Source organism: Oreochromis aureus, linkage group 20 (genome assembly GCF_013358895.1).
Source record: "Oreochromis aureus strain Israel breed Guangdong linkage group 20, ZZ_aureus, whole genome shotgun sequence".
Taxonomy (NCBI): domain Eukaryota; kingdom Metazoa; phylum Chordata; class Actinopteri; order Cichliformes; family Cichlidae; genus Oreochromis; species Oreochromis aureus.
This window is the reverse complement of record NC_052961.1, coordinates 14790920-14928274: the sequence shown is the minus strand read 5'-3', so window position 1 is coordinate 14928274 and position 137355 is coordinate 14790920. Positions and strand designations below refer to the sequence as shown.

General features: G+C 39.7%; 16 protein-coding genes across 30 annotated transcripts in view; 3 read left to right on the top strand and 13 right to left on the bottom strand.

Moving 5' to 3' along the window:
• Positions 1-1814, bottom strand: part of LOC116331107 (cytosolic sulfotransferase 2-like) — a 5444-nt gene extending 3630 nt beyond the window's left edge. The window contains exons 1-3 of the mRNA XM_031753677.2: positions 1677-1814; positions 746-847; positions 79-217 (exon numbers count right to left, since the gene is read on the bottom strand). Coding sequence (XP_031609537.1) covers positions 79-217 — 139 coding nt within the window. The 5' untranslated portion in view covers positions 746-847; positions 1677-1814. The remainder of the gene's footprint in view (positions 1-78; positions 218-745; positions 848-1676) is intronic.
• Positions 1815-4338: 2524 nt separating this feature from the next.
• Positions 4339-8935, bottom strand: LOC116331106 (cytosolic sulfotransferase 2-like). 4 transcript variants are annotated; one of them, XM_031753674.2, is made up of 8 exons: positions 8803-8935; positions 7227-7365; positions 6958-7086; positions 6761-6861; positions 6551-6677; positions 6362-6459; positions 4734-4908; positions 4339-4629 (listed from the first exon to the last, which is right to left on the bottom strand). In XM_031753674.2, exons 2-8 carry the CDS (start codon positions 7363-7365, stop codon positions 4517-4519), a joined length of 882 nt encoding a protein of 293 aa, XP_031609534.2. In that variant the 5' UTR covers positions 8803-8935; the 3' UTR covers positions 4339-4516. The 4 variants fall into 4 exon arrangements, with proteins under 4 accessions (XP_031609534.2, XP_031609536.2, XP_031609533.2 ...); XM_031753676.2 differs by having other exon boundaries at positions 4488-4629; positions 7227-7382; positions 8803-8888; XM_031753673.2 differs by lacking the exon at positions 8803-8935 and adding an exon at positions 8553-8760 and having other exon boundaries at positions 4488-4629.
• A 1283-nt stretch (positions 8936-10218) lies between these two features.
• On the bottom strand, positions 10219-24665 carry LOC116331112 (cytosolic sulfotransferase 3-like). 2 transcript variants are annotated; one of them, XM_031753685.2, is made up of 8 exons: positions 24646-24665; positions 13467-13605; positions 13107-13235; positions 12665-12765; positions 12451-12577; positions 12262-12359; positions 10752-10926; positions 10219-10359 (listed from the first exon to the last, which is right to left on the bottom strand). In XM_031753685.2, exons 2-8 carry the CDS (start codon positions 13603-13605, stop codon positions 10247-10249), a joined length of 882 nt encoding a protein of 293 aa, XP_031609545.1. In that variant the 5' UTR covers positions 24646-24665; the 3' UTR covers positions 10219-10246. The 2 variants fall into 2 exon arrangements, with proteins under 2 accessions (XP_031609545.1, XP_039460995.1); XM_039605061.1 differs by lacking the exon at positions 24646-24665 and having other exon boundaries at positions 13061-13235; positions 13467-13604.
• On the bottom strand, positions 16123-25882 carry LOC116331115 (cytosolic sulfotransferase 3-like). 4 transcript variants are annotated; one of them, XM_039605053.1, is made up of 8 exons: positions 24646-25882; positions 23753-23891; positions 23375-23503; positions 22864-22964; positions 22652-22778; positions 22466-22563; positions 17559-17733; positions 16123-17454 (listed from the first exon to the last, which is right to left on the bottom strand). In XM_039605053.1, the coding sequence occupies exons 2-8, from the start codon at positions 23889-23891 to the stop codon at positions 17330-17332; spliced, it is 894 nt and encodes a 297-aa protein (XP_039460987.1). In that variant the 5' UTR covers positions 24646-25882; the 3' UTR covers positions 16123-17329. The 4 variants fall into 4 exon arrangements, with proteins under 4 accessions (XP_039460987.1, XP_039460988.1, XP_039460989.1 ...); XM_039605054.1 differs by having other exon boundaries at positions 23753-23899; positions 25616-25882; XM_039605055.1 differs by having other exon boundaries at positions 25616-25882.
• A 7927-nt stretch (positions 25883-33809) lies between these two features.
• On the bottom strand, positions 33810-36087 carry LOC116331114 (cytosolic sulfotransferase 3-like). Its single transcript, XM_031753688.2, has 7 exons — positions 35871-36087; positions 35410-35538; positions 35004-35104; positions 34797-34923; positions 34603-34700; positions 34164-34338; positions 33810-34041 (listed from the first exon to the last, which is right to left on the bottom strand). The coding sequence occupies exons 1-7, from the start codon at positions 36007-36009 to the stop codon at positions 33929-33931; spliced, it is 882 nt and encodes a 293-aa protein (XP_031609548.2). The 5' UTR covers positions 36010-36087; the 3' UTR covers positions 33810-33928.
• A 3674-nt stretch (positions 36088-39761) lies between these two features.
• On the bottom strand, positions 39762-47213 carry LOC116331208 (cytosolic sulfotransferase 3-like). Of its 2 annotated transcripts, none has more exons than XM_031753810.2 (7): positions 47007-47213; positions 45016-45144; positions 44373-44473; positions 44169-44295; positions 43983-44080; positions 42840-43014; positions 39762-42731 (listed from the first exon to the last, which is right to left on the bottom strand). In XM_031753810.2, exons 1-7 carry the CDS (start codon positions 47143-47145, stop codon positions 42619-42621), a joined length of 882 nt encoding a protein of 293 aa, XP_031609670.2. In that variant the 5' UTR covers positions 47146-47213; the 3' UTR covers positions 39762-42618. The 2 variants fall into 2 exon arrangements, with proteins under 2 accessions (XP_031609670.2, XP_039460994.1); XM_039605060.1 differs by having other exon boundaries at positions 44169-44227; positions 47007-47169.
• A 6193-nt stretch (positions 47214-53406) lies between these two features.
• Positions 53407-54468, bottom strand: LOC116331113 (cytosolic sulfotransferase 2-like). The gene is made up of 3 exons (XM_031753686.2): positions 54286-54468; positions 53842-54016; positions 53407-53720 (listed from the first exon to the last, which is right to left on the bottom strand). Exons 1-3 carry the CDS (start codon positions 54307-54309, stop codon positions 53608-53610), a joined length of 312 nt encoding a protein of 103 aa, XP_031609546.2. The 5' UTR covers positions 54310-54468; the 3' UTR covers positions 53407-53607.
• Positions 54469-58685: 4217 nt separating this feature from the next.
• LOC120435427 (cytosolic sulfotransferase 3-like) lies at positions 58686-71951 on the bottom strand. Of its 2 annotated transcripts, none has more exons than XM_039605049.1 (9): positions 71870-71951; positions 71283-71421; positions 71053-71181; positions 70859-70959; positions 70566-70692; positions 70385-70482; positions 70114-70288; positions 69918-70042; positions 58686-59126 (listed from the first exon to the last, which is right to left on the bottom strand). In XM_039605049.1, exons 1-8 carry the CDS (start codon positions 71888-71890, stop codon positions 69930-69932), a joined length of 903 nt encoding a protein of 300 aa, XP_039460983.1. In that variant the 5' UTR covers positions 71891-71951; the 3' UTR covers positions 58686-59126; positions 69918-69929. The 2 variants fall into 2 exon arrangements, with proteins under 2 accessions (XP_039460983.1, XP_039460982.1); XM_039605048.1 differs by lacking the exon at positions 58686-59126 and adding an exon at positions 69461-69528 and having other exon boundaries at positions 69905-70042.
• Positions 59106-61206, bottom strand: LOC120435426 (cytosolic sulfotransferase 3-like). The gene is made up of 8 exons (XM_039605047.1): positions 61044-61206; positions 60492-60630; positions 60262-60390; positions 60068-60168; positions 59775-59901; positions 59594-59691; positions 59322-59496; positions 59106-59251 (listed from the first exon to the last, which is right to left on the bottom strand). The coding sequence occupies exons 1-8, from the start codon at positions 61134-61136 to the stop codon at positions 59139-59141; spliced, it is 975 nt and encodes a 324-aa protein (XP_039460981.1). The 5' UTR covers positions 61137-61206; the 3' UTR covers positions 59106-59138.
• A 2815-nt stretch (positions 71952-74766) lies between the features above and the next one.
• LOC116331207 (cytosolic sulfotransferase 3-like) lies at positions 74767-78494 on the bottom strand. 3 transcript variants are annotated; one of them, XM_039605051.1, is made up of 9 exons: positions 78344-78443; positions 77852-77957; positions 77367-77505; positions 77146-77268; positions 76871-76971; positions 76396-76522; positions 76223-76320; positions 75290-75464; positions 74767-75212 (listed from the first exon to the last, which is right to left on the bottom strand). In XM_039605051.1, exons 3-9 carry the CDS (start codon positions 77455-77457, stop codon positions 75100-75102), a joined length of 828 nt encoding a protein of 275 aa, XP_039460985.1. In that variant the 5' UTR covers positions 77458-77505; positions 77852-77957; positions 78344-78443; the 3' UTR covers positions 74767-75099. The 3 variants fall into 3 exon arrangements, with proteins under 3 accessions (XP_039460985.1, XP_039460986.1, XP_039460984.1); XM_039605052.1 differs by having other exon boundaries at positions 77852-78037; positions 78344-78429; XM_039605050.1 differs by lacking the exon at positions 77852-77957 and having other exon boundaries at positions 78344-78494.
• Positions 78495-80949: 2455 nt separating this feature from the next.
• wdr46 (WD repeat domain 46) lies at positions 80950-94207 on the top strand. The gene is made up of 14 exons (XM_031753891.2): positions 80950-81066; positions 81321-81497; positions 81930-82010; positions 82101-82213; positions 82334-82421; positions 82999-83060; positions 83728-83832; positions 83918-84068; positions 85950-86185; positions 87674-87827; positions 92722-92869; positions 93117-93307; positions 93445-93558; positions 93662-94207. The coding sequence occupies exons 1-14, from the start codon at positions 81010-81012 to the stop codon at positions 93779-93781; spliced, it is 1797 nt and encodes a 598-aa protein (XP_031609751.1). The 5' UTR covers positions 80950-81009; the 3' UTR covers positions 93782-94207.
• A 1409-nt stretch (positions 94208-95616) lies between these two features.
• On the bottom strand, positions 95617-96732 carry b3galt4 (UDP-Gal:betaGlcNAc beta 1,3-galactosyltransferase, polypeptide 4). Its single transcript, XM_031753807.2, has one exon. It carries the CDS (start codon positions 96730-96732, stop codon positions 95617-95619), a length of 1116 nt encoding a protein of 371 aa, XP_031609667.2.
• A 6220-nt stretch (positions 96733-102952) lies between these two features.
• On the top strand, positions 102953-115490 carry nr2c2 (nuclear receptor subfamily 2, group C, member 2). Of its 3 annotated transcripts, none has more exons than XM_039604751.1 (15): positions 102953-103132; positions 106676-106760; positions 107034-107107; positions 107263-107463; positions 107556-107661; positions 107796-107975; positions 108450-108606; positions 108714-108804; positions 108980-109125; positions 109595-109772; positions 110233-110354; positions 110453-110592; positions 111069-111206; positions 111305-111410; positions 113301-115490. In XM_039604751.1, the coding sequence occupies exons 3-15, from the start codon at positions 107042-107044 to the stop codon at positions 113473-113475; spliced, it is 1806 nt and encodes a 601-aa protein (XP_039460685.1). In that variant the 5' UTR covers positions 102953-103132; positions 106676-106760; positions 107034-107041; the 3' UTR covers positions 113476-115490. The 3 variants fall into 3 exon arrangements, 2 of the variants coding, with proteins under 2 accessions (XP_039460685.1, XP_031609643.1); XM_031753783.2 differs by having other exon boundaries at positions 107015-107107; XR_004200285.2 differs by lacking the exon at positions 113301-115490 and having other exon boundaries at positions 107015-107107; positions 110453-110623.
• A 1651-nt stretch (positions 115491-117141) lies between these two features.
• mrps25 (mitochondrial ribosomal protein S25) lies at positions 117142-121305 on the top strand. Its single transcript, XM_031753742.2, has 4 exons — positions 117142-117380; positions 119102-119208; positions 119292-119379; positions 120901-121305. The coding sequence occupies exons 1-4, from the start codon at positions 117247-117249 to the stop codon at positions 121088-121090; spliced, it is 519 nt and encodes a 172-aa protein (XP_031609602.1). The 5' UTR covers positions 117142-117246; the 3' UTR covers positions 121091-121305.
• A 108-nt stretch (positions 121306-121413) lies between these two features.
• On the bottom strand, positions 121414-130037 carry LOC116331125 (rabenosyn-5). Of its 2 annotated transcripts, none has more exons than XM_031753707.2 (12): positions 129745-130037; positions 128290-128578; positions 127313-127447; positions 127117-127217; positions 126985-127030; positions 126731-126892; positions 126365-126627; positions 126106-126176; positions 125911-125997; positions 125706-125808; positions 124597-124701; positions 121414-124500 (listed from the first exon to the last, which is right to left on the bottom strand). In XM_031753707.2, exons 2-12 carry the CDS (start codon positions 128450-128452, stop codon positions 123385-123387), a joined length of 2352 nt encoding a protein of 783 aa, XP_031609567.1. In that variant the 5' UTR covers positions 128453-128578; positions 129745-130037; the 3' UTR covers positions 121414-123384. The 2 variants fall into 2 exon arrangements, with proteins under 2 accessions (XP_031609567.1, XP_039460320.1); XM_039604386.1 differs by having other exon boundaries at positions 128290-128559.
• A 1429-nt stretch (positions 130038-131466) lies between these two features.
• trh (thyrotropin-releasing hormone) lies at positions 131467-133656 on the bottom strand. The gene is made up of 3 exons (XM_031753943.2): positions 133565-133656; positions 132961-133168; positions 131467-132603 (listed from the first exon to the last, which is right to left on the bottom strand). Exons 2-3 carry the CDS (start codon positions 133148-133150, stop codon positions 131981-131983), a joined length of 813 nt encoding a protein of 270 aa, XP_031609803.1. The 5' UTR covers positions 133151-133168; positions 133565-133656; the 3' UTR covers positions 131467-131980.
• Between the last annotated feature and the right edge of the window lie 3699 nt (positions 133657-137355).

Below are 137355 nucleotides of genomic sequence, written 5' to 3'. Positions count from 1 at the left end.
GACACCAACAGGAAATTGTTTATGAAATTTTTTTATTATGATTACATAAGCTCCACATGATTACATACACATCAGTACCTGCTTTAGGGTAAGTAGCAATGACAATATCATCTGGTCTTGCTTTGAAGTTCTGTATGTTATCCCAGTTGTCAGTGAACATCTTGGTCATGGAGACTCCGTGGAAGTCAAACAGTTCTGGCCGAGGTGGCACCTCCATCTGTGGAAATTACTTGTCTTTAAAATCCTATATCGGTCATATTTTTTAAATAAATGTTTCTTGCCTACATGTTGTTGCTTAAGTTCATTTCTCACATTTTTAATTTACTCCATGACATCATATGCCCTGAAATGTACAAAATAATCAATTATTACTAACTAAATCTTAGATGGGACTTGAAAACATGTTTATATGTGTGTGTGTGTGTGTGTGTGTGTGTGTAAATAAAAATACAGCATATTTATTGTTGGCAGCCAGTGATTATTAATCTCGGATGGTCGCTCACATCTATAAACTGACAACTATAATCAGTTTAATCACGAATCTCAGCAGTGACTCGGGCACTTAGTGAATGAGCTTAACATTTTCTTTGTAAAAGCTGAACTACCTTTAGCAGCATGTTAGAAAAATATATTTGTTTTCATTTACTGATATGCCAAATAAAAAGTTTTGCACATTGTAAAACGTGCACAGCTGACAGCTTGGTGTATTTGTTAGTAAATATTACTTAAAGGACTTCACACTCACCCTGATGATTAGTATTACACTTGGGCTGGATCCGGATCTCCCAGAAGTCTGCTTGTTGCGTAATACTCGCTGTAGCGCACACGCTGCACAGCGTCCTGAAATCTGTGTGGAATTACGCAGACTGTTGTACCCTTACATTCATACTGAGTCTGACAGTTCAAATATGAACACGTGCACCAGTGGTATAAAGTCACATGATTGGGGTTAAATAAGTTCATCCAAACTTACCAGTAAAAATATCAAACAGGAAAAACAAGAAGTTTGATTGTTTTGTTGTGTTATGCATCCTGATACTGGTTTCCTGCCATGTTGGCATTGGCTATAAATGTTAACCAAATTTTGTATAAGGCTTGAAAAAGCAGAACAAGAGCTTTCTTTTTCCCTCCCCCTCGCTCTCTCTCATCTCCATCAGCACCAGCGTTAATTTGCAGCTGCTGTTGCAGTGCTGGTTATTGTTACTTGGATCCGCCTATCTTGTTTTTGGTTTTGGTTCTTTTTGTTTGGTTTTGCTAATAGTAGCTTAGGGATTAATGTAGAATCCCGATCGCCAAGTGTCTGGTTGGTTGATGATCTTTCCCTTTTGTTTGTTTATGCCCCAGCCTCCCATCTCGGTCTTTTTATGTAATTATTTTTCTACTATTACATATTTGTTGAACTATAAAAGCGCGCTGGCATCTCATATGTTAGGTCCCTCTGAGCCATGGCTTCAGGGATCATAACATGTTGCACGAAAGATCAAATACAATAATGACTGGTATAAAATTAAAATATCACCAATCAACACAGCCACGAGGGGGCCACAAGCCAGAGTACTCCTAGTGCCGGTGTTCCCCGTCATAAATTGTACCCCCATCTTCGGCCAGGAAGGGCATCCGGCGTAAAACCTTTGCCAAATCAAACATGCGGATCATCAATTATGAGATTTCCATACCGGATCGGTCGGGGCCCAGGTTAACGACGACCACCTCCAGTGGTGTTGGTCACCAGGGTGCCGGTGGAAGCTATGTTACTGTTGACCGAAGACAAAGGAAGAGCGGAGGGGGAAGGCGTGTTCAGAGGCAGCGAGAGAAAGAGAGGCAGGAATTCGGAGATGAAAGTAGGGACTTTAAATGTCGGGACTAAGTGGTTAAGGAAGAGAGCCGTATGATGTGATGGAGAGAAGGAAGGTAGATATTGTGTGCACAGGAGACCAGGTGGAAGCAAGTCCAGGAGCACTGGAGGTGGATTCAAGCTGCTCTACCATGGTGTAGATAGGAAAAGAAATGGAGTAGGAGTAAAGCTGAAGGAAGAGTACATGAATAGTGTTGCAGGGGAGAAGAAGAAAGTGTCAGACAGGATCATAAGTTTGAAGCTGGAAATTTAAGGCATGATGTTGAATGATGTCAATGTGTATGCCTCACAGGTTGGATGATAGAAAAGAAAGAGGAATTCTGGGTTAGCTGGATGAGTAAGCTTGATAATTGGAGCAGATATGTAAGTGAAGGGAGCAGGGGTAAAGAGAAGGACAAATGGTGGCAGATATTGTGAAAAGGAAGTAAATGGCTATGGTAAACACATATTTCAGGAAGAGGGAGGGACACGGGGTGACATATAAGAGTGGACACAGACTATATCGTAAGCAGAAGGTGAAATCTGGAAGAGAAAGCTGACTGCAAGGTGTTGACAAGGAGAATGTAGCTAGGCAGTACTGGATATGGAAATTAAGATAAGGAAGGAAGTGAAGGTCAGAGGCAAGGATGTTGACGAAGAAGGAATGTTGTGCAGAGTTAAGGACTGTTTTAAGGACAGAAGAAAGAAGGCAAGGACACTTGGTGGTGGAATGAAGAAGTTCAGGAAAGTATTCAAAGGTAGAGTTTAGTGAAGCAAAAATAAGTATAGAGATGAAGAAAGTAGTCAGGAGTACTGGGAGGCTAAGTGTATGGTTAAGGTGAGAGAGGTGAGGTGAAAGAAAGAGGCCTGTAGTGAGCTGTATCTGAGACTGGACAGGCAAAGAGATTGAACTGGAAAGGATGTGCAGCGGGTTGATTAAGGATAGAGATAAGTGAAGTACTACTGAGTGAAGCTAGTGTGCTGAGAAGACGGAAGAAGGATTTTGAGGAGCTTCCAAAGGATAAGTCAGGAGGAAGTGAGGGCAGCTCTAAAAAGGATGAAGAGTGGAAAGGCAGGTGGTCCAAATTACATACCTGTGGAGGTGTGGAGAAGTCTAGGAGAGAAAGCAGTGGACTTTTTAATCAGATTGTTTAACAAATACTTACGAGAGTGAGAGTCGCTTGAGGAATGGAGCAGAAGTGTACTGTACCACTTTTAAAGCACAAGGGTGATGTGCAGAGCTGTAGTAACTACAGAGAGATAAAGTTAATGAGTCATAGCATTAAGATATGTAAAATAACTGTGAATCTAAGTCAAGAACAGAGGAGATGATCAATGAGCAGCTATATGGCTTCATGCTGAGACAGAGCACTGCAGATGTTTCTCTTGAGGGTGTTGATAGAGAAGTTCGGAAAAATTTCAGAAGAACTTTCACTGTGTCTTTATGGATCTAGAGACAGCATTTAATATGGTGCCAAGAGAGGAACTGTGGTACTGCATGAGAAAGTCAGGAGTGACAGAGAAGTATGTGACATTTATGAGGACATTGAGATAGTAGTGAGCAGTGGAGCTGGAGTGACAGTTAGGATTAAGGCGGGGGTGGGATTACATCAGGAATCAGCTCTCAGTCCCTTCTTGTTTGCAGTGGTCATGGGACTGAAAGCTGAACTGCTGACAGATGAGGTTAGATGTGAGTCTACATGGACTATGATATGATCTGTAGGGAGAATAGGGAGGAGGTAGATGAGAGCCTGTGGGAGGTGGAGGTGTGCTCTGGAGAGAAGAGGAAATATAGTCAACAGAAGCAACCAGTAGAATACGCGTGTGTGAATGAGAGGGAGACACATGGCAAGTTTAAATACATGGGGTCAATCATCCAAAGGAAAGGATAGTATAAAGAGAGATGAAGAGTTTCACAGGTGATTTGTGACAGAAGGATAACAAGACTATGATGTATAGTTTGATGTTAGTGGCATTAAAAAAAGAAGACTGGAGGCTGTGGTTGGTTAGAGAGGAAAGCAGAGGAGGGATAGTGGATATGTTGGGCAGAGGATGTTGAATGTGAAACTGGGCAGGGCAGGATGAAAAGAGGAAGACCACAGAGAAGATTCATGGATGTTGAGAAGGAGGACATCGCTACAGTTCTACTTCTGAGAAAGACAAAGCTTCGTCACAAGTTCACCGTATGTCTCGAGAGAAAGTTAAGCTTGATGGTTAAAGTTTAATCTCAGTCACAATCATTGTTTATGGTTCTGATTTATATCCACGAGCATAACATTGTGGATGTAAATGGCCTCCATTAAGTCCTTATGTTATATAATTGTATAGTTATGTTGATAAAATAAAAAATAAAAATTTCTTGACACAAATATCACGTCAGAGCTCCATCATGCCCATCCATATTTCATAAAGACACAGTCTGTATATTTTTTGTTCAGAGCCCTGCTCATATTAAAGAGTTATAGCATCAAAAGGTTGTGACACAAGTAGAAGAGACATACTGGTGATTTTTTAAAATTCTTTATTATTCTGGTTAAACCTCAGTGTCAATGAATTGTTTTTCATTTTTTGTTATTTATATCCATCTGCATCACAGTGGAAGAAAATTACATAAATCAAGCGTAACATTTGATTTTTCTTAACCCACATCAGATCAGAACTCCATCATGCCCAGCCAGGACTCTAAATTTCAAATTTAAACTTTAAATCAGGATTCTTCATCTTCTTCTTGTAGTCTTCATCAAACTGCTCATTCTGGGCCACAGTGAAGTGGTTCTTCCAGTCACCAACTTTCCCTGGAGAAGGAGAACAGTCAGAGTATTTGATTAACCTAAAGATAAATGGAGCACACACTGCTGTACATGTTGAGAAAAAAATGTTGCCCAGCAGGCAGTTGTACCTTTTCTCATGAAAGGAGACACCTTGTGGTTCATCACTGGAGCTGTGGTATAGTTGGTCATCTTGTTTTGTTTCATGCTGTCAAACGTCACACTGGCTCTGATTCTTTCCTTCTCTTCAGGTGATGGAGACAAACCAAGGAAGGAACACAGTCGGTCTATTTCTTGTTCAGAGTCCTGTTCACATTAATATTAGATATGATTTTTTTTTTTACCCTTTTGTGTTTCCTACATTTCAGAACTTTTAGATTAACATGCAATAAATTGATTTACTTTATCTGTGGTTTAGTAATGTTGATAATAGATAAATACTCACTTGTAGCATATTCATAAATGTTTAAACTTTTGGTAATAAGTCTACAAGGTTTACAACAAATCATTGATCCAATACATCCACACAGCCACAGACGGTTAGCATCTCAGGCTAAAAACTGAAATGTTGCCAGGATCACAAGAGAAAAATTTTGCTGGCTGACTGGCCAGGTCCCACTGTCACGTCCGCAGTGGCAGACGAGTGGGGGTTGGAAGTAGGACCCAAGATGCAAGCACTGGCTGGTGAGAGTGAGCTTTATGGTGACGGTGAAGGTACAACAGCAAAGGAGGTGGCAGGAGTTGAACCAAAGATTAACTAAACTGGGAAAAACTAATACAAACAGACCTGAAAGGGAGACGCAGGAAAATAACGCAGACGAAGCGGCAACAGGCAGGAGAACACACAGGGCTTAAATACACACAGCAGTAATCAAGGGATGAGAGACAGGAGGGCAACACACCTGGGAGAAATCAGAGCTGACAGGACAGGGGAAACGCAAACTGAACACACATGAGACAGAGACTTTCAGAATAAAACAGGAAACTCACAGACACAGAGAACTAGACAAGACACTGAGCTAAACAGACAGATTCACGAGCAGACCTTGTGACACCATAGACAGACAGAGGGAACACAGAGAAGTGGGAGAAGGCAGGCATAGAACAAAACCCTAACAAATGGCAAACCTTAACAAAAGATATAACAGAATAAACAAGCACATAGAAAAATATAAGGAACACAAAACACTGAGTCGTCAGACTCAGGACCATGACACCCACATTATAGTGTGCATGTGTGTGTGCTGAGTGGGGATTTCCCCCTCACATAGCAGAGATGTTTGCTGGATGAGGATTTGGTGGTAAATAGTGTGTTCTCTGTTTGTTACTTATGCAACAAAAATGGTTAAATTAACAAAATATATTGGACATGGTTTAGAGAAATTTTTGCAATCAGTGAATTTCAGAGATACCAAACATTTTAAGGTCTGTTCACGATCGAGTCATAGCTTTTTTTTCTTTTTACATCCGGTCTGCAGCTCTGGCTGGCTTTTCTTGTGGTTTTGAATTAAACTGCACACCAGCCAGTGCTCGAAGAACGAATAAAATACAACCTGGATAAAGAAATATTACCATGTATCATCAGAAAAATGTAGTAATTGGATTAGAATATTGATGCATGTCATTTTAGACAGTATTTCTGAGTTGAACTGAGAGTTTGGCTTGACATTTTAAGCATCTTCTAAAAGGTGTATGATGATTAAACAAAGTGTTAGAGCTCAGATGGAAATGGCACGCATGTTAGCCCAGCTCACCGCACCTCAATCAAATCCTCATAGAACATGTAGTGGAGATTGGAATAACTTTGCTTCTTCTCCCACCAGCCGTTCACATGGTCATACCAGGATCCAAAAACCTCTGAAGCCACAGAGCAATACACAAAGGAATGTTTATACAGGAAATGAAATAATAGTGTGGTCTCTTTGCTGTAAAACTACACTGAACTCACTCTTCCCCTCCATGAAACCCTGCAGATAGCTGCTCCAGTCTCCTGGTTCTGGCTGGATAAGGTTCATGCGATCAAAGTGGAAATAGGACACTGCATTGTCCTTTGCATTGCGGGCCACATAGACCACCTACAGAAAGTGATAAAATTAATTTATGGTCCGTGAGTTTCATAAATCACACATCTGTGTGGCTATGGGTGTAAGTGCGAGACCTTGCAGCGCTGCTCCCAGAAGGACTTTGGTACAAACTGGACTGGTAGATGAGTTTTAATGAGACGAGGAGTGGTGGGAAGTTTGTCTGCTAGGTCTGCACCTGAATTATAACGAGGATTAGATAACACAGGTCAATATAGCTAAACATTGTAAATGTCTGATGTATTTTAAAGTGACAGTGGCAACATAGTTCAACCTATAAGCATAGGAGGTACGTAGAGCTCCAGGAAGGGAACTCTGTCATGAACAGGGATGGATGTCTGACGGTCTGGACTCATGTTCCCAAAATACAGAAGATCTATGATGTAAGAGACCCATGTGGTTCCTGAGGTTGAAATGGGACAAATGTTTTACGTTTAGCTGTTAACATATTACTCGGAAATCAATGCGAAATTGTTTATGAACAACAACAACAAAAAATACTATGATTACATAAGCTCCATACTCTTATATACAGATCAGTACCTGCTTTAGGGTACGTAGCGATAAGAATATCATCTGGTCTTGCTTTGAAGTTCTGTACGTTGTCCCAATTGTCAGTGAAGACGTTGGTCATGGAGACTCCATGGAAGTCAAACAGTTGTGGGCGAGGTGGCAGCTCCATCTGTGAGAATGATTTGCCTTTAAAATCAAAGTGTATGTCATGTTTTCTCCAGTGCTTACTTGTGCAACAACATAAAGTTATACTTAAAACATTTTAAACAACTGCGTAGGCTGATCCCCCCCCCCCGATCAGATGTCTTCAAAAGTGATATTTTACACTTTTTGTTATAAATAAAATAACAATTCAAACAGTATATGCTTCATGCTGTGGCCTATTGACTGATTATCATCATGCAGTGGCAGCTCTAGCTTGTGCCCTCTTGTTTTAAAAATCAGAGGTGATGAACAAAATGCCAAACTGGAATTTCCATGTTAAAGGCACCTCTGATATACATTTAATGGCTGTGATTAAGTTTAAACATAGAAATTTCAAGGGGTCCTATCATCACAAACCCCTGCTGTGGCTGGTCTGTGTTTTAAATCCAGGATCAGGATCACATCCAGTTTCTTGTCTTAATAACAGATCTGATAATCTGATAAAGTGTAAATCCCTGTGTTAGAGTTACCTAATCTAAGATTCTGGAGCTGCTGTCTCTGCTTCATCCTGCACCACTAATCAGCTCTACAGTAATTATACCTGTAAGTTCACCAACACCACCTTTGCCACTTTTACCTCTGTGACTGTAGTGTTTTTATGTTTGTACTAGGACCTCTCCTGCTGGATTCTGTCTCAGCCTCGTGTTGGTTTGCTCACGTGGTTTTGTGCAGCCTTGTACAAACGTAACATTATTTTGAAATTGTGAATATTTGGCATATTGACACGATGCAATGTAGTATAACGAGTCACCAGTAAAATTAAACTAGTAATTGCGATAAAAAAGTTAGTAGTTAACGTAATAATCCTTATTAATTACTTCATCATTTTGGGGTTAACAGACATTTATAAAAATAATAAATAGATAATAAATGACAGCCTGCCATCCGACCAGAGGGAAAAATACACACTGCAGCATTGGTAAAGCTGAGAAACACAAGAATTACAACATTTCCCCTTCAGCTGTGTTCACCAACCACACTAAATAGGACACATGGTGAAATTTAAAGAATAACCTATTTAATATTCAAATTAAATTAAAAAAAAGATAATTAACTTTTGTATTTCTTTTGTTTTTTAAATAAAATAACTTGTATGGAAAGTAAAAACCACACATTTATTGTTGGGAACTAAACATCCTGAAGCTTGCTTACCTTCTTGCGTTACTCCTGCTGACTGACATAATCTTGAAATTGTGAACAAGAGGCGTGACTCGCCGGTTTAATCATTCATTTCAGCAATGACTCAGACATATAGTGAGTGAGCATGAAGTTAGAAAAGTTCAATGTTTCTGGCCATTTATGCCAAATAAAAACAAAAAAGCACCACAGTTTTAAAACATACACATCTTTCAGTCTAGCATGTTTGTTCTAGTGAATATTACTTGATGTACTACACACTCACCACGCTGAGTATTTCTGTACTGCGGTTGGGTCTGGATATTCCAGAAGAAAGAAATCTGTCTGTTGCACAACGTTCACTTTAACACACTGCACAACTTCCTTAGATGTGTGTCTGTGAGTGTTACTGTTCAAACATGACCACACTGGTATACAGTGAGCTCAGACCAAATAAAAAACCCAACAAACCTGTATAAGTGCACAGGTCTTATGAAAGGCGACACACTCTGGTTCATTGTTTGGAAGGTGGAGTAGTTGGTCATTTTGTTTTGATTTATATTGTCAAAGGTCACACCGGCTCTGGCTGTTTTCTTTTTCTTCAGCTTATGGAGACAAACCAAGGAAGGAACACAATAGGCCTATTTTTTGCACAGAGTCCCGTTCACATTGAGAAGTTTCAGCATCAGCCTTGTTTTGAAGAAGAGAGGTTTTCATTATATTTAAAAGACTTTATGTAATTATTCCGAACATCCCAACACAACAATAAGAAGATGAGAAGATTGAGAGTTCTAGCCAATATAAAGTGTAAACTCTTTTCTACTTCTTTTACTTGATTCATACCAGGTCTGTGTGTTGTGTCTGTATTTACAACTCTTTTTACCATATACCTTTTTAGTCTTTATTTGTTACTGAATGGTTATGTAGTATTTAGTTGTTGTTTTTTAATAGTGAAGTTAAGGGCAGATGTCCTTAACTTCACCTTCACCACACGAGCCAATAGTCTGGGTTATGTTTGAACTCTCCTGGTACTCTAGCTTCCTCTCGCATACCAAAGACATGCTAAATATGTTGTAGATGTGAAGATGAATGGTTATTTGTCTCCCTGTGTTACCCTCTACGATGGCTATTATCTGTGTGTGCAAGTGCAACAACAGCAAAACGAATGTCAGTTGAGTTATGGTTAATTCTGATGATCCATACATATATTTTTATTTATTTGTTGGGATATGCACACATCTGTTCAATGCTCCATCATGCCTAGCTGAGCCTTTTAATGCCAAACCCAGTAGTATAAAGTCAGATAAACCAGGTCAAATCAGTTAATCCAATGCTATCAGTAAAAATCACAAACAGTTTTGGTTATTTTGTTGCACAAAACATTAAACACACTACTGAACAGCGTACTATCCAAGGATAATAACAAAACACAGACATTTTTGAGTCTCTTTGAATACAATCAAAATGGGAGCATATCAAATAAGAAAATCAGATCAATTTAAGTTAATACGTTATTTGGCACCATGGTGGTGTGTTGGTTAGCACTGTTGCCTCACCCTATGATAGCTGAGATAGGCTCGAGTCGCCACACAACCCTGAACTGGATAAGCGGAAAAGCATTATAATATAGGAATACTAATACTACAACAGGGATACTAATTAATCTGTCTCAAAACTTGGTTTATCCTCAACTACTTCACTTCAGAGCTCCGTCACGCTCAGCCAGGGCTCTAAATTTCACATCGAAACTTTAGATCAGGATTCTTCATCTTCTTCTTGTAGTCCTCGTCAAACTGCTCATTCTGAGCCACAGTGAAGTGGTTCTTCCAGTCACCAACTTTCCCTGGAGAAGGAGAACATTCAGAGTATTTGATCAATCCCACAGTAATACACGCTCACACTCAACGACACACCCACCTAACACTCCTTCAACATTAAGTGTTTGTGAGTGTGTGTGTCATGTGTCATTAGTGGGTGAGAGTGAGTGAGTAAATGGTCTGTGTGTGTGTGTGTGTGTGTGTGTGTGTGTGTGTGTGTGTGTGTGTGTGTGTGTGTGTGTGTGTGTGTGTGTGTGTGTGTATGTGGCTGGGGCTGGCACCACAGTTCATTCAGATCACAATTCTGATCAAAAAAGCTGCCAGACAGGACAGGGTGTAAAAGAAAAAGTGTATTTGATCAGCACTACTGGACTGAGCAAATACTGAGAAACAAATGTTGCCCAGCAGGCAGTTGTACCTTTTCTCATGAAAGGGGACACCTCTTGGTTCATCACAGGAACTGTGGAGTAGTTGGTCATCTTGTTTTGTTTCATGCTGTCAAACGTCACACTGGCTCTGACTCTTTCCTTCTCTTCAACTGAAGGAGACAAACCAAGGAAGGAACACAGGCAGTCTATTTCTTTTTCATAGTCCTGTTAACATCAATATTGAAAATATGAATAAGTTTAGAAGGGACAGTTCACTCCAGCATGAAATGTATGTTTTTTTTTCGTCTGCTCCCTAGTGCTATTTATTCATAGCACTAGGGAAAACATAAATTGACATGTGAAAACACATTTTAGTTGTCTGTTTTTTGTTCATTTTCTGTGAATTTTCAATTTAAAGACGTCAGACTTTGACCATTCTTTGTATTTTATTTATTATTATTAAACCTCATATCTGAGGTTTTCTTTTTTTGCAGTTTATGCATCAGAAACAATTCAACGAACTACAGTTTTCAGACATAACCCAATCTTTGCCAAATCAAATATGCAGATTTTCAAAAATAAGATTTCCATACCAAACAGGTCAGGGGCTGGGTTAACAATAAACACCTATCGATATGTTAGGCGGGTGGTTAAGGATAGAGACAGAAATGTACTAACAAGCGAGGAGAATGTGCTGAGTTGATGAATGAAGAAAAGTGAGGAAGGAGATTGGATTGAGGACTTCTAGTGAATCAGGACATGCAGAAGAAGTAGTGCATCTATGACATGGATGAAGAGTGGAAAGGCAGGTGGTCCAGATGACATACCTGTGGAGGTATGGAGATGTCAACGAGAGAGAAGAGTGGACTTTTTAATCAGATTGTTTAACATCTTGGAGAGTGAGAGTTGCCTGAGAAATGGAGAAGATGTGTTTTCAAGAACAAGGGGGATATACAGAGGGATAAATGATCCATAGCATGAACATATGGGAACGAGTTACTGAAGCTAAGAAGTTAAGAACAGAGGTGGTGATCAACGAGCAGCAGTGAGAGCAGCAGACAGAGCACTACAGATGTAATGTTTGCTTTGAGAGTGTTAATGTAGAAGTGTAGAAAAGGTCAAAAGTAGTTGCTCTCTATCTTTGTGGATGTGGAGAAGGCATATTTGGGTGTCAAGAGAGGAACTGTGGTACTCTATGAGGAATTCAGGAGAGTCATAGTAGTTTGTCAGGGTGGTGCACAACATTTATGAGGACAGTAAGTCGATCAGTAGGTGTGACAAATAGGTTCAAGATGCAAATTATTTCAGGGACTGACTTTGTGCCACTTTTTGTTTGCAATGGATGGAGAGGCTGACACAGGGGATCATCTCCCCTATCCTTAGCATCCTCCTCTATCATACACATATGTCCTCTTCTACTAAACCCATGAATACTCTTTGTGGTTTTCATATTTTCCTCCTGCCTGGCAGCCTTATATTTAACATCCTTTGTTGTATGATAATTTTAAATATTAAGAGCTCTGTCAAAAATGGCACACATGTTAGCCAAACTTACTGTACCTCAATCAAATCTTCATAGAACATGTAGTGAAAATTTGAATAACTTTGCTTCTTCTCCCACCAGCCATTCACATGGTCATACCACGATCCAAAAACCTCTGGAGACATAGAACAATACACAAAGGAATGATTATACATGAAATGTGATAATATTGTTTGTCCTTAACACTAAAAAAAAATTAAACTAACTCTTTCCCGCCATGAACCCCTGCAGGAAGGTTCTCCAGTCTCCAGGTTCTGGCATGCCACCGTTCATGCGTTCAAAGTGAAAATAGGACACTGCATTGTCTTTTGCATTGCGGGCCACATAGACCACCTACAGAAAGAGGCAACACAATTATACTCTGTGGGTTTCATAAATCCCATGTCTCTATGACTACAGGTATGTGTGCACAACTTTTACCCTGCAGCGCTGCTCCCAGAAGGACTTTGGTACAAACTGGACTGGTAGATGAGTTTTAATGAGACGAGGAGTGGTGGGAAGTTTGTCTGCCAAATCGGTACCTGAGTAAGGTAGAGATAAGAAGGAACCGTTTGCAACAGAACATGCAAAGATAGATTTCTTTATATACCACAGATCAACATTAATTGCCAAAACATTGTGTTTTTGAGGTGCTATGACTGCCTTAACACATTTACACACTAATAAAACTGCCAGAACCATTACAAAGCCATTAAACAAGGCTATATTTGTAGCTGTAACTATTTGTAACCTGTTTCAGAATGTTTTTTGAATATCCTTCTGACTGAACAGTTCTAATGAAAAAGAAGTACACCAAGGTGAAATTAGGACATGGACCTTTTGGTTCTGTTCTAATACAAACATGGTGGTCACAAGATTCAACCTGAAGGTAGAAAAGGTACGTAGAGCTCCAGAAAGGGCACTCTGTCATGAAGAGGGATGGATGTCTGACGGTCTGGACACATGTGCCCAAAATACAGAAGATCTATGATGTAAGAGATCCATGTGGTTCCTGAGTGTGAAACAGATAAATGCATATTGTTTAATGTGATATCAGCACATGATGATATAAGCTCCATAATCCAAATGAACACAGTCAGATAGCATCCATTTAGTGTCTTTCAGCCAATGCACACTGTAAAGTCTGAAACCTATAAATTTACACGTTAACATTAAAATGAGAAAACATTATTTAAAAAGCACTAACAATTTTATAACCTAAGTAACTAACTAACTAACAAACCTGCTTTAGGGTACGTAGCAATAAGAATATCATCCGGTCTTGCTTTGAAGTTCTGTATGTTGTCCCAGTTGTCAGTGAAAGCGCTGGTCATGGAGACTCCATGGAAGTCAAACAGTTCTGGCCGACGTAGCACCTCCATCTGTGAGAATGACTTGTCTTTTCATGTTTTACCCATCCTTCTGTTACTTGCGCAATAAGTTATGTTTTACAACCTCGGGTTTTTAAAACCAGAGTTGATGACTATGCTGAAACTAGAAGGACTCTTTTGGTCACACACTGTTGTAGCTCATCTGTGATTTAAAGTCATGGAGGAATCCAGGTGCTTGATTTGGTTTTATTCTTTTAATAAGAGATCTGATGAAGGTCTGCATTAATCTATTAATTCAACATTCTGGAGCTGCTGTCTCTGCCTTTTGTTTGGTTGTCGTTTCCAGGTTTAGTGAAGATGGTTTGTTCCTGCACCACTAATAAGTCCTACTGAAATTATACCTCTAACTTACCACCATCACCTTTGCCAGTTTAACCTTTGCAACTGTAGTGTTTTATTTTTTATGAGAGCATTTATGTTTTTACTATTCACTTTCTGATTGCAGTTTGGACCTTGCCTGTCTGCCTCAGCTTTGTGTTGCCCACCTTGTTTTTTTGCTTGTTGTACTAGCTTAATAAACCTCTGAATCGTATTAACATTGCTGGGTGAATTTCGGTCATGTTAGTCACAAAGAGGTTCATTCAAGTAAGTGCAAAAACAGTCAGCTGACAGTACAATAATGATAAATAATAAGGTGAACATTTTCGGCTTTACTGTTTTTCACAGAGAGGAGGAGAGACATGAGATGATGTAAGTTAAGGTCAACTCGTGCACTCCAGCATTGGTAGAATCAGGAAACACCAAAATTACAACATTTCCCCTCCAGCTGTGTTCTCTAACCGCACTGAATAAGACACATTTATTTCATTCGTTACATTTTAGTGTTTAAGTATTTAGAACAAAAGGACATTTTAATTCAAACAAAATATTTTTGTAAAGTAAAAACACAGAAGATTTCTTGTTGGTAACACATGATTACAAGGCTTGCTTACCTTCTAGGTCACTCCTACCGACTAAAGTAATCTTGAAATTGCGAAGAGGGCACGTGACTTGACGGTTTAATCGTTAATTTCAGCAATGACTCAGACCTAAAGTGAAGGAGTTGAGTATTTACTCAGTATATTTGGACCAATCTTTAGAAGGATAAAGTTAGAAATGAGAAAAATAACATTTATATTATTGTTTATTAACATGTCAAACAAAAAAAGCGAAAATGCAGCACATTTAAAACATATACATCAGACAGCATGGCATGTATATTCTGTTTTTGTTTTTTTTTTGTCTGTCCCATTTGGTTCTTTAGCCGTCAGAATTGTTGTCTGAAGACCAACAAGGATACCAAATGGATTTATTTTGCCAAATGGATCATCATGGCATTGCCGTATTGGTCCATTTGATCAAACTTTGTTGTTATTTATTTATTTTATTTTCAGTTGTTACAGATGGGACAGACATGACTGGGGATAGGAAAGGGAGAAAGAAAGAGAGGAAAGGAAAAACAGAAGGGAAAAGGGACAGTGAGAAAGGGCACTTACAAAGACAAAGAGAAAAAAAAATCTCCTGGATCACCTGCTGAGAGAAAAGAAGAGAAGACAAGCAAAAAAAAAAAAACAAACAAAAACAAAGCAACATACTAAACACAACACCATCACGTTGATCTAGCTAAGTGTGAACAGCAGTAAATACTAAATATTGAAAGTTGTTGTGCAGCACGCCCAGGACAGACAGCGCACAATGTGCTTTGAAGTAGCAGCTAAGAAAGGTGTAGTTTATGTCTCACGAACAGTGAACACCCGTGTGCACACCTGTGTGGATCAATGCGCTTGTATACAAAAGGTTTCCCCATGTAACGGTCTGCTAGAGGGTGTGGAGGGCCATAGCCCGTCCCCAGGGCATGAAGCAGGCATGGAGGAGATCCAGGCTCCAGACATCCAGAGGCCCCAGAGTGCGAGAGCCCAAGGAGTACCACCAGAGGGGCATCCGTGCCAGGGCTGAGGAGATCCCTAGACGAGGGGTCACCCAGTAGCCACGGGCAGAAGCCAGAGGGGCTGCACTGGCGTGCCCGCCCGGCTCTGCCGGCAGCCAGCTGTGCCAGAGTGAACCGAGTTGCAGGCCCCGGGCGGAGGCCCGAGAGCCCCTTTGCCCCGGAAGAGGCCTGACCGAGCGACAGGCACCAGGCCCCGCCAAGTAGCCACCGGGAGTGAGCTGGTGCATACCTGAGCGCCCAGCCCGGACACCAAGAACCACCAATGCACCGACCCCTGAGGGCATCAGTTACCAGCAGGGAGTGTGGTGAGGGGAGATAGGCCTCCATACTTGGAGGGCCTGGGAGTACCCAGGGAGGTGGAGTCTAAGACCCGACCTGACATATAGACACAGACAAACAGGCACACACAGACACAAACATGCTTTCCCACCCTCATGCACACATATACAAACACTCAGCACTCACCCAACGTAGGGATAGACATACATGGACATGTACACACAATCATACTCCCCAAACATACTCTATACCCCGGGTCCAGGTACACTCGCCCCCAGAGGGGGACTGGCATGTATGGCATGTATATTCTGTTGAATATTGTTCAAAGTCCCAATGTAGGTATTTCTATTAAGGGTCTTTTTCTGTCTTCCAAACAAAAGACCTTTGTTGTTCGCTGGAACACACCACACCGCTTTCTGAAATGTGTGCATTTATACTGAACCGGTGCTATGAAGTCAGATAAGCCAGGTTCATTCAACTCGACCAAAGTAAATAAATAAATAAATAATGAAAAGGCTGAAGGCTGGACTGATTGTTTTGCTGTACAAAAGAGTAAACACTGCAATAACCTGCACATAGATGACAGAAGAATAAAAACAAATCTTTTAACAGAATTAAAACAGCTGTGTTTAATAAAAATGAAATCAAACATACAACAGCAGCCTACTATCTCTACACAGCTGAGCTGCTTGCCATAACTGTGTGAATGTAAACAGTTTTCTGCTTCTTTTTCTTGACTCATACCAGATCTATGATTCTATATAGGCAACCTATGCATTACCACATAACACTTTATGTGTGGCCAAATTATTAAGTACTGGAACATATTCATTTGAGAAATAAACAAAGTTTAGTTTGTTCAGGTAGTGTAGTTTTTAAGTTGAGGATAAATGTTTTTTTTAAGCTGGGAAATTACACAAAATGAACTCTGGTTCCTGTGTGGAGTAAGTAAGTAGCATATACAAACATTAAACAGCATTATTGGACGGGTAGTTTGTCTCTTTGTAATGGAGAGTTTAAAAAGAACATCAAAACTTTTGATCTTATGTTTGACTTTTATGACGACCACGGCATGTAGACAGTCAGGATATTCTATATGACCAACATGTTCCTTCATCCTTCTTTTTCTTAACCTCCTAAGACCCGAACTCTTTCATGGCATGCATTTTTTATTTCTCTTTGCTATTTGGGCCGATTGGGACCTGATGAATGTAAAAACAAAGAATGACCCTTTTTATTTTACCTGATTTTTGTTTCTGAGAAAAATAAGCTCCACATAAGAGGACATTCATTTTAGATTTTGATAGAACAGTGGCAGTATAATGTCCTTGTAAGTGGATATCAGGCCCTTTGTAGAGCAAAATTTTGTATTTTGGTCTGCACAACCCAAAGGTCCAGGTCCTAGGATGTTAAGCTGATATATAGCCAACAGCACCACAATGTAAGAGAATTCAGTTCTTCAGGCTTAATATTTGATTTATTCTTAACTATTTAATTGCATATCACTTCTCAGCTCGCTCTTTGAATTTCACAGCGAAACTTCAAATCAGGATTCTTCATCTTCTTCTTGTAGTCTTCATCAAACTGCTCATTCTGGGCCACAGTGAAGTGGTTCTTCCAGTCACCAACTTTTCCTGGAGAAGGAGAACATTCAGAGTATTTGATTAACCTAATGATAAACTGAACATATATTGGTGCCTATACTGAGAAAAAAATGTTGCCCAGCAGGCAGTTGTACCTTTTCTCATAAAAGGAGAAACCTCGTGGTTCAGCTTGTGAGCTGTGGTATAGTTGGTCATCTTGTTTTGCTTCATGCTGTCAAACGTCACACGGGCTCTGATTATTTCCTTCTCTTCAGGTGATGGAGACAAACCAAGGAAGGAGCACAGCCTGTCTAGTTCTCGTCCACAGTCCTGTTCACATAAATGAAAATATGAATGAGCTTAAAAGAGATGTTTCACCCCTAAATTTAATTTATTTTTCTTCTTCTGATCTGTAGTACTGTATGACTATAATATAATACTTTTTCATCAAGACAAATTTGGTGTGAGATGCTCTCCTTGGGAGATATTAGGATTTTACAGACTTCTCTTTCAATATGTGACAATTTTTATTTTTTTTTTTTTTGCATCTTAAAATTTTAAACCTTCGAGATTAACAAAAAACACAGATTTCATTTATGTGTTTCTTTATTTTCTATGAATTTTCAAATTGAAGATGTCAAATTTGATCTTTTTTTCTTAATTATCAGTAATGATGGAAATACAGAAATGCTGACTTGTAGCTGGTTAATGTTTAAACTTCTGATACTACACCTACAAGGTTTACAACAAACCATTGATCAATCACAGTCCACAGAGCCACAGGCTATTGCCTCAGGCCAAAAACTGAAAAAACGCACTATTACCAAAGGGGCAAATTTCATTGACTGGCTATTTTGCACCCTTATGCATATGTGCATGTGTTGTGAAAAATAATGTCCTCTTTATTTGAAGTTTATGTATCAGAAACAGATAATGAGCACTACATTTCTTGGATATAACCCACCCCGGGGCCACAAGCTATCATACTCCTAATGTCGGGTCCAATCCTAGATAAATGGGGAGTGTTGCATCAGGAAGGAAGAATATACATCATAAATCTTTTGCCAAATTAAGCATCCATATCAACAGAGATAATATGGATATCGGAGAGTTCCATACCAAAGTGGTCAAGTTCTTGTCAAGCTGGGGCAGGATGGATAATTCTTTGTCTTTTGTTGTGTTTTTAACATATCTTTGAGTTTCACGTGGCGTGGTAGGCTCCACCTTTGGACTGAGCTTTGCTCTCTGGTCAGTCCTTCCTACACCTTCCTTTCTTCCTCCACAGTATTTGATGGCTGGGTGGGCAGCAGAACACCACCAGGTCGTCTTCACCTCAGTGATGGTAATCAGACTTTCATTGTTAGAATTCTGCACTTAGTTTCCTATGAATCAATATTGTGTTCTCTCTGTTGTAGCCACTTCATTCCTCATCTGGATTCCTATTCTATGTTCTCTCTCTGGGACTTTGAGGATTTCTGTCCTGCCTTCAGTCCCATCAATACCTGTAAAAGATTTATTACTATAACTGGAACACTCACCTGCTTGCTAGAAGGATCTTGCTGGAAAGGATGTGTAGCAGGTGAGGATGATTAAGTATCGGTATCGAGATGGAACTGTACTAACTTAGGGGTGGCTGTAGCTCAGGTGGCAGAGCAGGTCAGCTGCTAATCAGAAGGTTGGTGGTTCCCAGGCTGCCTCCAGGCTGCATGCCAAATATCCTTGGGCAAGATACTAACCCCATGTTTGCCTACTGGTGGTGGTCAGAGGGCCTTGCCTTGCCTCTGTCAGTGCGCCCCAGGGCAGCTGTGGCTACACTGTAGCTTGCCATCACCAGTGTGTGAATGTCTGTGTGAATGGGTGAATGACAAAGGAGTTTGCAAAGAAAAGCGTCTGGACTTCTTTAAGTTGCTTGAAGACGTTTCACCTAGTGATGGTGAGATGAAACCTCATGATGAACTGAAGCTTTCCACCCAATTGGTCGACTCATGGTTCGAAGCATTGTGATGATTCATTTGCTCTACTGCGCCATCAAGTGGACAATTCAAGTGAAGCTCTGTGATCATAATGATGTGTAAACCTCTAAACTGAATAAATAAATTGTTTTCATGGTTATTTATCCCGAATATTGTCTCAGTATGTGTGATACAAAAGAGAAGGTGGAAACTATCAGGACAGAGTTTTGTGTGATTGTGTAACTGTTAGCCTCAGACAGTCAGTCAATAGTATAATTCAGATCATAGATCAGTACATTTGCATATTTTTATAACTATAAAAGGAAAGCTGACACTTTCGAGACTTTATCTAATGTGTACAGCAGATGCCTTTGTGTCAACGTAGCTGAGGCTAAAACAGAAAAACGATTTTATAAAAATATTCAGCAGTAGATCAAAAACGAAAGAAAACCATTAATCAACAAATGAACATTACCTGATGCTGCTGAATTGAAGCAGAGCAAATTACAGAGGTTTTATTAGAGACACACCTTAGCGTTTTGCAATTTCGCATAATGTTAAAAAGTTTAAATTTGTTTAGTAGCCTATTGAACGGCAGAAATTAGGTTTTCTTTTCGGAAGTATTTAAAAGGGAAAAAACAGCGACTGACAGCGCTGTAAACAACGGTAGTCTTATGCGTAACAAATAAGCGAATAACGCAGAAAACAGATTTTTAGACGGGAAACTGTTCTTGAAGTATACTGTGTGTGTGTGTGTGTGTGTGAGAGAGAGAGAGAGAGAGCTGTGCATGAAGTGTGATTTTTATCCTGGTGAAAGCAAAACAGCAAAAGAGGAAAATCATGACGATGCTTATGTGAAGCGTAGTTTGGATCTCCTTTTGCTGCTGGTTCGGTCAATATTGTTTGAAGAGAAATAAAATCTGCAGCTTCAGAATCAGCGCAAAAAAGGCGTAAACACGAAGCACGGACCCGCCGACGGATCAGAATCAGTGAGCTGACCATGTCCGTGCCGTCTGGTGAGAAAGCCGACATCTCACTGATTCTGATGCGTCAGCGGGTCCGCGCTTTGAGTTTACGTCTTTGTGCAGAATCGGTGTACCTGCTCTCATTTACTGTTTGGTGATTGTTGAAATGTAGTAATATTTATATTAAAAATCGATTCAGGATTTTAATGAATCGATATCACGTTATCCAAGCTAGAATCAATTTTAATCGATAATCAAAACCCGCTCCTAGTAACTGTTGTAACAACCCCTTTTGGGTTATAGCACCACTAGGGGGGGTTGCCCTACTATTGTAGTAGTTGTGGGAGTCTCCTAGTGGGGTGTGTGTTGTTAGCGGCATCCATTTTCATGCTGCTCATGTTCCTTTTCTCTCTAAGAAACCTTACCGTTGTGACCAACTGGCGACGGCGACTACCGATCCCCGCACATGTATGTACGGACAGAGTAGAGCCGTGGAGACCAGGCTTGTATGGTCTTATGTTGCTGTCAAAGAATAAAGGTCTGTTATTGGATTTAACCGACTGGCTTCGGGTATTTCAACTAACCTCCACACCACATGCCTGCTGGACCTGCTAGCCGCTCCCGCCTCGCCAGACTGCTGTTACACTGTGTAATCATGCTTATGTACATCTGGACAATGACACAAACTAGTGTTTGGTGCTTCACTTTTTAATAAACTAAAAGACAGAAATCAGATTATAGGATCTGTAGTGTTGTTTATTTATATTATGGTGCTTATCATTTGTGATATTTATTACTGTGTGCATACTTTATTAGGGGAGATGAAATAAAAAAAAAAAAAATCTCTTCCTTGGTGGTTTCATCGAAGAAGAAAAGCTCAAGTAACTATGTAACACGTACGTAATCCAATTCCACAACACAGTGTGATGGAGAAATCAGCTGTGTTTTGCTGCCCATTTTATTTCGAATCTGGCGCGAACCAGTCCCTGAATCAGTCACGTGGTACGGACTGCCCGCGAGGCCTCGAACGTCACTGCACACGTAATCAAAGCAAGCCACGCGCTTCACAAAAACGCCCCCGAGATTACCCGACACACGATTCGACGCTTCGACACACAGGACACATCACTAGTTTCACCTCTCATCCGAGAAGCTTCTTCAGTTCTAAGGTCAAATGGCCGAGAGTCCCAGATTTAAACCCAGTGGGAGTATCCCCCCAAGGAGGGACAAAGGACCCCCTGGTGATCCTCTAATCACATGCACCAAGGTGTGAAAGCGGGTGTGGGACCTAATCAGCCAGGGTTTCGGGTGAGCTCATGTGAAACCTGGCCCCACCTTGTCATGTGAATTCCTGAGGTCAGATGCCCCAGGATGTGAGTGGGCGTTAAGGCGTCTGGGGAGGGAACTCAAAACTGGATTATAGATGGCAGACAGTTGGTGTCGTAAACCACCGCCTCTGTTCAAAGATGGTCGCTCACAGTGGACATAGATGGCCTCTTTCACTCCTCTTTCAAACCATCTGTCCTCTCTGTCCAAAATGTGAACATTGGCATCCTCGAAAGAGTGACCTTTATCCTTTAGATGCAGATGGACTGCTGAGTCTTGTCCTGTGGAGGTAGCTCTTCTATGTTGTGCCATGCGCTTGTGAAGTGGCTGTTTGGTCTCGCCAATGTAGAGGTCTGGGCATTCCTCGCTGCACTGTACAGCATACACCACGTTGTTAAGTCTGTGTTTTGGAGTTTTGTCTTTCGGGTGAACCAGTTTGTGTCTGAGTGTGTTGCTGGGTCTGAAGTACACTGGGATGTCGTGCTTGGAGAAAACTCTCCTGAGTTTCTCTGATACACCGGCTACATAATGACTGAATGTAATGTAAAGCGCTTTGGGGTTCTTAGGGACTAAGTAAAGCGCTATACAAATGCAGGCCATTTGTCATTTACTAACAAATAAAGAGTGTGCGTGGAAAAGTGGAAGTTCTCTGAGGAGTTGATGAACGAAGAATATGAGAGGTAGCGGACAGATGGAAAACAGGTAGTTCAGAAGATTAGTGAGGAGGAAGCAAGAACTGCTATGAAGAGTGGAAATGTAGTTGATGCAGATGACATAACTGTCAGTCGGCACACATGTTAGCCAAACTCGCTGCTGTACCTCAATCAAATCCTCATAGAACATGTAGTGAAAATCTGAATAAGTTTGCTTCTTCTCCCACCAGCCGTTCACATGGTCATACCAGGATCCATAAACCCCTGCAGACACAGAACAATACACAAAGAAATGTTAACATGGGAAATATGATGATATTTTTCCTTTACACTAAAACTAAACAGAACTCACTCTTTCCCTCCATGAAGTCCTGCAGAAAGGTGCTCCAGTCTCCTGGTTCTGGCAGGGCACCGTTCATGCGGTAAAAGTGGAAATAGGACACTACATTGTCTTTTGCATTGCGGGCCATATAAACCACCTACAGAAAGAGGCAAAACTAAATTATACTCTGTGGATTTCATAAATCCCATGTCTCTATGACTATAGGTTTGCATGATTTTTACCCTGCAGCGCTGCTCCCAGAAGGACTTTGGTACAAACTGGACTGGTAGATGAGTTTTAATGAGACGAGGAGTGGTGGGAAGTTTGTCTGCCAAATCGGTACCCGAGTTAGGTACAGATAAGAAGGAATCATTTGCAATCAAGCTTGTCTGCCAAGTCTTTCCCTAAATGATAAGAAGGAGTAACCTGTAACTGTTAAAATGCAATGATTGGCTTTTTTATTATAGCATAGCTCAACAACATTAAGTACTAAAATATTATAATGTGCTCTTGAGATACTGTGATTAACCTAATACATTTACACTCTAACAAAACATGTGTCACAGAATGATGGCATGCAAGCAAAACAGATGACAGACAAAAAGACTGAACCTATTTCAAACATTTTTTGAATATTTTTCTGTCTGAACAGTTCTGATGATACCTTAATGTACAAGTACACCAAAGTGAAACAAACTTTTGGTTCTGACTTAATACAAATATGGCTAATTCAAGGTGGTCACAAGATTCAACCTGAAGGTTGAGAAGGTACAGAAATCTCCAGGAAGGCCACTCTTTCATGAAGAGGGATGGATGTCTGACGATCTGGATCCATGTTCTCAAAATACAGAAGATCTAGGATGTAAGAGATCCATGTGGTTCCTGAGGTTGAAACATAAATGCATATTGTTCAGTGGGATACCAAACTATGAAGATATAAGCTCCATAACCCAAATTAATACACTCAGCATCATTTTAGTATTTTTCAGGTCAACACTGAACTCATGGATGCATACTGTTTAGTGGGAATCCTATGAACTCAAACATCAACATTAAAATTATTTTTTTTAACGAAAAAAGTTATTTTATAATTAGATAAGCTCCGCACTCTTGCACACACCACATCAGTACCTGCTTTAGGGTACGTAGCGATAAGAATATCATCTGGTCTTGCTTTGAAGTTCTGTACGTTGTCCCAGTTATCAGTGATGACGTTGATCATGGAGACTCCATGGAAGTCAAACATTTCTGGTCGACGTGGCACCTCCATCTGTGAGACTGATTATTTTAAAAGTCTTTCATGTTTTCTCCAGTTCTAAAAAACAATGATATGGCAAACTGGATGTTTCATGATGGTTAATGGCTGTGATTCAGTTTGTAGGTATAGATTTCATAGGGACCCCCTCTTTTGGTCACACCTGCTGTCCTGTTGTCAGGCTGACTGGTGGTTCTTTTCCTCACAGGTCTAAAGAATTGATATACATATCATGACATCTGTTGGGGCTCATCTTGTCTTTTTTGTTCGGTATTGCAGTGTTGCTGGTCTGATCCTGCACACCTAATCAGTCAGACTGTCAGGATGCTGAATTCTCTCCAGTCTGACACACACGAACTACAGACCTGCATCCACCTCTCCCCTCTTAACCCTGCCTACCCCCCAGGACATACAAAACTCTGAACCTCCACCATCGCCCCTCACTGACTCCCCCACCCCACTTGCACACGAACTCTTGCCCACAAGCACTCTGACTGTGTTGGAAACTGTTGTCTATGTAAGATTTTGTATTGTATTGTTTTGTGTCGTACATAAGACACACTACAGGATGACTAATTACGACATGTGCACTGCAGCATTGGTAGAATCGGTAAACACCAAAATTTCACCTCCACCACACTGATTCAGACACAGTAAAATTTACAGAATGTATTTTAAACAGAACATGTTTAATTCCTTTACAAATGTTTGTAAAGTAAAAACACAGCAGATTGTTGGTAACACAAGATTATGAAGTAAGTATACTTACCTTCTAGGATCACTCCTACCAACTGACATACACTTGAAGTTGTGAACAAGGGATTTAACCCACAGGTTTAATCATTAATTCCAGCAATAACACTGACCTAAAGTGGACGAGTTAAATATTTACTCAGTATAACTCGCCCAAACTTTGGGAGCATAAAGTTAGAAAAATGTAAATTCTCGTTGTTTATTATTGTATCAAGTAAAAACACCCAGCACATTTTAAAATATATAACAGTATAGCATATTTATAACACATAAGTCAATATTCTGAAATGTGTGCAGGATTGCACAGACTGTTGTTCTTCTTCATACTTAGTCTGCCGAACACAAGAATCTGTGATACAATGTGATATAAGGTTAATCCAACAATACCAGCCCCCCCCCCCAAAAAGAGGGGAACATCAATAGGTTACAAAATTAGAGATTTGATATTTGATTATTTTGGTACATAAAATGCTACATATAATAATGACTGGCATAATATCTGAAAAAAATAATAAAACCCCAATTGTTGCACACTTGGACGAAACGACACTTCCAGGCGTGCATGAGTTTAGAATCGTTTCTCTTTACTTGTTCATTTGTTCTGCAAATACAAAAACAAGCACTTCGTTCAGCGTGGCTGAACTCTGCAGGCTGTCCGTGCACTGAAACACAAGATAACTTTTCACCTAACTTCAGAACACGCCCGAACAAAGTACTCGTTTACTCGGTATTTTCCTGCCAACGTTCACTTAATATTCTGCGCACTCCGCATGCTCACCCAACTAGTAATATAGCAACTGGAGACTACACTCTCGATCCCCATTAACCATTTGCGAAGTGATACCCCGTTTCACACAAGTTCCGGTACATCATTTAAAACCTCAAACTCTAACATTAGCATTGTGTTTACATTCATGACAATACCTTCCTCCAACGTCTACGTCTACATCGCTCTGCCTATACATCCTCACACTACTTGTGCTCACCTGCAAACACAAAATCACAAGCACTTCGGCTCAGCGTAGCTGATCTCTGCAGGCTGTCCGTGCACCAAAACACACAGGCACCCAAGCTGTCCCATCCAGTGCCTGCGTGAACGTCACCAATGAGAATCACCGTTGACTTAAATATTCTAGCTGGATTGCCAGTGAGCAATCGAGCAACGATAAGCACCCCAAAAACATACAGTTATGGGACATCAAGTGTTCTCCAAAGTGCTGAACAGAGGGATAATGTAATCAAATAAAAAAGAATTAAAATAGATAAGCTAAAAAAACAAACAAAAAAAAAAAACATAGTAAAACCCTATAGACTGGAGGCTGGAGCCTCATCCACAGTCCTGTTCACATAAATGAAAATGTTAATGAGTTTAAAAGGGATGTTTCCAGACTCCAGCCTGCTGTGTCATAGGAATCTTGAAAACAAAAATTCAACAACACCAACAAAACTACTAGTGAGAGTTCACCATGTATGTCTAGAGAGAACTTGACATCTAAGGTTTTATTTTTTGTCTTTTTTCTTTAATGCAGAATTATATCCATCAGGATGGATACAATATGGATAAATGCCCTTCACTAATTGTTAGAAAATTATTAACATCATCACTTCAGATCTTCGTCACACCCAGTGGGGGCTCTAAATTTCAAACCGAAACTTTAGATCAGGATTCTTCATCTTCTGTTTGTAGTCTTCATCAAACTTTTCATTCTGGGCCACAGTGAAGTGGTTCTTCCAATCACCACCTTTTCCTGCAAAAAGGAGAAGATTTAGAAGATTTGATCAACCTAATGATAAATAGATTAGACAGTGTAAAAAAATGAGGAAAAATAAAAGACTTGTTCAAGTGCATACAATCCCACCTTTTCTCATGAAAGGAGACACCTTGTGGTTCATAGTTTTGACAGCAGAGTAGTTGGTCATCTTGTTTTGTTTCATGCTGTCAAACGTCACACTGGCTCTGACTCTTTCCTTCTCTTCAACTGACGGAGACAAACCAAGGAAGGAACACAGTCGGTCTATTTCTGGTCCACAGTCCTGTTCACATTAAAAAGCTTCACCATGAGCCTGATTGTGGCCAAGTAGGGAAAACATTTTCTCTCTTTTTTTTAAAAGAGGTATTATATTTCAAACATCTTTATGTGCCAATATTTCTGTAGGTTTATGGTTAATGGCAAATTTTGGGAAGCTGTTTTTGCCAAGAACAAGAGAGTGCAATGCATGAGATGTATTCCGTCATGACAAAACATCCCATATCTGCTCCTACACTATACTATAACATATTCACTAGTAAATTAAACAGTTTATTTTAAGTAGTGTACTATAGTTTATGATTAAATGATAAATGTGTTCACCAGGACTACATAATTTCCCAGTTGCCTGATGTAGGATTACTTTGCCCATCAGTTTTTCAGCAAGCAGGGATGAGTATATGAACAAAACAGAATCCATATCAAAGTTCATGCCAGGAAATGCGCTCGAAGTAAGACAGGCATAAAATTCACAAGTTATTCCATTCAGAAAAAATGTTACTTTTTACTTCCACTCAAGTATATGTTTGAGGAAAATTATTTTGTACTCCAATACAGTTATTTTTAAGGTACATTCACTAATAATTTTGTCAGTGTAATTGTGTTTATGTAAAATATAGCTCTACCAATTAATAATTGTAACTATAGCTCATTACGGATGGCTTTTAATGTGTAAAAATATAATTGTAAAGAGTATGCCACTTTTCAAGTCATGAATTAATTTACATCAGGAGCTAGACCTGCAAGATGTTTCACCTACTCGCCGTTTCTATTCTTTTGCCTCATACAGTATATAGTTTTAGACATTAAAAAGTTCAGATTAAAATTGCACATAAGCCCAACTCACCGCACCTCAATCAAATCTTCATAGAACATGTAGTAAAGATTTGAATAAGTCTCCTTTTTCTCCCACCAGTTGTTCACGTGATCATGTCATGACCCAAAAGCCCCTGGAGCCACAGAACATACCAAAGAATGGTTACACAGGAATAGAGATGATATTCACCTTTCTTTATACCAAAACTACACTGAACTCACTCTTCCCCTCCATGAACTCCTGCAGATAGGAGCTCCAGTCTCCTGGTTCTGGCAGGGCACTGTTCATGCGTGCAAAGTGGAAATAAGACACTACATTGTCCTTTGCATTACGGGCCACATAGATTATCTGTGGAAAGATGACATTAAATTATAATCTGTGGATTTCATGACTTTCTCATTATTGTAGGTACAGATATGTATTACCCTGCAGCGCTGCTGCCAGAACGACTGTGGTACAAACTGGACCGGCAGATGTGTTTTAATGAGACGAGGAGTGGTGGGAAGTTTCTCTGCCTGCTCTGTACCTGAGTGATAAAAAGGATTAGTTTGTGTTCATAAATTTTAAAGTTCAAGCTAAAGAGGTAAACTGCATAATCTAGTAATAATTCTCAATGTTTTACCCATATAATCTATGTAAAGAACATTGTTATATAAAAAAAACACTGATTACAGCCGTTTTAAAATTAAATACCCATTAAACATTCAGGAATACAGATTCCTGACAGAAAGGTTATTTTTTTCAAGTCCGGTAAACACTTTTAGATATCTTAAATGCAGTGACTGTAATGGTAAATGGTAAATGGCCTGCATTTGTATAGCGCTTTATTCAGTCCCTAAGGACCCCAAAGCGCTTTACACTACATTCAGTCATTCACCCATTCACGCACACATTCACACACTGGCAATGGCAAGCTATGTTGTAGCCACAGCTGCCCTGGGGCGCACTGACAGAGGCGAGGCTGCCGGACACTGGCGCCACCGGGCCCTCTGACCACCACCAGTGGTGACTTGTATATGCATTCCATAAAATTTTTATTTCTCTATATGATTTTTCTTTAATATCTCTCTATAGATCAGGTACTCTAAATTGAAATCTACACATGTTATTTTGTTATGGTATGATATGGTAGATAACATTTGAGTGACCATGAACACATTATTTAACACCTGTGGGTACACTAGGTTTGCCGAACTCCAGGAAGGGTACTCTATCATTAAGAGGGATGGAAGTCTGACGGTCTGGACCCGTGTGTCCAAAATATAGAAGATCGAGGATGTAAGACACCCATGTGGTCCCTAAGAGTGAAACAGATATATGCTGTTCAGTGGAATCAATCCATGATAATATAACCTCTATAATCACATCTACAATCAACACATCATTTTCATAACTTTTGAGGAGCTTAAAGAAATTGTATAAATAAAGTTAATATAACACACAGGGTCCACAAACTTGGGCTTTGCGAAGGCCATTCCAGAAGATCAGAAGATTAATGTTAGTCCTCTTTATCTATTCCAGTTTTGATGTGTGTTTGGGGTCATTGTCCAATTGGAACAGCCAAGTGAGTCCAAGTTTCAACTATCCAGCTGTTAATTTGAGGTCAGATTGAGGAATTTTGAATTCTTTATTATTCCATCCACTTTGGGAAGCTGTAAAATTCAGTTTGATGGTTATAATTCTGCGGCAGCCCTCGGCAGTGTCAAATTCACTTAACAGTTATAAGTGACACTGGTGTTCCAGCAGTTCCTGAATATCTTCTTCCAGACCCTGGCAAAGTGGTAACACAGCCAAATAACTTGTACTTACGTCCAGGGGCGATTCTAGGATCAGAGCTTTGGGGGTGCTAAGCACCCAGAGAGCTGCCCATCCAGGCAAGGTAAACTTTAGTCGTCACGATGAGACGTCTTCCCTGTCTCTGTCAGTCCCTGCATCCTTAAATGTCTCCAGTTGTCCTGAGTTCCCTCTGACTGTCTCCTTGGTGTATCCTTGCTGTTCCTCCCTGTTCTCGTCGTCTGTTGTCTTCATCTCCATTATCAGTCATCATAATTTTACCATCTCTGTGCAAGTCTGCAAATTTCTTTATTAAATCATATGATTCTTAAATTCACCAAGTCTCTCTGTGCCTGGGTCCTCGTGACAAAACATGACATCACTGTTTTGTACATTTTAACACAATTTAATCCCCACATTTGTGAAAGAAAAGCAAAACACTTTTTTGAAAAGTTTGTAACAAAACCATCAAATCTGATAACGATTATTTAAATGCTGCCAAAGAAGAATGGATTGGAATAAAAAAAATACATATCCTAACCTTAATTACTGCAGGAGAATAATGAATGATGCTCACAGTGAGTAAAAAGTAAACTGAGTGCAATTTATGGACAGAGATTCACTTTTAATGCGTATGTATAATATAATACAGATACATAAAAAATACACTCCAAAAATAGAAGAGTCCTTGAAATGTACAAAATATTATTAAAAAATTAGAAAAATTGAGACACCTTGGCCTATGGTACAATATATACAATGTATGAAAAGATCTTTAGTGCAGATTCTACTATGGCTGCAGATTTTTTCTTTTCTTTTATCCTGTGTCGCCTCATCTTGAGGTAGGTAAATCTGTCTATCACATTTTGGTGATCAAGTCTCTCAAGCATCTCTTTCTCAACTGACATCACAGCCAGGTGCTGGAGTCGGCTTTGACCCATGGTCCTTCTCAGCCAGGTATGGAGCTGATGCAAGACACTAAAAGACCTTTCACAGCTACAGCTGCTAACTGGGTTCATTAGGACAACCTGAATAACAGTTTTCAGTGTGGGGAAGATCTGATTATCCAGAAGATTGTACAATTTTAACATATCTGGAATGGCACCAGCCTCACTCTTGAGCTTCAAAAGTTTTTGGCAACCGTGACTGCCTCTGACTGAAGCTCAATATGGTAATCTGATGCCAGGGCTGACAACCCAGTTTGTTTTGCAGATTCTGTACAGCAGCTTTAATATAGGGAGAACACAACTTACAGATTGTATGAGTAAAATTAGTCGGGTTTTTTTCTTTGCCAGTTTAACAGTTTCTGTTTTGCCTGTTAGTACTCCCTGTCTGTTTTCTTACCTGGTTCTTCCTGACCTTGTACTTTCTCCTCACGTTCCCTTTTTTCCTCTCTCCCTCTTTGGACTGACAATCACACACAAATAGATTGTATTCAATTAGATTTAAAAAAAATATTATTAAGATCACTAATAAAAAAGTCCTCTCTCAGTGTACTTTCAACCAAAGGGCAAATAACCACAGCACATGTACATCTAATAAAGGATATAAATATTGAAACACTGATCCAACATTATCCTTTATTGATGGATCATTTGATTTTACACTTTTACCTGAATGTGGCTCCTGTTTTTGAAAAAACTTCCTCATATCCATTATGAACCTGGCTGTCTCTCTGTACACACAGACACACACACACACAACAGGAGTTATAAGGTTAACGCGCATCCAGTCAATTAGCTAGTTAGTACCTTGGGTTCAATATGCACATATGATAAAATAACCAGTTTCTCTCATTCCATTTCAAACAGGACAGTGGTAACAGCAGCAGGCTACGGATAATGTTAAGTTTTAGATTTTAAATAGGCTATATAAATTTCAATGGGAGCAACAGGATGGTCAAATATCGCTGAATTTGCTACCGAGTAGGACGGATTGTAGGGTAGCAAACATAGTCGGGAAACACGTTTTCAATCCAGCAGGTTACCTGGGTGTAATGTTTTTCAGCTAAAAACAAACATGGTGTGACTCCTACCGAACTATATAAAGAGTAACTGAAGGTTAAATGCAGCTAATATGTCCTGTTTTAAGCCAAGCACTTATGCCTCCGCTCCACTGCGTCTCAGGTCTCAGCCACTATAACTCTGGCAGCAACGGCGCCAGAGCCAGAGCAGGGGGAGGCGAGCTGGAACAAACCATTTTGGGAGGGGGAGGGGTTATCTATACTTTTGTTGTTAAAATGTTCCATCTCAATTAAGTATTGTATGCTTTTTATATTTTTAGTAGTGTGTCACACAAACAGCAAATATTGTCAAAAAAAAGTAAGAAATCTTTGGGGGTGCTTTGATTCATTTTGGGGGTGCTTCAGCACCCCCAAAAATGGGCTAAAATCGCCCCTGCTTACGTCTGATTGTTTTAACTGATTATATTGGATTCTGTGGGCGTCTAAAATTTGATCCAAGAGACTTTCCCAACTTCTATAAATTTACAGTTCTCCTTCTTAGATCTTCACTGACTTATTGTATTCTAATTTTGCTATATAACTTTTGCACTGTCCACTTCCTGCTATGACAAAACAAATTTCCCACGTGTGGGACTAATAAAGGTTATCTTATCTTATCTTATTACTCCCAGCTGTGCTTCCTCCTGTGTCTTATTCCCTCGTTACTCTCTTGTGTATTTAAGCCCTGCGTTTTCACTGTTCATTGTTGTTTTGTTACTTCATATGCTATGTGAGTTTCTCTATGTTTCTGCTTTCCATATCTCCTAGTTTTCTAGTATTTAAATTCTTAGTTTCTAGTTTAGGTCTATTCTTTGTGAGTTGATTTTTTGAGTGTCTGCACAGCGCAATAAAGCTGCCTCTTTATCCTTCTGTGTCTGTGAGTCCTGCGTTTGGGTCCTCATCCTGCCTGCCACAGCACTAAAGACAACAGAAGTGATGCCTGATAAACTGACCCTGGTGAAAATAACAGTTAATATTTCATCATTAGATTTAATCCAATTACTCACTGAATGTTGATTTTTAATGCAGTTTGTTTTGGCGCCAAAACTGAACATAAGATTTTTTTTTAAAAAAGAGCCAAAACAAACAAAAAGAAAAACATGTTTCCCTGTAGACGTTTTGCACTGTGCATTTTCTCGTTTAGGGAGACACCTTGTGGGTCATCACATGAACTGTCATTTTGTTTTAATTTTTATACTGGTTCTGACATTTTCTTCCCAAAAAGGAAGGAACACCATTGGTTTATTTCTCTTTAAAAGTCCTGTTGACATTACAAAAAGTTTCAGCAAAACTCTTGTTGTGATTATGCACAGAAATGGTTATTAGAAATGTATTATTCTTCAAATCAAAAAAGGGATTTCATAAAAAGTATTAAACTCTCAATAAAACATTATTGCATAAATATTTTCAATTACAAATAAAAAAGTATACAATTTACAATTTCGATGGATTCAATAATTACAAATATAGTTTTCTTTCTAAAATTTAAAATGACGTTTCCACTAAATACTCTTTAGTCATACGGATAAGTGATGAAACCACTGTGTCCAATTGAATTGAATCAATGTTTGAGGCTAAAGAAAGAGTTATTAGATGTTGAAATACTCCCTAAAGCTGAGGGAAAGTAAAGGTCCTTCCAATAGATATGCAAAACTGACTCCCTTCATGACTATAAGTGCCCTAATGGATTTTCACATCATTCCCTGAACAACTACACTTTTGTTTGTTGTTTGCCTTTTTAATTTCTCCTATTTGAGTTTAGTTGGATCTTGTAAGAATAAAACTAAGAATCGCCTTTAAACAGAAAGTGGTTTTAAAAAAGTGTGCTGATATGAGGATAATATATCCTCATAGCTCGTGGTTCTTTCGGCCACGAGCTGTGGGTAGTGACCGAAAGAACGAGATCGCGGATACAAGCGGCAGAAATGAGCTTCCTCCGAAGGGTGGCTGGCCTCTCCCTTAGAGATAGGGTGAGAAGTTCGGCCATCCGGGAGGGGCTCAGAGTAGAGCCGCTGCTCCTCCACATCGAAAGGAGCCAGTTGAGGTGGTTCGGGCATCTGACAAGGATGCCCCTGGGCGCCTCCTGGGTGAGGTGTTCGGGCATGTCCCACCGGGAGGAGGCCCAGGGCAGACCCAGGACACGCTGGAGAGATTATATCTCGGCTGGCCTGGGAACGCATTTGTGTTCCCCGGATGAGCTGGAGGAGGTGGCTGGGGAGAGGGAGGTCTGGGCTTCTCTGCTTAGGCTGCTGCCCCCGCGACCCGACTTCGGATAAAGCGAAGGATAAAGCGAAGGATGGATGGATGGATGGATGGGTTAACTTTACAGCATTCCACAAAGTTGCCATTATTTAACAAAGTTTAAAATATTATATTGAGCAGAATGAAGGTGCTGAAAAGCCAAAAGTATAATATCCTTATACGATAAGACACGGTGTCAGACAAATCATACCTGACCCAGCGTTTTTCAAAGAATGTAAACTATAGGTTGGTACTGTTTCTGGAAATTGTTCTGTTGGATTTATCAGTTCTGCAGGACAGCTCAGGGTTGTGAACTCTGCCACAGGTCTCTATCACCTACCTGAAATTTAGTTCGTTTAAAATTTAATATCAAATGTGACTTATTTTTAACTATTTAATCACATATCAGTGCAGAGTTCCATCACACCCAGCTGGGGCTCTAAATTTCATAACGAAACTTTAGATCAGGATTCTTCATTTTCTGCTTGTAGTCTTCATCAAACTGTTCATTCTGGGCCACAGTGAAGTGGTTCTTCCAGTCACCAACTTTTCCTGAAGAAACAGAGAAAATAATTCAGGTTATTTGATCAACCTATTGATAAATGCAGTACTCAGTTCTCAGAACAAACACAGAGGGGAAAAAAACAACTAGGTTTAGGTTTAGACATTTATACCTTTTCTCATGAAAGGAGAGATAGTCTGGTTCATTGTATCGATGGTGGAGTAGTTGGTCATTTTATTTTGTTTCATATTGTCAAAAGTCACACTGGCTTTGACTCTTTCCTTCTCTTCAGCTGAAGGAGACAAACCAAGGAAGGAACACAGTCGGTCTATTTCTCGTCCACAGTCCTGTGTGAAGTGTTATTTTATATTTCATTTATATGTTCTTCAAAGAAAATGATACAAAGGCAAAGAATTTGAAGTTAAAATAACAACTGCATAATCTTTCTTTTGGTAAATATAGAAAGTGGGTCCCACAGACTGGAACACCAGACGAAGTATTTCCTAAAAGCTATTTGATCTTTCAGCAGGGGCGAAGTGTTTATTATCAAGACACTTTTTAATGTAATGAGCTTTGTCGTAAATGGCACACTTTAGCACAGCTCATGATACCTCAATCAAATCTTCATAGAACATGTAGTGAAAATTTGAATAAATCTGCTTCTTCTCCGACCAGCCGTTCACATGGTCATACCACGATCCAAAAACCACTACAAACACACAACAAAACACAACAGAGTGTTTACATTGCAAATAAAATGAAAACACGTTCTCTTCTTTCTACGGTAAAACTACACTGAGCTCACTCTTCCCCTCCATGAAATTCAGCAGGAAGGTGCTCCAGTCCCCCGGTTCTGGCATGCCACTGTCCATGCGTTCAAAATGAAAGTAGGACACTGCATTGTCCTTTGCATTGCGGGCCACATAGACTACCTGCAGAACCAGACAACAACAAGTTCTGTTTCATAAATCCCATGTCTCTATGGTTAAAGGTATATATGCGTGAATTTTACCCTGCAGCGCTGCTCCCAGAAGGACTTTGGTACAAACTGGACTGGTAGATGAGTTTTAATGAGACGAGGAGTGGTGGGAAGTTTATCTGCCAAGTCTGTACCTGCAAGGTAAGAATGATTGGTTTGCCACTAAAATGTTGGCCTTTTCTAGATGTCAGAGGTCAACATGGCTCAAAGGCCAACATTTTAAAGCAATTTGAGTGAGTTTGGAAACAATTTCGAGTTTTTGCACACTGACAAATAACCAAATCAAATTATTAAGCAAAAAAAATGCACTTCATTTAAAATCATATTACTCTGTTGAGACAACAGCAAATGAGAAACACACTGGGTGAGGTTGTATTTTAGCAGCTGCCTTTTCAACGTGTGACACACATAAATTTATGCAATCAAAACTGATGTAGACCTGTGGGCAAAGGGGGTTCGCATAGCTCCAGGAAGGGTACTCTGTCATGAAGAGGGATGGAAGTCTGACGGTCTGGACCCATGTGCCCAAAATACAAAAGATCTAGAATGTAGGAGACCCATGTGGTTCCTGAGGTTGAAACAGATAAAACCATGCTGTTCAGTGGGAAATATAGCAATCCATGAAATGATTTATTTTATAAAAAAAATATATACTATAGTAACTAGCTCTACACAAGCCTTCTACATGTCCTTAAGCTTTATTTATATAGTGTCTTTCGGCTCAACATTCAGCTCAAAGGGTTTTTAAAGCCAATAAAACACACACAGAGATAAAGAGAGTCTAAAATATCTTCCAAGGCTTTGATTTGAGTTTGAATCAGTTTACCTTCACATGTCTTCACTTTCTGATGTTCACCCAGGCTGGCACAATTCTGTCTATAAAGGTTAAATTAACTTTACCTGCTTTAGGGTAAGTAGCAATAAGAATATCATCTGCTCTTGCTTTGAAGTTCTGTATGTTGTCCCAGTTTTCTGTAAACTCTTTGATCATGCCAACTCCATGGAAGTCAAACAGTTCTGGTCGAGGCCGCGCCTCCATGTCTTGACTTTTATTTTTAAATTAGAATACCTGCCTGAGTTTTTATTCCACACTTTAAAGTGTCTTTCTCCCATTTAATGTAATTTTTAGTCTGCTTTTTTTGTTTTATTCTCTGCTCCTCCTCCATATCACAAATTAGTAACCTTCACTCATTGCACTTTGCTTTCTAAGGTTGTGTTACTGATTAATGATTAGTCAAAGTGTACACTGAAAAAATGGGAATTGACAGGCTTTTGAATTTGCACAAATGAATTTAGTTAATGCCACACAAGCCTTTCATGTTTCTCTTATTTACATGGTTGAAGAATGTCATGATCCTGGGCCATGTTGGCCCAGCATTCTTAGTTTTCATGTATTTTTGTATTTTGTTCTTTATTTAGGCCATGGTTCCTGGGTTGCTCTGTTAAGTTGTTTCTTATTTGATTTCCCCTTGTGACTTTTACCCCCTGTGTGCCCCTCTGTGTATCTGTGAGCCCTCGTCTCCCCTCCTTGTGTTTTATTCCATGTTTTCCCCAGCCCATTATGTCTGTCCTCTCTCTCTCCGCCTGTCTGAACCTCTGTGCACTTCCTGTTTTACTTTGACAGTCCCTCGTCAGCATGCGTCATGTTGTGTTCACTCCTGCCCTGTCTCGTTATGATTATCAGTGTCACCTGTGTTCCCCGTGTGCCCCCACTCCCCTCGTTAACCCTCTGTGTATTTATGCCTGTGTCTCCCTCAGTTCTGTGTCACGACATGGCTGTTAGTTTTGGCCAAGCAGAGATAAGGAGTATGGTAAGGCAAGATATGAGAGCGAGATGGCAAAAGCAGTGGGAGGAGGAAAGGACGGGGCGCTGGTTGTATGAAATTCAAAGGAGGGTGGGAGGAATGAGAAATGCAGGACGGACTAGGAGGGAGGAGGTGATCATATCCAGACTGAGATTTGGACATACTGGCTTGAATGCCACATTATTCATGATAGGGAAACATAGTACTGGGAAATGTGATTACTGTGGGGTAGAGGAAACTGTAGAACATGTCATATTGCAGTGTCAGAGGTATCAGGTTGAGAGGAGACAACTGATTCAAAATCTCAGTAACCTAAAAATCAAACTGGATCTTGTTGATTTGTTGCGAAAGGAATCAGGAAGTAAAAGTTATCAGGCCTTATTTCAGTTTTTAAAGGAAGGGAAACTGTTTGAAAGGGTTTGAGGAATTTTTTTTTTTTTTTTTTTTTTTTTTTTTGAGCGTCGTTCCAGGCCATACTCCATACCAGTTGGTGGCGGTAATGCACCTTTCAGTTGTTTGCCAACCGCCAATACAAATGTAAGAAAGAAGAAGAAGAAGAAGTTCTGTGTCGCGTTCTCCCTCATGCTGTGTGTGATTCTCCCCGTGTCTCCTGGTATGCATTATGATTAGTTTTCCCAGTTTAGTTTTGTATTGTTTGTGATCTGTTTCCAGCAATAAAGCTGTGCTTTTGAGTTCAAGTTCAGTCCCCGTGAGTTTGCGTTTGGGTCCAATCCCTGCCTGCCACACAGCGATCCATGACCAACAAAGTAAGAACAAGTTTCTATGGATGTGATTTTGGGCTTGTTCGTGGCAGCTTGCTGCTTTCACTGCTGTTAAAGTTTAAAGGTGAATTGTTCATTAGCACTCATAGTCTTTGCCTTTTTTGTCAGTAATGATCAGTTAACATTTGCATTGAAAAAATTAAGTAGGATTTAAATCCATAATTTGTGTTGCAGGAACATAATTGCAACGTGTTTACATTACACAATATCATTGCGTACCACAGGCAATCAAAAATAAGTTGGTGTTAAACTTTAAAATATACTGACATTATGCAATACATTGATATTATGGTAACAGATAAATAGTATGTACATCAAACATGATTTTTAAACTAATCTGATGTAAATAAAATACTTTGATTTGACAACCATTAATTACTTGAGGGAAAGTGGAAAATTAAGTCTGTCATACTTATTCATATTATGTGGGACCGATGTATACAAAATCAAAAAAGTTCTTTCATTTTACTTTTCAGTGTAACCAATATGTCCACTCACCAAGGAATAATCAAAACAATATTGATAACAACAGATGACATTATATTTAGGGTCTGATGGCAGTTTACCATTGGTGTCCAATACCTTAAAGAATTGATGGACTGGAGCACATACTTCCTTAACACCTCCAGAATTTAACACTTCAGCTTGACACTGGTACATTGAAGGAAACCAAACCAACTCTAGGTGAATATGTTTACAACCTGAACAACTTGTAATGCAATTTAAACAAAGAAAAGAAGAAGAGGGGGAAAAAAGAAAAGGAAAATATTTGCATCAATTACCTACTTCTCTTAACCCGGAGATATGTAAATATATTACTGAGAGAGTCTTTTCTCACTCCTGGGGTTGAAAAACCTGCAACCTCCACAGTCCGTGATCAGAGAGTGTTTATTTGGCAATAACCAAAATGTCACTGTACAGTGTTTGTGAATGAGAAAACAATTGTGATAGCTGGCCAGCAAAATGAAGAAAATGTACGGCACTGAATGTGGACGTGTGTGAGTACTTCGAGGACCTGAAGAAAATATATCTATATCTCTATATCTCTCTCTATATCTATCTATCTATATAGGTGTGTGTGTGTGTGTGTGTGTGTGTGTGTGTGTGTGCTGTCAATAGAAATAAAAAAGTTCATCGCAATTTCTTGATCAATAGTGTGGTTGCAATTACATTTTTTCAACTTTACATTTAAGCTTGTAACTGACATTTATGCAATATAATGAAGTAAATGCAGAATAAACACAAAGAATGTATGCTTAAATTCAAAGAGAATTTGAATAGTTTTCTTCAATCTTTTAACACAGGTTCTCTCCTGTGAAATACAACTTTTTAAGAAGCCTATACTAAGTATATACTACTATATAATAATATATTAGTGCTGTCAAACAATTAACATGTTTAATCAGATTCATCACAGGGTTACAGAAGATTAATTTTGATCAATCATGATTAAAAATCATTCATTTTTATTCTGTGTTAATCGCATTTCATTTTGCATGAGCAAACAGACTTGAGAAAAAAGGGAAAATATACGCACTTTACATGTTTATTAAACATCTTCAACATTCATGTTAACAAAAAACTCACAAGGTCCTCTGAGGGCCTATGAGGCCATGAGCCCCTTGGCGTCAGTGTTATGTTGGCCAGATTTGTAATGTATGTCAAAGTTGTAAAACAACAGAGCAGCAAGCCATCTGTGACTTGTAGCATCGAACTTTGCACTGGTCAACACATATGTCAAAGGGTTGTTATTAGTCAGCACATTAAAATTAGCCCCATACAAATAATCATGGAATTTCTCACTTACTGCCCACTTGAGGGTGAGAAATTCTAATTTATGTACAGGGTAATTCTTCTCACTTTTGGAGAGGCCACGACTAGCATAAGCTACTACTCGAATCTGGCCCTTCTTCAACCTGATACAACGCTGCTCCATGCCTGATATGCTGGCATCCGCGTGTAATATGTATGGGAGCTGCCAGTTGGCGAAAGCGCGCTAAAATCAGTTTTTCAACAATAAGGTCAAAAGCAGCCTGGCAGGCAGGGGTCCATTTTGCCTCAAGTGTGGGTGACTTTGTTCGTGGCCAGTGTTCTGGGCCTTTATGCCTGGGGTCAAGTTCTCCCTTTAACAAGTCATTGAGAGTGTCACGACTGGGGCAGCAGCCATGTGATGTGTGGAAAGGAGGACTCAAATGCAGCACTTATTAAGATGTGAGGGTGATTTATTAAGAATACCAAACATAAAGTGGGAATGGCAAAACAGAACTAAGGATGAACTAAACTGGGAGAAAGTAAACCAAAGAGTAGCAAACCTGAACATGAAGGGAGGACAGCAGGGAGAGCACGCAGGGGATTCATGGAGAAATGCAGAGTACGCAGGGTGACACAGAGGATGAACACAGATGACACGACAAGGAACACAGACAGACACACATTATAAATACACAGAGGGAGACTGGGAAATCACACACAAGTGGGAGACACAGCTGGACCTGATTAGCCTGACGAGACAGGGGAACACTAACACCAGGGACCAACAGAGGGAGCACCAACCCAGAAACTCAGTATCCAAAACACAAACCATCCCAAACCAGCCCACAAATAATAATAATAACATAAATAAATACACTAAACACAAAATCACTGAGTCAGGACTCAGGACCATGACAGTGAGGCCTAACAATGCGAGAATAAACCCTCACAAACTGCCTGTACTACCCCACGAAACCTAGAAATGACCAAAGGTCTTTGGCAGTTTGTGGGCATGGCCATTCTTTCACAACAGCAATTTTGTCTGGGTCAGGCTGGATTCCCTGGGCAGATATTACATGCCCCAGATATTTCACTGAGGTTTGGAAGAACTTGCATTTAGAAGGGGGTAACTTCAGCCCAAAATCAGCAATGCGCTTAAGGACCTTCATCACCCGCTCTTCATGCGCTTCCAGTGAGTTGGAGAAAATTATGAGGTTGTCCAGAAACTGCCACAACTTCCTGGAGGTTAATTCCCTCCATCACTTTCTCCATGGTCTGTTGAAATGTGGCAGGGGAGTTAGTGAAGCCTTGAGGCATCCTCTGAAATTGCCATGTTCCAAACGGCATTGTAAATGCTGTCTTGGTTCGATCCCATTCCTCGACTTCAAGCTGATAGTACCCGCTCTTGAGATCTAAAACGCTGAACTATGTTGAACCAGAGTGCAGAGTGAACATCTCCTCTGTAAGATGCAATGGGTAAGCATCCTTTTTGGTGAGGTTGTTTAGTCTCCGATAATCTACCAGCATTCGCAACTCCCCATTCTTTTTCCTAACAAGCACTACTGGGGAGGCATAGGGACTATGTGACTCTTCTATAATGCCTGCTGCCAAAAGATCTTGGAGATGTCTTTTCAAGTCGTTGAAATCAGCGGGCGAAACACATCTTGTGCTTCTTTGAATGGGACATGAGGTTCTAACTCAATGCAATGAGTGACCCCTGTCACACTACCAACGTCAAGATCATGTTTTGATGCTTCTGTCACGGACCCAGCTCCGTGGGCAGTGTGGACTACTGCTATAATTATTGCTGTGATATTGTGATGTGTGTGTTGTCTGCACTGCTGCTGTTCTTGTGATTCCCCGTCCTGGTATGTATAGGCAAGTGGGTGTGTCTGTGAATGTGGTTCTTCTTCTTCTTCTGTATAGGGTTTATTGGCGGTTGGCAAACAGCAAAATGGTGCATTACCGCCACCAACTGGTGTGGAGTGTCTGTGAGTGTGGTTGAGTACTGGGTTTCAGGTAGGCCTGGTGGGCCTGTCCTATCTAGAGGATGGCCACACCTGAAGCAGATGATGACTCACACACCTGCAGCTAATGAAGTGTCGTTGGGAAGCTTCTTAAGACGGTGGCTGAGCGCTCCTCGGCGTGGGATCGTTGCGTGAGACTCCACGTTAGTGTTAGTAGTACCAAGTCCAGTGAGTGCATGCCTGCGGTAGTTGAGTGTCCTGACAAGTTGCTTCTTTGTTATTTTTCTCCAGGAAGGAGCAGGGAAGACAAGAGCAGCGAGCACGGTGTGCGGGGACACACAGGAGCGGAAGAGCACGGAGCACGGACTTGTGGGTGAAGACACGACACGGAAGTCAAGGGGAGAACACGGGATTGATTCTGTGAACTATTTACACCACTGTAAATAAACGCACTGCCTTCATCACAAAGTCCTGCATCTTGGGTCCTCATTCCCCTCATCCCCACGGTCTGCCACACAGACCGTGACAGCTTCTTTGACAATTCTAGGATGTATGTGCTCTTTATATTGTGGCGATATTGGGCTGTCCCCAAAATCAAGGCTGAGAGACACAGCAGATTGGCTACTGTCTTCACTGTGAGAAGCTAGCAGGGAATGTGCCTGGAGAGGAGGATCTTTGGCGCTGGGGGTTCAGATCAGAGAGTGCATGTGCTTCAGGATAAGGTTACTGATATGCTCCAGTCCCTGTTTGGGCACTAGTTTTTCCTAGTACTTTTAGTTGTAACTAATATGTCCACTCACCAAAGAATGATCGAAACAATACTGATAACAACAGAGGACAATTTATTTAGGGTCTGATGGCAGTTTACCATCGGTGTCCAATACTTTGAAGAATTGATGGACTGGAGCACATATAAACTTAACACTTCCTAACGTACCCTCTTAGACATCAGCTTGACACTGATACATCAAAGGAAACTTAACTAACTCTAAGTGCATATGTTTACAACCTTAACAACTTACAGTCCCTTAGAATGCAATGTTCACAAAGAGAAAAAGAGAAGAGAAAAGAAAAAAATATTTGCATCATTATATATGAATATATTAGTGAGAGAGTCTTTTCTCATTCCTGGGGTTGTAAAACTTCAACCTCCTCAATCCCTGATCAGAGAGTGTCTATTTGGAAATAACAAAAATGTCTTTTAGTCTTTGTGAATGAGAAAGCAATCGTGATAGCTGGCCAGCAAAATAAAGAAAGTATATGGCACTGAATGCGGACATGTGTTTGAGTACTTCAGTCTGAACATCATCACTTCAGATCTTCGTCACACCCAGTGGGGCCTCTAAATTTCAAAGCGAAACTTTAGATCAGGATTCTTCATCTTCTGCTTGTAGTCTTCATCAAACTTTTCATTTTGGGCCACAGTGAAGTGGTTTTTCCAGTCACCAACTTTTCCTGAAAAATGAGAAGATTTAGAGGATTTGATCAACCTAATGATAAATAGATCAGATAATGTTAAAAAGAAAATTGAGAAAAAAAAATTTCAAGTGCATACAGTCCCACCTTTTCTCATGAAAGGAGACACCTTGTGGTTCATAGTTTTGACAGCAGAGTTGTTGGTCATCTTGTTTTGTTTCATGCTGTCAAACGTCACACTGGCTCTGACTCTTTCCTTCTCTTCAACTGACGGAGACAAACCAAGGAAGGAACACAGTCGGTCTATTTCTCGTCCACAGTCCTGTTCACATTAAAAAGCTTCACCATGAGCCTGATTGTGGCCAAGTAGGGGAGATATTTTCTTTTCTTTTTGAAAAGAGGCGTTATTATTTCAAGCATCTTTATGTGCTAATATTTCTGTAGGTTTTCTAGAGTTAATGGCAAATTTTGGGAAGCTATTTTCTGTACACTTGTTTTGCCAAGAACAAGAGAGTGCAATGCATGAGATGGATTCCATCATGACAAAAGATCTCATGTCTGCTCCTACACTATACTATAACATATTCACTAGTAAACTAAACAGTTTTAACAGTGTACTATAGTTTATGATTAAATGATAAATGTGTTCACCTTAGGTAACTGCTTTAATAAATACAAAGTTTACATAGTACATACTTTTTACTGTGTGCATCATGTCCATCAGGACTACATAATTTCCTAGTTACTTGATATAGGATTACTTTGACCATCAGTTTTTCAGGAAGCAGGAATGAGTTTATGAACCAAACAGAATCCATATCAAAGCTCGTGCCCAGTACTGCCAGAAAATAAATTGGCTCCAGGTAAGCCAGAGGCACAGCAGGGGAAATTCACAAGATAGTCCTTAATTAACTGGATGGAATAAAAGTGGAAAAATGTTACTTTTTACCTCTACTCAAGTATACTTTTGAGGAAATTCACTAATAATTTTGTCAGTGTAATTGTGTTTATGTAAAATATAGCTCTACCAATTAATAATTGTAACTATAGCTCATTACGGATGGCTTTTAATGTGTAAAAATATAATTGTAAAGAGTATGCCACTTTTCAAGTCATTATTGAGCCAAAAACAATAATAAACAAAGAAAGGATGAATTATTTTACATCAGGAGCTAGACCTGCAAGATGTTTCACTTACTCGCCGTTTCTATTCTTTTGCCTCATACAGTATATAGTTTTAGACATTAAAAAGTTCAGATTAAAATTGCACATAAGCCCAACTCACCGCACCTCAATCAAATCTTCATAGAACATGTAGTAAAGATTTGAATAAGTCTCCTTTTTCTCCCACCAGTTGTTCACGTGATCATACCATGACCCAAAAGCCCCTGGAGCCACAGAACATACCAAAGAATGGTTACACAGGAATAGAGATGCTATTCACCTTTCTTTACACCAAAACTACACTGAACTCACTCTTCCCCGCCATGAATCCCTGCAGATAGGAGCTCCAGTCTCCTGGTTCTGGCAGGGCACTGTTCATGCGTGCAAAGTGGAAATAAGACACTACATTGTCCTTTGCATTACGGGCCACATAGATTATCTGTAGAAAGATGACATTAAATTATAATCTGTGGGTTTCATGACTTTCTCATTATTGTAGGTACAGATATGTATTACCCTGCAGCGCTGCTGCCAGAACGACTGTGGTACAAACTGGACCGGCAGATGTGTTTTAATGAGACGAGGAGTGGTGGGAAGTTTCTCTGCCTGCTCTGTACCTGAGTGATAAAAAGGATTAGTTTGTGTTCATAAATTTTAAAGTTCAAGCTAAAGAGCTAAACTGCATAATCTAGTAATAATTCTCAATGTTTTACCCATATAATCTATGTAAAGAACATTGTTATAAAAAACATTGATTATAGCTGTTTTAAAAATTAAATAGCCATTCAGGAATACAGATTTCAAGACAGACAGGTAAGTCCGGTAAACACTTTTAGATATCTTAAATGCAGTGGCTGTAATGACTTGTATATGCATTATACAAACTTAGTTGGACTCTTTTTTCATTCATTCAGACAAAATAAAACAGGTCTTGTTTTATATCTCAAAAGTGCAACAAAAGCTTCTAAATGAAACACTTGCCAGCGAGACCAGCTGGTTGGACCTGCAAATGAATCTATAGGACCATTTAGAGACTATTCGAAATAATCTCTGAAGGTCCTAAAGATCAAGGGCTCTAAATAAAAATCTACACGTGTTTTTTGTTATGGTATGATATGGTAGATAACATTTGAGTGACCATGAACACATTATTTAACACCTGTGGGTAAACAAGGTTTGCAGATCTCCAGGAAGGGTACTCTATCATTAAGAGGGATGGATGTTTGACGGTCTGGACCCATGTGTCCAAAATATAGAAGATCGAGGATGTAAGACACCCATGTGGTCCCTAAGAGTGAAACAGATATATGCTGTTCAGTGAATTATCAACCCAAGATAATATAAGCTTTAAAATCACATTTACAATCAACACACTCAGTTAGCATCATTTTAATTCCTTTTGAAGAGCTTTAAAAAATAAAGCTAATATAACTTACGCACACACACATGCACACACACAGTCCACAAATTTGGACTTTGCGAAGGCCGTTCCCGAAGATTAATGTTAGTCCTCTTTATCTATTCCAGTTTCGATGTGTGTTTGGGATCATTATCCTCTGGAACACCCAAGAGGGTGCAAGTTTCAACTATCCAGCTGTTAATTTGAGGTCAGATTGAAAAATGTTGAATTCTTTATTATTCCATCCACTTTGGGAAGCCTTCAGATTCAGTTTGAAAGTAGTAATTCTGCGGCAGGAGGTGGCAGTGCAAAATTCACTTCACAGTCAACAGTGACACTGGTGTTCCAGCAGTTCCTGAATATCCTCACCAATTTCATCCCATTTCATGACTACAATCTGGGTGTCATGGTCTGTGGCTCTGTGTCTGAGGAATGTTTGGGATGTCTCAGTGGCCACACCCTCTGGTTGGGCTGTCACCATCACATCTGCATCCCATTCCAGGCGATTACCAGGAGGACTATTTAACCCTGCACAGACAGCTGCTCCACGCCAGTCCTTTAGTCACCCCTCAGTAGTAACTTGGCTCCCTGCAAAGCTTTGTGAACGTTCAGGTTACTGTCCGGCGTTTTGTGCCTGCGACCTGCCTGTCCTCCTGTCTGCTTCGATCTCAGAGTGTACCACCTGATCTCGTCTCCGCCTCCTCGGTTTGAACTCCCACGGACACACTTACCCTCCGAGTCCCACAGTCTGGCTCTGATCGTAAGCCAGATTGCTCTAGCCCTGCCTTGTTGTGTGTCGCCATTCCCCTGCACACTAGTAACCTTTTCCCCTTTCTGTTGCAGCCTTCTACGGTCCTGATCACAGCTTCCCTGTGCTGTGATGCCAGTTTTCTTCAGTTATGCAATTAGCCTCTCGCATCCCTTGGTTATTCTGGGTCACCTTTGGTTGAATAATAAAACTTGTACTTGCTCGCACTGAAGTGTATTGAGTTTGTTTTTGGGCCCCACTTGTGTGCGTGAATTGAGGTTCATGACACTGGGTCTTCTTCCAGACCCTGGCAAAGTGGTAACACAGCCAGATAACTTGTACTTACATACGATTGTTGTAACTGATTATCTTGGATTCTGTGGTCATCTAAAAATTGCTCCAATAGACTTTCCCAACTTCTGTAAATTTGCAGTTCTCCTTCTTAGATCTTCACTGATTTTCTTGGACTTTCCCATAGTTCTGAAGTTTGGTAAATCCAACGAGTGCTGTCAAACAAATCCTTTTTTTATGCTGCAAAGAGAAGCTACCAGTTGCAGTTAATCATGATCAGTAACAAGAAGTTAATAGTCCTTGGCTTTGTCAATTTGATAGACATCTTAGAACATTCAGCACCACTTAGTAAACGCTTTGAGTGCATGTATATATTTGAGCCTGTGTTTCTACTTTTTATCAAAGCATATGGATTAGAGAAAATCCAATAAATTCAAGGTTGTGCACTTAATTCTTGCTTTTTAAATAATTAAAGCTGTATGTTGTACAATCATTTTACCCTGGAAAAAGAGTATTTAAAAAAGTGTTTTAAGCCCCTAATTACCATGAAATTCAACCCTATGATTGATAAATGTAAACTTCTGATCAAAGCTATGTCTATAGGTGTACATCTGCAAAAGTGATGGTGATTGTTAATGTTGCCAAGTGGGAGCATACACTTGGCCAAAGATCCTTGAGAAATATCATATAAAAATCTGTCTACCGAGGTTACCTGCTTTAGGGTAAGTAGCAATAAGAATATCATCTGGTCTTGCTTTGAAGTTCTGTAGATTATCCCAGTTGTCAGTAAACTGATGGACCATGCAGACTCCGTGGAAGTCAAACATTTCTGGCCGATGTGGCACCTCCATCTGTTTTAATAAATAGCTTTTTTTCTAAATAGCTTCCTGAGTTTTCTTTCATATATCATCTGTTTTATTTCTGACTGCTTCATCACCTGATCATCTCTGCTCCTCCTTCCGTGATTCTACTCCACAAATCAGTAACCTTCACTATTTCTAGCCACACCACACTTTGTGCACTTGCTTTTCAGGGTTCTGGTTTTTCCTGTTCGTCTCTGGATTGTGCCTCAACAAGTTTTCTTTTGTTTGTTTCTCTTCCTGGTTTTGTATAAATGTTTAGATCAGGTATGATGCCATACAATTCTGCAAGCTTCATGTAGTTCAACTCGTTGTTTATGCGTATTTCTCAGAGTAACCTACTATTAGTTCTTGATTTTTTGGAATTATATACATATATATATATTTAAGTCATTGAGTTTATATTATCCTACCTCCACTGTGTTCCCCGTTTCTTGTTGTCTGAAGTTGTCACGGTACTGGGTCTGGTGACCCAGTGTTTATGTTGCTGATTTAATATTCTTTGATTATTGTTATTCATGGTTTGGGTTATCTTAATTTCTTAGGTTCTTAGTAACCTTAGTTCTCCCTCCCTCAGCGTTTATCTTAGCCTGTGTATAGTCTCTGTTCCCGTGCCTTCCTCGTCACCCTTGTCTCTATGTTCCCTACGTCTCCCCCAGTCACTGTGTTAAGTTTGCGTGTCTTGAGTCTGAGTTTTGATCTCTGTGTTTCCTGTTTTGTTTTAAAGTTCGTTGTCCCACGTATTCAGTTTTGCATCCTCCCCGTCTCGTTATGTGTGATTAATTCCAGTTGTGCTCCCCTCCTGTGTCGTTGTTGTGTGTTACTGCATATGCTATGTGAGTTTCTCTATGTTTCTGGCTTCCATCTCTGCTCGTTTTCTAGTATTTAAGGTCTTAGTTTCTAGTTTAGGTCTATTCTTTGTGAGTTGATTTTTTGAGTGTCTGCACAGTGCAATAAAGCTGCCTCTTTATCCTTCTGTGTCCTGCGTTTGGGTCCTCATCCTGCCTGCCACAGCACTAAACACGACAGAAGTGATGCTGGATAAACTGACCCTGGTGAAAATAACAGTTAATATTTCATCATTAGATTTAATCCAATTAATCATTGAATGTTTATTTTTAATGCAGAACATATGATTTTTAAAAAAGAGCCAAAAAACAAACAAAAAGAAAAACATGTTTCCCTGTAGAAGTTTTGCACTATGCATTTTCTCATTTAACCCTTTGAGGTCCACACCAAGAAAAAAGAAATGGAAAAAATTTTTGTTTGCATTTCTTATTGACTTAGGTGAGTAATAACCACAATCATTTTTTTTCAATAGAACCTGTAGTTTTGAAAATATTGATCTCTACCAAATGGTTGAGATGTCACTTAATGGTAAAAGTATGAAATGTCATGCAAATACAAGTACATTAGATAATACAGTTGAAAAAATCAAATAAAGGGCCAAATTATAATTAAATTAATAACAAAAACTATCCAGGGCATTGGATACAGTTTATTTCTAGTAGCATGCCAGTGACAATTGCTGGTTTTCATTCCATCAAAGGAAAGTATCATATCAAACAACAAAATGCATATTCTTTTAATCTGCAAATGTGAAAAATGTGCAACAGCACAAAATACTCACATTCAGGCCACTTCTGATTGAATGCTACTGTGCAAAATCATTTTTGTTTAAAAATAAAATAAAAACAGTGTAAATCAAGCACATCTGCTTGTGGTTTTGGTCGATGGGGTCTTAGGGTGTAGCATTTATTCTGTAGTCTTGGAGAGATGGATCATGGTTGTCCAACTCTAGATTCTGGCTTGTTAACTTGGTTCAGACACAGCCAAGCAGAAACCTTTTGAGAGCCGCGGTTTCTGGTCCAGTAGGCCACAGTCCCTCTTGTTGACCAGGTATTCAAGTCAAGTATGTATCCAAACAGTGGAATATGCCATCTCCTTAACTTGTAACTTATAACTTGTCTTATACAGGTGTAATAGCCAGAGATGGGCAGTAACGCGTTACTTGTAACGCGTTACTGTAATCCGATTACTTTTTTCAAGTAACGAGTAATGTAAGGGATTACCATTGCAAAAACGGTCATTAGATTACCGTTACTTTCACGTAGGAACGCTGCGTTACTAAAACCGTTTTTTGCGAGAATGTCTCATGATAGTGACGTAAGCGAGTGCGACGTTCGTGACAACAGGGGCGTTTCTCAATATGCGTACTTGTGCGTACTTGCGTTCTCGTGTACTCGTGATACGTCATCAGTCGGAGACCAAGTACTGTTCCAATTCGAAGTACGCATCAAGCCGAGAACGCGAAAAAGTCCCGGATGTGTTCTCGCTCCACCCGTATTATATAAAATAGAAATAAAAGCGTTCTAACATCTCACCTGCTTGTTTTTATTAAGGTATGTACACTTATGTACATATACACTATTTTTATTAATAGAGGTTTCACTACTGAGGTTAATAATGATATATAAGTCACTTAGATCACTTCTAAATGTTAATGTTTGGTTTATTTCAGTGTTTTATTTGTTCCTGAGTAAACCGGTTTGGCTGTGATTAAAGTTAAGCTTCATAACATGTTACTCACAGTTAAATTAAGAGGGACGGCAGTAAAAACTCCGGACCTGTGACATCATCACGTGCGCAGGTGTTCCAATTGTACATATCGCGAGTCCGTGCTCGCGTTCTCGGCGGGTGCGTACTCACCGAGAACGCGAGTACGTACTCGCGTACTTGAGAATTGAGAAACGGCCTCGCTGTCTGCAGATCAACAATGGATAATATATCAAGTACGGGAGAGAGTATGAGTGTGCAGCGTTTAAAGCGTGGAAGTACTGACCTTACTTTGAGTTTGATTCCATAAAAGTGACAAAAACATTAGCGTCCGTTGTGCGTGGAAGAAAACTTCTTTTACAGCCTTAACTTCCAAGCAAGCGCCGAGTGCGCTACGACTGTAATGGGAAATTCACAGAGAAACTCGCGGAGTCTTCAACTGACCGCTGCGGCACACCTGCACCAGGGTAAACCTCCGCCTACCCCAGTCCTGCTTTACAGGTGAAAATAGAGCAACTAGCCTTTGACTTTATTTATTTTCTGCTGTGTTTTACTTGCATCTATTTGAAAAAGTGAGTGTAAACACAAAAAATATTTTATTTTATGTGCTGGAATGTGCAGAAAATAGGTTTAAATGTTAAACAAATTTCTTCCAGTCAGAGAATGTTGCATATAATTTAATTTTTGCTTGATGCATAAAGTTAAAAGATTAAAACTAATAAAACAAGTTTTAAAAAGAGACATTTCCATTTGATTACATTTTGTATGATGAATTATGCAGAAAAAGTAGAATTGGGCTGAAAGATCTATCGCTTTATCACCTATTCAGGTTGTAAATTGTGTTTTTAAAAAGTAACTAAGTAATTAATTACTTTTGAAAATAAGTAATCAGTAAAGTAACGGGATTACTTTTTGGGGGAAGTAATCAGTAATTAGTTACTGATTACTTTTTTCAAGTAACTTGACCAACACTGGTAATAGCATATCAGAAAGTTTAATTCCTCCCATATGCTAATTATATACAGGGATGAGTGATGGGCATGGAATGGTGACCTTTGCATTGGACTCTTTGCTCCACCGTTTGACCAATGAAAGAGGCAGAACCCACATGCATTGTTTAGAAGGTTGATTATTTGTTTTCAAACCATTTTATTGCAATCAGACCTTCATCAGACCTGTAATTACAGGCTCCATGGCCCTTCTTCATCAGGTCTTTGTCTGCCATCAGGGGAGCTCCACCAGTGCAGTTTGGTCATACAGTACCAATGCACCCAAGGAGGTAGGCAAGTTCTGGACCAAGCTGAAACTTGTGAAGAGCTGAGGTTCTTTTATGAGTTTGCATAGTGTTTTTTTTTTTTTTTTTACAACTTTGACCCCTAGAGGTAGCTTCTGCTCCTTTTCACTGAGTGGAGCATTGAAGAATGTAGATCCCCTTTGATACAGCAGCAAGTCGTGGATGATGTCAGGAACCTGGGTCTCCTGACCCAGCGTTTTCAGTTCTTTGTCATCTTTGGATTATGTTAAGTTCATTTGTGATTTATTCTATGGTTCCTAGGTTTTGATCCCCTGCCCCTCATGTTTCTCTGTGCCCTCTGTTCTGTGTTTTCCTCTTTCCGTCACGTTCTCTCTACCTCTCTGTTGTGTGCCGCCTCCTCTTCCCGGAGAAAGCGGCGTACATGCTGCCATAAACTGGACATTAAAGAACAATTCCCTGAGTTCCAATGACTGTTTTCCACACTCTTTATCTGATTCTTCACTTAAAATGAACAATACACTCACCTCTAATTCATGGGGAGTTTCCCTCCTGGATGATGATGTGGACTGGGAAAACTTTTTCTGCTCTGCTCCCTCTGAGCTGGGATTTATTAAGGACAATTACTGCACTTTAAAACCTCCAAAGACTGCCAAAGCAAAGACTGCAAATCGTGGTGGCAGAAGGGCTACACCAATTTTTGATAAATCAGTTTTACTGACCCTGTGTGTGTTAACCCTGCATCTGCCCAGACTGTTTTATCTGAGCCTGCTTCTTCGTGTACCTGTGTTCCTGCTCCCAGGGCAGCTCGGGCCCGGTTTTTCTCTGCACCCATTTCAGTCCCTCGGGTGGGGAAAGCTGAGGTTCAGCTGGTCCCTACTCCGGCTCCCAGGCCGGCTGAGGCTCTGTCGGTCCCTGCACCCGTACCAGCTCCTCAGGTGGGGGCAGCAGCTGCTCAGCCGTTGCGGGTGCCTGTTACAGCCCCGAGGGTGAGGGCAGCCATGACTCAGCTTCCTACTGCACCCGTACCCTCCTACACCCGTATCTACTCCTCGGGTGGGAGTGACTGGTGTCCGGTCCCTGAAGTGAGGCCAGCCAGTACACAGCCTACCTCTGCACCCGTACCTACTCCTTGGGTGGGAGCAGCTCGTCTCTGGCAGATGCCTGCACCCGTTCCTGTGTCCACTGTAAGCTCAAGCGAGTCTGTCTAGCCATCTTCTTCGTGTTCAGAAGGCTCAGAAGGGTTAGCTCAGCCACTGTCACAACTGTCATCACTACAACAGCCACTACAACATGTATTACAGTCCCTTGCTCAGTCATTAGCCTAGTTCTTAGCTCAGGCATTGGCTTTCCCACCAGTTCATACTCCAGTGCAGCTCCCTGTAGCTCAGTCTCCAGTGTCTCCTGCTCAGCTCCCTGTCGCTCAGTCTCCAGTGTCGCCGGTTCAGTCCCCTGTAGCGGTTCAGTCCCCTGTAGCGGTTCAGACTCCTGTTCAGTCCCCTGTAGCGGTTCAGTCCCCTGTAGCGGTTCAGACTCCTGTTCAGTCCCCTGTAGCGGTTCAGTCCCCTGTAGCGGTTTAGACCCCTGGTCAGCACTCACCCACCTGGTCATCTAAACATTCAGCCAGGGGTCCCAATACCCCCTGGCTCTGCATCTGCTCCTGCTGGAGGCTCGAGTGAGCCCATCCAGCACTCCGCGGCTCCCACGCCACCATCTGTCTCATCCGCTGGGGGTTCTGGAGAGCCCGGCCAGCACTTCCTCGTGTCCGCTGGAGGGTCTGAGGGACCGCTTCAGCCTTCATCTGTCTCCGCTGGAGGGTCCAAGGGATCTATCCAGCCTGCAGCGCCACCACCTGCGGCTTCCATGCCGTCACCTGACTCGTCTGGTCCTGACTCGTCTGGTCCTGTGAGTTTGCGTTTGGGTCCAATCCCTGCCAGCACACAGCCGAAACATGACAGATGATGCCAGATGAACTTGCTTGGCAGAACAATTTAAAGCCCCACTCATCTGGTTTGTTGGCAATATACTGGTGGAGAGTGCCAACCCTTGTGGCTTCATATGAAAACCATGACCTCAAACACACTGTGGTTGAAGGTTGATGGTATCATAAGTATCATGCCACAGGACTATGTGATTTTTCGCCGTATAATTGTTTAGCTTCCATATAGTACTTGTTAAACATGAAATTATAATTTTGACAACTTAGTAAGATTAATTTACCAGCTACTGTAATTTGATTAAAAGGTAATCAATTGTGATATTTGTGATTTCCACATGTTATTCTTGATTTTTATATATTTGTTGATATTAACTCAGAAAGTTACAAAAATGACTTACTGAGGAAATTATTTCAGCATATTCTTGCTGTGCTAGCACTTAATATGATTTCTCAACAGCAATGGATAAACAAAATGGGTCTAGTTCTCTGATTTTATGGCAAATAATCAATTTTAATAACATTTAGGTTATGTTAGCATTAGCACCATTAAGTGACAAATCAGTTATCAGTTTGGTTTGAACTCTGCCACAGGTCTCTATCACCTACCTGAAATTTAGTTCGTTTAAAATTTAATATCAAATGTGACTTATTTTTTAACTATTTAATCACATATCAGTGCAGAGTTCCATCACACCCAGCTGGGGCTCTAAATTTCATAACGAAACTTTAGATCAGGATTCTTCATTTTCTGCTTGTAGTCTTCATCAAACTGTTCATTCTGGGCCACAGTGAAGTGGTTCTTCCATTCACCAACTTTTCCTGAAGAAACAGAGAAAATAATTCAGGTTATTTGATCAACCTATTGATAAATGCAGTACTCAGTTCTCAGAACAAACACAGAGGGGAAAAAACAACTAGGTTTAGGTTTAGACATTTATACCTTTTCTCATGAAAGGAGAGATAGTCTGGTTCATTGTATCGAAGGTGGAGTAGTTGGTCATTTTATTTTGTTTCATATTGTCAAAAGTCACACTGGCTTTGACTCTTTCCTTCTCTTCAGCTGAAGGAGACAAACCAAGGAAGGAACACAGTCGGTCTATTTCTCGTCCACAGTCCTGTGTGAAGTGTTATTTTATATTTCATTTATATGTTCTTCAAAGAAAATGATACAAAGCAAAGAATTTGAAGTTGAAATAACAACTGCATAATCTTTCTTTTGGTAAACATAGAAAGAGGGTCCCACAGACTGGAACACCAGACGAAGTATTTCCTAAAAGCTATTTGATCTTTCAGCAGGGGCGAAGTGTTTATTAACAAAATCAAGACACTTTTCAATGTAATGAGCTTTGTCGTAAATGGGACACTTTAGCACAGCTCATGATACCTCAATCAAATCTTCATAGAACATGTAGTGAAAATTTGAATAAATCTGCTCCTTCTCCCACCAGCCGTTCACATGATCATACCATGATCCAAAAACCACTACAAACACACAACAAAACACAACAGAGTGTTTACATTGCAAATAAAATGAAAACGTGGTCTCTTCTTTCTACGGTAAAACTACACTGAGCTCACTCTTCCCCTCCATGAAATTCAGCAGGAAGGTGCTCCAGTCCCCCGGTTCTGGCATTGCACAGTTCATGCGTTCAAAATGAAAGTAGGACACTGCATTGTCCTTTGCATTGCAGGCCACATAGACTACCTGCAGAACCAGACAACAACAAGTTCTGTTTCATAAATCCCATGTCTCTATGGTTACAGGTATATATGCGTGAATTTTACCCTGCAGCGCTGCTCCCAGAAGGACTTTGGTACAAACTGGACTGGTAGATGAGTTTTAATGAGACGAGGAGTGGTGGGAAGTTTATCTGCCAAGTCTGTACCTGCAAGGTAAGAATGATTGGTTTGCCACTAAAATGTTGGCCTTTTCTAGATGCCAGAGGTCAACATGGCTAAAAGGCCAACATTTTAGGGCAAATTTGAGATGTTTTAGATTTACAGTGTTTGCACACTGACAAATAACCAAATCGAATTATCAAGCAAAAAAAGAAAAAGAAAAATTGCACTTGATTAAAAATTATATCACTCTGTTCAGACAACAGCAAATGAGAAACACACTGAGTGAGGTTGTATTTTAGCAGCTGCCGTTTCAACGTGTGACACACATAAATTTATGGAATCAAAACTGATGTGAGACCTATTAGCAAAGGGGGTTTGCATATCTCCAGGAAGGGTACTCTGTCATGAAGAGGGATGGAAGTCTGACGGTCTGGACCCATGTGCCCAAAATACAAAAGATCTAGGATGTAGGAGACCCATGTGGTTCCTGAGGTTGAAACAGATAAAACCATGCTGTTCAGTGGGAAATATAGCAATCCATGAAATCATTTATTTTTAAAAAAGAAAAAAAAAATATAGTAATTAGCTCTACACAAACCTTCCGACCTTAAGCTTTATTTATATAGTGTCTTTCAGCACAACATTCAGCTCAAAGGGTTTAACTTGACGAGATAAAAACAAATTTTAGAGCCAATAAAACACACACAGAGATAAAGAGAGTCTCAAATAATTTCCAAGGCTTTGATTTGAGTTTGAATCAGTTTACTTTCACATTTCTTCACTTTCTGATGTTCACCCAGGCTGGCACAATTCTGTCTCTAAAGGTTAAATTAACCTTACCTGCTTTAGGGTAAGTAGCAATAAGAATATTATCTGCTCTTGCTTTGAAGTTCTGTATGTTGTCCCAGTTTTCTGTAAACTCTTTGATCATGCCAACTCCATGGAAGTCAAACAGTTCTGGTCGAGGTCGCGCCTCCATGTCTTGGCTTTTTCACTTTTATTTTTAAATTAGAATACCTGCCTGAGTTTTTATTCCACACTTTAAAGTGTCTTTCTCCCATTTAATGTAATTTTTAGTCTGCTTTTTTGTTTTATTCTCTGCTCCTCCTCCATATCACAAATTAGTAACCTTCAGTAATTATACCCTCAGTGCACTTTGCTTTCTAAGGTTGTTTTAAAAAAAAATTGTAGATCATCCATTAACCCGCTCCATTATTATTTTTATAATATCTTACAGATTCAGAATAATAGGATTAAAAAGTTTCTTATCTAACTAGATGTCAATCATTTAGTATAAACTTGGTTAAAAAGGAACTCATATCAACAGTAACACATCAACAGCCCGTATGGTACTGATTAATGATTAGTCAAAGCACTGACTGCTTCTGAGAAAAAGGCACAGGCACAGTGCCAGCAGTAAAAACTTGCACAACAGCAGAGGTGAAATATCAATATGAAGGCTATTATGTTTCATTTCCAGCTTTTGTCCCACCTGCTTCCAATCAAAAACACAAACACAATGACACTAAATCTTCTACTAAATCTGAGTTTGGTTTGCCCTCTTTCTCTCCTGCCTTAGGAGCCACCCTTTGCACCTGACCCCACTCAGCAGTTAGGCACTGAAGTAGTAAAACTTGGTAGGGAATAGCCACCATGGAAATGAGCGCTGCATGTTTGTCGCCTCACTCCTCGTTGACACTGAGGAACTTTGCACCAGCCAACATGTATGACAATTTCCCAGCCTTTCTAAAAGCTGCTCAAATAGGGACAGGGTGAGGGATATTGATAGGTTGCAACTTTAAAAAAAACACACACATGCACTTTTCCTAGTTTTTTATAGCATAAGTGGAAGCTAAATTTGTTTTTTATGGTGTATGTATTATAGTTTCTTCCTTTATCTAATAGAGTAACTGTAAAAATGTCATTGCAGCTGCTGATGTGTCTGGCGATGATCTGTGTGCTTCAGCAAAAAGAATCTATAGATCAGCACGTCTTTGTTAGGATGTTTGTTGTTATTCACATGTGTTGACTTTTGTAAAGTAGAACCAGTTATCATGTTTGACATTGTCTTAATATGTGGAGCATGGGGAAAATATAGCAATGCTAACAACATTACATAAAGCAGATGGCAGCGATACAATGTTAGTTATGTTTTGGTGTCTCTACATGGTGAAGAACACAAACACAACTAGCTCTGTCTTTTCTCTCTCATGGAGTTTTAAGATAACTTTAGCCTCAGATGAGTGGAAAAAAAATGTCATTGTCTTCCTGTAGTTCTGAACTTGGCCACACCTCCCTACAAAGCTTCTGAGCCCATTTTTGAAGGAGTCTGTATCCAGAGAAGTTACCACTTCAATATGGACTGCTTGTTTAGCCAGGCAGGTAAAAATGACACCATACCTCTTCACTGTACTTTTCCTACTCTTCACTTTAAAAGGCCCAAAATAATCAACTCCAATCCAAGTAAAGGCTCATTTGGTGTAACTCTTTCAGAAACAAGTCTGCCATCTGCTGGCATACTGACTGAATATTTAGTCTTCAACAGATGACACAATTTGAGATTTTCTTTCTAAAGGTGGCAGTGATCCAGTGTTTCTCCTGCAGCTTGGATGCTCAGACTCTGTAGGCATGCATGACCTGCTCAACTAACTGCCTACTCTCAAATGCCTACAATGGCTAAACCACAAGATCCAAGCACCAAGATTCACAAGTGCCTAAGGATCTCTTTCTTGGACAAAGATGAAAGGCATTGGGGTTGTATTAAAAGTGTACTTGTTTCATTTTTGTTTTTTGTGCTTCCCAATATATTATTCTGATCTTTATTTCTAGCACACTTTATGTTGCATTTTTACATTTTCTTGAGCATTATGAAATAGTGTGTGTTGCTTTAATGTACAACTTTTGAGAGATGGAGGTTCAGACTGCATGAACATTCATAATCTGTCATGGTCTCCAAGTTCCTTACACTGGCCCACCTTTTTTCTTTCTTTCTCTCTCTTTTTCCTGTCAGTGTTTGCATGTATGTTTGTGGGAGTTATTTTTATCTTCCCATCAGTAGTGGCTCTTCCTGATTCCCCACCTTCCTGCCGGCCAGTCAGTGAGTCTCTGATCACATTCACCTGCGGCTCGTTAGATAATCAGGCTGTCTACTTAAGGCTGGAGCTGGACTTTCCATGCAGACCTCTCTGTGTTCTCTGAACCCTGTGAGCATAAAATGACGTTATGTTTGCAATCTACTTCTGTTTCTTGATCCATATTTGCGTACTTTAATCCTTTCAATCCTCAATCCAGTGCTCCAAGCAGAGATGCTTCTTTTAATTTTTTTACATTTTTATTTTCTTGACAAAATGTAGCAAATGTAGGCTGACCGTAGCCCTGCATACTTGTGACACATTCTCCAAAAATAATAATTTGATGAGTGAAAGACAATTTGAAATTTTTATTCTTCTTGATCTTTATTAATGACCTGCTTTGGGGTATATTGCAATTTGCGTATCATCTGGCTCAGCCTGAAATGTTACACTCACACGTTTCGTAATACCAAAAAAAAAAAAAAAAAAATATTAGACACAGTTAATTTTACAGAAAAAAAAAGTTACTCAAAACCTACCTGGTTCTGTGTGGAAAAAGTCATTTTTCACAGCATTGTAAACCTTTCTGTCTTTCGAGAACAAAGTTTGCAATCTTGAGCTCAAGTGCAGAAATAAATTGACAATACAGCCCCTCACTGTGCTTTTGGCTTCCATGCATTGATCCTCAGCAGGTCAGCCACCAATCAGAAGGTCGGTGGTTCGATCCCAGGCTGCCTCCTGGCTGCATGCCAAATGTCCTTGGGCAAGATACTAACCCCATGTTTGCCTACTGGTGGTGGTCAGAGGGCCCGGTGGCGCCAGTGTCCGGCAGCCTCGCCTCTGTCAGTGCACCCCAGGGCAGCTGTGGCTACAATGTAGCTTGCCATTGCCAGTGAGTGAATGTGTGTGTGAATGGGTGAATGACTGAATGTAGTGTAAAGCGCTTTGGGGTCCTTAGGGACTGAGTAAAGCACTATACAAATGCAGGCCATTTACAATAAAAGCACAGCGTGTACTTGACAGCTGTCCTGAAACCCAGGTACTGATGCACTATGCTACGTGGCAGTGATCTGTGAGGCTCTTAAATCATTGATATGAGAGAGAGAGAGAGTGACTAAGTCTTTCACAGGTTTATAGTCAGGACTTTTTCTTTAGGCCGATCTTTTGGAATGTCAGTTTGTAAAATTAAGGTATTTGGAGTGTTTATAATTCCACTGTATAATTTTGTCACATGTATGCCACAGTTTATTTAGATGAGATCTTTGTAATACACACTCCACAGCAGTAGCTACATACTATATCCAGTCTGTATGTTTGGCTCCGTTCAAATTTCTGTGCGGAACTGAAGTGTGGGATCTTTCATCTTCTTCTTGTAGTCTTCGTCAAAAACTTCATTCTGAGCGACGGTGAAGTGGTTCTTCCAGTCGCCAACCTTCCCTGCAGAAAAATAATAATTCAGGTATTTTTCTTAATGTTACCTGATGCATCACATTACTGTTCACTGTACCTTTTCTCATGAAGGGAGAAATCTTGAAATCCATAACCGGGAGTGTAGAATAGTTGGCCATCTCATTCTTTTTCATCTTATCAAACTGGACTCCACCTGAGATCATTTTCTTCTCCTCGGCTGAACGAGACAAACCGAGGAAGCTGCAGAGTTTGTCTATTTCCCGTTCAGTGTCCTGAAAACGCATCATGGAATTAATCACAGCATTAAAACCGTCTGGATGAGAGCATGAGAACATGCAGAAGAAAGTGCCAACAAAGAAATCAGATTACCTCAATCATATCTTCATAGAACATGTAATGAATATTTGAGTAATTCTGTTTCTTCTTCCACCAGCCATTCACATGGTCATACCAGGAGCCAAACGCCACTAAGATCAAAGAACAACACTTAAGCAATGAGAGGAAAATATCTACACCTTACGCTAAGGATAACTGTATTATTTATGCATACATTGTCCTTCCATGAATCTGTGGAAGTAGTTATTCCATTCACCAGCCTCTGGCTCTACCACATTCATGCGATCAAAGTGGAAATAAGACACCATGTTGTCCTTTGCATTGCGGGCTACATAAACGATCTGCAGAAGATGGAAAAAAGAAATCTTAAACTTTTACCAGAAGTAGACACTTTGGAGCTCATTATTAGGCTTAAAGGTTCAAGTTATGCCTGACATGTTGCCTTAGATTGCACTGTTATCAGAACTGTTATCAGCTTCTTGAAAAGCAGCACACAGGTTACTGTACCCTGCAGTTTTGCTCCCAGAAGGACTTTGGCACAAACTGGACGGGAAAATGTGTCTTAATGAGTCGAGGGGTGGTGGGCAGCTTGTCTGCCAGGTCTTTCCCTGCATGGGGGGTGAACATGGAGTAAGGAAAACTTTGATATGGGAAACAGGTAACATGATAATATAACCATAGTGATATGACTGATTGGTAACCTGAATCCAAAGATGGGATGGCAATCTCCAGGAAGGGTACTCTCTCATAGATGGGGATGGTTTTTTGCCTCTCTGGACACGTCTGACCAAAATACAGCAGGTCAAGGATCTGGGAGACCCATGTAGTTCCTAAAACGAGAGAGAGAGAGGCAAATAACTTGATCCCAACACTGACCTCTATACACACGTTTTGATGAACTATAATGTTTGTGCACCTTTGTTGGACTGACCTGCTTTGGGATATGTTGCAATAAGTATATCATCTGGTCTGGCCTGAAAGTTCTGAACATTCTCCCAGTTGTCTGTAAAATAGTGAACCATCGAGACTCCATGGAAATCAAACAGTTCTGGTCTGGTTGACAAAATTGCCTTTTGGGGAAAAAGAGAAAAAAAACAAACAGAGTGTGTGAACAGCAATTGCAGGGATTTGATTGTGGAGAAGAAAAAAGAGAAACTAGTGTTGGCAGTTGTAGGTAGTGAAGTCAGATTTGTTTCTACTTCTGAGTGACACAACAAATGATTAACAGCACAAAAGTACAGAGTGTGCTCAGAGATCAAGTCTTTGGCTGAACTCAACAAAAACACTGGTGCCAAGTGACAAAAAGAAGGTCTTAAAGCTTCAAACATTAGAAAATAAATAGAATATAGATTGCTCCTACATGCATTTAAAACCGCTTTCTTTTTAATAGCTCAGCCTCACATGCTTAACAAGAAACAAACTCCACAGCAGGAACCTGTAGCTAAAAACATCAAACTGTTTTGTTTAGAGATACCATACATACCTTCTCAGGATTAAGTGACATGTTCATTCCTGGTTTCTGCCTGTCTTTTGGTGTTGTAAGAAAAATTCTCCCCCTTTTCTGGTTGCATAACATACCATTGTTAGCTGGGCTCACTTCCACATGTAATCTGAAAGCCCCGCCCCTCTGGTTTCAGATTTCCTGACCCACATTCACTTAAAGTAGGCTTGGCCAACTCCAGGCCTCGAGGGCTGGTGTTCTGCAGGTTTTAGATCTTACCCTGGGTCAGCACACCTGAATCAAATGATTAGTTTATTACCAGGCCTCTGGAGAACTTCAAGACATACCACTGGAAGGAGCAGGAGAGAGAAGATGGTCATATCGAGATTGAGATTTGGACATACTGGGTTAAATGCTACATTATTCTTGATTGGGAAACATAATACGGGGAAATGTGTCTTCTGTGGAGACACAGAAACTATAGAGCATGTGATATTGCACTGTCAGAAATAGAGGAGACAATTAACCCAAAACCTTATTAATATGAAAATGAAACTGGATCTGGTTGACCTATTGCAAAAGGATTCTGGAAGTAAGAGTTACCAGGCTTTATTTCAGTTTTTTAAAGCGGGAAGAGTGTTTGAAAGGCTTTGAGGTTTTTTTGTTTTTTGGGGGGGCATCATTCCAGTCCACACTCCATACTACACTGTAAACCCGGATAAGTTCAATACACTTAAATCGTTTGAGGAAACCGATTCCCTTCAAATGATTTGAGTAATCAACCCAAAACAAAAAATTAACTGATTTAGTCAAGTAAACTTAAAAGTAAAATTGTCACAATTTACTATATTGAGTCATCGCTACCTAAAGTGTTTAAGTATTCAATATTTCAAAAATAATTTGTTTAAGTACAGTTAACTTAATACTAATAGAAAAAACTAAATTGTTTAAGTGGTGCTAATATTACAAAACTCACTTTTTTATGTAGTGTTTAATTAAAAGCGTCTTTTAATTAAATGTATTATTATTACTAAAACTTAATATGTCAAGGCAAACACACTCAAAACCAAAGACCACTAAAGTGTTTCTTGTTTTTTTTTTTTTTACTTTATTTATAACAAAACAAGACTTTTGTTTTCCTTTGAACAGTATTCCAATTTTTACACATGGCGCTTCTAAGAAGACATTTCTTTCAGAAACAAACACAATATTTCAGTTGTTCCTAGCCACTTTTTGACAAGAATTTATTTGTGGTCTCTGAGGTAGTTTTTTTTTGAACAGTAAGTTTTTTGTTTGCACAATTGGACTTCCAATAAAACATTTTCTTTAAAACAATCCTTTTAAACAGATAAAACTGTGTATCACAAGTAAAGAACTTTGGTGCGCGACACTCTGGGTAACAAGTTGTAACAGTAAAACTTATTTTCACAAATATTTTAACTTGGAAAAATAAAAACTATGGAATAAGGAATGGCCCCAGCGAGACAATGAAATTAAAGGAATAGTTCACTGATTTTACATAATAAGATATGTTCTTACCTTAGCTTTGACGAGTTGATGTGTACCAGTCTTGTCTTTGTGCGTGCCCTCAGTCATGCAAATGGAGCAAAGCCTTTCCCATATATTCCAAATACCTCCACTTTTTGCTCCTTTTAGAAGCTACCGAGCTCCCCACGTTTTCCCTATTTATGTAAAATTACATGAAAAGTGACACTCTCAAGTTTAGTTTCACTAAATTTAACGTGTGGATTTTCTAAGCCGATAAGAAGGGGTACTATATTACAAGGTGTAATAACACTGTAGGAGCACTTCTTCATCCCCCAGTAACTCAGTCTATGCTCCAGAGTGCACTAGGGTTACTGCGCGCTTGTAATATAGTGCCCCTTTTATCGGCTTAAAAATCTATACGTTAAATTTAGTGAAACTAAACTTAGATAGTGTAACTTTTCATGTAATTTTACATAAATAGGGAAAACGTGGAGGAGCTCGGTAGCTTCTAAAAGGAGCAAAAAGTGGAGGTAGTTGAATATATGGGAGAGCCTTTCTCTCGCACAAAGACAAGACAGGGTATGCATCAACTCTTCAAAGCTAAGGTAAGAACATATCTCAGTATGTAAAATCAGTGAACTACTCCTTTAAGCCCTGGTTTTGCCATCCACTAAAAACAAAAAGACAATTACAAACACAATAATGACTTCCTGAACTTGAGAAAAAGCTGCTCAATGAAGAGTGAACATTCAATGTATCTATGCACACATTGAAAGCTCATTTTTAGCCTTTGGAGTTTTGGAGGAGGATCGTTTCGTCCCAGATTCAGCATAATCTGCTGGATAAACAGGAATGTATTCTTCATGCACTTTGGGTACTCCAAGTGGAGTGCATAAGTCAGTCCAAACAGGAGACACATTGCCAAAGGAAGACTGCAGATGGAATCCATTACCACATTGCCCTCTAGAAGGATCCCCAGCTGGGAGGGGTTCAGTTCTTGCTCTGGACTTCCGTTTTCACCATTGAAGATGATTCCTATTGGGATTTCAAGGTCACCATCAGCAGCATTCTACAGAGGGGGGAAAAACTGTGAGTTAACCTGTTGGTGGAGAGTAACACAAGTATAAAAGGTCAAAGTATTGTATTTCTATAAATGGTCTTTATTATTTAAGTACAAGTTAATTGTTCAAATAAAAAAAATAAAAAACAGGAAAATTTGGGGAATCTGTAAGGGTTTATTGTCATTATACAACTGTATAATGAAGTTTGTCCTCTGCATTTGACCCATTCTTCAATGTTGATAAGGCAGCAACCCGTCAAGAGAATGGGTTTTTGTAGATTGGCTGCAGGAGCCTGTACAGCAGGTTGCGACCTAGGCTTAACCTGGAAGGAGGATTAACCTGTTGTGCATATTTTTGTAATTTTTCTTTCATAAAGATGATGAGCTTCATCTAACACCGTCCACTGGTTCACTCTTCTACTCTGGTCCACTCCAGTTGTACATTCTCATTTCGCTCTCTGTAGAACATGTCTCACCCCATAGGCTGACCAGCAACAGCTTTTTTCGGTTGCACTGCAAAGCCATTTAGACCTTTGTCCCCAGTCCCACCCAGTCCCTTTTTTCAGTTTTCTGAGTCATTAAAGGAATTGTGACAAATTGAAGGGCTTAAATGAAACTTAAAAGTTTTACAGTTTTTAAAGTTGGCATTAAGTTGTAATTTCTTGATCTTTTATCCACAAATTCATAAAAAATACAAAAAGTATGGACCAAAGCAAGTGCGAGTTGTTTTTGGGACGTAACCCCCACGGTAAACGAGGGTTCACTGTAGATTGAATTAGCGTGCACATTTGCATAATATAACATGCAACTTAGGGGTGGGCGATATAAACGATATACGATAGAAACGATATAGATTTGACCAACGATAGAGATTTTGACTATATCGCTCTATCGCGATAGCGCATGTTGATGATGTCATCAAGCTGCGCCTGTTTTGGTAGAAAGTATCACAGCGGCTACAACCATTATCATCAGTAAATTATGTTCTGACTGAAGTTTGGCCCGTGTATAGCATCCTGCTATGCGATTGCATTTGTCCCTAACCAACAGAATCCCTCACGTGAACTTTTATCGAGTGAAAAAAAAGTTGCCGTTCATCCTCCAGCTTCACTGTGCTAATGTTATGCTAACATAGCTGTGTCGCTAGCAATCACGTAGCACAACATTATATACCAGGTAGTCCAACTTCGGTAACCCTGCAAACGCCACTGCTGTTTAGTTTTCTGTCTTCATTTATGTTGGAAGTGGTAGCAGAATTGTACGTTTTAATTAGTTTCAAAAATCTCTCAGTCAGAACATGGTATGAAATGTTTAGGTGTAAACTAGCGAGCTAACTTCCTGTTAACCTCTAACTCCGTTAAATTTAATAAATTCTGTTTTCATGGATGCATGGATGTTAAACTTAATTGTTACACCTGATAAAGCAGCAATGCTGATGATTTAATTAAAGATGAAAGAATTTAGACTGTTTTTAACTCTCAGTGTTCGTTTGACTTTGGGACCTGAAAGGGACGGAGTTTTGGACCCAGATTACTCCTCACCACGGCAGCCGTAATGCTCTGACAATCCATCAAGCAGTCCATCAGCAGGCTTACCAAAGTTGTACTAAAACATTTTTTAACAGATCGGTTCAAGGTCAGTGAGCACAACCAGAATTCATACATAAGGCACACTCTCGATTTTTGAGAAAATTAAAGGATTTTAAGTGTGCCTTATAGTGTGGAAAATACCTTATACAGAAGAAAAGAATATATCGTGATATATATCGTTATTGCACATGCTTCAAATTATATCGTGATATGAATTTTAGGCCATATCGCCCAGCCCTAATGCAACTATTTTTGCTTAAAGTTGAAATACAAAGATTTAACTCACCAGTTTGCGTGGAGGTTTGAGGAAAAGTACTCCCTATCGACTGTAGACTGAAACAAACATGTCCAATCCCAGGCAAAACCACCAAAAAAACGACTTGTCTTAATTTTTTCTGACAAACAAGTCCAGACGTGTCTTCGGTTCCAGTGCCGGGAAAAATATGGGAGGGCAACAAAAACTTAAAAATAGTGAAAGTGCTTTCAACTAAACATAATCAGTAAACATCAAATTTACTTTTATTATTTGAGTGTTGAGTTTAAAACTTATTCTCTTATAAAAAATTGAACTTAAACTATTTATTAGAATAAACTTAAAATAGAAAGGACCATGTTAAATGTATTCATTTTAGTGCATCACATGCAAAACAATATAGGTTAAGTGCAAAAAGCTTCCACCAATGAGTTCTGTCTGACACAGTTATATGATTTTAGTTTTACAAAGAAAATTAATTACCATCAGTGATTATAGCTAAACCATTTGAATGCAAATAACTTTTGGGATTACAGTGTATAGTGGTGGCAGTAATGCACCAATCAATTGTTTGCCAACCGCCAATAACATTTAAGAAGAAAGAGGAAGAAGAAGAAGAAGAAGAGGAAGGAAGAGGAAGAAAGAAGAAGAAGAAGAAGAAGAACTTCAAGACATGGGCCGTTTATCAATGCCCAAGTACGCGAGTACGTACTCGCGTTCTCGGTGAGTACGTACTCGCCGAGAACGCACGGGAGTACGTACTACCGAGAACGCGAGCACGGACTCGCGATATGTACAATTGGAACACCTGCGTGCGTGATGATGTCACAGGTCCGGAGTTTTTACTGCCGTCCCCTCCTAATTTAACTGTGAGTAACATGTTATGAAGCTTTAATCACAGCCAAGCCGGTTTACTCAAACACTGAAATAAACCAAACATTAACATTTAGAAGTGATCTAAGTGACTTATATATCATTTTTAACCTCAGTAGTGAAACCTCTATTAATAAAAATAGTGTACATGTACATACGTGTACATACCTTAATAAAAAACAAGCAGGTGAGATGTTAGAACGCTTTTATTTCTATTCTAGTGGACACTCAATACTATAGACAGCTGCTGGAGTTTCTTTAACCTGAGTAGTGAGAAGTCCGCGAGCGGGGGGGGCGGGGGGTTGAAAACGATGTGCCGGGAGTCCGCTGTTGAGTTTTGGACGAAATGCATTCTGGGATATATAGCTGTCCCAAGTCCACACCGATGCATGCTCGATAAAACTGGCGGATCGAGAACACATCCGGGACTTTTTCGCGTTCTCGGCTTGATGCGTACTTCGAATTGGAACAGTACTTGGTCTCCGACTGATGACGTATCACGAGTACACGAGAACGCAAGTACGCACAAGTACGCATATTGATAAACGCCCTCGTTGAGGAGGTAATAGCCATTTAAATCAGCTGTGATGAATCAAGGACACATCTAAAACCTGCAGGACACCGGCCCTCGAGGCCTGGGTTTAGACACCACTGACTTAAAGGATTTGACGTGTTTCAAATGAATTCCATATTCTATTTGGTGTGAAATTTTAAGTAAGTAATATTTTTAAAAAGCACATCATATGCTGTACACTGGATAGAGATTAGAAGTGTGCATTTATTTATTTATCTTTTTTTGTGAGTTTTTTGTAATGAGTTGGAGGAAGTTAGACCACTGACCAAAGAGTTTTAAACACACAAGGGTCATGGAAAGTGAATAAATGTATGAGAATCCCAATTTAAAAATGAAAAATCATTAAGAAAAGGTTAATTTGACTTTAAAATGACAGCTTTGAATTTGAGCCACAGACAATTTGAGCTGTCCTTTATTTGTCAAAAAAAAGTGTCAAAATAAAGGATGCCTTTGAGGGCGTAGTGGCCCAGAAACAAGCAGGACAGCTTAAAAATTAGAAATTTAAGAGCAAAGACAAATTTAAAGGTTAGCACCTCAGTGGATTTAGCATTTGTCCCTAGCCTACATCTCATTTCTCTGTTCTTCTTGTTCTCACCTCACTGCAAGCACTACAAGCTTGCAATATATCTGCTTCATTTCTCATTAAATATCACGCAAACCACCTGACCGTGAAACTGCTTGTTAGTCAGTTGTCTGAATAATTTTGAGCTTCTGAAAATGGAAGTCGTGTATAGAAACAGAGGTAATTCTTACACAGTTCAGTTTGGGCAAAATTTCTTGAATTGAAGCTAAAAGCCTGAACTTCGAGCGCATATTGATGGTTTGATTTAATATCTGCTGCAGTGATGTACAGAGGCAAAACTACAAAACTAACTGTAGCTTGTTGGTCTGGAAACTTCAGAAAATTAATTGTCTCAAATTTAAGAAAGTGCCTTAAGCTATTGTTTTTTTGTTTTGTTTTGGGGTTTTTTCCCTAATGGCCAGTAGGAACTGACTCCTCTACTCATGGAAAGAAGTCCTTAAAGTGTATGGAAAAATCATCTTACTGCTCACATGATTCCACAGAAGACTTAATAGCCATGGATGGTATGCTAACATGTTCGAGAGACTATGTCTGTAACATACAACCAGTACTGTCCAAAAGTGAGCAAATTTTTTTTTTTCTGTTGTTAATCTAATGATGCAGCCTGTCCACAAAGACTACAAATTAGTTTGTTTAGCTTGAGTTGTACCCTGATGTAGAAATTCTTAGGCTTCCCCTACATCCTAAATCCCAGTATAACCCCTGTTCCCCATGCTTTTGTTTCTGCTGAGTCAGGCTTTGGTACCTGGTGTACATTCCCTTGTTTTGACAGAACAATTTTTTCTGACCAAAATACAGCAGATCAGTAACGTAGATAACCGTTGTTTCCTATAAATGTGGTGTACTAAAATTAATGTGTTGGTTCCAGGCATTCACACATGCATCTATTTAAAATGTATAATGCAAAGCAAATTTTGTCACTGACTCAAACAGTAGTAGGACAGGCCTAAACAAACGTAACAAACTGAATGATGCAACAAAAGGGGATCAAAAGGGGAGGGGAGAAGCAAGGGGCCTAGAAAATAGAAACAGCAGACTGGAGGTAATGTTCAAGATGGAAATGGTCAGCAGCAGTACTCAAGTAGGTTGTGGCATTTAAACAACGTTCAGTGTGCCAAGAAAATATGCCCACACATTTTTTTCCCACTCTCCAATTTTGGTGAGCACATACAAATTATATCCTCAGTTTCCTGTTCTTAGGTGATATTAGTGGCGCCCACTGTGGTCTTCTACTGCTTTAGCCCATCTGCTTTGAAATGTTGTGTGTTCAGAGATGCTCTTCTGTTTACCTTGGCTATAACAAGTGATTATTTTAGTGCCTTCCTGTTAGGTTCAAGCAGTCTGACCATTCTTCTCTGAGCTTTCAACACATCAACATGTCATTTACACCCAGGTAAGTGCTGCTCATTGGCTATTTTCCTTTTTTTCATCTCTATAAACTCTATAGATATTTTGCTGGAAAATCCCAGTAGTTCTACTGAATTACTTAGACCAGCTTAGCAACCATGCCATTCTGATTTTGTTTTTAAACACAGAGTTGCTGCCCTGTGATTGGCTGATTGGATCTGTGCGTTAACGAGCAGTTGAACAGATGTACCCTAAGGAGTGAGGCGAGTGTATAATAAGTATAAATCATGCATTCATGTACAACTAAGAAGACTATGGACAATGACTGACTAATGAAATTGAAGACAGCAGTAATGCAACATCCAAGTATGGCAACTGCAATCAAAACCACAAAAATGAAGATTCAGTTTTGGTCGGATTAAGATCTTGTTTTGTTAAACAGTGTTGTTCAACAGTATCTGTTTGATCTTTTTAAAAATTCAATAATGTTAGTAAGATCAAATATTTTCTTATTTTAGTGTTTGTATGGGATGTTTTTGATTGAAAACAAAATGATGCCATCCTTATAACTGTAACTTCTTATTGATTGTTTTATTAGTCAAGACAGTATGGGTTGTTTTGGGCACATACATGTCTTAAATATTCACTGTCAGAGATGACATTCCTGTTAATTTAACTGATGATTCATAAAGTTCATTTAAAGTTTATTTATTTCAGTAAACAGATCAGCACTTTCATGCTTCAATTTTTTTCATACTATATTCAATTCAATTCAATTCAATTTTATTTATATAGCGCCAAATCACAACAAAGTCGCCTCAAGGCGCTTTATATTGTACAGTAGATCGCACAATAATAAATACAGAGAAAACCCAACAATCATATGACCCCTATGAGCAAGCACTTTGGCGACAGTGGGAAGGAAAAACTCCTTTTAACAGGAAGAAACCTCCGGCAGAACCAGGCTCAGGGAGGGCGGCCATCTGCTGCGACCGGTTGGGGTGAAAGAAGAAAAAAACAGGATAAAGACATGCTGTGGAAGAGAGACAGAGATTAATAACAGATATGATTCGATGCAGAGAGGTCTATTAACACATAGTGAGTGAGAAAGGTGACTGGAAGGGAAAAACTCATATATCCAGTCTGTATGTTTGGCTCTGTTCAAATTTCAGTGCGGAACTGAAGTGTGGGATCTTTCATCTTCTTCTTGTAGTCTTCGTCAAAAACTTCATTCTGAGCGACGGTGAAGTGGTTCTTCCAGTCGCCAACCTTCCCTGCAGAAAAAATAATAATTCAGGTATTTTTCCTAATGTTACCAAATACATCACAATACTGTTCACTGTACCTTTTCTCATGAAGGGAGAAATCTTGAAATCCATAATCGGGAGTGTAGAATAGTTGGCCATCTCATTCTTTTTCATCTTATCAAACTGGACTCCACCTGAGATCATTTTCCTCTCCTCGGCTGAACGAGACAAACCGAGGAAGCTGCAGAGTTTGTCTATTTCCCGTTCAGTGTCCTGGAAACACATCATGGAATTATCGCGGCATTAAAACAGTCTGGATGAGAGCATGAGAACATGCAGAAGAAAGTGCCAACAAAGAAATCAGATTACCTCAATCATATCTTCATAGAACATGTAATGAATATTTGAGTAATTCTGTTTCTTCTTCCACCAGCCATTCACATGGTCATACCAGGAGCCAAACACCACTAAGATCAAAGAACAACACTTAAGCAATGAGAGGAAAATATCTACACCTTACGCTAAGGATAACTGTATTATTTATGCATACATTGTCCTTCCAAAAATCTGTGGAAGTAGTTATTCCATTCACCAGCCTCTGGCTGAATCGCATTCATGCGATCAAAGTGGAAATAAGACACCATGTTGTCCTTTGCATTGCGGGCTACATAAACGATCTGCAGAAGATGGAAAAAAGAAATCTTAAACTTTTACCAGAAGTAGACACTTTGGAGCTCATTATTAGGCTTAAAGGTTCAAGTTATGCCTGACATGTTGCCTTAGATTGCACTGTTATCAGAACTGTTGTCAGCTTCTTGAAAAACAGCACACAGGTTACTGTACCCTGCAGTTTTGCTCCCAGAAGGACTTTGGCACAAACTGGACGGGAAAATGTGTCTTAATGAGTCGAGGGGTGGTGGGCAGCTTGTCTGCCAGGTCTTTCCCTGCATGGGGGGTGAACATGGAGTAAGGAAAACTTTGATATGGGAAACAGGTAACATGATAATATAACCATAGTGATATGACTGATTGGTAACCTGAATCCAAAGATGGGATGGCAATCTCCAGGAAGGGTACTCTCTCATAGATGGGGATGTTATTTTGCCTCTCTGGACACGTCTGACCAAAATACAGCAGGTCAAGGATCTGGGAGACCCATGTAGTTCCTAGAACGAGAGAGAGAGAGGCAAATAACTTGATCCCAACACTGACCTCTATACACACATTTTGATGAGCTATAAAGTTTGTGCACCTTTGTTGGACTGACCTGCTTTGGGATATGTTGCAATAAGTATATCATCTGGTCTGGCCTGAAAGTTCTGAACATTCTCCCAGTTGTCTGTAAAATAGTGAGTCATTGAGACTCCATGGAAATCAAACAGTTCTGGTCTGGTTGACAAAATTGCCTTTTGGGGAAAAAGAGAAAAGAAAAAAACAGACATCTGAATGTGTGAACAGCAACTGCAGGGATTTGATTGTGGAGAAGAAAAAGAGTAACAAGTGTTGGCAGTTGTGGGTAGTGAAGTCAAGTAGTGCTTCAAGCTTATTTCTACAAGTCCTCTATAAAGAGAGTGATACAACAAATGATTAACAGCCTAAAAGCACTTGTGCTTATAGATCAAGTCTTTGGTTGAACTCAATAAAAACACTGGGGCCAAGTGACAAAAAGAGGGTCTTAAACTTTCACATATTGTAAAATGAATTGATTATCGATTGCTCCTACATGCATTCAAGCTACTTTCTTTGTTAATAGCTCAGAATTACATGTTTAACAAATAAAAACTCCATTAAAGGAAACCAAACTGTAGCCAAAAAAGATACTAAAAAAGTTTTGTTTAGAGATATCATACATACCTTTTCAGGGTTAAGGGACATGTTCTGGGTTCCGCCTCGCTTCTCTGAATGTATTACTCCCTGACCAGCTGAGTGTTTTCTCCCAAACGTCTGGTTGCGAAACACACCACTATCAGCATATGCGAGCTTTCCGTTGCGATGTGAAAGTTCAGCCCTTCCCTCTTGTTCATACAAACCCAAATCAGAAAAAGTTGGGACAGTATGGAAAAGTATAGAATATAGTGATTTCTAAATTTACTTTGCAGACGATATGAACACAAAGTGTTGTCATGTTTTGTCTGGTCAACTTTATTTAATTTGTAAATATAAATCCTTTCCTTTCATTCCGACCTGCAGCACATTCCAAAAAAGGATCCAGTTGTGGGGCATCAAGTCATGGGCCTTCTTGTAGTCAATCCAAGCGGTGCACAGGTTGTTGAGCCAGGCTTTGTAGTCTCGGCTGCTCTGTCTACCAGTAACTGGTGTTTCACTACACTGATATTGATACTCGTGCCAATTCCTTTCAGTGCCCGCTCATGTATTGAGCCATATGCCTATTCATCTTAGCTGCTATGATGCCTGACAGGAGCTTCCATGTTGTACTGAGGCAGGTTATTGGCTGGTAGTAAGATGGGACCGGTCCATTCTGGGGATCCTTGGGGATCAGGACTTTCTGGCCTTTCTGACACCAGACGCCATTCTGGGTCTCTCTCATTGACTAGCAGCTGGTTCATTTGTGCTGCTAGGAGTTCATTGAGTGCAGTTGGCTTCTTTAGCCAGCAGGCGTGAACCATGTCCAGGCCTGATGCTGTCCAGCTCTTCATACTTGAGACCCTTTCTTGGATGTCAAGCACTGTGATGGTTACTTGACCCTGTTCAGGGTAACAGCTTCCCCGGACCCTGTTTAGGGAAGTTGCTGTGATCTGCTCTTAGATCCACGAGCCACTGAATATTGTTGTTATACATAGCATCCTTGTCCCATATGTTCTTCCAGTATTACTCTGTCTCCAGACTTGGTAGTGCTGCTGTTCTCGTATTGTTCCCATGCCACTGAGAATACACCCTGGATGGTTCTGTGGAGAGCAGCTGGTTTATTCTCCTGCCTTCTATATCTCTGGTATACCTATTCAAGCGGCTGGCCAAGGCTGTGTGAGTCAGACTTGACCAGCACCTTTCACCATGGGCCACTCTGGAAAAGGAATCAGTCCAGCCTTCTCCAGGAGTTTGGTTCCAGGACCCTTATGTCGAGGTGAACCCAACTATATCTAGTTATCTAGGTTTCTTTCCTGCTAGCAAGACAGTTCACTTCCCACAAAACAAAGTCTGTGATGCTTTGGGGCTGTCAATATGCCTAGCCCTTGCCTTTGCCTGCTACTCAGCTTACACTGACCTTGGCCCTGGTGCCTGTCATTGTGCATGGTAGGCCCACAGGATGGTGGATTCATACAGTATGATCTCTTGAAGCTGTGCCTGAACAAGCTCCATTAATCCAGATCCAGTCAACCAGAGTCTACAGCTGCCAGCAAGCTTCCAGCTTCCCAATCTGGCTTCAAATCCTTGCCCATTCCTTTGATTTCAGCTCCATGGTGAGATTAGATGGACAGCGTTTGTGAACAGCAGTTTTCAGATCTTGCAGCAATTTCCAGGGATAAAGTTCATTAGCATGATTTCCCAAGCCTTGAACATCCCACGGAGCACTGTTCAAGCCATCATTCAGAAATGGAAGGAGTATGGCACAACCTACCAACCCGTCCACCTAAGACTCAAGGCCGACCTAAACTCACAGGCCGAACAAGGAGAGCTCTTAAGAAATGCTGCCAAGAGGCCCATGGTGACTCTGGACGAGCTGCACAGATCTCCCATAGGACAACTGTTAGTCGACACTGCACAAAGTTCTAATGGGAGACCATTGTATTAGAAAATACTGCTCCCCAGGGGGACCAGAAGAAAAGATCCTCTGGTCAGATGTGATAAGGTGGTGGTTAATTAGAAGCTGTTTATTAAAACCATCTTGGTGGCATATTAATTTGTCTTTCAGTTTGTATATGATTTTGTGATATCTTTGGAGGTTAACTATAACCTTCCAGCAGGACAACGTTTTAACATGCCAGGCCAATGTTGTCACTCAAACAAAAATACAAGGTACAGGTGTACTACTCAAACGGTGCATTTTCCACATTTATATTTTATATTTAGTTTATAAATAGTATTGACTAATTAAAATATGATAAGGGGCTATAGTTGTATTCATTTTGTCTTGGGTAAACCACATTCTCAAAACTCCCACACACAGAGGAATTCATATTGATTTCAGCTACACAAACAATACATTGTTGCTTGTTTGGTATTTTTTGACAGAACAATGCACTTTTATGTGATCTCTTGAAGCTGTGCCTGAACAAGCTCCATTAATCCAGATCCAGTCACCAGAGTCTAGCTGGCAAGCTTCCCTTCCCAATCTGGCTTCAAGAGGGGGCCTTGATTTCCCATGGTGAGATTATACCCTCCCTTGTGACGAATTTCTAATGGGAGACCCTATTAGACAATACTGCTCCCAGGGCCAGAAGAAAGATCCCCTGTGATAAGGTGGTGGTTAATTAGAAGCTGTTTATTAAAATGGCTTATATTAATTTGTCTTTGTTTGTATATGATTTTGTGATATCTTTAGGTTAAATATAAAGGGGTTTTAACATGCCTGGCCATGTTGTCACTCAAACAAAATACAGGTACAGGTGTACTACTCAAACGGTGCATTTTACATTTATATTTTATATTTAGTTTATAAATAGTATTGACTAATTAAAATATGATAAGTATAGTTGTATTCATTTTGTCTTGGGTAAACCACATTCTCAAAACTCCCCCACAAGGAATTCAAATTTCAGAAAACCCTTGTTTGCAAACAATGCAACCTGTGGACCAGTCATTCATTACCTTTTATTTTTTATGCCTCACATCTAACACACAGAGAATAAAAAATGGGCTGTTAGCACTTAGTAAAAAACTTCAAAATAAACTTTCGTATTACTATATACCTTAGACATTTTAATGTGCACACCAACTTTAGTTTCAGTAATGCAGTACAGTGTTACTGGTAATGTCCAATACTTTTTTGTTTGTAGTGACATAAATATTCACTTTCAAACATGAAACGCCTTTTAATTTGTGATTAATAATATAAAGCACATTTAGATAAAGATTTTGATAAAGTCAATCAGTGACCCTTTTGCACACTATATGTCTGGTTCTGTTCAAATTTCAGTGCGGAACTGAAGTGTGGGATCTTTCATCTTCTTCTTGTAGTCTTCATCAAACACTTCATTCTGAGCGACGGTGAAGTGGTTCTTCCAGTCACCAACCTTCCCTGCAGAAACACAGATACAAATCAATCAGGTATTTTTCCTAATACCACCTCATGCATCACAATATTGTTCACTGTACCTTTTCTCATGAAGGGAGAAATCTTGAAATCTAAAATGGAGAATGTGGAATAGTTGGTCATCTCATTCTTTTTCATGTTATCAAACTGGACTCCACCTGCGATCATTTTCTTCTCTTCAGCTGAACGGGACAAACTGAGGAAGCTGCAGAGTTTGTCTATTTCCCGTTCAGTGTCCTGGAAAGATAGATAAGAGTTAAGTATTTGGAGTGGGGATGCATCTAAAAGCTGCAGGACAGTAGCTCTCGAGGACTGGAGCTGGAGACCCCTGATCTAATGCATACCACATTATCTATCAAACATAGTGGAGATGATATTTTGGCATGTATAGCTGCCAGTGGAACAAAGTCACTGCTGTTTATTGATGATATGTCTACTGATAGAAGTAGCAGAATGATTTTTGAAGTGCACAGGGCTATACTATCTGCTCAGATTTATCCAAATGCTGCAAAACTGATGAGACAGCGCGTCATAATATAAACAAATAACAACTCGAAGCAACCCAGAGATTTCTTAAGAGAAGGAAAGGGGATAGTCTTCAGTGGCAAAGTCAGTTACCTGCTCTCAATCCAATAGAGCATGCAGTTTAGTCACTGAAGACAAAACTGAAGACGAAGAGACCCACACACATGCAGCACCTGAAGGTGGCTCCAATAAAGGCCTTGAAGTACATCTCAAAGCAAGTCCATATAGTTATAACTATATTAGTGTGTCCAGTTATTTTTAAGCTTAAGCAAACTGACTGCTTGATTTAACAGCCTTTCTGGCGGTACACAGAGGCAAAATTACAAAAGAATTGTGACATTGTCCAAATACTTATGGACCTAACTGTATCATCACAACATTACAACCATCATTACAGCATTATAAGACACTAAATGAGAGCTTCAAACAAGTAGCATAAAGAGAAAGGGACTCACAAAGGAATGTATTACCTCAATCATATCTTCATAGAACATGTAGTGAATGTTTGAGTAAGTCTGTTTCTTCTTCCACCAGCCATTCACATGGTCATACCAGGATCCAAACACCACTAGGGCCACAGAAACAGGAAAATAGCAACCATGCAGTAACTGAAAATAACTTTAATATAGTATTTTATGCATACTTTTTCCTTCCTTGAATCTGTGGATGTAGTTGCTCCAGTCTCCAGGATCTGGATGAGCCATATTCATGCGATCAAAGTGGAAAAAAGACACCATGTTGTCCTTTGCATTGCGGGCTACATAAACGATCTGCAGAAGATGGAAAAAAGAAATCTTAAACCTTTACCAGAAGTAGACACTTTGGAGCTCCTTATTAGGCTTAAAGGTTCAAGTTATGCCTGACATGTTGCTTTAGATTGCACTGTTATCAGAACTATTATCAGCTTCTTGAAAAACAGCACAGCACATAGACAATCTACATAAGATTTTAAAAAAGGAAAAGGGAAAACAAACTCTTAACTCAAATGAATCTCAAATTCTCTTGGTAGGCTTCAAGTTGAACTTAAACCCAGTGTAAAACTGCAGTATTATCGGTATTATTATCATCTTCTTGATAATACACTGAGCTGATGCAAACAACAGACAGGAAAATGCAACCTTGCAGTTTTGTTCCCAGAAGGACTTTGGCACAAACTGGACAGGAAAATGAGTCTTTATGAGTCGAGGGGTGGTGGTGAGCTTGTCAGCGAGGTCTTTTCCTGCATGGAGGGATAAAGATGAAAAAAACACAAGTTTGACTGTGTAAAATGTTAATACCAACTAGCCAACGGTAACAGAGCGATATGATTTTAGCCAAGTTTGAGGAAAAAGAGCCCAACAATCCATAATGGTTTGTAAGTGTTTGTGTAAAATTGGTAGATTTGATCAAAAACCTGAAACCAAAGATGGAACGGCAATCTCCAGGAAGGGCACTCTCTCAAAGATAGGGATGGTTTTCTGTCGCTCTGTCTGACCAAAATATAGCAGGTCAAGGATCTGGGAGACCCACGTGGTTCCTAAAGTGAGAGGGGGAAGTTAACATGACCCCTACACTGACCTCTATGCACACACCTTGATGAGCTGTAAAGGTTTATACCTCTTTTTTTGGACTGACCTGCTTTGGGATATGTTGCAATAAGTATATCATCCGGTCTGGCCTGAAAGTTTTGAACGTTCTCCCAGTTGTCTGTGAAAATGGGAATCATTGAGACTCCATGGAAATCAAACAGTTGTTGTCGAGAAGGTAAAACTGCCTTTGGGAAAAAAGCAAAAAACATATTTTTTTTGAAAAATCTGAATGTGTACTTAAATTCACTTTATTGTCCCAAAAAGGACACTTGTTGTGCATCAACTCACATGATTAAAAACAACAATAAATCACTTATAATGCAGTTAACATGTACATAAATAAATAAAAACACACACACACACACAGAATATAAAGCAGGGAAAATATTGTTTGCAAGTTATAAATTTCATTCATAGTATGAATGCAGATGGTACAAATTAAATTTTACATTGGTTACAATGGCTGACTGTTTCTAGAGAGTGAGGACTCTTTGCTTGTCTACTAACCAGTTAAATGTATAATGAAAATACCACTCAGCTGCTCTTAGGCTTGTTAAAGTTTCCCTGAAATATTATGAGGACCAGGGCACTTGCTGTCTTTATCAAGGCTGAGAAATCAATGTAATGTAATCAGGTACTGCAGTGGAAGAGAAAGCAGTGTTGCCATCTGTGGGTAACGAAGTCAGATCATGCTTCAAGCTGTTTTATACAAGTCCTCTTTAAAGAGAGAGGGAGATCACAAATGGTTAACAGCACAAAAATACTTGGTGTGCTCAGAGAGGAAGTCTGGCTGTGCTCAACAAAAACACTGGTGCTGATTGATTAAAATAACCCTCTGACTTGCAGAATAAAATGAACCCACATGGCTCATGCATGCATTTACACCACTTTAACTGATAAATCCATTGTCACTATCTTAGCTCCACATGCTTAACAAGAGACAAACACCATAAAATTAGAGCAAACTCTAGCTGAAGCAACAACAACAACAAAAACAGTTTGGTTTAAAGATGTCAGGCATACCTTCTCAGGATCGAGAGACATGCTGATTGCCGGTTTTTGTCTGGTTTCTTTTACTGGGATTTTTTCTCTTATTCACAACTTCTGATTACATAACACACCACAGTGAGAGCGGGCCCTCTGCCAGGAGAGAACTGAAAGTCCAGCCCTTCCCTGATTTCCTGATCCTTTTGTTGGGATTTTTGTTCCCATTTGTTTTTTCAATTCTAGGATCTAAAGTGTGTCAGTGAAAACATTACTCATGCATTCAAAGCACTTTATTTGGTATGAAATTTTAAATGGACAGTATTGCAAATGCACGATATACAATACATTGATTAGAAGTTTGGATGACGTTACAGTAAGGTTATCACATGACCACTGAACAAAAAGCAATGTCATGCAATGACAAAGCTTTTTATTTATGACTGTAAAGAGTTTTAAGAGAGGGAACAAATGTGTTCCCCTGTGAAAAGTAAGCCTTTAAAAGTCTTTAAAAAGTCTTTCAAATCCAACATAGCTGTGAATAAAGAGAATAGGGTTTCTGGCTGAGTTCATCTACTTTCAAAACACATCAAGGAGAGTAAAAACATTTCTGGGCTTGTGGTCTTTATTAGCATTATTGTTCCAGTTTAGCAGTTATGCTTAACTACTTTCGCAAGTATTAAAAAAATAACAAAATTCTCCTGCATGAAAATGCCTGAAATCATGTTTTATGCTTACATTTTTAATATGAAGACAATAGTTAGAACATCAGTATAATAGTTACTGTAGTGACAAACAATAAGTCATTTTTTGCAGGTCAGTTTAATGGAACATATTATTAAAATCACAAACATCAAAATATAATCTTTGAAATGTAAACATAAAACCAGAATTGATGTCAGACTGTACAATCAGAACTGCTCCCAACAATCATAGATGTTTACATCTGCGCTGTAACTGCAATAAGTTAATCAACCGATTCGCACTACAACCTGGTTTGCCTCTTATCTGTAGTTATTTATATTTAATTTAATAACTGTACAGTACTCTGTTTATAGTAACCATTGTCCTTAATGTAAATATGTAAGAAAAATTGTGTATGTTTCTGTTCTGTGTCTTGTGTACTGTTTGTTTGTATATGTGTCTTTCTGGCTGCTGTTACAACCAAATTTCCCCTTGTGGGACAATTAAAGGATTATTCTATTCTATTCTATTCTATTCTATTCTATTCTATTCTATTCTATGTTCACAGAAGGAACTGAAAAATAAATGAAAGATAGAAACTAGGACTGCACATTGGGTTTGTTTGAACAAAAAGGAAGTTGCAGATTTTAGCTTGCAAAACATGTTCTAAGACCAAAGATCACATGAACAAACGCTATTCAGAGGGGTAAAGTATAAGCCAGATCAACTCTAAACAAAAGAGACCAAAGAATATGGTAGGAATGATTAATTAGCATGTTAAAGAGAGGGCCCTGGTATAGGCTGGCAGTAAGTTCATGCTGTACCCCACCTTTCAAATTATGTTAGGGGTGAAGGGCTCCACCACCCTGTGACGCTGAGGCATCGAGCTTCTTCTTAAACACACTTCTGTGAGAAGACTTTAAGTGCAGGCTAAAAACGTTTCTGTTGAGACTAAAGACTGGGGGGACAGAGTATTTCAGTCTGTGGCAAGGTTATTATAGCTCACTAAAACTAAACTAAAAATTAAAACTAGATGTGAGAAAGAAATTCAGTAAAATCAAAAAATCTAAATATATCATAGTTTAAAAACTAGACTTCTAAAAAGTTAAAACAAACTGAAATTAATCTGTGAACTTTGAAAACTAATGAACATTTTTTAAAGAGTAAATATAGTATTAGTGTTTGTTATTTGGGAAAAAATTTTTTAGCAAAACTTGCCAGATGAGGCTTTGATGGAAGCATTTATTGAGTCTTTGGATGTCTACAAGACTGTGAGCACTGCGCGATCCAATAATAATGAATAGCAACTAAAAATAAGACTGAAACTAACAGAAACTAAACATTTTCAGAAAAGTAAAGACTAATTCACTTGGGGTAACTGCAACTAAACTGAATTAAAAGCAAAAAGTCAAAGCAAAATAAAAATAGAAACTAATTAGATCATTACAAAACTTGAATAACTGTGATCTGTGGATAGTCTCCCACTCCAGCTATATTTAGCTGACTATGTGGACTCCTTTAAAAAGCAGTTTAGGTCTTTTCTTTTGTTATCACCATCTTTTATTATGTTTTTTAAAATTGATTGTATCTATTAATAGCTTTTTTAATTTCCTAGGATATTTTTGTTGTGATTATTCCTAGTGTTTTTTATTAATTTATTTATTTATGTATTTTGTTACTTACTCACTATGAATGATAAAGGGAAAGTTTTATTCTCTTTTAACCCACTAGGTGGTAACATGAGACAACATTAAAAGGCTAAGATGAATACAAGACTGAAATAAAAGATTTGAAATATGCAGGGAAAGAAAAAAAGTTGAAAATATTTTTTTTTATTATCTTAATCCTGTTACAAAGAGAGAATATCATTAAATAAACTATAAAGATTTCTTTTTTTATGCACATACTGAACCTATAAGCCGATGCAGTAACCCTTTCAGACCGAACGGTGGCGTTCATCATGTACAGATACAGTTTATTGAAGCCGTTAACGCAGAAGAAGAAAAACGTATACAACAGAGATGGAGTCACCCGGCGAGGCACCGGTGGATGAGACACACGTGGGTAAAAAGAAGAAGGTAAATATAGATAAATAATTTCTAGAAGTACATCGTCGCAGCCGTTTTAAGCTATTGTGACTGCAGCTGAGGAACGCAGTTTTATAACTAATAAACAGTAAACGTAAGGTAGTTTTTTTCTTGCTAGCGACAAGCAGCTAATGTAAGTAGCCCCACACGGGGGCGAAGGCGAGTGTAAAAGTTTCTGGGCTTAAATAACGAAATACGTTATAGTCACTTCTTCTAACTTGCCACTGTTCGCTCCTATCTTACAGCCGCCTGCTCGGTACTGGCAGGAGCTCCAGGAGGAGGAACGGAAGGATGAAAACAAAGTTAAAAACGACGCAGAACAGAGCAAAGAGGCTCAGCAGCAGGAGGACGACGAGACACAGAAGGCAAAGAAGCGAAAACAAGACCAGAGTCCAAGTGATGGAGAGAAAGTCAAGCCAGGGGTAAGAGTACACGAATTACTGTTGACAGACAAAAATCACGCCATCATTTCTTGCTCTTGCTTAAACTGTTTTAGTGAGGTCCTGTGTTGCACTAGAATATGTTTAAGGTGCAGTTTGGGGTACCCTTATTTGCAGTAAAGAGCCTATGCATCGCCTTTGTGCTGCTGTTGCACTGCAAAATCTTCCAAATATCCACAAATAAGCACATTATTATGTAAACAAAGGTAGCCAGGCATGCCTAATCTCCCATGATGATTCATGAGCGTTGTATTGAATCTTTTAGCTGTAATATTTAAGTTTGAAGCACCACTTATGACCAGAAGAAGATAACATTTAATGTTTACCATGATTCAGTCTGCTTTTACAGTTTAGTATAGGTAATATAGGACTGTATATTATATATTGTTCTAACTAATGTTCATGTTCTTTCAGAAATCTGACCCATTCCCAGGCCCTGCTCCTATTCCAGAAGACAGATTGCAAAAATTCAAGAGGAAAGATAAACTTAAAAAGGTAAGCATCTGAGTGGCTCGTCTTTAAAATAGTATGCTCTTTTTTTCAGCACTTGTCTTTCATCTGATTTCTCTGTTCGTTTTGTTCTAGCCTCACCGTAAGCAGCACAAGCTGAGAGATATCATAGCTCGCTCAGAAGATGCTTCAGAAATGGCCCAGAAACAAGCAGCCCGGTTTGACCTTCTCCTCCCGGAGGAGGCAGGGTAATGTCCTTTAAATGATGCTCACCTCTTTGTGTTAGATCGTACTTTGTGACAGATATCATGTGATTTAAAAACAAAAAAACAATGTCCCGTTTGAGTGATGTTTGTCCCTGATCTCAGGTTTTTAGAAGGAGATGAAGATGAGGACACATGTATGATCTCGCAGGAGGATATTGCGGAGGCTGTGGACATAACATCTGGAGCAAAGGTACTGAGACCTTTTTATCAACTTTTGTGTGAATGTGTAAATAGCTTATTAAACAGAAAAATTTGCACAGAAATTTTGAAGAAACATAGATTATGGGCTTTTGTTTGATTTTGCTGACAAATTGTCTGTTTAACTGCGGGGAATCAAGATATCTTTTAATTATTATGTAAATTCATATATATATAAAATAAAAGTTTAAGCTTTGAACTGTAGATTTCTGCCTTAATTATGGAAAAAAAATTAAGAAATGCAGACTGTGTAGATATTATAAAGTCATAACTTTAAAAGAGCGCAATATAAAATGACAAGTACATTAAGACAGTTATTAATTGTATATCAAGTTTGCAACATTTTAGATGCAGATGAGGTTTTATTTCATATAGTAAAATTGATGTGGTGTTTTCAAATAAAGACCTACAGTTTGTTTTGGATTTTGTAGTATTTAACACATTCATTTTGCAAGCAAAGGTTTGCTGGTTCAGTTCCAACCGTAGACATAAATTTGCTATGGAGTTGTCACGGGAAGAGATTCTGCAGAGTGAGTGTTGTTCATTTCTTGCTCTCTTCTCCTCCTCAGTATTTTAATCTGAAACTGTCTCAGTTTGGACCGTATCGATTGGATTACAGCAAGACTGGACGGTCAGTATCATGGAATATCATGCAGCACATGCTTATCTGTGTGAAGTGTTTGGTCTCCCTCTTGTGGAGAGAGAGACTGATATTTAGTGATTTAAAAGGCCAATATATCAGCAAATGGTTTAACATTTAACAAATTGCTCCATCATGTAGTGGTTTTTGGGTTTTTTTTGTAAAACACTGATTTATGTCAAGTCCACCTAAGTTGTCAATGGGCTTGGCAAGACAACTCACCGTTTCTAGAGGAAATGTTAAGTATCCTTCATAACTTTTGTAATCTTCTAAGCAGATATGGAACGTACTTATTTATTTCCAACTCTGTGTCTTCCTGACAAAAGTAGATTTTGACATTAGGCCTTCGTTATTTCTGGCTTCTTTGCTAAGTGGCACACTCACCAGTTAGTACAAGCAAAGGAAATAAACTTTGCCTTTCTTTAAGCTTTTCTGAGATTCTCTGTGCTTGAAAAAAAAACTGTTACTATGAGCTGAGAGTGCAAATCAGCAATGTTGTAAATTAAAACAAAGACATGGAAAGAAATTAAACCACAGCTGAGGTGAACCTGCAGAACTGAATGATTCCTGTTTTTACAATAAATAGATTTATTTAGATATAAATAGAGAGACTTCATAAGTTTAAGTTTTGCAAATATTTATGTTCTCTTCACTTCAGTCACCTGCTGCTTGGTGGGAGGAGAGGCCATGTTGCTTGTATAGATTGGACGTCCAAACAGCTGATGTGTGAGATAAATGTGATGGAGTCTGTCAATGATGTGAAGTAAGTCATCCGCCTTCATGAAACACAAAGCAGAAATAAAACATTGATCTTCTCCGGACTAAAACAAATTTCTGCCTTTGTTTAGGTGGCTTCATAGCGAGGCTATGTATGCAGTGGCTCAGAAGAAATGGCTTTATATCTACGACTCTAATGGAATAGAGCTTCACTGCATCCGAAAATTCAATGACGTCCTTCGTATGCAGTTCCTCCCCTATCACTTTTTGCTCGCCACAGCGGTGAGTTCACAGTGATCTTTTTTCTGTCTTTCAATTTCTTGCATTTCCATTTCCACAATAATTAAAAAATTATGTAATATAGTGGTCCCTCATTTATCACGGGAGTTATGTTCTAAAAATAACCCTTGATAGGTGAAATCCGCGAAGTAGCCAGCTTTATTTTTTACAATTATTATAGATGTTTTAAGTCTGGAAAACCCCTCACTACAAACTTTATACAGTTTTCTCAGAAAGGCCTGAACATTTTCACACTTTTTTCTCTTGTTTAAGTTCAAACCTTCGTAGAAAAATAAGTCCAGCATTATAGAATGAAACCGAAGATCAAACCCTGTTTTCAGGACCAGAACATGGGAATAGAGCAGCTGCGAGAGAATTCAACATTAATGAATCAATGGTACGAAAGTAGACGAAGCAAGAAGAATGAGTTGAGTAACGTTTGACTTATCTGACTGTTCTGTTTCGCTTAATGCGCCTTATAATCCGAAAAATATGGTTCTACCTTCCCTATAGCATATCCAGAAGTCCAACTTTTTGTGCGATGGCATCTTCCTTTGCCTTCTGGGTGCTACCACAGGTGCCTTTGACGGTGCAAAATGTTTCGTCGACATTGTTGTGTTTGTTGGGGAGAAAACTTACAAACATACAGTACAGCACTTCAGAGTCACACTGCTAGCGATGGAAGATTCATGTAAATTTGACAAGCTATTCTGTACTGTACAGGGGAGACAGCACGAGATTGATTGACGATGGTCTACAGCCAATCAGGACGCAGAACACAATGTGCTGTTTAAAAAATAAAAAAAAAAGCATGCAAAATTGCACCCAAAAAAAATCTGCGAAACAGCGAGGCTGCGAAAGGTGAACCACGTTATGGCGAGGGACCCCTTTTTTTTTTTCTTTTTCTTTTTTTTTTTTTATTAAGCTTTAATTTTCTCAGGTCATAGTCTTGCTGTTATTAAAGTTACTCTTCCTGCTTTGTCAGCTGATTATTTTTTTTCTGGCTTCTGGCAGTCTGTATAACTCTAGATAAAAATAAAAGCTTTTAAAAAGCTAAATCGTGGTAGGACAATAGCCGAGTTTCAGATTAAACTTGGGTAAATGCGTGCAGACTGTTTTCCTGCATACAAACAAATGTCATTTTCTAGTCGGGCTGGCCAGACTACAAAGGGAAACCAGTAATCTACTAGTACAAAAAACCCCCCAAACTTCTTATAAGTGTGAGCTAAGTAAGAGAGTAGGACTGAAACATTGTTGCAGTAATGACAACATAACGAACAAAAACACAACGTGTTGTACAATACAGAGGAGTGCAGATAATACACAGTTTTGAATGTGTTACTGACAGGGGATTTCTTTAAATCACCCTGCCGTTCTTCAGCTGAGACGTCTGAGTTAGAAAACACACAAACACTGCAGAAGTTTTTCACTTGCGAGGGGCAGTCATGTAACGCACGAACTGCGCCCCACGACTGCCTGCGACCTTTATTTATACAAGATTGTTTTGTATGTATGTGTATGTGTATGTGTGTGTGTGTACAAAGATAACATCACTCAAAGCAGCAGGTTTTTCCCTTTTCTACATCTAAATGTTCAGAACGACAGGATGCGGTTAGTATCTGCATATGTTCAGCACACAAGTTACTAGGTAAAAAGTCATGTAGAAATATGCTTAATCACAAATAATGAAAGGATACATTTCATGCAGCTGATCACATATATACAATATTCTCTTAACAGTTACTGTGACAGTTTAGAGGTTACCATGATAAATAAACACTTAGTGTTGACATATTTAGTGTTGACAATAAATTTATAAGCAAAATTATATGTCCTGACTATCTGTAAAACAGCTTTGTTTTTGTCTTTTTCTGTCTTCTTTAGAGTGCTACCAGTTTCCTGCAGTATTTGGATGTGTCAGTGGGAAAGGAAGTGGCAGCTATCTGCACCAAGACTGGCCGACTTGACGTGATGTGTCAGAACCCTCATAATGCCATCATCCACCTAGGTCATGCCAACGGCACGGTCACCCTCTGGTCACCAAACCAGAAAGAAGCCTTGGTGAAGATGCTCTGTCACCAAGGGGGCGTGCGCTCTGTCGCTGTGGATAAGACGGGCACGTAAGTCACATGAGAAGAGGAAATGTTTTGTAATGTCTGTAAAAGTTACCTTTATGTTGTTTCACAATAGTCCTAGGCACTAAAAGTGACTTGCTAATACCAGGTTGAACCCCTTGTTGCCTCCAGAACAGCCTTGACTTTTCATGACATTGATGCAACAAGATGTTGGAAACATTCCTCAAAGATTTTTGTCCGTATTGACATGATAGCATTACGCAGTTGCTGCGCATTTGTTGGCTGTACATAAATTATGTAAATCGTCCGATCCACCCAGTTAGATAGAGATCTGGTGGTTGTTGAGTCTAATTTGAGTACATGAACTAAATGTCATGTTCAAGAAACCAGTTTGAGATGCTTCAAGCTTTGTGATATGGCCGAATCTTGTTGAAAGCAGCCATCAAAAGAGGGGATTTCATAGTTAGCAGCAATTCTTGGGTAGGATGTGACATTTAAACAATGCTCAGCTGGTACTAAGGGGGCCAAAATGATCCATTAAAAGATCCTCCACATTATTACACCACCAGCAGCTTCAGCCAGTGACAGAAGACAGGATAGATCCATGCTGTCATGATGTTTTTGACAAATTCTGGCAAAATATCTGAATATTACAGAAGAAATCAAGACTCATTAGATCAGGCAGGGTTTTCCAATCTTCCACTGTCTGATTTCGGTGAGCACTTGTAAATTGTAGCCTCAGTTTCCTGTTCTTAGCTGACAGCACCCAGCGAAGCCTGTCTGCTCTTCTGTTTACTTTTGTCGTAACCAGTGGTTATTACAGTTGTTATTGGCTTTCTGTCAACTTGAAGCAGTCTGTCTGTTCTCTCTGGCATTTTCTCTGAGATCTGCCACTCACTAGGTCTTTTCTTTTTTTGAATCATTCTCTGTAAATCCTAGAGATGGATCTACTGAGATCTGCTGGGAAGGTTTGTCAGGTACCCTTGACAGGTTTTACATGTCTAATTGAGTATGAACAGGTATACATAATGAGGTGGCCACTGAGTATATTTTACCTTATCTTATAACTTGTTGTTGTTGTTTTTGTGTACCCTTGTTGTTGTTGTTTTTGTGCACCCTTAACAAATTAATCCAACTTCGGATCTATGAATCCGATCTCATGGGTTTGATGGGATGATGTTGTTGATGTTCCTGACAACTCCTCTAGTCTCATTTAGACGCATGATAACAAAAACCTTCTCTTTGAGATGTAAAAGCTTCAGCAATCACAAGGGAGTTGTTTATGCACATCTGGTATGTCTAAACTTAAATCAAAAGAATCCTTGACTTAAAAACAGGAAAACCCATGCAAAATGTTTATTTTGTAATTTATAGGGCATATTACTGCAGCAGTCAATGATTTTGAACTCAGTTTTTTGTTGAACAGTTAATTGCATTTTTCTCTTGGTCTGCCAGAAACTAGTCTAATTACTAAAAACTAAACTAAACCTAATTTAGTTTTCCTTTCTTTTTCTTTTTTTCTTTTTTTGACAGATACATGGTGACATCTGGCATGGATAAGAAGCTGAAGGTGTATGACATTAGAGCCTTCAAGCCTCTAAAGTCATACTTCCTTCCTGCTGGAGCTGCCTGTTTGTCACTGAGCCAGAAGGGACTGCTATCTGCAGCCACGGGGGATGTTGTTCAGGTTGTCAGATCCACACTTTGCACAAATATAATAAAAAAACATTACATCCTGCAAATGTGTCCATCAACACATGCATTTCTGTTTGAGCAGCAAACAGACAGGGGTTAACTGCAGATGCCTGAACTAGATAACATGTGTCTGTTGAATGCTGATCGGTTGATAAATTGGGCGGGATAGGGGAGGGGGGTACCAGTGGAGTTCACTAGTAATGGGAGAAGCACACACAAAAATCAAATATAAATATAGTGTGAAAAGTGGCTGCAGAGAGAGGACTGCTATTTAATTTTTTTTCACAATCAGTTCAACTTCTGCTCTTGGTTTATTATCACTTTGCTCTTCTCTAGAGCTGACTGACAGTCCAACAGGAGCAAGTCTAGCAGACTGGTTATATCACATTTTTTATATGCTGCTTCCATCGATGACCAACATTCCATGCGGGCCGAGTGCTCAAGCATAAAACAAATAGTACTCTTTTACAAGGGTTGTTTTTATAGGGTGAAGGACTAACATAGAGAAACACAATGCTCACATTCTCACCAATGATCTATTTAGTATCAACAACAGAGTACCCGGAAATAAGTCAAGCAAATTCCACACTCTTTGACTCCGTAAGGCAAAGGAATTTCTCATTTTTTTTAGAAGGTAAAGAGTAAGAGTTTTTTTTTTATTCATTTATTATTATTATCATTGCAATTAGAGCAGTGGTTTGCTGTGGGCAAACACAGGTTGAAGGTTGAAGTTGTTGTTTCAGAAAATCTAATCTAATGTTGGGTTAGGGTACAGGAAGTGGCTGATATTCAAATAACACATAAACACGCACGCAAATGCTAGAAAGAGGTGTTTGATGGCCACGAGAATAGTTTTTCCCAGGGTAGCTGCAGAGGCCACTCCCTCTAGCTACCGATGTCTGATGCACACTCAGTCATTTTGTTTTATAAGTAGAACTGAAATATGTCAGAAACTGCTCAGTTCAGAACATCAGAGCACCAAGGGTGACTCCTAGTAGGCTTTCAGGGGGTAAAGAGGGTAAAGAGTCCTACGTATTAGCTTTTCTTTATTGTCCTTTATTTTACTTTCTTTATTTTCCATCATGCTGTTACATAATTAAAATCAAAATCCAATTTATGATCAAATAAAAGAACAGTAGAAAAAGAATAAAATATTGATACATGTGATGGGATGTGAGCGGGGATTATACTTTCCACGTTTGCGAGTCCACTAGGGTCCGCTTGGGTGCCGGTATTTTAAGTTTCATCATCAAGTGATTAGTCTGGGTGCCTGTCTGTTTTGTGGAACTGCGCAGACTTGTCCACAGAGATTTGATGAATTACAATCCACCCACTACGCATCTTCCCACATGGCATTCACAGAAGTTTAACAGGAATGATTGCTTGGCTGGGGGCATCAGGCTATCTGTGTCATTATCCTCAACGGAGTACAATCCACGTTTTAGATAAGAGCCAGTTCTTAATCTCTGTTTAGGGCTAGGTAACATTCTAGTCTGCCTTAACTTTACATCTGTCTTTTCAGTATTTTAGATAACAATCTTTGCATTGCGTTATGTGGTTTATCTGATCAGTGTTTGCAAAGCAGTGTTGTTGTTCTTTGGAGTGGAGGGTGTCTTGGGTCTAAGGCTTTAAGCTATACCTTCAGCCCCATCCTTAAAACCTTCCCCCTCACAGAGAGAGGGGGGGGGGGGGACTCTGTTTTTCACTCAGCCGTTACCTCCCTTGAGCACGGTGCCTGGAAGTCTTCGCTGAGTTGATGCTTGGCATGCTGTTGTTCACTCTCTCGTTCCAACACAGCTATAGGATGAAAGGGCAGAGCACATCGTACACCCTTGTTGTCTTCCTCTGCGTCTAATGCAGAGATCTTTCTTAACTTTTGTGGTTATTGCTGTGGTTCTGGAATCTTCTCATGATGACTATCAGGACCCCAAACAGCATGACCCTTGACCTCAACCGCTGCCTGGGCCGTTAGCTATCACCTGCCAACTGATACACTAAGACATTTATTTAATGTCATTTTTATCTCTGTGTTAACACTTTCCCTCTCTGATTCTTTTATACATTTTTTGACACATCTCTTTCATCATTATTCTACACACATCAGCTCTTTTCTCTGTCAACATTTTTCTTTCTCTCACACATACTCCATGCATTCTTTCCCACATTTCGTCACAATCAAAAATACTAGCCGTTTCGCTGACTCAGCACCTATTGCAGCCGGGCATCCCCTCTGCAGCCTTTGCTTCAGTACAAAGTTGCTGAAGTGCGTCTCGCTTTTCCCCTTTTCTTTTTTCTTTTTTAAAAAACTGAGGGACTGAGGTGATTTCCCTCAGGGTGGCCAGTCACTGCAAGCCTGTGATTCAGTGAAACACTCCTGGGGAATCCTGTTCCGTGATGCCAAAATTGTCGTGGAAGTGTTAAAAAAACCTGCAAACACCTCAGCCAGCATGATTTGAAGTGGTTTAATATCACATTGCAATATGGAGAAACGCTCTGGTCAAACACCTAAGCAGTCGCTGAAGATGGGCCACCGCCCCGATTCCTTTTATACCTTGACCAAACTCACAGACAAAGGAAAATCCACAACTCTTACATGCTGGCCCATGTCACGGGGGGCTATACCTTCAGCCCCATGCTTAAAACCTTTAAAAAAGAAAAGAGAATTATGACTCTGTGTTTCACTCAGCCGTTACCTTCCTTGAGCAGGGTACCTGGTTGTCTTCAACTCCAAAACCCTCTGCGAAGGTGCAATAGATATGAAGCCCACTTGTGATAACATTCTACATGCATACAACTGGTGACAGGAGTGATCTTGCTATTACTAAAGAGATCAGTACATACATCTGCAGAATTCTGCATGTAGAGATTTGTTGGGTGTTTATCCAAGTATTTATATCTCTGATGTCTGAGTGAAACCACACTTTACTAGTAAACAGTGCACCAGTCAGGATAACTCACAGCAACAAGATCCTGGATTCAAATCCACCATCAGGCTGGGGCCTCTCTGTGTAGAGCTTGCATGTTCTCCCTGTGTCTGCGTCGGTTCTCTCAGAGCACACGGGCTTCCCCCCACAGGAGTTAGGTAATTGGTGAATCTAAGCTGCCCATAGGTGTCACTGCAAGTTTTAATGGTTGTCTTGCTTTCTGAGTTGGCCTTGCAAAAGATTCTCAACCTGTACAGGGTATACCTCGCATCTTGCTCTATCACACCTGGGCAGGCGCCTGTTGCCTAGGCGACCCCCTGATGTATTTACTAGCAGGTCATATATCAATTAACAGTGTTCGCTGCTATTCTACATTTTTGTGTCCTTTATTGTAAAAATAATAATATTTATATCACCTACAGTAATAGTCGTCGTCATCATCATATAAATATGGATATTTATATGTAGATATAAAAGTCATAATGATAAGGAGAAGAAAAAACTAAATAAATAAAAGGTTGGGAAGGTATATTGGAAGAAACTGCTAAAACGATTGTGTGTCCGCCCTAGGTCACATTCAATGGAGCAATACAAAAGAAACGCGACACAACCGCAGGCAGTGCAGTGGGGTTAGAGCAGCTGGTCAGCAAGCTGTTCTGAACTGTGTATAATAACAATAATAATAATAATAATAATAATAATAGCGATTTCCCTCTGGTTCGATGGTTGCCATGGTTAGTGGGGCGATCGCTCAAGAGTTGGGAGTTCGCTTGTAATCGGAAGGTTACCGGTTCGAGCCCGGCTGCACAGTCTCGGTCGTTGTGTCCTTGGGCAAGACACTTCACCCGTTGCCTACTGGTGGTGGTCAGAGGCCCGGTGGCGCCAGTGTCCGGCAGCTCGCCTGTCAGTGCACCCCAGGGTGGCTGTGGCTACAACGTAGCTTGCCATCACCAGTGTGTGAATGTGTGTGTGAATGGGTGAATGACTGGATATGTAAAGCGCTTTGGGGTCCTTAGGGACTAGAAGGCGCTATATAAATACAGGCCATTTACCATTTACCATTTTACCATGGTTGGCAGGACTTAGATGTTTGGACCAGAGTCATACAGCATTAATTCAACACCAGACCCCATCTGAGGAAGCCAACCCTGTGTACAACACACACCAAACTAGGTCCCAGACCTTGAGTAGCTGTACCTCCAATTTTAACTTGACAACAGTTTTCGGAAGCACTTTATAATAATGTTACACTGTTAAGCATTAGTATGGTGTTAGCAAGTGCTTAATTTATCATTTATACAGCATTACTCCTCCTTAGTATGCCATTTTTAAATACAGATGTATCATTTGAACTATGATTTTGATTATTACTAGCAGTAATATAAAAGTAGGAGTGATAGCTGTACATGGTGTAAGAGTAACAGATGGATAAACATATGTATTAACGGAGTAATGATATATAAATGATGAAGCGCTCGCTAATCCCTTACTAATACTTTACTAATGCTTAATAGTTTGACGTTATTATAAAGTGCTACCCAGTTAAAAGCATTGATCTAATAAGATCATATTTTTTCACATATCCCTGTAATCCAAACACTCAGGCTTCAGACTGCTCTAAATGCTCAATGTCAGAAAGGTCTTCTTCACTGAGCAGATATCATTAATATGGTTTCCTGAGGCACATGACTCAAGTTCTACTTTAGTTAAATTTATTGCAGCCGCTTTCTTTACACTGCTGCAGTCAAGTGATCCATTTACCAAAATGCAGAAACACCAAGCAAGCCACAAACCACATGCATGCAATATGCTATAACTTTTTATTCCTTTTCAGTATGAATAACAGGCTATTAAAAAAAGTTGCATGTGGCTTTTAGGAGTTGAACATATCTTGGTGTCTTTACTTTAATAAACAGTAGATATGATGTATTAATGTTGTATGTGAAAATGCTTTATCTGCAGGTGTACAAGGACGTATGTAGCATGCCAGTGACTAAACCGTACATGGCTCATAGACTTCGGGGAACAGTGTGGGGGCTGCACTTCTGTCCCTTTGAGGATGTCCTCGGAGTTGGGCACGGAGATGGTTTCACCAGCATGCTCGTACCAGGTCAGACTCAATCTTGTATTACATCTGGGCATGTACATTAGACTACATTATGTAGGTTAAGGCCAAAGTGAAAAGTTTCTATGGGTGCACCAATTTGATGATTGATCCTAATGGGTTGTTACAATTGCTACATTCACTGAAGTATAAGTCCATTTTTTATTTTATTTTATTTTATTTTTTTTGTAAATCCTGGCATACATTTTACTGTTGACTAAAACTGAATGTGATGCATCATTTACTATCATAGGTGCTGGTGAGCCTAACTTTGATGGTCTGGATGCAAATCCATACCGAAGTGCGAAGCAGAGGCAGGAATGGGAGGTTAAAGCACTGATGGAGAAGATTCAGCCAGATCTTATCAGCCTTGATCCCACTGAGCTGGCACAAGTTGACCAGGCCACCTGGGAGCAAAGGCATCAAGACAGGGTTGAAGTTCTGGTCAGTCTCTTAAACCAACTGTGCATTAACAGTTATTTAAGATATCTGTACATTTTGATATAAGATATAGTAGGCTAGATATTATTGTCAACAATCTAAAAGCATGTTTTCTAACTTTATTTTTTTTTTTTTTTTAGGGATTTGATCCACTCGCTAAAGAAAAGTTTGTCCCCAAGTATAAGAAAAAAGGTCGTAGTTCTGCAGGAGCCATTGAGAGGCGCAAGAAACAAGTGGCTCATGAGGAGCAGAGGGTAAGTAGTCCAAGTTAGGACATGAAATTTAATTACATCACAGCGACTTTTATGCTGTATTTGCAGACCATGGCTGATCTCTCTTGACTTGTTTACTCCCCAGGATGTAATCAGAAAAAGCGTGGAGGACAAAGTGAAGATGGAAAAAGAAAGGAAGGAGCGAGAGCGGAAGAAGGCGGCGTTATCTACCCAGAAATCAGCTCTGGACAGATTCAAGAAATAGAAAAGGAGCATGCTTTGTGCAACTGAAAGCCCAGTGGCATTCTATGGGAGTGACCTTTGAACTTTGCATAAAGAACACTTTTTTTGGTTGTTTTGTTTTTTGTTTTTTTTTGCACACATAATTCCACCGCAGGGAGCAAAACACCAACTGCTGAACCTCTGGGAATAAGGGCTTGCATTGTGACGGGCAACTAATCAATGTTGAGTGGAGCAGCGGAGGAAGCTATATTTGATGTCTGTAGCCTGAAGTGCATCCTGTTTGCATGGGCAGATAATGTGATGTGCTAGCTGGCATTGGTGTCACCCAGAAGTTTTAACCTTGTCAGATCGTGTTCTTTCCTCTGAACTTGCTGACCATATGTCAACTGTGTTATATTTAGTTATAACTAAATTCTAAAAATAAACAACATAATGCCAAGCCTTTGAATTGAGACTATTATTTTGAAATCACAGTACTGTTATTACTGAATCCAAACCAAGCTGGAATATATTTACCATGATTACGACTTTGGGTGGAGTAAAATTCCTTGTATCAAATTAGAACAGCAGAAACTTGATCATCTGAGGAACTTAAAGGTTTTGGTATTTTAAATATTTTATCATGTTTTAATTTGTATGTGTGCATGTGGCTGTTTTTCTAGGATTCACATTTTACGTGGTCCTTTCTATCGATGCTTGTCCTAATTTAAGTATTTCAAAGTAACTAAATCATAGCAGCACTGACAGACTGTCAGAACTGTTTGCTACTTTGCTGTATATTTATAGAGGAACAGTTTTATCGAACTGTTCAATCCTGCTCCATACAAAACAAAACACAGACCTATTTTTCATTACTGAGTAGTTTATTGGTTGCTTTAATGTCATACATATTTTTTCCTGAGTACAGTGGATCAGCATTTCCCTTTAACACTGTGCGTGAGAATAACAGCCCAAGGTTTTATTGACTGATAGCAGCCTCATTGAAAATGTATGTCATCCGAGCCTGGCACAGTTGACCATAAAACTCACACAGCATTGCAAAGCTGCCAGTCAGTGGGTAATCTCGCCATAAGAAAGGAATCTTATAAGTAACACTTTTCAGATGCATAAATATTTAGCTGTGCATCACATTAGTTTTATTTTCAGTTGTTTAAGAAAATAATTATCGTGCATTCTGTTTCAGCTATTTAATGTAATGTGAAGCCTTCATGAACCCCCCCCCAAAGATCCCTGTATCTAATCAAGGTAATCCCTTCCTATTGTATGTGAATATTGTGCCCTTGTGGCTGAATAACATCATAAATCCCCCTTTAAAAAAAAAATCTACTCTAGTCATTATTGGTGATTCTAAAACTTCATTATTACTCACCTGTGTAATAAGCCTGTGATTTTATATCAGTCCTATTTTTTGTGAACATGCATTTGAAATATTATACTTGGCCTAGACCACAGGCTTGCGCCTGTGTTGAAAGTAGCAGCCTATAATCATTAGACTTAGTTATCTAAACAATGTTGTTTTAATATGCAGTTGCTGCTGTGCGTCCTCACTGTAAAGCATCAGCATGCTAAACTTTGCTCTGCATCTACAGTTTGTGTCAGTGTAATAATGTGGGAGGCAGGAGACGCCCCTATACTACAGCTGATCCTGACAGCTCCCTGTACTACCAGCTGATCTTCCCTTTTCAGCAAAATAAGATACATAAGTACATTGAGGTGTTTAAAAAAATAAAGCTTTCAAATTAAACAAAGTAGCGTTTTCGTAGTGCACGTGTAGCTTCACAGCCTAAAGAGCACTTGTGCTGTTCACAGTATTGAAGCGAGGCACAGCCTCCAAATAAATCCGAGTTTGCTTAACCATCACAATCCTTGCTCCAACCCCAGAGCTGTGCCCAGCATCGCCCGGACTTTGCAAATCCCCAAAGAAGCACGCACATTCAACCAGGAGCAGGGAGGTGGTGAATGCACATCAGCCCAATAGTGCAGCATGTCTCTGGGTGGGATGTGGTGGATGGACACCATGGCCTGATAGCAGCAGCGTCCGTACGGCACACTTGGTCCACCGGAGAAGAGAGGGCAGTGTGAGGGCATCACTCCAGCTGCCCGGGCACACAAGCCTACAAACACATCCTCGGGCGGAAGAGGTGTGGATAAAGGTGATGCAGAGGCTGCCAGGGAAATTTTGAGCAATGCAGACCGGGACAGTACATAGGCTGTGCCACTGCAATAGTCTGGAAAGACAGAAGGAGGGTAGGCTCCTGAGGGGAGGTAGTGCTTGCTGTCCGGGTCCCGGTCCGGAGCCACATGGAGATGCACCCTGCCAAGGTACAAGTCTCCTTGTTCATAGGGGTTGCGGCTCTTATTCAGAAAGTGTAGGAGAGCACTGGGATTGAACAGGACATCATCATCCACTTTGGCCATGAAGTGAGCCTGAGGGCAGAACCTCCGGGTCCAGCCCAGCATGGACAGAGTCTTCAGGGTGAGGTTGGAGTACGTGTCCAAAAAACGTCCCTGAACCAGGTCTCCCTTCTCCCGAGCCTCTTCTATCAGCAGCTTAGCCAGTCCGGGGTCAGACGCCACGCCGACCATGAAGAGGGCCATGACCCGCAGACCTCTCACCTCCACCTCCCCTCCCCAAGTGTCCCTGATGGCTTGGCGGGCCCTCTGATTGGCAGGAGCCGAAGTAACCATCATGATGAGGTAAGGCTTGGCACGTTGGCACACAAGTGGGCTAGGCATGAGCAAAAATTCCTCCGATCTGGTAGGAGGGACGCTTTGCGGTGGGATGATCCCGATGTGCGGCTCCACCACCTTGTTCATTCCCATGGAGGTGACCCATGACTCAATGAAGTCCACGAAAAGCAGAGCCGAAAGTGCTGAGCACGCTATCACCGCGCATAGAAAAGGCAGAATCCCAGGCTTGCTACCCCTCTTTCCTACCCGGGTCTTACATACCCATAATGCGCGTCCGATCATGACCAACCTCTGCTGAAGACCGCTGTGGCCGCCACAATCCCCCCTTTTAATCCTTGGCTGTCCCTCGTCTTCACAGCTAGAGGTATCTCGTTGTCATTGCGTCTCTCTCTGTTTTGTTTTAACCTTCCGGCGTCCTTCGTTCCTCTTTCGGTCTCAGATACAGTAGCAGCAGCAGTAGACTGTGTCAGTGGGAGGATGCGCCAAGACAGCTTTTAGTTTTGTGTTAATGCTGCAGCTTGATTGGTTTTTGAGAAAGTAGGGTTTGCAGCTGCGCATATGAAACGGTCGATTCCCTCCGTTACCCTCTTTCTCGTGGCCCAGCTCTTATGAAGCGTTAATGATGAGGTAAAGGTCGAGCTATGTGCGATAAAGACCCGTTACTCCACCCATGTTTGTTGGTCAGACTTTCCGGGGCATAGCTGTTTCTGCTTTTTTGCTTTGAAGGTCGGTGGTGTTTAGGTCACAAAGCTACGTAGTCCTTTACAGCCAGATGGTCGTACAGGCTCTGAAATGACATCCAAAGACTGTAATCATAGCTTCTGATCCTATTATTTAGAATCAGTCAAAGATGTGAGTCTTGGCTGCAGTCTTTTTTCAATGAAGTGGCAAAACCCCAGCGTGCGATTTACAAACTAGAAAATCCAAAGTAGTGGAAAAATAAATGCAAATGCGCAATTTTCAGATATGAATCATATTTCCTTTGAATCAATGTGGAGCGGCGCTGCGTTTTGCTCTTCTGCAGTCGCTCCTGTCATACGGGATGGTGCAGGGTGACACCTGGTGGTGATGCTTGGTTGTTTCCTTCCTGTCCTTTTTTGAGAGTGTGTGTGTGTGTGTAAGCAAATTGCCTATCCCGTCTGATCACACGCTAAAAACTGCTCCTGGGGAAAAACTGAAGCAATCAAGTGGTATTTTATTTGTAGTTCTTTTCATTACAGTTAACCACCCAGAAACATCCTAGGTGTTAGACACCTTTATCATAATTATCATTTATCATGAATAATAAGCTTAAAGTTATCATTTATGAAATGATAAGTTTAAGCTGTGCTGACTCTGGGGTGTATTGAATAGAGAATCACATGAATAAAAATAAACTCACTGTCGCAACCGATACGAGAATTATAAACAAGCTAAAGGAAAGATAAAATGTACAGTAACAGGCTGTCCAATACCCTGCATGTATCAAGAGGAAAATCCCAGGGAAATCACCACAGTATGAACAGCTTGACATAGCCAATACAGATGTCTACTGGGAGCAATAATCTTCCATATAAGGAAGCTACTTCCTGCATGTTTTGCTCAGGCTACGTGTCTACAAGAAGGCAGTGTTGGGTTTTTGGGTTAAAGGTAGCAAGCATGCTTAACGTCAGGTGGCAGCAGGGTGACCATAAATATTCACAAGGACAAAAACTGAAAAAAATCCAGAAAGGCAAAAGGGAAATATAAACTAAAAGACCAGAGGGAGATGGTATACAGGATGTTAATGACAAAGACTGAGAGGTGCGGGACCAGAAGTGAAACACAGCAAGTGATAAAAACACAGGAAGTATCCGGAAGACAGGCATGCAGAGTAAAATGAAAACTTACAAAGAGCTAAGGGGAATACAGACCATGTCTGCTTTACCTCTGTGCAATAAGGGATTCATAAACCTTTACACATAACTTTGACAAGAGAGATATGCAGATCTGTAGTAATGCAAAGAGATAAAGCTGTTAAGTCATATCACCAGCTATGGGAAGTTATAGGAAAGATTGGTTGAAGTTAGGTTAAGGAAAGAGATCACAATCACTGAGCGTCAGTATGGTTTATGGCAGGAAAAAAAGCTAAAAAAAATGTGATGTTTGTTTTGAAAGTGTTAATGGAGAAGTACAGCGAAGGCCTTTGTGGACCTGGAGAAAGCTTATGACAGTCTGCCAAGATGGGAGAACTGTACTGTATAAGTCAGGAATGGCAGAGAAGTTTGTGCGGGTGGTGCAGGGCATGCATGAAATAGTGGCGGGGTGTGTGGTAGGGGTGAGAGATGGGTTTAAGATGATGGGATTATGTCTGGCATCGGCTTTGAGCCCCGATGGGATCCCAATACCTGGGATGAACCATCCAAACTAACACACAGTGCACAAGAGAGGTGAAGAAGAGCATGCAGAAAGGGTGGAGTGGGTGGAGACAAGTGTCAGGGGTCATTTGTAACAGACGAATAGCAGCAACACAGGAGGCAGAGCTAAAGATGCAAAGATGTTCATTGTTAGTGACCAAGAAGGAAATAAGTATTAAGAAATGAACAGCTTAGGCTGAGTGGTTTGTAGACGAAGTTGGGGAAGCAAGGTTGAGATGGTTTGGACCAGTGCAGAGGGAGGAAAGTGGATGCACTTGGGAAAAGATGTTGAATATGGAGCTGCCAGGCGGGAGGAAAAGAGGAAAACATCATAGAAGATTTGTGTAAGGAATCCATGCAGAGGGTTGGTGTGACAGAGGAGGATGCTGGGGATAGGGTGAGATGGAGGCAGATGATCCCTAGTGACCCCTACAGGGAGTAGCTGAAAGAGAAATAAGAAGTCAACAAAATAATGTGTGTGAATGTGTGTGTGTGAATGGGTGAATGACTAATATGAAGTCAACAAAATAAAAAGCTAATATGTGAAAGAATAATTATAAATGTTAAAAATTGCATTATGCACTGCAAGGTTGTAATATCAGAATAAAGTAAGAATGGTCAAAAAATGGGTTATTTCGGAATTTGTGTTCAGGAAACAAATATGGGCAAAGTGTGCTTCTTTTTTCTATTAGCACTTAACACACTGAACACCTTGATTAATCGCATGAGGCTGACCTTTATTCTAAAATGCAGTTAAATACAAATTGTAGTCCCATCCTTGCCACCATGTGTAAAAAGATAACTAAATTATATTTACAATGAACAATTACTAACGTGCATGCAGTATACAGTTCATCTGAGATAGACGGAATGAGATAACTGCAGAAGACTAATGCTCGGCGGCAGGGGAGGCCAACACACCGGAGCGCCATCAGTAATCACACCTCACCTGCATAAAAGGAATGAATTGGGTCCTGAGGTTGTTCTTGGTGTGTGTGGCTGACAGCTGAAAAGCTGCAGCCGAGTGTAAAAACAGCAACCGTAAATAAAGTGTGCTGAAAAGTGCGAGTATGTGATCGGGTCTGCCGTGTATCTTCTACATGTGCCATTTCTCAGAAAACACTGATATATAGGGTTATACACTCAATTCAATTAGGTACCTCTGTTCATGCTTAATCAGCCTATCACGTGATGCCAACTCAACACATTTAGGCAGGTAGACATAGCAGCACAGCCAGGCTGGCCTGGTGACATTCAAACCGAGCATCAGAATGGGGAAGAAAGCTGATTTAAGGGACTCGCAGCAAGAAGGTTCTGAGTTTGAATCCACAATCTGGCTGGGGCCTTTCTGTGTGGAGTTTATATGTTCACTCCGTATCTGCGTGGGTTCTCATGGAGCACTCTGGTTTCTGGCAGTCTGTACATGGTATACCCCGCTTCTCGCCCTATGTCAGCTGAGATGAGGTTCCAGTCCTTCTGCGACCCTGAATTGGATAAGTGTGAGAGAATGGATGGATGACTGTGGCATGGCTGCTGATGCCAGACATGCTGGCCTGAGTATTTCATAGACTGCTGATCAGATTACAGCCATTTCCAGAGTTTAAAGAGAATGAATGAAGCCAGCAGGAACTCACATAACCACCCATTACAAGACCTCCACAGTCACCAGATCTGAGCACCTCTGGGATATGGTGTAATGACAAATTCACATCATGGACATGCAGGTTAAAAATCTGTGTGATGCCTTCATTTGAATATGGACCAATATCGTTGAGTAATGTTTTCAGCACCTTGTTGAATCTATGCCATGAGGAATTAAGGCACCTCTAAAGGCAAAATTGGGTCCAAGGTACAAGGAAGGTGTAATAAAGTCTTGTGAGCATATAGCCCACATATTGCATGTATAACAGAGGTCATTAAAGATATGAATAAGTCTCTTTAATTTGTTAAATGCCCGTTAAAAAAAGAAGTGTGGTGTAACAAAACATGATGGTTTGATACTGTTTATTCACTGTAGACTGTGTTTAAAGTGGTGTGGAAAAAAATTTAAATAAATTAGATTTTCAGTCATTCACTTTCATGTGAAGAAATCTTGCCCAATGCCCATAACTTTATATAACTGGGTATGGTATATTTATGAGTACCATGTATTTTTTTTTTTTTACCATCATTATTGTTAGAAAAGCAAAGTTGCTTCAAAAGTGAGAATAAAAAAGGAAAATAGAAAGATTATGATAAAAAAAAATGTCTCAAATAATAATACAAATTCAGATGCTTGGTGTAGATTTGAAAACGAAATGAAAAGCGTTTCAGTGGGCAAGACATATGTTTCTCATTTTTTGGTGTGTGGCTTCACCTTTTATTATATTTGCATTTTACTTTATCTTTAGCCTTTTCATCTAAAGTGTTATGTAATATGGGCCTTTGTGCATGTGCAAACACATGTAATTAGCATTTTTAAACCCAAAACAGAGTTTGTACAGTTCTAATTCTACAATTATACTTTAACACAGTCTGAAGTCTCTTGGGCTTTCTCATAATTTAATTAAGTAATCTTCGAAATTAGTTCTCCAGGGCTCTTGAAGGACATTTCAATGCATTTTTTTGGATTGTGGCTGCTTTTTGTTCTGTTCTCTGTCAAGATTATCTCACACTGCTTCAGTGTTGAGGTCTGGGCTCTGGGGAGGCCAGTCACTGACTGATAGTGCTCCATTGTGGGTTTTTCCATCCAGGTTAATGCACTGGCAGTGTGTTTGGGATTATTGTCATGCTTAAAAATGAAGCTGTTTCTTGTCAGGTGCCTTCCAGATCATATTGTACGGCTGATGAAAATATGATGGTGCATTTCAATGTTCATAATTCCATCAGCATTGATAAGATCCCCAACACCACTGGCTAAAATCAGCCCTGAGCCATTGCAGAGCCGACGCTATTTTTTAAAGATGTGCCGTAGACACTCACTGTTGTACCTCTCTCCTGACTTCCTCTGTACATATTGACGACAATTTGAACTATAAATTTTACATTTGGATTCATTACTACACAAGATCTGTTGACACTGATTTTCATTCCAGTTATTGTGTAGTTTAGCATATGTTTTCTCCCTGTTTCCCTTCCTTGAGAATGCCTCTTGACAGCCACCCTGAGACCACTGAGACCATTCCTGGTGAGGATTCGGTGTACAGTAGATTGAAAAGCTGAAGGTTCAGATGGATCTCCAAAGGCAGGACTTTGCTGGATCCCCCAACCCAACCCACCCCACCCCATTTCTTAAGGACATGAGTTTCAGATACTGTAGATAGTGCCACTTGAAAATTTCCTTGAAACATTTTATGGACACACCGCACAATATGCTGACATATGCCAGGTGACTAATAGCTCTTTGGGAATCACATTGTTAGTGCAAAAATACAATTTTATGTCTATCAGATTGTTTTTGGCATTTTTGTAGATTCAAACTAAAGAAATGGAAATAGTTTATGTGCTCTGTGACAGGCTGCTAGTAACAAAGTGCCTAAAGATATTATGTTAAATTGATTCTTTGCCAAGTTGTCTGTTATGTGTAGACATGACATTGGCTTCCTTGAGTTAGGTGTCATTTTATGCTTTAGTGATTTGTAGGTTGTTTGTTAAGTGGCTTAACAAACAAAACCAGAAAGCCAGCATAATGATTGCTCAAGACCACTTAATGAAATTACCAGAAAGTCTCGCTTCTTGGAAGCAAAATATAAAGAAATTAGAGCTGGATCAAGATTATAACTGGATAACATTATCTGACATTTTCTATATCTGTCTATATCTGATGACATTATGTATATGTCACGTAATTCTGACAGTATCGTATAAGACTAAAAAAAAGAAAAACACTTTGTTTTTATATTTGCAATATTTATACTATTTGTAATCATTTATGCAATCACTTATTAAAGCCTTGAGTTTATTATTGCAGCTCTTTATTTGAAGAGCACAAACGCACTAAAGGAGAAACAGTGCGTCTATCCTCTGCTTAAATACATCTGTTGTGAAACATTTTTTTTTTTTACTATGTAAATGTTTCAAACGTACCTTAACAACAAACTCCAGACAGTCAGACATAATGACGTCAGTCCTGTCTGGCTCGCGCTAAGGGTGGGGGGGTGTTGGAGTCGCGCGGGGACGCGAGAGAGGAAGGAGGAAAAAAAACTCAACCATCATCAACTCGCTGGCGGAGCGGGGTCACGAACTATGACCTTTAACAGAAGAAAACCAAAACAAATATTTTATAAAATAGCAGAGCGCCCTAAATCTGTGACCGCCAGTTCCCGGAGGTAAGTCTGAGTCCTGGATTGAAAACCGTAGAAAGCTGTGAGACATACAGGACCATAAAAGAGCGTAGCTAATTTCCCGGCTAGCTAGCAAGCTAGCCGATGCGGAGCTCCCTTCCTGGCCGTCTCCGGCAGCTGGGAGTGCGGGCATGGACCGTGAAACATCGGTCTCAGTCTGCTTAGGCTGACATGTTTTGCTGACAGCTAAATTAAATGTTAAATACAATGACACAGCTGTCGACTTGAACCAATCCCTGCCGCTAGGATGACAGCCACGGTGGGGCACACAGCTGCAGTCGGCTCTCACTGCAGCCTTCTTGCGTTCACTTGCAGTGAGCTAGCTGAAGGGGCTAACGCTGGAAAGCTGTAGCTGCAGCAGATGAACTCGACCCTTTTACCTTTGCCATCCCGGGGACGGGAGTAGATTGAAAGTACTACGATCATACCTTTTATTCATCACAGCTGCCTTTTTTTAATATTCGCCACCAGAATTTCAACATTCATCTGTTCGGTGTCTGAAAACAAAATTGCTCGAACATATTTATCATAAGGATTCGTCTTCGGTGTTACTGGCTGATTGCCAGATTCTCCATTTTGTTATGTGTTGTGATACGTTTGAAGAAAGAGGTAATGATGGACGTACTTGTAGACCAATCAGTAAACAATATGAAGCTACATCAGATTCCTGTATGGTTACTGCAGCCACATAAATCATTTCCACCCGAAGGCTGAAGGATTGTATTCTTATAAACAGTAAAAGACCAAATAAACAGAGAAGGACGGAAATCTTTTAAATGGCAGTAGATTAGAAAGAATTAAACTAATGGAGGGTGGATTTAGACACTTCTCCCAAGAATAAAGATGCAAGAATAAAGATGCTGCAAGGTGGTGATCACAGCTTTAAAAAAAAAATCATTCTAATTTCTAGATCTTCTAGTGCAGCTTGACTTTTTCTTTCTTTCTTTCTTTCTTTCTTTTTTTAACATACTAGCAGTTGTGTTACACTGACAGCGAATCTAGGTTTGTTCAAAGTGGTGCAAACAGCCACAAAAACCATAGGCCAGAAAAGTCATCATAGCCCTCAGTCACTTTAGAAACAATGTGTGTTTCAACATTTTGTGAGATTCAACTCATCTTGTATTTACTGTTACCTTCTGGCAGAAGTTTAAAGGATTTAAAAATTAATTTGTGCTCTGTTCAGTTAATGCTCGGAATATTAGTCTGTAGTGTGGAGGTCATTGGGTTAGTGCAACATCAATTAATGTTGATGTGATGCTAAATTGTGACTTATTGTGCTTTGTGTGTTTGTGGTGGTCACAATAACTATGATGGGAACTGGGACTTGGAGTCCAGAACACATTTCCTCTTCAGTGACAATAAAGTATAAAGTAAAGTAAATTAGAAGTTTTAAAAATATTAAAAGCAGTGGGAGTTAGTCTCAACACCTTTATATATACTGTGCTTTTTAAGTCTTGACACTGTTTCATATTTTCCCATTTGGAGGACAGATGTACAAAGTAAGAAATGATTGGTGCCTCTGTCGATGTCGGTTTGGTATTAGTATCTCCAAAAAGTGTTTCACCCTCTGAAATTACTCTGGCACTGGATTGATGCAACTCAAGATTCAGGGGTAGAAACTATTACATTAACCAATATAGGTGCAGCAGTTTAGGAGGATTGACCATAACTATGATAACATATAATATCTAACGAAGTGATGGTTCCAAACTCTCTTCAGTTAGCTTCATATTGAGTGTGATTTTGGTTTTCAAAAGAAACAAAATAGACATTTAACAAAGGTAAAGGTGAGTTTAACTGATAGCTTAATTATTTTATCTGGAATTTCACATAAATACTGCATTGTCTTAGCAAGTTGTGTTGTGGTCTATAATAACATGTCAGCTATATTGCCAAATTAAGTGAAATCCTCCTGCTGTGGTGGCTTACTCTCTGTGTGAGAATATGCAGAAGTGCTAAAGTATGGCTCTAAAGTCAGCGTAAAGTCACATGTAGAGGAACACACCAAGCTGTCGATCTTTGAACCATTGTATTGTACGGTTGCTCAGGTTTTATTAAGGATGTGGGAAAAAAATTTATAGAGAGTAGTATTGTGTTATTTTGCATTTGAATCTTATATCAATACAGGGACACTAAATATGAACATAGTATTAAACAAATTAAAATACACTGGTAATACTATGAGCAAGACGGCCCATCTCATGCACCACCATCCCAAGATAACATTACCTGAGCAAACATTTATTTGACTAAAAAGCCATCCAACACTGGACAGACTAACCTTGACAAAGATACTTCCTAGTTCACAGCAAGCCAAAGGCTCAGTCACACGAGTAAAAATAGGACAAGAACATCCTTGCAACTACAAAAAAAATTAAAAATGTATATACATATATAATTATTTCCACATTCTGCAACCGATTGCGACTTGTGACTAAATGGTTGTCCAGACCTTTATGGTTATTGCACGTTTACAAGCACTTTTTATCGCACGTTGCTTGGATAGCTTACCTGATCAGAGATAACCTTTCTGCAAACAGTAATAGTTTGGACTTGGGCTGACTGTAATCACTCTGAAAAAGATTCTTGAAGGTTTGCAAGTAAGTGCTGTCTAATTTTAAATGCAAACAGATTGCCAGCATGTTGCCATCAGTCTGAATGGGTCTGTCATTGTGCACAAGTCGAAGGGACTTGACTCATCTGGCTGCCAGCTGATTGTATTCTGGTTATTTATGTAGACCGCAGACTCCATGTTATGACAACATTTATGGCAGGTTTTAGGGACAGTGTTGGTATGCTTGACAATCTCATTTTCCACCAAAAAAATAACTGAAGTGAGATAACTTTATCTTATTGGATAAAACAAATACAGACAAAGTTTAACTTGTGGACATAATTTGCAATTTTCAAAAAGCTGATAAATCATAGTATACATTGTTGCAATACTCTCCATATGTTAAAAATCGCAATAAATTCTTCTTGTGATTGAAGTGAAATGTTTTGTTGAAGTTACCTAAAAAATAAGAATATTACTTTTAATAACTGTTTGATGATACAGCAGTCTATAGCTTAATATATAGCTGACAGGGCAGTGAACAGAAACTGTTTTGTCAATTTTTTTTTAGTTTTAAGACTGATTGCATTTGTTATTATATAATATAAAAAGAGAGAAGCTTGTCTTTTGTTTAATTTTTAATGATTTTAAAAGTTGGGTTGCAAAGGCATTGCTGCAGCACAGATTTAGTATTTCTAAAGTGGCGTAATATTTTAATGTTTATGTCACGCATTCATAAGAACACATTTATTTACCATTTTATGTCACGCATTCATAAGAACACGTGAGTGAGACATTGGTGTGCTTCAGCAGCCAAATCGCACCATACAAAATCATCCAATGTCATGCTGCATCTTCTGTGACCATTTTGTGAGTCGCTAATTTAAAAAAAATGCAATGTCAGCCTGCTCTTCTGGGGTAGTTGGTATTTTTATTAGTTATTTAATTATTGTCTTTGACATCCTTCCAAACAGACCTCACTAATGACTTTACTTCATCATGACGTCCAACCTGAATCTGCTTTCCCAGCAGAAAGTGGATTCTGAGCATGAGGCAGAGGTGAGTGGTCTGAAGTTGTTGCTTCATCTAACCAATATGAATTTTGTTTTGTTTGTTTCTTTTTTGATGGTGTTACTCACTTTGGTTGTGTGGTTACCTTTAAGATATAATTCACCTTTTGCTGTCTTCTTTGACTTACAATAAAAGTGTATACCATTTTGTAGCAAAACATTTCAACTCTGCATATTCAAATGAAATGTATTTGTGTTTCAGACCTATTAATTAAGATTATTTTTATACATTTAACCAATCAGGTGTCATCCTCTCCATCAGACTCAGTGATGAGTGAGTCTCCGCAGCGCTTTCAGGTCATCTCGACTGAGCCCTCTACACCACAGCGAATTCAGGTAACATGTTAAACTTGAATGTGTTACAACCTGTTGACATTGTCCCCTTTCGCAGGGGCGCTGAACATGTTGGTGTTAAAATATTTGTCTTGGATCTTCCACACTTTACATCTCCCTGTTGTTCTGTCTTCCTCTTTCATCTCTTACCCCCCCAGATTGTAACCGACCAGCAGACCGGTCAGAAGATCCAGATAGTGACAGCAATGAACCCATCCAATGCCCCCAAGCAACAGTTCATTCTGACTACAGCTGACAGCTCAGGGGCAGGAAAGGTCATCCTGGCCTCACCAGACAGTCACAACGCCAAACAGCTCATCTTCACTGCTGCAGACAGCCTCGTGCCAGGAAGAATACAGGTACATTTCCCTCTTAATACTGCCACATAGTGCATATGTGACAACACTACTGGCAATAACTTGTTCTTATTTTAATGCATTTTTTCTTTTAGATTGTTACAGATCCAGTGTCAATGGAACGGTTGTTAGGACAGTCAGGAGATTTGAGCCGACCACAGCCGGTGGAGTACTGTGTGGTGTGCGGAGACAAGGCTTCAGGTATTTCAGGCACTTAACATGAGTATACTTCGGATCTTTTCCATATACTTTGACAAAGTCCAGCTGTGTGTTCAGCTTCAAATTGTCAGACTCAACCACAGGTACAAAATAAGACCTTTTTTGTCTGTGTACAGGACGTCACTATGGAGCCGTCAGTTGTGAAGGATGTAAGGGCTTTTTTAAGCGGAGTGTGAGGAAGAATCTGACTTACAGCTGTCGCAGTAAGCAGGACTGCGTCATCAACAAACACCACCGCAATCGCTGCCAATTCTGTCGGTTGAGAAAATGCCTTAAGATGGGGATGAAGACTGAGTGTGAGTGTGCATCCAATTCCAGGACACAGTGCAAAAATACACCCAGAAACAAGTCAAGTATTGTCCCTGAGAAAATAGTTTCAGTTCCCTTGAGAAATAAGTGAGATATGGCCAGAAAAAGTCTTCTATCTTTTTCCTGACCTGGCATGTATAAAATACAGACTGGTATGACACTGGATACTGCTGCAGGAGGTTGTTTAGGAAACATTGTCCCTACAGCTACTCAACGAGGGTTATTTTTAGTAAAAATATAGGTTCAGCTTTTTCTTTACCATCAATTTGCCAGGAAGTCCAACTGAGAACTATTCTGATCAGTTAAACCAGAAGTACCTCATATCTGCAGTATTCTGAGAGACAGTGCATATTATTAGCATGGTTCTCAGTGCATGCTTGTAGAAATGCACAGTGTTCTTTTGTATTTACTTGTAAGCATGAGGAAAATATTAACACATTCTGACTTCTGTAATTATTCAGCTGTCCAGAGTGAGAGGAAACCCATCGACATAGTGCCCAGAGAGAGGCATGCCAACTGTGCTGCCTCCACCCAAAAGATCTACATTCGTAAGGACCTAAACAGTCCACTCATCGCCACACCTACGTTTATCTCCGATACAGAGACAGATGGATCCAGGTCAGACCTGCAGACAAACATTGAGTCTGAGCTGTTAAATTTGCACCTTCTTTAAGTTTCCAACAATTTTGTAAAGTTGTTTTGATGATTCTTTGTACCACATGTAGGTCCAGCTTGCTGGACCAGGGGATGCTGGTTAACATCCAGCAGCCGGTGATCCAGAGTGATGGAACTTTGGTGCTGGCAACTGATTCAAAGGTACATCTAATCATTAAAGAGACTGTGTAACAATAAACAAAACATCTGCCTTTTCTAAGTCGTGTAAAGAGGTTTGAGCATAAAATCTGTGCTAGGCAGTGTTGTATGTACAGTGGATGCTGGTTATGTTGCCTATATGATGGGATATAATCTGGATTGTGTCATTTGTCTTTAGATGGATTGTGGGCAGGGAGACTTGGGGACGCTAGCCAACGTTGTGACATCACTGGCCAACCTAAGTGACTCACTAAAAGAAAACCTAAACAATGGTGATACCTCAGACAGCCAACATGAAGAGCAGTCTGCCAGCGAGATAACACGGTCAGTCAGCAACACTCAGAGAGGAGTCTTGCCTTTGCTTGTTCAGATTTGGGTTCAGGTGGCTTATTGTTCGTGTTCTCTTAAAATCTACTTTGTCTCTGCAGAAGCAAACCAGTTCTCTATTTGCATTTGTTTAATACCGCATTGGTAATTTTGTGAGTTATGCATTGTGGGTTCTAATATCTGCATTATTTTTAACACTGTTAAAACTTTTGTTGTAGAATGTAGATAAGATTTCATTGATGAGTTTGCATTGTTTTTGTTCTCATTTGAATGAACATAGTAACCGGATAATTGTGTGTATAAGAAAACAGTGTTAAAAACAGCATTTAGGTAATAAAAGTGGTGCTAAGGAGTTAACGCATGTATGTGTGCAATAAGAACACATTTATACTTTTGTGACTTATAAGTTTCCTGTCAATGAAATTAATGAAAGGTCATTTTGTGTGTGCTTGTGTCTTGCACACAGTGCCTTTGACACCCTGGCCAAAGTCTTCAACCCACCTGAAGTCGGGGTCGAAGACAGTCTGACTGATAAGTCACAATGTGTCAGTGGAACAACGATTCAGCTGATTGGTCGAGACCAGGAGACCCCTATTATAGAGGTGGAAGGACCACTGCTCACAGACAGCCATGTCAGCTTTAAAGTGAGTAAAGTTCACATGTAATGGAAAGAACAATATGCACATTTTTTGGAGATGATTGACAGCTGAGGGATACCGATTGACATCCACAGAAGGGTGGGTGGTACTCAGAGGTTATTCACCAGAATACAAGACTATTCATCTGTCTATGCAGTTTTAAATTACCCAAGTATGGATGCATGGTCTATAATAAACAGCAAAACCCTGTTAAGTGGTTTGTTATCACCTGCAGTTGAAACACTTATTTTAAGCAGAGATATAGGCAGGAAACAGAGGAGCAGTAAAAAATATGACATGTAACGACCAGATTCCCTGCTGGACATTTTGTGCAATGTGCATTAACTGGAGCGACTCACTTAACACTTGCGTTGTGTTTCCTTTGTGTTACCATTCTCCTGTCAGCGGTAAGGTTTTTGTACTTGATGTCCTTTTCAGCTGTGTTGTGTTTGTATCTTTCCTCTAGCTGACCATGCCCAGCCCCATGCCCGAGTATCTGAATGTACACTACATCTGTGAATCTGCATCTAGACTTCTCTTCCTCTCCATGCACTGGGCACGCTCAATCCCAGCCTTCTCAGCTCTCGGGTGAGAGAGTTTTCACACTTAAATTAAACCACTGCAAGCTGCTGTCTTTGCAAACACTACCAGATGATTATTAATCAATATTTTCCCTCTCTTCTCAGTCAGGAGGCAAACACCAGTTTGGTACGAGCCTGTTGGAACGAGCTGTTCACTCTGGGTCTTGCTCAGTGCGCTCATGTGATGAACCTGTCGACCATCCTTGCAGCCATCATCAACCACCTTCAAAGCAGCATCCAGGATGGTATGGACCACAGACCTCGCCATCTTTCACAGTAGGACACACACGCATATAAACAGGAGTAAAGAAATGTGATTTTTCCTTTTTTTCCTTTCTTTTTTGTTATTAACAAACATAGGCCTTAAGCATAGAGGACAACTTTATTACTCACATGTGATGAAATCAGAACAGGCTCATATTGTTGCTGTTTTTATTTAGATTGTAACAAAACTTTGAAATGTAATTGCACATTGAATGAAAATAAAAATCCCCCCTGCTAGGACCATTTTGGCTTAATGAAGCCAACTACATTGCAAACAAGTGATGACACTTGCCACTAACACTGACTAAGAATTGCGGCGTTTTTCAGTGACGACATGCTTTTTGTTGTTTCTCTAAGTAACTTTTCTCGGACCATTAAGATGGAAAAGAATTAAAGAAAATGAGAGACTTAAACCATTAATATATTTATACAAAATGGAAACTTTCTTCTGTCTCAGACAAACTGTCAGGGGAAAGGGTGAAACAGGTGATGGAGCATATCTGGAAGTTCCAGGAGTTCTGTAACAGCATGACAAGATTGGAGACCGACAGCTATGAATACGCCTACCTGAAGGCTATAGTGTTGTTCAGCCCAGGTGAGTCTGATTTTCTGTGTCAGAAATAATAATGGGCAGTCTAGCTGTTATCAGTCAAATGATTTTGGAGAACAACTGTTGTGTGTTTGACTCATCAGATCACCCAGGTGTGGATAGCAGTGGGCAGATTGAGAAGTTCCAGGAGAAAGCTCTGATGGAGCTACAGGACTATGTGCAGAAAACATATCCAGATGACACCTACAGGTACATTCATACCTCCTATCCTACTCTCACCCACATTCAAAGCAAAGTGACAAAAAAATGTTATACAAAGAAAGTGATACCCTAACTTAATACCCAGCACTAAGATGGAAAAGTAACTGATGGTATGCCACTCTTATTTTATTAGCGCAAGTTAATTGTGAGTTTGGTTGAGTCTTTTTTGGTTTTTACAACTTCTCACCAGCACATACCTGTTTCATTCTGTGGGACACATCACTGTCTGCCAGGCTTGAAGCTTTCATTTTCACTGTGGCTTTCTGAGGCTGTGAATTCACCAGCTTGTTATCTGCACTATTCTCGAGTAGGCACAGTAAAACATCTCAGACTCTGCAAAAGGGAGCTGTACTAAGACTGTTAAACATCCAGGCTGACTGCATCTGACACTTGCATTCTTGTCTCTGCAGAGTAAAAACAGGTAATGTCTAGAAGGTGCAGGTCTGCAGTGCATGTCTGAAACAGCTTTTGGCTGATGCTGTCTGACTGCTGTTCAGCTGTCATTTAATCTGACTGTTAACATTTTAATTGATGTCCAGTGCTGGTAAATGTTTGTATCCTAAATGTTATGCAACCACCAGCCACCAGATGGAGCATCATTGTAGAGAAATGCCATATCAAAAGGATGAGATTGTGGATACAAGCAGCAGAAATGAGCTTTCTTTGAAAGGTGGCTGACCTCTCCTTAAAGAATGGGTTGTTCTCAGCTAGCTGAGGTTGGTTGCTTCTTGGATGAGGTGTTCTGAGCATGTCCTAATGGGAGGACAGGGATATTCTCTTGGCATTACCCAGAAAGAGTCGGAGGAGGTGGCTGGGGGGAGAGTCTGGGCTTCTCTGCTTAGACTGCTGTCCCATGACACTGATTACATTAAAGAGCTTAAAAAAATCATAACAAACTTTCCCCAAGATTTTTATGATAGCTGTGTGAAGTGCCACACCTTTAGACAGTGTTTACTATAATAATCTGAGTTTTAATCTAAATAAGTCATACCCCAGCTGTATGATGCAGTGAATTTTGAGCGATAAGCCAATGACTTGATTAGCAGCATATCATGGTGAGCAGAGGAATATGGGTTCTTGGTTTCATTCAGCTGTACAGGATACAAGTGCCTATATCGTGAATTGGTATGTGAGGAATGCTAGTACCATCTTATTGCAGATAATAAAGTGAAAACACTGATAGTAGTTGTGTTGGGGTGGGCTGGGCAGCAGAGGACCATCAGTGTACCACTGTCCACCCTTCATAATGTACAATATGGATCCCAAAGACAAAGTCTGTAACACCCAGGGAGAAACCAGCACACACCCCAGGAGTTTATTTGTCATTTCCAGCTTGAAGAGATGTTTTTTAATTTGTTTTTTAATGATCGTTATTAATAAACATGGAAGTGGATATGAGCAGAACAGCTGAAACAGTATTAAGTTAATACATGCTGGCTCTTTAGTGTTTTTACCTCAGAGCTGTACTTCTCTACTCTTCACTGTGCTTTTGCTACACACAGTGGAGTCTTTTACCAACAAATGAGGTTTGCTGGAAGGTGTTGGTTTGAAACTGTGTAGACGTCCAGACATGTACTTACATTATATATGTAAATGCAACATTATATTATAGCAAGGCAGATTCATTGTATTATGAATCTTATAATAATGATCACATTAATTTAATGCATCACTGGGGAAATAATCTAAAAATTGGCCTTGATTGGTTCACTTTGACCAAGGTCTATCGCTGACATCATCCTCCATTGGCACAAACCTGAACTCCTGTGTCTTTTTCTTTTCTGTGGATGTCTGGCAGAAGGCCTTTATTCCATTTCAGGTAAAACCGTGTTTGCATGCAGTGATGTGTTATATAAATTACATTTTTCCATTCCTCAGGCTGACACGTATTCTGACTCGTCTGCCTGCACTGCGCCTCATGAACTCAAGCATCACAGAGGAGCTCTTCTTCACTGGCTTAATAGGAAATGTTTCTATTGACAGCATAATTCCTTACATCCTCAAGATGGAGACGGCTGAGTATAACAGCCAGGACTCTGACTCTACAGAATGACACGCCATCACTCCAAGCACCCTGACTCTCAGAGTTTGAAGTATTTAGTGAGTCTCCTCTTCAGGTACACACTTTCTCTTGTAAGGATTGTATTTTTGAACTGCAGTACTAAATCCTGCAGCAGGCCCTTGTTTTCAGTGATGCATAGTGCAAAGTCATTCAGGTAGATTGAGATGGAATGGCATTGGACAGCCTGGATGGCTGGGGATGCTTCCTGAAGCTGATGCAGTCAGTCCTATTGAACTAAGTAACAGAATCTTCTGCATCTACAGCTGTGCTCTTTAATGTCTTTATAGCACTTGACCTAACCCTTTCAAATTCCGTTACATTTGTCTAGGTTTGCATAACTTCCAGAAAGTCCAGAATCTAAAAGTAACATTAAAAGAAATCCTGCATGTGAAAAAGATCTTTAAAAACCTCTTTAGAGTGGAGGACATCTGTTTACTTTAAAGCTGGGAAGTTTTTTTTGAACATCAGCGCAGTAAAATTGGCATGTTTCTGATACAGGCCATTAAAAGAATTGAGTTTTCAATATGTATGGAAAAGAGCTTTTCTTGTTAATTTTGACACAACTGAAATTAAAATGGAGTTGTTCAATTAGTTAAATCTGAATCTCAGTTATGTCCTCCATTAGTAAGTATTCATAGCATGTCATAGTATTGATCAAGCTCATAGCGCATAATCAGCTCAGTGCACCACCTCTCTTTTAGTTTCATAATAAGTCAAGTTAGCCATTTAAATTGAGGAGCTTATGTTGTTTCTTATACTGAACGACATCTCAGAGGTTTTTTATGCGCTTGTGTTTCTATGTGGTACAATTATTTTTAGGTTATTATGAGTATGTTCCTCATATAATCTGTGCAATCACCTCATCAATTTTCCCTTTTATGACAATCAATTACATATTGTTTCCTTCTGTCCTGTCAGTGTCATAACCATTCTTCTCTATCTTCATTTTTTACAGTATTTATCATCAGCTAAATATTTCTTTTAAGGAATTAGATTACCTTAAATGTTTGGGTTTAAAAATCTGACTTATGTGTAGCTATGCTACTGTTTTTTATGTTTGCATTTGTATTCTCGTGCACATCAATCAGCTTTTGTGGTGTTTCATCGCACTCATGCTGACTAAAACTTTGTGTTTTGTATGTTTTCTAAAAAGTTTAACTTGTTGTAAACAAATTTGCTCGTTGCATACTAAGTGTACTTAAAGTACTTTTGGGCAGGTTTCCCTGATTTAAAAGAAAAAATGGAGAAAAAAAAAATTAAGATTTTCTGGGAAGCCAGTCCCGAGTGCATTGATGTCTTGGAGATGACGTAGGAGATATGCATTGGCTTACCTTCTTATATTATGGTTCTGAATAGGCATCCACAGCAACATGAATGATAATGGGTGTATAAATAAGTCAGCTATGATTATGTCTTTGTGAAGTACATGTCAGATGTAATATTTGGGTTTAAAACCCATACGGACTGTTCGTAAAGGCACTGGTGAGAAAAGACCTTCGTACATGTAATTTCATTAAAATGAGTGCATGTTGTTTTGAAGCAGGGTTTTATAATCTTGTCGCTGTTTGCCCTAAAAAGGAGCATTGTTATAATTTTTCTAGAGCATTGCAATGCATGCAAAAGTTGCTTAAGCGCATTTTATTAAATGCTGTATGGAAAATGTGGATTTAAATGTTGTGGCTTTAAAATATTTACCATGAGCAGCTCCCACATTACAGGATATTAGAGGAGTTTTTCCAGAGTATCTTATGGTTAAAATTTTATACTGTGTAAAAGTACTGTTTTTTTCCTTATGTAAAATGTCTGTGTTCAAACATTGAGATTGAGAAAGTCAGAAAATCATTCATGTTTTGCTCGAGTTGGTCACAACCCTACCTTTCTACCTCACGCTGAAAAAGATATAAAAGAAATGTGTTAATGACTGAGTCCCGCATCAGCATTCCGGTCTCTGAGGCCAGCTTCTCTGAAGCTACGCATTTTAAACAAAATAAACAGTTATTCATGAAATAAAACATGACTGAAGTTATTTTTGATGAAGATGGATGATAGAACTGGATAAGTTGAATTCTGTATGAACATATATCAGTTTTTTTCTGTTCCCTTGAATGGAAGTTAGGCTTTAGTAACAATATAGGCAGCAACTATAGCATTTTCCTTATTACTTAGATCACTTTTAAATACAGATATTTCCCCATAAAAATAAAGCCATCAAATAACGAGTGAAAAAAGAAGCATTAATAATGCAGAAACTTGCTTTATGGCTCTGCATAATTTATTCTACAGTTTACTGAACAACAGCAAACTAAACTCCAAAAAGACACAAAAAACACAAATTCTGTTTCCAAAAAAAGAGAAAAGATAAAGTATTTATCTGAATTGAGGATTATCTTTTAAACTGTATATATTTCTCCCATGTGTCTTTACTCTTAGTTTTTAACAACTGCACAAAGACCCCTTTTTCATAGCTTCCATGATTATTGCAAAACTTTATACACAAAATATTCAAGCTGCATTCACAGAACCACACAGTGTTGTCAAATCAAACACACAATCAGGCGAAATTACTCCACTAAGCTCATATTGCTCATGGCTTCAAAAAAAATTAAAGACAAGTCTTTCCAAAGTCATTCTACAAAAGATTAAAAACTATGAAATTAAAATGGAGATGAGCTCACAATATCATTAAATGTCTGAGAAAAATTTGAAAAGAAACTCATGAGTATATTGTGACACTCAGGTGCTGGTTTATTAGATACCCCTCTTACTAGTACCAGGCTGGACCTTTTTTTTTTCTTCAGAAATGCCTCAATTCTTAATAGATTCTCCTCTTCCACTACACCCCAAAAGTGCTCTATTGGATGAGATCTGCTGATTGCTGGCCATTTGAGAGTACAATGAACTCATTTTCATGTTCAAGAAACCAGTTTGAGGTGATCTGAGCGTTGCAACGTGGTGTGTTTCCTGCTGGAAGCAGCATTCAGGAGATGGATACACTGTGGACATAAAGTAATGGACATGGTCATCAACAACACTCAGGTAGGTTGTGGTGTATAAACACTGAGTTGGTACCAATGTGCTCAAAGTGTGACAAAAATATCCCCCACACCATTGCACTAGAATTAACCTGAACAGTTGATACAAGGCAGGATCGATGGTTTAATGCTGCTTATGCCATATTATAACGCTACCATCCAAATATCACAACAGAAATTAAGATTTATAAAACCAGGCAAGTTTTTTTCTACGCTACCATCCAAATATCACAACAGAAATTAAGATTTATAAAACCAGGCAAGTTTTTTTCTAACCATCTATTGCCCAGTTTTTGAAGCTGTAGCCTCAGTTTCCTGTTCTTAGCTGACATTAACTGGCCTATACGGGTTTCATCATACCAGAAGCAATGAATCGGAATAATTGAAAGTTATTGTGTTGACTTTTGTTGTAACTTCTGCTTCAGTAGTTAGTCTTACAACAAATGAACTGTTGTGTATACTGTGTTTTAGTGTGTTTAAAGGTTATAAGGCAAAATATAAGTTTTGTCAAAAAGAGTGATTGGTTTAAAAAGTTAATATTTTAGCAATTGGGGAAATAATAATGTAGCTCAGGTGTTCTTGCAAAAACTACAATTACCATCACTCTTTGGTCGCTTGGCTAGCGACCTTCCGACGTCATCAAAACGCGTCTCTGTTAGTGTGGTTTTTTGACTACGGGCACGCGCAGTTTGCTGTTAAATGGTAATTTGTAAATATAAAAAAGGTTAAGATGCCTATGAAAGGAAGGTTTCCGATCAGGAGGACCCTGGAATATCTCCAGAAGGGCGACATCATCTTCAAAAACAGAGTGAAGATTATGACAGTGAATTATAACACACACGGCGAGCTCAGCGACGGAGCAAGGTCAGAGCATCGACTAGGAAATAGACGAGCAGACATTTCAGCTCATTTTATACACTTAGAAAAAGTCAACTCTTTTTGAGCCACGCTGTTGTTGAGATCTCACGTGTCTCGTTTTATTAACCTAAGTCAATAAACATGTGGATCAGGTGAGAGGGGGTAAAATGCTGTGTGGATCACCTGCTCATCTTTTATAACTACTCTGACAGTATGCTCATATGCATCACTGTGAAAAGTACCGTGTTTCTTCCAAGTCATGTTTATCACTTGAATTGTTGTAAATGTCAGAAAAATGGTGAAAGATACAAAATCTTTTTTTAAATTACGGTTTTAAAATTCAATTCAGTCACAACAACAGTTGCCTCAAGGCACTTTTTTTTTTTTTTTGTAAGACCCAACAGAGAGATAACCCCAACAGTTAGTTGGCAAGCACTTGGAAACAGTGCACAGGAAAAACTCCTTTTTAACAAGAAGAAACCTCTGGCAGAACATGGCTCAGGTAGGGGCAAACATCTGCTGTGAGCAGTTTGGGGAGAGGGGAGGAAGACGGGTCAAAGGCATGCTGTGGAAGAGAGCCAGAGATTAATGATAACTAATGATTAAATGCAGAGAGGTGTATAAATACACGGTGAGTGAAAAAGGCCCCAGCAGCCTAGGCCTATTGAAGTGTAACAAAGGGAAGATTTAGTTAACTAATCCAGCGATAACTATAAAAGTAGAGAGGGTGTCTGTCTCCTGAAGGATTTTAAAGTAAATTCTGGGGTAACAGGGCGCCAATGAAGAGAAGCCAATATGGGAGAAATATGCTCTCTTTTCAGTCCCTGTCAGTATTCTCACTGCAGCATTTTGGGTCAACTGAATGCTTTTCAGTGAGTCTTTAGGACAGGGGTGTCCAACTCCAGGCCTCAAGGACTGGTGTCCTGCAGGTTTTAGATATCACCCTGGGTCAGCACACCTGAATCAAATGATTTGTTCATTACCAGGCCTCTGGAGAACTTCAAGACATGTTGAGGAGGTAATTTAGCCACTTAAATCAGCTGTGTTGGAGCAAGGACATATCTAAAACCTGCAGTACACTGGCCCTTGAGGCCTGGAGTTGGACACCCCTGGTTTAGGACAACTCCATAATAACGAATTACGATAGTTGAACCTAGAATGCATGAACTAGTTTTTCAGCATCACTCTGAGAGAGGATGTTTTTAACTTTAGAGATATTGATTAAATGCAAGACAGCAGTCCTACATATTTGTTTAATGTGCGCACTGAAGGAAATATGCTGGTCACAGAATAAAGCCAAGATTCTTCACAATTTCCAAAAAGAAAACACAAGTTTTGGATAATTTTACTTAATTTTTAATCACAATAGTTTTCAGTTGATTTTGCATTAATTCAGCTTTTAGACTCTGATTTCACTAACTCTTTATCTTCTTTCTGTTCAGTTACCACAGTAAATTCAAACCATAATGTGCACAAATAACGCCAAAGTATTTATTTATTTATCCATACACAGATAAATAAAATAACAAAATGTTATGAATTCAGTTATAAATTGAGTAAATTAACCAGTGTGTTAAAGTTTACTTCTCAGAAGTTTACTACATACAGAAAGTTTTCCAGAAACACTTAAAAAAACCCAGCATGGTTGCCTTTTTATGCAGAAAGCTATAACAACTGTAATGATTTAAATGAAGCTAAATTGTCTTCTCTCTCTGTGTGTTTTGCAGAAAGTTTGTGTTCTTCAATATTCCTCAGATTCAGTACAAAAATCCGTGGGTCCAAATTATGATGTTCAAAAACATGACGCCGTCGTCCTTCCTGAAGTTCTACCTGGGTGTGTAGCTTTACGTGTTGTCGGGGAAATACTGGAAAAATTAAACTGGGCTTGCACTGATCTTCTTTTGTATTTTTGTCCAGATGATGGGGAACAAGTAATGGTGGATGTGGAGGGGAAGGACCACAAACAGATTGCTCAACATGTTAAGAAGATTTTGGGCAAATCAGAGTAAGATATACAACTTTTTTTTAAAAGTGTGAATCACCTTGAAACAGAGGGTGTGGTCAAATAGTTAAAAAATTACCTCCCATAACTTTTCTTAATCACTTTTTCCTGAACTCAGTGGCAAACCCCTGAGGACAATTTATAAGGAGTTATGAGCCACATTGCTCAGATGATCCGTCTGAATTGACACTGTGATGTCTGCCTATTGAAACTAAATTCCAGAAGATGGACTACAAAATGAGCAATTTACTTCATCCTGTGTTCCTATGTTGTTGTTTCATACAGCTAATACGAAAACCAACAGTAAAAAAATATGATTACATTACTAAAGTTGGAATTTTAAAGAAAAACATACACCTGGATGTAAAACTGAATTCATAATGAATGATGGATGTAATGCTAACAGAACTGTGGTGCACCTTAAATGCACTTTGATCATGCTTTTCTTTTAATACATAAATCTTCACCTTGATCAGAAGCAGATCTTATTACAGCAGCATAATGTTCATAATTCACCTGTGGGTTTAACATTACCTTTCATTAAAGGTTCAAAACATATCAGCAGGTTACAACATGAAATAGAATCACTGTTCATTAACATTTAATGGTGACCTGCCACTTCCTTCCGATCCAGTGTATCCTCTCCTAAAGGAGGTAATAAAGGAAGCACTTAAGCACTTTTCCTTTGTATTTAGAAAAGTCAACCAGATCTTATTATGGCTGCCATGCAGATAATTCCAGGTCATTTGCCTCAGTTAGTAACCTTTTTAAGACTATTCAAGCACACCTCTGGATGTCTGCATATGCTCACATCAGAATATATTTAGGTTTGGTTACTTTTGAGCCATTTTATAGTGTTTCAGAATTAACTTTAATTATGTATAATTGATATTTTTTCATGTAAGCTACAACAAATCAATACTCTGTAAAGCAAAATGTATTTATTTTTCCTTCCTGTCTATAAGAGGACAACTTCTCTGACTGCGAAGGAGCTATGTTTGTACCGCCAAAGTGAATCAGGTGCATCTTGTGGTCTGTAATTATCCTTGGTGTGTGTAGATTTCTTTGAATGGATTAGACATTGTTCATAAAGGCACACACCTGCATATTTAGGGTCCCACAGTTCACACTGCATGTTAGGATTAAAAAAAAAGTGAAAATGAGATCTGAACTCTGCAGAAATCTGTGATAAAACTGGTGAGTCAAAGAGTTGTCCACAGAGAGCCCACAGACCATCTGTAGAGAGTCCTGATGGTGGCAATTCAGATGCTTCCCATCTAATCTGACAAAGACTGAAAGGATTTAACAAGAAAAATCAAGTAAACTGCCCAAATCCAGGTGTGCACAAGAAACCCCGAAGCTGTCACTGCTGCCAAAGGAACTTCTAAAAAGTAGAAATGAGATTTCAGCAAGATGGACTCCTCAATTTTTAGTTTTACCATTTACTACTGTGCAGTGTCAAATGTCCTAAGCTAAGACCAGGCGATCTGTTCATATATTTATTTTACTCAACTCTCTCCACAGAGAGGTGCTACAAGCTGAAGCTCTGGCTAAGATGCAAGCCTCCAACCCCGCCAACTTTGGGCCAAAGAAGTACTGTCTGAGGGAGTGCATCTGTGAAGTGGAGGGCCAGGTGCCATGTCCTGGCACCACGCCGCTGCCTAAAGAGATGACGGGCAAATACAAGGCCCAGATGGCGGCGTCACAGGAGTAGAGTCTGAGGACAGCGGACTTTTGTAGATTACGGGGACAATATTACGGGATTATGTTGCTTCATTTGGTGTTTATATAACTATATGAAAGGACTGGCACTCAACTGTGAAGCAGGAGGAACCAACCATCCGTCACAGTGAGACCTGTTGAAGACTTCACATGGATGTATATGGGGTGACTGTGATGTCAGCATTTAAATAAAACCCATTTTTCTCATGTGGCTTTACTAACCAGCCTATTTTGTTCACACTATGTAAATATTAGGAAAAATAAAATGACCATCAATGTTCACATGAAAAGTGGAAAAACAAAACCGAAATGCAATCACATTTTACTGCAGACAGTTTTATTAGTGCTGAGATGGAATTTCCTAACATTTATAAATCGCTGTGTCCATTTCAAATATTTTCATTTAAATGCAGAGATGTTAAATTACTTCCAAAGATAAAGATCAGCAATTAACATTAATGAATCTCCTTGTGTTATTCACGCTGTCAAAACATTAAGGGTGGTCACGTGCTTTGCTAAAAATTTTCTGCAGATGTTACAAACACAAAAAACTCTGAGGAGACTGAAAGCACAAAGAGAGAGTCATGTTAGGACCGGCAGAGCAGCACTCAAGGTGATAATACTTGCTGGCATTCATGTAGTGTTAATATATGTTTGACCAAGAAAAAGAAATTAACCTAAGAATTTATTTAGTCTTAACAAATATGAATGACTTCCTTACACAATGGAACTTCAGTGATTTTTAGATGTTTTATTCACTTGTATATGCCTACAGTGTCCCTTGGCAAATAGTGTTTAGTACCTGCATGGTGAGTGCTGGGTGAACTGGTTGGATGAACTCTGAATGGACATTTCAGGTGAAACTAGTGATCAGATAACATGCCAAACATACAGATCTTAGCTGTGACGTCTGACATGCCGGCCTACCAGCTGAACAATACACACATGCAGCCAAAATTCCTGTACTGTAACAAAAAAACAAAACAAAACATCAGGTTGAGGAAGCCTTTTTTTTTGGCTCCCTGTGATATAAGATGCAGCATAATTATTGCACGACATAGCAGGTGCAATAAACTGAAGATTTTGGAAATTAAAAAGTCGGGTTTGACACCTTCATTTAGTTTAAGAGTTAATTAACTGGCTGGTTGCAACAATTATAATTAAAACGTTTGCTAGTCAGTGTAACAAGCTACACTTTTCTTTTAGTGACAGGCCACATACATTCTGTGCAATGCATCTTTAACTACTTTTACAAATCCAATTGGTCCAGGCATATTGACTAAAATTATCATTCAAACACTAATATTTAACAACTTTGTCAAATAATCTCTTTCCTTCAAACACTGGGCTCCCCAAATTTTGTAGTAAATTTTAAATTCCACTTCTTGTTTAATAATAACATGGTCATTTGGACTGTGAGTTATTTGTGGGAAAGTTAGATGTAAAATAATGTGAGCTTTAGCTCTTTACTAAGGGATAAATGAAAAGCAGGAAGTACAATTACCACAGTTAGAATGAAGCACCAATACAAGACCTCAAACATCAATGAAACAGATTTTACACATTAAAGTCTGCAAATTTAGGACATTTAAAGCCATTTCTCCAGATAGAGCTGAGTAGTTTCTGAAAAAAAACTGTCAGCAACTACAAACCCAAATCTCAAGTTGAACTGTGCTTCATGTAGGCAGCAGGTTTTAATAAGGTAGAAGAAGCACTGTGTGTGTTTCTGTAGTATCTTGTTTTGATCTTGGGGGGTGGGGGGGTCATCATAGGTCTGCCAATGCTATAAGAGTGCAGTGCTATGATAGGATGTTTGATCTCATCGTTTTATAGCTTTAGAGCCATGACAGCATTTTGACTTTGTTCAGAGCTTCTACTGAAGAGCCAGATTCTACTCAGAGAACCATCTGACTGTCTCATTTAACATTCATTAAAAGTGACATTGTTTTATCTTCATTTGTTCATGTTTGCATTTTTACAGCTGGGCAAATAGCTGCAGACATGCCTATACAAATTAACTTTTACTCGCAGTGCTCTAAAATTGTACATGTGCATTAGATTCGAGCCCTTGGCCTAAACAGGCAAGGAAGCCTAGGAAGATGTTTGGAAATTCAGGAAATGACTACTGAAGTCTTGTATGTATTTTTGTTGTGGCATGAACTTCATTTGTGATACAGCAGACCTCACCCAAATTAAATTCTGTGGGCTCAGAAGTCGCATTAAGTGAGCTAACCTTGTGGGACTTGGTAAGTAGCAGGTGATCAGGAGGATTTTGAGGGAAATGTGTCAGTGCTTCTTATTCTTATTCTTCTGCTCCTGGAGGGTTTTCTGTAGCTCTTTTAGGTTCTGTGTCAGAAGGTCAACCTCATCGAGACGCCCGCTGAGCTTTGCATCAAAGATGTAGGCCCTAATGTTGTCTATCTGCTGTAGCAGCAGCTCCTCCTCTATCATGTCGACATCCGGCAAGACCTCATCTTTGTCATCCCCGTCAAATGGGTTAGTCGAGACTTCTGGAGAATTTCCCGAGGCCGCTAGGAATGGGTTACCTTCATCTGTGTCATCATCCTCAAAGGGGTTGCGTGAAACAGTCTCAGCCGGTTTGTCCTCCTCTGCATCTTCATCTTCATCAAAGGGGTTGTATTCTTTCTTTCCGTTGGTTATCTCTTTGTGGTCCTTCTTGATGTCCTCAAAGAATGGATTGGATGGATCATCTTCGGTGGGTGTGGAATCATCCTCTTCAAAGGGGTTAAGGGAGGTGTTATTCTGGCCTTCACTGCCAGGAGGCGTTACATGACCTCCTAAGCTTCTCAACCTTGGGGGAGATTCCTCCTGGCTTGTGAGAGCAGGGAATGCTCTAAAAGATGGAGGACTCCTTTCTGCCTTAGGAGTCAGCTCCTCTGCTGGTATGTCCTCCTCACCCTGGTGACCTCCAGTTGGAGTGATATCTAGAGACCGCTCCCATTTATAGGATGGCTCGAAGGAGCTTACAGCAGAGCTCCATTGCTCTTTCTCCTCCCTTTCCCAGGTCTTCAAGCGAAGCAGCTCCCCCTGCTGCAAACTCTCCTCTTGAGCCAGCTTTTCTGAGAGCGCGAGAGCAATACTGGTCTGCTGCTGGTCATACTCATCCTGCAGCTGGCGCAAATTCTCCTCTAACATGGCCACTTCGTCTGTTCTCTGAGCCTCCCGAGCTTGACGAAGGAATGACTGAATGTTCTCGATCTGCTGCAGAAGGGGGTCTTCCAGTTCGCCGCGTGTGTGGACGGAGTCCGCGGAGGGAAGCCAACCACCAGCTTTGGTAATTCGTGGCTCTCTGGGGGCCTGGGGCAGCTCTCCATTGGCATTCACAGGTGGACGGTTTCTTTCCTGTCTCTCCTGCCTCCTCTTCAGAGCCTCCTGTGCTGCCTGTTGAACAGGAATCACATGAAGGTTAACACATTTAGCCACATCAGTCCAGCGGGAAAAAAATAATAATAACAACATACAGGAACACAATCTCACCAGTCTTTCTTGTTGCAGTCTCTTCTCTTGTTCCCGTTTCCTCTTTTCCTTCAGCTCTTCATATTTGTCCTTGGTGGGTAAAGACATCAGACCTAACAGCTTCTCCTGAAACAGAAGACAAAAAGAATGGGCAGATTCATACAAATAAAGAATTCCAGGATGAAGATATGTTGCAGAAACATTGTGTAAATGTACTATAATGCAATGATAAATGGAAACATCCTGCTTTTAAAAATCTCAGCCCCAGACAACATTAAAACACATATAGCATATTATATTTGTGGTACAACACATTATGGGTTATACACAGCATACACATTATACATTTTTCTATCAAAGAAAAGCTTAGTTTACAACAGCAGACTTTCATCAGCTCAGCATACAATATGATGACTGAAGCAGAAACAGATTTTACAGACCTGGCAGGTCGCTCATTATCAGTGAACTCCTGTAAAGTAATACTGATAAGAACATGGCAATAGGCAAAATGTGCTGCAGGTCACTTTGCCTTTGCATATCCATCTTTATTTAGCTGAACTGATTTTATATGGACTATCCCTTTAAGATTACAGTAAAAACACTGATACAGTTAAATAATTACTGGTAAATAATAGTCATACTACAGAGAACCCTCTTACTCTTATTTCCAGCTACTGCTACCTTGGAGCGTTGAATGATTCAAAGTTTGAAATAATTTTTAGTTATCTTATATTGGGCCTTGTCAGTGCAGCCAAGCCATTTTTGCTCCGCCCCCTTCAGGCCAACTTTCTTCTGATTGGTTTACTCATTCAAACAGAAGGTTTGATCAGAAGATGGTTGGGTCTTCTATGCCCACTTTGACCATATGAGAGATAATCAAACTAAGCATAATATAGAGCCAAGAGGAGAAACTGTGTTTAGCCTGAAGACTGAGCTTTTGTGTTCATAGAGATCACTTCTACATTCTTTGATTATTTCAAATTTTATTATAAGTTTATTATAAGCCTGCAGTTAATTAATTTTCCTGCAGTTTAGCTGCTGGCTAAAGTGCAGGAAAGTGGTCATTCCTCCAGAATTTCATTACAAGGAAGGATGAAGTGTTTTTATGTATGAATGGAAGTTGTCCTGACCTGGACAAACAGCGTGGCGGTATAGCGAATCATTTTCTGTAGCTGGAGCACCTTCGGATGTGGTTGTGGATCATCTTTTACTCCTAGTGTTAAGATCTTCTTACTAAAAAGAAAAGAAGCCAATTTAATCTTTAATAATGGCATAGTTGGCAAACATGACAAAAGTTCAATTTTGAAGCTGCTCATATATATGACTGCCATATACCTCAGAGCATCGATGAGTTCATAGTATTTCTGGACTTCCAGTCTTAACCCACCAGCAGTGTCAAGATTGTAAGTGGTTTCTCCAGCACTATAAAAGTGTACAGATGACAGCAAGTACTAAAACCATCTCTCCAAACTAAAAAATAAACAGCTGTCATAAGAAAGTATGAAGCGGTACTTTTTAAATGTGGCTTACTTGAGAGACTCAGCCATTCGGATATACTCTGGAGCCTTTTCATCCACCTTCTCCATGCACATCCTCAGCCTCTGACAGGAAGACAAATTCAAAGCAAGTAAACAACAGGAAGCTCCACAAGAAGCACATTAAATGACAGGAAGGATAGAACAAAGCAAACTTGAGAGCTTGCAAAACAATTCATAGAATCAACCGCAATGCAAATGGGAACAGATAAAGAACCTGATCTTCACATTAGGAATTAAAGTGATAAACTAACCTCATAAAGTTTCACTATATCTGGCACATGGTCCTTCTCTTCTAACTTCTGCTGTCTCTTCAGAAGCGTGTCCATACAGTGGTGACAGCAGCGAATCTTCTCGTCGTCCTTTTCCTCCAGCATGGAGGTTACACTGCTCAAACTGCTGATGCTGCCTCTCCTAGAGCCCATCCCGCTGCTGCCACCTCCCGCTGGTGGAGACTGGGACTGACTGGGACTTCCGGGTACACACAGTGCTTCTCGAGTCCCAGCGATAAGCTTCTCTGTTGAAGGTTAAATAAAAAAGACATGCAGCATTATGACACTTACAGAGAGACTTGAGATCTGACAGTTTCCTGAATTTTCCAAGTATTTGTCCATGCTTACGGGCCAGGGGTAAGGGAACAAACTCCATGCACTTCCTACACATGATGGACCCACAGAGGCGACAGTGGTGCCGTCTGTTACGTATGTTGAACTTGTTTCCGCAGTCGGGACAAAACGGTACGTCTGAATCATTCACCCATGACACTACAGACTTCTCAATGGCTACAAAGAGGGATAAATTCTTATTATTTAAAATATTTTATAAAGCACATTTACATATGTAAAGAATATTCAGAATTATAATGAAAACTAACCTCTGATCTTAGCAGCATCTGAGTTGGCTCTGTCAAATGATGTCAGCTAAAACATAATAGTTTATGGTAAATGAGTTGCAAATTTATAAAAAAAAAAAAAAAAATTGTCTAAATGAGGTAATGTAAGCAAACCTTTTCCAGTCTAATGATGAGCTTGTTGACCTCAATGACATAATGATCTATCCTGGCTGCCCGGTGCTTTTTAAACAAGTCCAGATGACTTCTAGTTACTCCTAAAAAGCAAAAGAAAAATATATTTTTTTAGTGTCTTGCATTAACAAATATTGTTGGTTAGCAGTGCTACAGATGACAGTTTTTGCAGTCTCACCCAATTCCTGAGGCTCCCACATGTATGGGTCCACTCCACCATAGTAGAAGGACTCATAACTGCCAGTATCCGGTCTGTCGTCCCCATCCCTCTTCAGCAGTTTATCTTTGGCTTTCTTTGCTTTCTGAACCAAACCTGAAAACAGTAAGACAATATCATGAAAATTTAAACAGTGTGTGAATGTATCCTAAATCTGTTATTCTTATGCTGATCCAGAGTTAATATTTATAATGACCACATTTTCAGTTTATTCATCCATCTTTCAACATGCGATTGTTGTAATCATATTTTCTATTTTCAAGTTCATTACAGTACTATTAATATGCAAATGTAGCCAACCTGCACATGCATCCTTCCAGCCTTTTCCTAATTCAATCATAATCCTATTATGTAGAAAGTTGCAGCAGCCAACACAGACTGCAAATTCAGCCTGACAGCAATTTCCTACAATCCAGTACAGCAGTATTCTTATACTCAACTGCACTGTTTAAAGGCGACCAATTATACTTCCTCTTTTATATGTAAATTGTGTGTACACATATATATATATATATATATATCCCCTACAAGCCACAAGATCAGACTGTAGACATTTTTTTCTACTCTTGGCTCTGTATGATGTAAATGAGAAGTACTTAATATGTTCATCTGCAGCACACAGCTCCTGTAGTGACCATATAAGACTCATCCACACTCTTAGGGGAAACTAAGCTTAAATTCTTCACTTCTAATAAAGGATAAACTTCAAGCTGACACAAGACCCAGTATAAGATAAACAAGAATACATTTAACTTGTGACTAGTCACACTAGCAGGGTCCACAAATGAAAATACTAAACTAAAAATGAATAATAATAGGTTTCCTTTCCTTTTTTTTTCCAGACTAGACAGTACAATGTACGATTTTTGTGTCTTTAGAACACAACAGGAGTAAATTAGCCCTGTAGCAAAGAGTAAAACACAGAATCTGCTACTAACTTTTTAGCTGTCCCCGAACATGGCGGTCATCTCCAGAGTGCTCCTCTTCATAGTGGTCTTGGAGTTGGTAGAATGACTGAAGGTCCTTTAGGCACAGTGGGCAAAGAAAACCCTCCTTTACTTCACCTGTGCCCTCAAAGGGGGGCGGGTAGCTGGAGGCCATGACAACAAGCGTCAGTGCTGCTGCAGAGGGGGTGCAAAGTGGCACGTTCTCACTTTGGGCCACATCTCATGGGGTGTGCAACCTACCCCACAGTAGCTCCATAATGCCTGAGAAAATCCCAGGACACTGAGGAATGAGAAAAGTACACTGAGGCCACATACAATACTGAACAAAAGACTTGAGCCACCCATCATTTATTTATATTTTGCAATGTAAAAACGTAGTTTGTACAATTCTAACAAGCTTGTAAGTCAATATTTGCTATGACCAATACAGGTCATAGCAATACAGGATGAATTCTCTTAGGCAAACGTTCTTTTAATTTTTTCGGTCATCTTCGGGAATTGTTCTCCACGCCTCTTGAAAGAAATTCAAGGCTCTTCTTTGTATGTTGGCTGTCTTTTGTTCTATTCTCTGTCAAAATTACCCCACACTGCTTCAATAATGTTTATGTCCAAGTTCTTCAGAGGCAAATCCATGATTGACAGTGTGTTTTTCTATCCAGGTATGCTTTTACTGCATTAGAGGTGTGTGTTTGGGATCACTGTCATGTCGAAAAATGAAGCCACTGCCAATCACACGCTTTCCAGATTCTATTGCATGGTGGCTCAGAATCTGGTGATGCTTTTTTGAGTTCATGATTCATTCCATTTTGCCAACGTCCCCAACACAGCTGGCTGAAATGCAGCCCATAATCATGGTTGTAGACGCTATTATACCTCTCCGTGGGACTCCTCCATATAAAATAATGATTTGATTCAGAACCAAAACTGCTACTCTGAGAAGAGAGAATGTTTGTATGCTTGAATGATCCATAAGTGTTAACTCAATTTTAAGCTGCTTAAAAAACAAAAATACATTCCTCTGAGAATGGTCAGGTACAAGGACTGGACTGAAAATTAATTTTAAAAAGCATTAAAAGATCTTCAGAAAGAGTGTAGGACCATTGCTCAAGACCACTTAAAAAATACATTAAAGTCCGGCTCATTGGATGAAAAATATAAAGGAATGAAGTGTGGCGCAAGACTTACACACAGTATTGAACATCTAAAAAAATTAATACATTAATTAATACATAAATTTAAGGTAACAATATTGATTAGAATACTATTATGCACATTCAGATAAATTACTATTCCAACTGTATTATAATAGCTAAACTTAGCTTAAGTCGACCCACGTATTTAGCGGAAAAAAAACGCTTAACCGGACGGGAAGTATTAGGTTCCCTAGCTGCATACGAGAGGTGTTTCACTAAGTGATAGCTGGAGACGAGCCATGAAAGGACTTACCTTTATTGTTTATTATTTAGGCTAACTTTGGGCGCCGTTATATCACACAGAGGATGTGGTGTTAGCAGGAGAAAGCTAGCAGCTGCTCTCGCCTTCTTTAGCAATCGTTTCTCCCCTCTCGCTGTTCAAAAACGCTACATTAACAAACTTCCAACTGCACAAAAGCAAACAAATACCTACTGACTATTGGACGCGATAAAAAATCTGCACTTAGCCTACAATTGAGCCTGACAGTAGCTGTGTTGTTGACAGTTTGCGTTTTCACTGACAGAAGCACAACAGCGCCAGCAGCCCTGCCTGGTCATGTGACTGACATCCAGTCGGTATGGAAGGAGAGGAGGGACAAAACTTGATTTTGCGGTTGGCGCTCCATCAGGAAACTTCTCCGCAATGTAAGTACATATTTGTTATATCCAACTTTTGGTTGTTTGTCTTTTGTGCAAACCTGCACTGCTACCGTAAATAAACCGTTTTTTAACTCTAACAACAGTTTGTTATTCCCGATGGAGGGGGTTGGGAAAAATTCAAGGCTGGATAACTAAGGGTGTGTTTTTTTGTGGTTGGGATGTGTGGTTGGGTTTGGCCAGCTTCATTAACTGCAACTAAGAGCCTTAAGGTAAATCCAGCTGTATTATGTAACCCTAGAACCTTCATTTGATCCAGTTTCAGTTTGTATAAGCTATAGGTCCCTAGTTTTATCCTACAGCCTTTTTTCACTCGTTTAAAACACAGTTTAAAGGCTACTTGGACTGTGCACTTAGCTGACTGGCATTTATTGACAAGAGGGTACAAAGCAATCCACGGAGAATAGGTGAGTAGTATCACAAATCTCAGTGATATGTCTCATGCAAAAATTAATTTTATTATTTTCTTTTTCTTTTTCAAGAGAATATTATTTAATATTCTTTTCAAGCATTTATTTCTTTTTTAATGAAATAATAATTTATTTAGTTAAATTACTCATTATCACTGTTGGCACCAAGAGCACAGCCTGTCCTGGTGGCTCACAAGCTGTTTTATTGGAAGGGCTCATAAACAAAAAATGATGCAATCACTAATACAACAGAATCTCTAAAATGTGTTTCAGCGCGTGTATGTTCTACACAACCAAAAGAAAGTCCAAAGCCACACTTTCTTTTCTGGTGCTCTAAAATAGCCTTTGTGTGAATTGTTCATATATATATATATATATATATCGCTCATTATATAATAAACATTTTGCCAGTCCACTGACACTTGGCTATTCCGCCAGAGTTGTGAGTGTGTGCGCTCAATTCGGTGAAACATCTCCAATATTAGGTCTCCATCGTTAACTCACATGCTTGATGAATAATTTGCATATTGATCAGGCTGGTGGACAGCTGCTCCCAAGGCTCTGATGGAATGAGCCCAATTAAGCTGGGGAGTGGATATCTGACACACTCTGCCTGTTATTGAACTGCATAAATCATTCTCTAAGAGGCTTAGGCAGGGTGACTACTTTGGACTACATACTAATTAGGCTTGTGTTGAATCAACAGTTTAATGGTGCACCATGAGGCATTGCATTTACTGGAACTAAAGCAAACCATACGTTTTTACCAATGCGTTTATTGTCCAACAAAAACATTGGTGGTTGACTTTAAGGCAAGGGCAGCTTTTAATTTACAACATTAGCTTCAAATTACGTAAACCATGCAGTAATGTAGAAAAATAAGCAGTGACACAATTTATTTGCTGTGATATTCATTATATTTTACATGAGTAGAAAATAATGAAACGCAAATCGAACAGAGGAGGGAGCTTTTATGTGTAAACATAGACACTTTAATTTGATCTTAATACAAGCTGAACTGACGAGCGCCTGTTGCCTCACAGAGGCAACATCGCTAAAACCATCTGACTAATGTTTTAATCATCTGCCTCAATGTAAGAATAAATAATCTCGTCAACTGAATGAATGCTATTAACGATAGCTATTAAAAGATCAACATATGGCACAAACTCTTCTGAAAGAAACAAAACGTCTGTACAGCTATATAGTTATTCCAAAGTTTGGATGGCAGTTACGCATGAGCTCTCCAAGAAAATGTCAGACAAATGGCTTGCGGTAATGATGTCTCAAATGTCTTCAAAAGAACAAGCGGTGGCACAAAAGGTTTAATGATCTTTTTTTCAATTTTTATAATTCATTGTGGTCATTTAATTTATACATTTATTTGTTTACAATACAGCGAAATACGCACTCCTGTGTAATCTACTCTCCATCCACTAAATCCTCATCCGGTGCAAACCTTTTACCCGGGTGTTGTCTCTTCTCCTCGGCGTGGCCCTTGTTAACGTTGTCTAAAAAGTCGAGCAGCAGGCTGGTCTTGCTGCAGCTCGCAGGGTCCAAAACGTCACACGGACTGTTTGTGCCTAAATCCGCACTCGAGTTATCCCAAAACCGTTTCCCAGGGTGCTGACGCTTTTCCATCTCAGCGAGGTCTTCTTCTCCATCCGCGTCCGCATCCCAGTCCCTGTCGCCGTCCTCATCCTCTAGAAGACGCTTACCTGGGTGCTGGCGTTTGCTGTGCAGCACCAGGTAACGTTTGCCTGGGTGTTGCCGTTTTGAAAGTTCACTGAGCAGGAGGATGGGGTTGTCAGAACTGTGACCCGCCGTGGAGCGCTTTCCCGGGTGCTGCCTTTTCTGCGGCTCTAGGAAAGAGTGCGTTTCATCTTCGCGCTTGCCCGGGTGCTGTCTCTTTTGAACATCAAAGTACTGTTCATCCTCGTCCTCTTCTCTCCTTCCTGGATGCTGCCGCTTCTCCAAATCATCACTATATCTCTTACCAGGGTGCTGTCGTTTTGTCACCCATTCTGGCTGAGAGTAATACCCGTCTGGAAGAAAACAAGAGAAGAAAGTAGCTCTTAAATGTTTCAGAAGTCACTGATTAAATCCCGGTTTCTCTCTACCGCGTGCGCAGATAGTCGAAATCGTGTTTCTTTGATATTTTTTTTTAAAGGAGACATATTCTCTTGCATTCCCGATGTTAACTGTTTAGCAATTACTTAAACAAAAATGTTGCTCCAAGTGATTTAACCTGAAAAGTGCGCACGAAACTGTAAACTACTGAGAATGTGATGCAACTTTCAGGTACATCTAAGATATACCCGAAGTATCAGTATCGTATGAAATACGATTTTATGACAAGTTTCTTAAATCAGAAAATAATTTTTAACATGTGTTTTACGCACCATTTCTTCCGTCTTCATCCTGCAGCTTTTTGAGAATGGACCGTAACAGAAGAGTCTCTGCTCTCTCTAAAATAATGTCGTCTATGGTCTTTCGGTCAGTCTCATCCTCAGCAGACATGCTCTGCCCTCCAGACACCATCAAGTTGCAGACCGTTAGAGATGCAAGGATAAGCAGACATGTCGACTTCATGGTAATTTAGTTTTTCGTCTGAAACAGATCACGTTAGATAGGAAATATTAAACAAAAACAATATTAACGTGGGTGAACTGGTTTGTTGTCTACTTTGCACCACTGTATTTAAGTCAATGTTGGGACCAGACGTTTCGTTTTTGAATAGAAATGAGACTTTTTTAAAAGTACAATTTTTATTTTTTATCTTGAGAAATCCAGTTTTAGCAAAGCTGCTAACCAAGCCTTTGAGGCTTTGAGATCGCAGCAGCTTTTGAAGATTGGTTTTACAAAGAAATCTAAGAGAACTCTAAAGACTCACCAAATAAATATGACTAAAACATGATGCATGAGATCTATCCAGATCAGTTAAAGAACAACCCTTAACCAGCAGACATATTTACATTTCCAATGAGAGTAGTCTAAAAGCCTCACCTGGTAAAATATTGTCCTTTCCCCAGTTTCTGGCACTATCGGCAGTGATAATAGTTGCTTTCAGTCGCTCGCAGCAGTTGGTGACCTTAAAGGCCAAGTCTAGAGGTATGAGCAGATAACTTTCCGTCCCGGCATTTATACGATACGGTCACTGTCGTCACACCAACACTGGAGTAATTTTTCAGGATCCCTCGTCCCTATTGATGTCACCAAGTCGTGCGCAACTGCATGTGGTGAATGGTCGGCCAATAGGAGCTTCTGCTCAATATATATATATATATATATATATATATATATATATATATATATATATATATATATATATATATATGTGTGTGTGTGTGTGTGTGTGTGTGTGTGTGTGTGTGTGTGTGTGTGTGTGTGTGTGTGTGTGTTCAGTGAAATGTAAACAAAAACAACAATAACAGCAAAAAACAAACAATGACAGAGACTAACAGAAGGTAGGATCTGTGTGAGATTTATGTGATGAATATATGAAAATAAAATAACAACTTTATTTTTAAAATTTGCGAAATTCAGTTGAGTGTAATGCACTAGTTTATAATATATATACGTCTCTGTGTGTATTCCGTGCTTTTTTCGTTTTATTTTAGTATGTACTGTTTTTACTGCTACTCTTAGATGATTACAAAAATGGTCAGTATCTTATCATAAAATGTGGACATCTCCTATGGTGTGCCAAAGAGGGCTGTAGCGAGATGTGGGCTATTCATGCTTTTCTTAAATACCCTTAGGTCATGGGGCTCAGGAGGGTGGGCTCACCCCATCTGGTTCTTCTGAGCACATACTGTATAGCCTAATGCGGTTTCTGGTCACGAAGCAGCAGCGCTGAATGTATCAGAGGTGGGTCTAACAAGTTTTACATGGCTGAGTGGGATGTTGACTCACTAAGCAACCAGAACAGGCAGAATGTGAAGTCTTCTGAAGCAGTTTTTTTGTTTAATAACCTCTAGATATGTTTTTCCCTTCACTTTCAACAGAATTAAATGTTACCCAAAGCAGTTTGTTCCACTCTGCCTGGCACTATCACATATGTCGCTATAGCTCATCATTTGCTTTAGTGTGTCATCTTCACTAAAGCTATAGGTGGTTTTCACTCATGGCTTCACATTTAAAATCACATTCAAAAAGTGAAATTAGTCCACTTTTTTCTGGCTGTATTACATAACTGGACCAGAGCTGGCTATACTTGGAGTATTTCCACAGGTGAAAAACCCACAGGTGAACGTTACTTATTAATGGGTCATTTCATGCAAATGCAACATCAGCCCTTTTCTCCCAGTCAGGCCTGGTGTCATTTGCAAACAGCTGCAGACATTTGCTTCCAAAGTCTCTTTCTGTACAAAATAATATCTGCAGTGCTTGAAATTCATATCATTCATATAGCTGGCAGGCAAATACAGTTGGGTGCTTTTATAATAGCTGGTTTTGGTTATAAGGGCTTGACTGCAAAGAAGTTTTTAGGTAAATTGCTGACAGCAATAACTCTGGATTAATAACTCTGTTTATGAAACTATGTATTTCTTCAAGAAAATAGTTATTGTCAGGTAATTTTGTGCTTGTGCTGCCGTTTTTATGGGACTTGTCTTGGACTTCATTCCAGATCTCATTAAACTACCTGTATAAAACTGCCTGTGTCCATTATGTAGAGTCATATCACTCCATCATCTGGATGAACTCCTCTCCAGTCTCACTCTGTCTGTGATGAATGTCAGCATGAATTGAATTGAGTGTGTAATGCTGTAATTGCCTGCTTTCAGTGTGCTGTCACATCCAATACTTCAAGCAGGTTTGAAGTCACATGGTTAAAAATAGCAAATACATTTTAAAATCATTCTGTGCACTGTTTTAATGAGTTTTACCGAAAGTCTAACTTAATTTTTTAATTTTTATCAGTCTCAGCTACATATTTCTGTGATGCTGAAATAATGATAGTGTTAGTTCAGTAACAAAATAAGGTTAATGATTGGGTTAAAAGTGTTTACAGAATGTAAAAACCCACCACTGAAGCTTCTTTCCATGAGCGGAGTAAAGAAGGAAGGATAATTTCCCGTAAGGACCAGTCTCTGTCTGATAGTGTGTTCTTACTGCGCTGCTTCAAACTGACACAAAAAGTGACAGTGGTACAATTAGGACATGTCTGATCTGTATAGGCACCTCCTTACACCTGTCATGTAGTTCCCTCCCTCGTATAATACTGAGAGGCCAAATACAAGTCCGAAGGGACCAATTAATTGCCCAAGAGTGTACGTAGTTGGTTTTTAAGCAGTTTAAAAGGCTGGCATGTGCTTCGATCAGTGAAAGTCTTGTGATTCCACAGAACGTGTTCAGTGAATGTGGTGTCCTCGTGAGTGCATATGTGAAACAATTAAAGAAGATGGAGTGAATGCTGCAGGTGTAGCAGCATTTAAAATATTCTCCTCTTATCGCTGTTAGACTGTGGAATAAAACACCGCGTCCTTTCTTTTCATTCACTCTCATTCATCCTCCACAAACACTTGACATGAAAGTCTTTCAGAGGTGGGAAATCACAGCATTAGAATTCTGGGCTGCATTATGTACCTCAGGAGGAGGTGATAGGTTAAGTGTACACCCTGTGCGTCAGGAGAAAATAATAAGACTCATTACCCTCTGCTCTGTGTTTGTTGCAGCCTGGTTCGGTTTAGGGTTGTATATAGTCACAATGAACTTCTTCTTCTTGTTAAGAAACTTGATGCACGGCATTGCTGTGCGTTGTCCTGTTTGTCTACCTGTATTTGGCAGAGATGAGAAACCCTTATCAGATTTATTTTACTATGGTATTCAAGTGTGCTTTGAAAAGGTCATACCACAGGACAGTAAAACATAAAACCAGTTAAATTAAATGAAAAAAACATCCACTTAAACCAAAGTGTAAATTTATATATTTTGCTGCCATTAACACAAAATATATTTCATGTATAGCTCCATAATTTTGGTATACTTTAAAAGTACAATTTAGGAAGTAGTAGTGAATAATATTTTTATTCTCAAGTAGACAGTTACTAAAGGGAAACTCTCCAAGGCAGCCAATGAGTCAGCATCAGAAAAATAAGGGTGTGGAGCAGAAGGAAGAAGTGCAGTAATCCAGTATGCTTTCGCAAGAAGTAAAAAGACGAAAGTGTTAGAAAAGCCCAATGCTAACAGAATAGGCTGGGTATAAACTAAGCAAGTATATGCAATCTGTCACACTATAGCTTATTGTTCAGTCTGAGATTTTTGATTATTATATGTTACACAAAGTTTGCTTTACCACAGCCAATTAATAACCAGTTATAAGACTGGTTATTCAGGATGATTAGGATCAGTAAAGCTAGATTGAGTTTCCTTTGCTTTGTAAAACAGAACCCAGCTCCTGTTGTGTGTCTTCAGTGTGCAGATCAGAAGAGTCTTCTTCGTGAGTAGACTCGGTGTCTGTTTGGAAGTCAACGGTTATGGTAAAGGAAAACAAACAAACACACTCAGCTCATGTATACTGTATTATACCATCCTGAATACTCCACACAGAGCCCCTGGACAAATACCGCTCACATTCAGCTTAAATTGCTTCACCTGCTATCTCCTGAGATCCAAATTTTCAATAATGGGTTTTCATTGACGCAAATTTCTTTTAGCAGGGTGATTTATCAAGTGTTAGGCTGACCGTGATGTCATCCAGCAGGATGTGATCTGTATTTAGATCATCACGTGTATTTTTTCGGACCTACTGAGCGGTGAGACAAGAGTAAAAAAAGAATCTGCTACAAATGAGC

Excerpts from the sequence above, each read along its gene's own strand:
- LOC116331112 (XM_031753685.2), bottom strand. The coding sequence starts at position 13,605 with ATGGAGGTGCTACGTCGGCCAGAACTGTTTGACTTCCATGGAGTCTCC. Across the intron at positions 10,927-12,261 it reads TCTATGAAGATTTGATTGAG|GACTATGAAAAAGAAATAGA; the intron begins GTACAGTAAGTT and ends TGATGTTAACAG. Across the intron at positions 10,360-10,751 it reads GTCCCCTTTCATGAGAAAAG|GGAAAGTTGGTGACTGGAAG; the intron begins GTACAACTGCCT and ends CTCCTTCTCCAG.
- LOC116331106 (XM_031753674.2), bottom strand. The coding sequence starts at position 7,365 with ATGGAGCTGCCACCTCGCCCACAACTGTTTGACTTCCATGGAGTCTCC. Across the intron at positions 6,460-6,550 it reads GGGTTTCATGGAGGGGAAGA|AGGTTTTTGGATCCTGGTAT; the intron begins GTGAGTTCAGTG and ends CTGTGGCTTCAG. Across the intron at positions 4,630-4,733 it reads GTCTCCTTTCATGAGAAAAG|GGAAAGTTGGTGACTGGAAG; the intron begins GTACAACTGCCT and ends CTCCTTCTCCAG.
- LOC116331115 (XM_039605053.1), bottom strand. The coding sequence starts at position 23,891 with ATGGAGGTGCCACGTCGACCAGAAATGTTTGACTTCCATGGAGTCTCC. Across the intron at positions 22,564-22,651 it reads GGACTTCATGGAGGGAAAGA|GGGTTTATGGATCCTGGTAT; the intron begins GTGAGTTCTGTT and ends CTGTGTCTGCAG. Across the intron at positions 17,734-22,465 it reads TCTATGAGGATTTGATTGAG|GACTGTGGACGAGAACTAGA; the intron begins GTACAGCAGCGA and ends TTATGTGAACAG.
- LOC120435427 (XM_039605049.1), bottom strand. The coding sequence starts at position 71,890 with ATGTCCCTTAACCCTGAAAAG. Across the intron at positions 71,422-71,869 it reads TGTCCCTTAACCCTGAAAAG|GCAATTTTGTCAACCAGACC; the intron begins GTATGTATGATA and ends TTTCCCCAAAAG. Across the intron at positions 70,693-70,858 it reads TCTGGGAGCAAAACTGCAGG|ATCGTTTATGTAGCCCGCAA; the intron begins GTACAGTAACCT and ends CATCTTCTGCAG.
- LOC116331207 (XM_039605050.1), bottom strand. The coding sequence starts at position 78,364 with ATGTCTCTCGATCCTGAGAAG. Across the intron at positions 76,972-77,145 it reads CGTTCCATCTTTGGTTTCAG|GAAAAGACCTCGCTGACAAG; the intron begins GTTTTTGATCAA and ends CCCTCCATGCAG. Across the intron at positions 75,213-75,289 it reads TTCTCCCTTCATGAGAAAAG|GGAAGGTTGGTGACTGGAAG; the intron begins GTACAGTGAACA and ends GTGTTTCTGCAG.
- nr2c2 (XM_031753783.2), top strand. The coding sequence starts at position 106,701 with ATGACGTCCAACCTGAATCTGCTTTCCCAGCAGAAAGTGGATTCTGAG. Across the intron at positions 107,662-107,795 it reads GTGCGGAGACAAGGCTTCAG|GACGTCACTATGGAGCCGTC; the intron begins GTATTTCAGGCA and ends GTCTGTGTACAG. Across the intron at positions 111,207-111,304 it reads TATAGTGTTGTTCAGCCCAG|ATCACCCAGGTGTGGATAGC; the intron begins GTGAGTCTGATT and ends TTGACTCATCAG.
- mrps25 (XM_031753742.2), top strand. The coding sequence starts at position 117,247 with ATGCCTATGAAAGGAAGGTTTCCGATCAGGAGGACCCTGGAATATCTC. Across the intron at positions 119,209-119,291 it reads CTTCCTGAAGTTCTACCTGG|ATGATGGGGAACAAGTAATG; the intron begins GTGTGTAGCTTT and ends ATTTTTGTCCAG. Across the intron at positions 119,380-120,900 it reads AAGATTTTGGGCAAATCAGA|AGAGGTGCTACAAGCTGAAG; the intron begins GTAAGATATACA and ends CTCTCTCCACAG.
- LOC116331114 (XM_031753688.2), bottom strand. The coding sequence starts at position 36,009 with ATGGAGGCGCGGCCTCGACCAGAACTGTTTGACTTCCATGGAGTTGGC. Across the intron at positions 35,539-35,870 it reads TGCTACTTACCCTAAAGCAG|GAACCACATGGGTCTCCTAC; the intron begins GTAAAGTTAATT and ends TTTCAACCTCAG. Across the intron at positions 34,924-35,003 it reads TCTGGGAGCAGCGCTGCAGG|GTAGTCTATGTGGCCCGCAA; the intron begins GTAAAATTCACG and ends CTGGTTCTGCAG.
- LOC120435426 (XM_039605047.1), bottom strand. The coding sequence starts at position 61,136 with ATGTTATGCAACCAGAAAAGGGGGAGAATTTTTCTTACAACACCAAAA. Across the intron at positions 60,391-60,491 it reads TGCAACATATCCCAAAGCAG|GAACTACATGGGTCTCCCAG; the intron begins GTCAGTCCAACA and ends CTCTCGTTTTAG. Across the intron at positions 59,497-59,593 it reads TCTATGAAGATATGATTGAG|GACACTGAACGGGAAATAGA; the intron begins GTAATCTGATTT and ends ATGCGTTTTCAG.
- LOC116331125 (XM_031753707.2), bottom strand. The coding sequence starts at position 128,452 with ATGGCCTCCAGCTACCCGCCCCCCTTTGAGGGCACAGGTGAAGTAAAG. Across the intron at positions 125,998-126,105 it reads CGAATGGCTGAGTCTCTCAA|TGCTGGAGAAACCACTTACA; the intron begins GTAAGCCACATT and ends ACACTTTTATAG. Across the intron at positions 124,501-124,596 it reads GACTGCAACAAGAAAGACTG|GCAGCACAGGAGGCTCTGAA; the intron begins GTGAGATTGTGT and ends CCTGTTCAACAG.
- LOC116331113 (XM_031753686.2), bottom strand. The coding sequence starts at position 54,309 with ATGTTCTATGAAGATTTGATTGAG. Across the intron at positions 54,017-54,285 it reads TCTATGAAGATTTGATTGAG|GACTGTGGACGAGAAATAGA; the intron begins GTATCATGAGCT and ends CACTTCACACAG. Across the intron at positions 53,721-53,841 it reads CTCTCCTTTCATGAGAAAAG|GAAAAGTTGGTGAATGGAAG; the intron begins GTATAAATGTCT and ends CTGTTTCTTCAG.
- wdr46 (XM_031753891.2), top strand. The coding sequence starts at position 81,010 with ATGGAGTCACCCGGCGAGGCACCGGTGGATGAGACACACGTGGGTAAA. Across the intron at positions 81,067-81,320 it reads ACGTGGGTAAAAAGAAGAAG|CCGCCTGCTCGGTACTGGCA; the intron begins GTAAATATAGAT and ends CCTATCTTACAG. Across the intron at positions 87,828-92,721 it reads CCACGGGGGATGTTGTTCAG|GTGTACAAGGACGTATGTAG; the intron begins GTTGTCAGATCC and ends CTTTATCTGCAG.
- b3galt4 (XM_031753807.2), bottom strand. The coding sequence starts at position 96,732 with ATGATCGGACGCGCATTATGGGTATGTAAGACCCGGGTAGGAAAGAGG.
- trh (XM_031753943.2), bottom strand. The coding sequence starts at position 133,150 with ATGAAGTCGACATGTCTGCTTATCCTTGCATCTCTAACGGTCTGCAAC. Across the intron at positions 132,604-132,960 it reads GGATGAAGACGGAAGAAATG|ACGGGTATTACTCTCAGCCA; the intron begins GTGCGTAAAACA and ends GTTTTCTTCCAG.
- LOC116331208 (XM_031753810.2), bottom strand. The coding sequence starts at position 47,145 with ATGGAGGTGCCACATCGGCCAGAAATGTTTGACTTCCACGGAGTCTGC. Across the intron at positions 44,081-44,168 it reads GGGATTCATGGCGGGGAAGA|GGGCTTTTGGGTCATGGTAT; the intron begins GTGAGTTCAGTG and ends CTGTGGCTCCAG. Across the intron at positions 43,015-43,982 it reads TCTATGAAGATTTGATTGAG|GACTGTGGACGAGAAATAGA; the intron begins GTGCGGTGAGTT and ends TAATGTGAACAG.